Genomic DNA, 144179 nt, shown 5'->3' with positions numbered 1-144179 from the left:
ACTAATTTTAAGACAATAAGCTTAAAGTTCCAGTTACGCGAACACATTTCTGGGCTCAGCAGTGGGACGTGTTTAGGCTGATTCTGAATAAGTACTTTACCTCAAACAAAACCCCTTTCCAAAAGGTGTATGACAAGTAATTGAAAATCCAAGGCATATTGTAAGCGAAGTACATTTCCATTGGTTTGTTCTCGTTACACGATCTTGCTATTGCCTCCCCGTATATTATTGACAAGGTATGTTCCACTGAAATGGTAAATGTTCTTTAGTACCTACGGGCCCCTTTTACTAAGCCTTTGCTGTTTCTCCGTACTGTCTTTAAAAAGCTATATATTTTAAACCGTAATCGATAGCTTGTTGAATTTTTCACAGATTATGTAATATTAGGGCGATTTTAAGACCAAATAATATTAAATATAATTATAAGTTTGAAGGAAGTAATAAAGAAGCAATTTTGACTTTTAAACTTTTGAGTTACTACATGCATCTTTGACTCTACAGCTAGGTGACCGGCCATCTTGGTGTCAGAGTGGCCGGTCACTTTTAAAAGTTATATAGTTTCTAAAATATTCTGATGCTTGTTGAGATTGCGAAGAGTTGAGAAGAGTAGAAGAATGAAGGCAAGGCCCAGGAGTGGGATCAAAAGGGTTAGATAAGATAGGTACTTAAGGCCATAAATAGCACGATGAATGCAGTAATATTGCAGTATTTCCCAACGTTTCTGTTGAATGGAGGCAGTTTGGTTTCCATCTCTTCGATTTTCGATAGAAACTTTGGCCAGAACCATCCCATGTAGGTGAGTATTAAGGATGTAATCATGCTCGATCCGTAGAATAAGGAATTTGCTGAAATGAAGTAAAGAATACTGTCAGAAAAATACTAAAATCTACTTTCTACCTTCTGATTAATAACTGTACATTTATTTAACGATCTCTGGGCGGTAAGAGCATTTGAAGGTCTCGGATTCAATCTCTGCTGGTAACCCGTCCCATTGTGTACACGGTTGATAATATGCCATGAATGGCATTCAGAAAAGGTGATGCGGCGTGCGGTTGTTTTTGCTCGACTTGGCAGGGACACTACCGTGCACTCAGTTGTAACAGTTGTTTTGGAATATTTTGTTTATTGTTGCAGGCGATTATGAATGAAATATAAAACAATTATTAATTTTACTTATGAAATAAATTATTAATAAAGAAAATACTCACTCACGTTAGCCAAAGTAACTCCACTTTCACAGAGCCAATACAAACTCATACTGGATAAGATCACCTGGCCAAACAGACTTCCTAGGTAAAGTATTGTATATGGAGACTTAAGCGTAAAACTGAAAATAAAAATAAAAAAAAAACAATTATGTTTCAAAATGACAAAAAAACAGCATAACTTAGCATCATGAGTCGTGGTAGCCCAGTTGGTAAAACGGTTGCCTCTCACTTTGAGGTCGCAGGTTCGAATTCAGCACAGGCAATGATTGTCAAATTTGTTTTCATATTCATGTTTGGATCCTAAATGAATATCACGTACTAAGCGGTGAAGGAAAACATCGTGAGGAAAGCCACATTCCCAAGAAACGTATTTTCGGAATTATGTGACCTAACGTATTGGCACGATTGGGCTGGTTTTCCCTTCGCGGGTTGGAAGGTCAGACAGGCAGTCGCCTCTGTGAAAAACGGGATAATGCTAGGGAGATGATGAACATAACATAGCATCATGTATGCATGTATGTATCCTCAAAGGCGCAAGGAGAGGTGTATAGTTTCATCCCACTCCGTGCATCTACTCCTGGCCGGCTATATTTAAGTTGCCAAGCGGCCACAAATCCCGGAAAACACACCATATAAATTATCTGTGATCCAAATACAAAATCAACATTAATTTTTGAAGCATCTTCTGACATTTGCGTCAAAGGGTTAAAAAGGCCACATCAGACCTAAAAAGGCTTTCTGATATTTCTTGACATTGCACACTTATTTGTATACGCGCAAACCTAAAGTGAAATATATTAAAACACATAATAACGGGTTCTTACCCCATTAAAATCACGGATATGAGACTCCCGATATTTCATCCCGTGATCATGTCATGGCACTTGCAACAGTGTCGAAATATCGGGAGTCTCATATCTCTGATTTAAATGCGGTAAGAACCCGTTTTTATGACGTGTTTTAATTATGATAATAACCGCTTAAACCTAAAATATTGTATAAAAATATATTTCCTCTACAAGAACTTTTCACATACTTAGTTACAAAATACTCAGTTAAAAAAAATGTGAAACAAATGAAAGATGATGATGATGGTAAATGGAATGGTAAAATGTCAAATTGCAATATTGCTTTTTAGATGAAATTCTTTTTTATGGCCCCTTGCGTGGATCAGGCTTACCTAAGTCCATAACTTGAAGGATTCCTAAGCCCCGAGAGAGGCAGTAGACCCATCACGCGGCTGCAGATAAGAGTCCATCTCAATGCTGAATGCAAACTGCTCCTCTCATTCACACAACGAAGCCTCTTCTCCAAAGTCACCACTTTCACTGGAGCCGGTTTACTTTTGTAGGCGATCAGTTTTGATCTGTACGCTGACCAGAGATTCATGATGGCTGAAATATATAAGACATTTTTTTATTTATGGTCGTAAGGCCCAGATGCTTTTTAAAATCCAAATCCCATTGTTTAACTATTGTGTCTGGAAATCCGGGCCTTACGAGGTTAACATTCACAATTTATTTTTATACTTTATAACCTGACAGTACACATCATACATTTCAGTACCATCATCATGACTAATTTCAGAGCCACGCTCTTGTCGATGTAGCAAGATCTTATATACTCACAATATTTTAATAATATAATTATTTAATAGACATTTACCTCTTAAAGTTCTTCAGGAATACACAGTAAATAGGTACAGTATTTCATTTATTCTGACTACGTTAACCCTTTATTGATTAACTACCAATCTAGATCGAATTGTATTCTAGTACCTAACTGTGCTGATAATCTTAATGTCTTTTTTACAGACATGATAATAATGCCGCGTTTGTTTGATTTATGACGTTTATTCTATTAAATATTTGTACGAATATAGTGGTAGTAATAATGTACGTAGGTACTCATCAAACACTAATTTTGTGTTTAAAAACTATTTTATCTGATGGTGCGTCGTTTTATCAAGCGTTTAAGCGGCGATGATGGCTCTGCGGCGCGTTGAGCGTCGCGCGGCGTTTTCAAACATATTCGTAATGTATCGGAGCGTTCACGTACAAGCGTCATCACGCCCGTTGAACTTGTATACATTCAGAGAATTTAGACACGAGAGTTGACTTTGAGCTTCTTTTGTTTTTTTTTTGCCACTTTTTATTGGAGGATACACTGCTATACATCTCTACAAAAAAACCAACGTCTATATGCAAGTATATCAAAACAAAACCGTCACATAAATAAATAAAAAAACTCACAGCGATCGTTCATGAACGTGAGCCGTTTCCGGGAATGTTACCTAAGTGAGAATGTTCCTGTTGTTAAGACTCTTTAGTAGTATGGACATTGTATGCTTGATTTCTTTTTTTTTCAAATTGTTGTTTATTTTATTCTGATCCTATTTGCCTTAATAATGCTCTTTTTACATAACTTTTGCGCCCAAAAGGACAAGTAAAAACTTGTCATTATTTTTTATTTACTACTTAGGCAGACGGCGATGCGTACGCTTGGCAGCCCCCACCTATAATTCCTGTGAGGTTATGCTCTCCATATTCCACACAATATTTAAAATATTCAAATAGAAATTTTAGGTGGGTGAATTGCAAAAGCAAATAAATAACGCGCTGGGACTGAGAACCGTAGTGCAAAATGCTGCTAAATGAATTTGTATATTTTTTCTGGGTAAAATAAATAGTCCTCTTGGAAAAAAAATCAGTTATGGGAACTATTACATGCCAAAAAAAATTACATTTTATCATTTCAGTGACTTGTCTGTAATCCACTTTGTTACCTTCCTTCTCACAGATTTGACAGGCAATTAACTTTTGTCCGGAAAAAAGTTATCATTTCAGAGGACAGTAAGTTTTAGTAGAATAACTCCGTCAATATTGCGTCCATGACGCCTTCTTAACCTGCCACTCATCTCGGATTGAATCGGCTCAAGCGCTTGTTGCGAACGTACCGGTCAGAGCGTGTTGTTGTCATCATTTCAGTGGTACCGGGACAAAAAGAAACATTTCGGTAGCGTTTATAACTCGTGTTAGATTAGTTCTTATTTCAACTTGGTATTTTAAATCCGCTTCAAGGACTATTTTGTTTGAAAAGTATTGATATTTTGGTAGTTATTGAATTTATTCATAGTTTATACAAAAACAACCTGTTTTTTATCATGTCAGTGTTATCATTCCGATGGGTTCCGTGGACTGAAATGCCAAGATAACAATCCACGGGAATAATATGTAACACCGAAATAATAAAACCATTCAGTTTTAGAGATTCTTGTGTCAAATTTTGAATCTTAGATTTCCAAAATCTTATTTGTTTTTATTTTATTTTATTAGGGATAAAAAACAGTTATACAATGGGTAATACTTAAGATAATATTAGCCTTAGTTATAACTAAATGTATAACCAACTGGGATATCCTGTTTTCGGGTAATTGGAGAACGTCAAATAACCTTCTGTCAAACTCGTCTTTCCGCTCTTCTTTCTTTCTATAGTATAATAATAAACAATACCTAATATTTATTTATGATCTGCATTTCCGATAAACATATTCAATCTTTAGACTAACAAACGTTATTCGAGTAAAAAAAACGATGACAAAAGCCACAAAATAATATTATGTATATTATTATACATTTTTTTTGCACAATGAAAGAAAAGAGCAACCAACTCTATCTCTTATCGATGTATTGAACTATTGATCTAAGAATGTATAAATCGAACCTAACATAGTACGGAACCATAGCTACGCGACACAATTTTTCTTGGTTATTATCATTTCGGTGGATTTAACTATCCCTTCGATGTACATTTATATCATTTTAGTGGATTAATAAAATCTATCTGAAATAACTCAGTATGCCTCAATCAGATTTAATACCTACTCAGACACATACATTAAAATAGAATGAAGTTTTATCTGTTATCAAATATGTGTAGAATAGCATTGAAATAAAATGATAAAAAATTGTCACTTGTTGAAATTCGCCCAGGTACTCTTGTTTGTCTTGTCTATACGTTTCACAATTCAGAGCTTAAACTTACTCGTATCAGGACGTAATTAACTGAAGCGTAAGCCGCTTAATGTCAAGTATAAAAGCCAGATTAATTTATCAAGGGGGTGCAGCGACATCTATCAGATTAATGAAGATCGATTTCATTGACTGTCTTACTTTGTAATTACGGTTGTGTTTTCGTATGAATGTCATTAGACGCAGAAAGGGTTGTCATTCCGAAAATTGAAGTAGATAGATATAGGGTGGAACTACATCCTGCGGGGCAGACATGCGCAGGGTGATAAAATCATCGATCGATTCAATAAATTTTGTCGAAATCGATAAGTTTGTTCATAATTTGACAGAACGACATGACTTATTTGGGTTCACATGTTAGCACCAATCGTTTAATAATATTAATATAATATTATACGTTGAAAGTCTCTCTTGTCACGTAGGTCAGCTGGAAGAAATCTCTTTGTTTAGAGATAAGCTTGCCTGTACTATCTGTTTTCTTTGTATGTGTCTTGTGTCTGTTTCATTGTGTACAAATAAATAAATAAATAAATAAATATTGTGATATACCCATTATTACCTTGGTTATAATGTTACTACTGGAGATGGATTCTCGGAGACAAACTGTTTTAAACAAATTTTTGCAGGGAATTGCTAAATTGTATATTTATTTTTGTTAATTTATTTTCTTAAAATCCTAGGTCTAAGTACATGGTTTGAATGATACCGTTAAACCACAGAAGTGCAGGCCATTCCTCAATCTACCACACGCTGCTTCAGCGCAAGTTAGTGGAGTAAAATTAAAAAAAACCCAAAATTAAAGTTCCTTTTTTATTTTTTATGGTTGGTACTCACCGTTTGTTATCTTGTGTATCTTCAGTCTACGCAGGTTCCAAACACAAATACGACCATTACTGTACAAGGGTTAAGTAAGGTAACGTGTGTGTGTTTATTGGAAAACCTAGTCTAAACATTCAATATGTGCTGTATTTAACAAGAAAATATCAAATAGTTTACGTACTTACCTAAATAAACTCGTGTCAAAAGTTGTGACACTCATAACACCTTGGATGTGTACCTATATATGTGAGGTACGAGTACTAATATGTATACACTTTGCAACCATGTCACATTAACTTTTCTGACAAATTAAACCATAAGCCTCATTAAATGTCAAATATGTTAGTGCGTCAGGGTTCTAAAGTGGGTACATGACATTGCTCATGACTGTACGTACAATCAAAAAGCGAATTATTTGTAAACAGTGGTGAAATTATGAACCATTAGTTGTCATAATTATATATTTTTTTTAATTATAAAGTTTTTGTAGGTGTTTTTGGTCCATTATAGAAACGACATGTACCTAACCAGGAGGTATTAAGTGCAACCAGTTAATTTATTACTTTGCAAGAAACTGAATGGACTTTTGCAGCTTTTCGTACGTTGACAGTAAGAATTGTAAAAGGTTGGCCGAAATGCAAACGGCTATAACAATCGACAGTTTTTTTTTTTTTTCAAAGTGACTTATTGAAAAAATGGCCCCGATTCCTGCAGACACCGCCTAATTTTATTTTAAGTTATATCCGTCATTTTCATATCCGTCGAAAAGGAAAGGGACGGATGATTCACAGCTCTTAATTTTAGGAAGAATGAGTAAATGAATGAATAACCCGGGCGAATCAAAAGGTACGTCCCTGGGATGCAATCCGTTTGACGTGCTGTCTACTTAACTGTGTCGGGTTATTGACGGATGTAAAATTTTTAGACGGTTGGTTTAGATTTGTGCTTAAAATTGACGTGTGTTCCATAAATTTTATGCTTGTCGATTACCCGTCCCTTTCCTTTTCGATGGATAAAAAAATGACAGATATAACTTAAAATAAAATTAGATAGTATTTACAGGAATTAGCACCATTGCCGCCCGGACAAGGGTAGCGTTGAGGGCTCGCACCCGCAAAATTTAAGACAACAGGCCTGAGGGTGCCTAGTTGAGCGCCAACCTCGGCTCAGGGTGCACTTAGTTAACTTTACATGCACTTGAGACCTAAACTGCAACCATAAGAGCTGTTACGATTGTATTGTTTTGAATACTAATTAGATACCCACGATTACCACACAATAGATTGAGTTTTTTTTTTCTTTGGAGGATATAAAAACATGACCGAAAATTTCACATGGACAGGATAAGGGCCCGGTAGTGTAATGAGTAACACGCTCGTTCTCGCTTGACAAGAGCTGCTGCTGTGGGTTCAAGTCTCGTTCGAATCAGAAGTTCTCGATTTGACTTCTTTTTAAAATAAAAAGAAAATGGCGTAAAAAACCTTAAACACAGTCCTCCATCAATAGTTTGCATTAATACTACTCATAACAAGTAACGAAATCATAATAAAAACTTGGTGTTCAATAAAAAAAAATGTTCGTCGTTATTTATTTAAATAACCAGGAAGAATGATGAATTGAAACTTTCAACTACATTGATAGTTGCGATAAGTAAGTGACATAACTACATATAATTAAAGTGTGGTCGTAATGGATTACCAACCTCATCAACCCTGATATGGCTCATGTAAGGACTACGTACCTACGGCGCGTAAGTAGTAACCGGGACCATCGGCTTAACGTGCCTTCCGAAACACGAATCATCTTAATTAAAACACATAATAATAGGTTTTAATTATGATAATAACCTAACGATACCCACGTGTGTTGTGAGGAGCTCGGTGGCGCAGCGGTAAACGCGCTCGGTCTGCGATTGTTGAAGTTAAGCAACTTTCGCAAAGGCCGGTCATAGGATGGGTGACCACAAAAAAAAGTTTTCATCTCGAGCTCCTCCGTGCTTTGGACGGCACGTTAAAGCCGTTGGTCCCGGCTGCATTAGCAGTCGTTAATAACCACCAATCCGCACTGGGCCCGCGTGGTGGTTTAAGGCCCGATCTCCCTATCCATCCATAGGGAAGGCCCGTGCCCCAGCAGTGGGGACGTTAATGGGCTGATGATGATGAATAACCTAACGCGTCAACCTAAAACAATGTACGAATCAACTTACTTTCGGACAATCAGGTGATCAGCCTGTAATGTCCTACCCAAATTTTGTGATATGTCCCCACCGAGATTCGAACCCGGGACCTCCAGATAGTGAGTCCAACGCTCAACCACTGGACCACGGAGGCCGTTGCCGTTGGTCGCCATAAAATTATAATCCATATTATAATATTTTACACGTGTCCGCGTAATATTCTAATAGGTATAAGTGAAAATATCAGGTCATTGAATAAGTAATACTGCTTCCCGCACTTATTGAAAAACATACGGAACATGTCAGGGGACTTTGGCGGCTGGCTCAGTAATAACTCTGACACCAGGGTTGATGAGGTTGGTATTCCACCTCACAACCCACACGATAAGAAGAAGAATAAATAACCACTTCAACCCTATTTAATTTTATTATGGATATAATAGGTACTTACTACAACTAATTGTTGAATATGGTAATTAGAATTCGTTTTTGTAATCGGAAATACGATGATTGCTGAGAGACATTAAGAAAATAAAAGCACAGTAACTCATAATATATTTATAGATTAAAAAGTTACGTCTACAAATAAAAAAATCGTAAAGAAATAAGAATTCATATTTATTCATTACGAGTTTAATTTATAGGCAAGTAAAAATGTCCTGCCTTGATACATCTGCTCATATGCACCATGTGTAACACTGAAAAAAATACAATTGAACAAAAGTTAAGAAAAGAGTTTATCTAAGTACTTCCAGCACTGTTTCGTTGCCTACAGCACAACGCGGACACTTCGTACAAAAATCTCGTTCTTGGGCGTGCGAGAGAGAGAGACAATCCGCGCGCACTCCCTCACTTCTTGCAGTTGGAATAAAACAAACCGAATGGGATAAAGTGACCCCCATCGGGGGGTGAGATTAATCAAGCTCGCTCCAAGCTCTTATCGGTGCGGGGTACAGCGTCCCTTCTTTTATATTATTCTATTCATAGAGGACGATCGTTAACGTTGGGATCTCGATGACAAACTCTTGGACTTCCCAAGCCTTAAGCCTACATATATATAGCATCGAATACAATTATATTTATAAATAAAAGCAAAAGTTCGCTCAATGACCGACTGACTTACTCATCACGAAATCTCAGAAGCAATTCATAGGTGTCTCAATTTTTTTCTTGCGGTTCGTTTTAAGACATAAGTGCTTACTAAGACGGGATTTTCCGAAATTCAACCTTTAAGGGAATAAAAATGGGTGCCAAAGTTTGTATGAAACTTCTATAATTTTAATAGTAGGGTTTCACGCGATCGAAGTAAGAAATATAAACTCACACATATTCTCCAAACAAATAGACCGCTTCGCTTGGCACAGGTTGACGTAGAAGTAGTATCCAATCTTATATCTGCTGATCATCATGCATACCGGCTGCCTGTCCACAGCAGGTAGATCATCACAGACCGATGCACACTCATCTTCATGCTGGATTTTGTATCGGTCTGGCAAGAGGCCCCTGTTTCTGTTACCTGCAGCCATTAACATAATTAAATAATAGGTATACAGAGTGTCAGTGACATCGTAACGAAAACTTTGAGGGTTGATTGAGACCATGATTCTGGGTAGTTAGGGTGGAATTATCCGTCGTAAAAGTTTGGAACTGAAAATTACGTGACCTCTGACAGAAATGAATAAAACAGATATACACCTTGTGCCGACTCCACGTAGAGTGGGATAAGGACAGGAAGATGATGACGATGCTTCACTGCAGGTTGATGGATGTGTTTGCCCAATCCATTTAATACAAGTTTTTTTGACATTCTGAAATACATAGTGTTATGGATACACTTATACATACGTAATCCCGCGTGTGCTCTCCTTGGATTTCGTAGATTTTCTTTGTCGACTCCATGAGCGGTCGAACCTGAACTGGGTCTCACATATTTATTTATTGTAACTGGATCATTGCCGTAATTGTATCCTAGTGGTCTAAAAAGAGGTTGGACTTCAGCTGGAAAATAACAAAATAAGTATAAAAAATATTTTATTAAACCTCTTCTCTGATGGAATGCAGATCTCGACCAGAAACAATGTATATAAATACAGGGTGTTAGTTACAACGTAACTAATACTGAGAGGGATGATTCAGATTCAGACCATGATTCTGAGTTAATATCAAGTGGAATTTTCCGTCGCAAAATTCATGACTTTTTTTAGATTTTTATTTTATTTTCAATTCTATACCTTTGCGATGGAAAATTTTACTTGATATCAACTCAGAATCATAATCTGAATCATCCCTCAAAGTTTTTGTTACGATGTCACTAATACCCGGTATAAACATAAATAGCTTATATACGTCCTATTGCTGGACACCCCTAAGTCAATCGTAGAGATTATGGGGGATACTCCACCACGCTGCTCCTCTGCTGGTTGGTGTAGAAATCTACGTACTTTGCCAGCGCATAATTGGTACTTCCGACTACTGGCTACACACCTTTGTTCAAACGAAGTTATAAATCTGGCGATATACCTAATAGAGGTGAAAGTTATCTCCCCTCCCCCGTTTTGTACGATGAGAATACTTAAGGCAATGTTGCAATAAATCAAGTCAAAAATCACGGCATCTTATCTTAACATAATTCTTACCCAAAAAAGTAGCGATCAGTAAAAGCAATAGCAACATTTTATTTTCTTATCTATAAGTGCCAATAAAAGTGTTTACTGCCCGACAAATACAAATTCCATTTACTCTAATCTTATTTCGAAACAATTTATCCAGAAATCAAGTTTATTGAATAACACGTTACGTTCCCTGACATATATTTTGTTATGATATTATGTAATATTGATGTAAGAAGTAATATTACAATCATTTTTTGCTTATATTTTAAGAGCTTTTCACATTTTGTCCTGTCCACCGGGCTAGATGCGTCAAAGTCACGGGTTTGCTGATCAGATTGTGTAGTCTAATAGCAAATCAGAGGGGCGTAACCATGATAACCACATTCTCGAGCGAGTTGGTGGGGAGTTACTATAGTAACCACGCGTGACCTTGACGCATCTAGTCCGATGGACAAGGTAATGTAATAACCACTTAAAATACAATGGTAACGCCACCACAGTCGCGCTTCCAACAAAATGTTGCGCAGCAAAGTTGCCGAAAACCAATAACTTCTCGCTGTTGACTCAACCATGATGACCTAGTGAAATAGAGCTGTAAATACTCAAAATAGTAGGACCACTCTAGTCTAGTCTCATCTAGTGAATAAAATGCAACTCATTTCTCAATAATTTCTATAAGAGTAAGCACAAGCACGTAAAACACAAGAGTCGCATATTTTCTTAATAAAACTTACTGACTTTTGTTTGAAATAGCAGGCGTGATGTAACTCCATACAAAACTTACGTTCGAACTTCGTGCGTGGGAGCGAGACAGACAGTCCGGACGCGCTCCTTTATTCCTTAACGGGTTACAGTCATTTAGACTAAAGCACACCACGGACACTTCATACAAATCCGTACACGCGCGTTTCTGTGTGTGACATGAGACGCCATACGATTCAATTCTATTCTATGTCCACACATACACACACAAACACTAATACTAATGGAATATTAGAATACAAAACTAAAAACAAAATTCAAAATTTAAATATAAATGCATGCCTATTTTTTTTCTTTTTTAAGTTCTTTTGTCAGTTAGTGTAAGGTACAATTACGAAAATACAAGCATATCTACGCTTAAAAGATGGCTCCAGACCCAGTTAAAGCTATGTACCAAAAATACTGATATAAACTTTTTTTATGTCCGAGGGGGTGAGGTAACCCTAGCTCAGGCTCTAGTGGGAGCGGAAATTTGCCGTTCTATACGTAGTTTTACACAGTGAAATCTAGCTCGGCACCGACACGAATTGATGCGAAGCGGCGAGTGTCCGTTCTATGCGTAGTATTGTTTTTTATTCTATGTCCACACTGACTGCACCTAATTTTCCACCTGACCAACTCTATCACGTTCTGCTAAAATTCAGCTGTAAAACTACTTTGTAGCGACAGAACGCAACAGGAAGGTACTTTCTATTCCAAAAAGGTACCTATGTGATTGTAAAAAGTTGTACAATCTGCTTAAAACTGCAAACCATGATGGTTAAAAAGGTCACATGGAAGCAGTTCATCGAAAAATAAATATTGCAATATGACATTTTCGTATATAAAAGTAAATGCGCAATTTCAACAATTGTAAAATAGCAACATTGGTTTTTAAAAATGAATTGCTTTAATGAGGCATTTTTAACCCCCCAACCCCCAGCACCCCCCAAAAAAAAATTGCAGAACAAAGGTTTTGTGCGGGTGGAATTAATACATTAAATCTGCAAACAGGCTGAAAAACATTATAATTGCAGTCTGTAACAGCTCTGGAGAGTTAGCCAAGTTGCAAACACTTTATTACAATCGACAGTGACAATGATAAAATTGGATGTGATTGACATAAGGTGACATGTTATTTATGATATGAAAATTCTGCACCGACAAGAGCGTAGCTCTTAAATTGATGATGATGATGATGACATGTTAATTATGATAATCGACAATGACAGTGATAAAATTGTATGGGATTGACAAGAGGTGACATTTCAATTATGATAATCGACAATGACAGTGATAAAATTGTATGAGATTGACATAAGGTGACTTGCCAATTATGACAATAGATAGTGACAGTGATAAAATTGTACCTATGGGATTCACATAAGGTGACATTTTAATTATGAGATTATGATAAATTGACATTGAAGTTTCATTTTAAGTTTTGTTTATTTGTTTTAGTTTTATTTAATTTTATTTTTGTTTTCTTTGATAAGTCTATTTTTGTTCTACAAGTAACTGTTTTGTTTATGGTGTAAACAAAGTTTTTTATAAAATTGTATGGGATTAACTTAAAGTAACATTATAAATCCCGATATACCTACCTAAGTATTTATATCACTGTTAATTGTCGTAATTCTATGCAAATTGGCTAAGGCCCCTGGGTTATGTTAAAAATTAATCCGGAGAATTAATAACCTTAGTTACTTTAAAAAATACTTTTCCTGTTGTAGTTAAATAAAGTATACCCACAGACCCGGATTTAAATTTACAAACTTAAATAAAACCGGTATTACATTCGCAGTGGAAAAAAATCACGTTTCACTCAGAAAGAATGAGATAATATGGTATAAAAACTGTTTATTTAAGACCGAATAAATGAGTGAATGTGAAAAAATGCAAATAAAAAAAAACGCCCGCGGCCGCGGCGCTACTGTCGCAGATTCTGCAGAGAATTATTATCACCTGTCAGTTATTTATATAAATCCGTTGACTTCTTTTCGGATTATTATTTTAAACCAAGTTTCTCTACCTCATCGTTTTGTAATAACATTGTTTGAATTTGTCAAATTAATAATTCGTACTCTAAGATAATATATATAATGAGAACTCGTAATTATTGTTCCTTTGTGTATTCAGGTCTTAAAAATTTTCCAATCACACGAAATTTTCGTATGACAAAAGTGTTCCTACACAAAAAAAATAATCAAACCTGATGAAAAAAATTTGAAAGCTAAATGCACACAATATCTGTACTGGGAGGGTTTCATCGCGGGAAGCAGTACAATAGCCACTTTTAAATATTTGCGCATGTTACAGATAGGTCAAGATTATTAGTGCTATTCAGAGGCGGAGGTGAACGTTGTACCGGGTGAGAGCCTTCAGCGCTCCCTATTTGTCCGGCCAAGTAGTTAATGCCATCTGGGGCAAATCTACAACAAGTCACAAAAAAAAAAAAAAAAAGGCGGAGGACATGAGTCCTGTTACGGCTTTGAAAAAGACAGAATACTGCGGGGCAGAAGTCAGGAGGGAAACTACTGCCCTATTTTTTCCTGAAAAGTAGCATTAAGATGAATGCTACACCGTCAAGAGTGTGGCTCTTAAATTAGTGATGACAGATTAGTACTTTAACGGCCTCCGTTGTCAAGTGGTTGAGCGTTACGATGGGACGTCCCGGGTTTGAATTCCGGTGGTAACATATCTCTAAAGTCACTTTCCGGGAAACAAGGTAGTTAGTAGTTACCTACCAATCCACTTGATATCAACTCAGAATCATCAATCTTAATATTCGTTACGTATCACTAATACCTATATACGTACTTACTTTTATGGCTACCTGTACGTACTTGTACGGGGTATAAGTGACATCATAATAAATGCTAATGGGATGGTTCAACTCATTAATCTGAATTAAAATCACCTAGAATTTACCATCACAAAAGTATAGAATTGAAAATAGATAAAAAAAACATGAATTTTGTGACGGAAAATTCCACTTGATATTAACTCAGTATCATGGTCTGAATTATCCCCCTCAGTATTCGTTACGATGTTACTAACACCTGTAACTGTATACATTTTCATTTTCCGTGAAAGCGTAAAAAATAAAAGCAATATTAAATTGTGAATTTTAAATTGCATTTAAGCGCTGTTGATTGACGCGCCGCGTTCGTTAATGAAACGGATTACCGATCTCGCCTAATCGATACCAACAGGAATTTCCATGAACATCACAAACTGAAGGTGATTTTATATTTATTTTATTTTATTTAAATGGGTAATCGAAAGCGATTGGGCTGGACATGTTTGTCGCATGCACCCTGAGCGGTGGGCACGGATCGTTACGCATTGGGTGCCTTATGACGGGTACAAGCGTCGTGGTAGACCTCGAAAGAGATGGCGTGACGACTTGGACGCTTGCCGGAGGGACTGGCCGGAGTACGCACAGGATCGCGAAAAATGGAAAGAGAAAGGGGAGGCCTTTGCCCAACAGTGGGACCTTGTAGGCTATATTAGATTAGATTCGATTTTTTTTAGATAGGTATACCAACAGTAAACATATTGTAAAGTTATAGAATTCAAGTCTTAAGTTAGTTGTTAATATTATGAACCCCCAAATACAGGTAGGTACACTGCATTCACAATTACAACAACGAAACGTATAATATACCTAATAATATATCTAGGTGTTAATTATATCAATAAATATGTATAAAACATAAACAATTAAACATTATTTTCTAAATGAAAACAGCCATAAATCTTCTTAACAAACATAAAAGTTAAAAATATAACGTAAACATTTAGAACAGAAATAGTACTATTCAGAGGCGAAGGACAAGAGTCCTAGTACGGTTGTGAAATAGACTACTCTGGGCGCCATCCCACGCGCGTCAGACTGAGAACTGCGGGGCAAGAAGGAAAAAGGGGGAAGGAAAGGCAAGAGGGAACCCACTGCAATATTTTTCCTGCTACACCGACAAGAGTGTGGCACTTAAATTAGTCTTCTTGTCGTATCGATGGCATTCAGATTTTTTCAGCCCAGTATTTTGCCACCCAGACAGCATTTTCGGCGGCATTCTTCAGCTCTTCTCAGGGCATGCGGGGCAAGATGTCAGGTGAGCCATAGTCTTCTCAAGGTAACTCTGAATTACCACGGTGGCAGTTCAGTCACCTTGTTAGTCCTAAATTAGTGATGTGTGAACATATTATAGATATCAACAGCTGCTTTTTAACGAACCCACGTATCTAAACACACAATCTCGTTAGAGACAGCACATTTTTTGCAACAAATATCTATCCAATAATCCAGCCATCGAAAATAAACAAGATAAAACCTCTACGGGTCCCAAACACACTTGTTCAGCGTTATATAAACAAACGGCGAGTTGTGCAAACCAGAACCGTTTGCTTACGTAAGTGACACCATATTGCTACCCTTGTAGCTCTATCTGACGTGTCAGTTTTCTTTCCGTGGAAAGTATGTGCTGAAAGACTATTTGTACTCACTAGTACCATAGAATAAGGAATAATACTACGTATAGAACGGCAACTCTCCGCTCCCCACCAGCGTCTGAGTACCTCACCCCCTCGAACATAGTTTAGACTTGAATCGTATGGTGTCACACACACAGATGCGCGTGTACGATAATGTCAATATGTAGTGTATGCGTAAAACGAGGTTGTTTGTATGAAGTTTCCGGGGTGTGCTAGTACTATATAAATTCTATTAAAGCGTGATAATAGGCTAGTTTCCAACTAGTCAAATCAGTTACTTTTTACTAAACGTCAAAACACGAAATTACTATGGAATTTGTTTGAAAAAGCACACTGTGACGTCATAGAAAAAATGATAAAATGTCGGACTTATTATTACGTTTGTCTTATTTAAAATTCATAAATGAGTTAAATAAAAAAAAGAAAACATTTTTCATTACTTTTAGACCTGTCTTTATATAGTAAACAGAATTTCATAATTTATCTTGAACCTAGTACACGACCCAATTCCGTAGTCGGGGTTTAGATTTTAAACTTAATTTTTTTCATCCCACCTTTCATAAGTCATCAATAATATATCACCGATATTAATTTATAGGCAAATTACTCAACAGCATAATAGCATTTTCATTCAAGTCTATTTTCACCCGACAGAAGAAGACTTCCATCCATTATATTGTATTGAAATTTACAAGTACCTAAATGGTTTTATTCAGTTTCTAGACTCCTGACCCGGAGCGAAATTCAATAGAAACCCAAAATCAGAGTTTGTTCTGTAACCCTTGTACTTGTGAAACTCCAAACGATTTACATAAATTGTATCCGTTCATATTGTGATGTAAATTGAGGTCTTGTAATATAATCAAATTCCGATAGACGCTGACCCTTGGGGTGTGAAGGTTCAACTCCATAATTTGCCGCTTCTGTTCATTAGTTTCAGATAGGACTAAGTGTTTCAATTGAATTATGAAACTGATTCAGCCTTTGTATCTCAATTGGACTGAAATTGATGGATTTATCCTGAAATAGGATAGTTTCCGACTAGTCAAATACTACTAATAGTACTTAAACTATTACTAATACTTACTTATTACTTACTTGTTGGTGCTTAGTAGTAATAGAGGGAACGAACTTATACTACTCGTATCTACGAAACTTAATGTACTTATAAGTATTTGAAAAACGGTTCGGACGTTTTTTTTTTTAGAAAAACTTAGCGAATGTGCATCTATTTGTTTATAGGATGTCAGTGGTTGTGAGCTTAGATTTCTTGTTAAGAATATTTTTTTCGTCTATCACGATAACGCTGTTGTGATAGCATACAATATAAAGTACTTATTTATGACTTACTTTAAAAAAATACCTCCACCGACCCGCAATCAAGCAGCGTGGTGGAGTATGCTCCAAACTCCCTCTGGTTGATTGAGAGGAGATCGTTCCCAGCTGTCGATACATACAATACAATAACTCTATACATACATAACATAACATACATAAACAGCCTATATACGTCCCACTGCTGGGCACAGGCCTCCCCTCAATCAACCGGAGGGGGTATGGAGCATACTCCACCACGCTGCTCCAATGCGGGTTGGTGGAGATGTTTTTACGGCTAATAGCCGGGACCAACGGCTTAACGTGCCCTCCGAAGCACGGAATCATCTTACTTTTTCGGACAATCAGGTGATTCAAGCCTGAAAAGTCCTTACCAAACAAAGGACAGTCTCACAAAGTGATTTCGACCATGTCCCCATCGGGAATCGAACCCGGACTTCCAGATCGTGAGCCTAACGCTCTAACCACTAGACCACGGAGGCTGTCTAATAATTAATGACTCTATACACACAAAGGAAATACAAAAACAGCTGTTTAGGTTATGTATGACTTACTTTTACCTTATTGCTTACGTGCCAAAGAGCTTACCGCCAAGCAGCTGCATTGCGGGTATCATAATAAAAAATGCTTGGTCTAAAATCTGAGTCAAATTTCAAAACATACTGAGACTTTTTTGCTTAGTTTAGAAACACGACTCAGTAGTGCTAAAACTTGTATAATTTATGATAATCTCAGGGCTATGTCAGGGGCTGGTGTCAACACCAGGGTTGCTGAAGTTGGTTATCTATGTCAGGGGCTGGTGTCAACACCAGGGTTGCTGGTTGTTGGTTATCCACTTCACAAGTTACATTATAAAATAATATTGGTTATTCTATGCTAATGTCATACAAGTCACATACAAATATCTATTGATTTCATATAGTAGAGACGTTAGTTATGTAAAAATGTATGATTCAAAGTGTATCTATTTTATCTACTAATTAAAAATATTTTTGAATTTGAATTACAAAAAGTAGATGCATCAAAAGAAGCAGATAACTACTCTATTAGCTTTATGTTATACATTTAAAAGTCAAGGTCGTCCTTTATTACATATTAATATTATGCATATATACGGGAATCGTTTTGCATATTAATATACCCCGTCGGTCATTTACATACATAAACAATTAGTTTTTATGATTCCGCATCTGTTATATTACATTTTCAGAATGTTTTGAGAAGTTTACGCAAACTTTGTTTCGAGTTTGAAACTTAATGTTGATGTTTGGTTTTGATGGGAGAAAAAAGATGAAAATAGTTTTTATTTTTGTATAAACAAACATAGTTAATAAACTCGTGACCGACATCTTTTGAACCCGAAATTGTAATTACAACAACAATAAATCGGAATTATATTACATCGTTATAATCTCGTCATCAATGAAGTAACGATATATAACGGACCTGCTTTTTTGACGTGACTTATTGTAGATTTGCCACAGATGGCATTAACTACTTGGCTTGAAAAATGGGGAGCGCTGAAGGCTCTCACCCTGTACAACGTTTAAGAGAACAGGCCTGAGGGTGCCCAGTTGAGCGCGAACCTCGGCTCAGGGCGTCGTCTGAAAGGAAAAATATTTGAAAGAATTAATCGACCCTAGCGGGTCGACAGCGATAAGCACTGATTGAAGGAAATCGTCGATATCGGGGTGTCCGGAACTCAGCGGCGCACACGACAACGACAGTAAGCATAATGTATTTATTTCGCAATGTTTTCTTTTGCTTTAAGTACAGATATTTTGTACCGATAATTATTATTATCATCTCCCTAGCATTATCCCGTCTTTCCCCGTCCGCTTACCTAACCTGAAGATTTGACAGGTCCGGTTTTTACAGAAGCGACTGCCTATCTGACCTTCCAACCCACGAAGGGAAAACCAACCAAACGCAGGTTAGGTCACATACCTCCGAAAATGCATTTCTCGGGAATGTGGGTTTCCTCATGATGTTTTCCTTCACCACTGAGCACGTGATAATCATTTTATGATCCAAACATGAAATCGAAAACAAATTCGACAATCATTGGTTTAGGCCTGTACTGGATTCGAACCTGCGACCTCAAAGTGAGACAAGCGTTTTACCAACTGGGCTACTACGGCTCTCAAAGCAATTATTGTTATAAACATCAAAAAAGCAATTTAGTAGCAACAATGTGTACTCAGAAGAAATATTTTAAAAAGTCACTGACGTAAAATATAATATGTATTTACCTGTCGTATGTTACTGTTACCCCACGTACACAAACAAACAAAACGATCAATCAAACGTATATAGACGTACGTTCTGTCATTATACTACAAAGCTGAATAAAATTGATTCACTTTATTATATCATAGAGATGTGCTGGAGAGCTGGTACTAAAAGAGCGGTAAGCGTAGATGATAAGACATGAACTACGTATTTCAATGTAGTTACAATAAATAAATAAAAAAGTAATTGAAATATATTCTCAATCTGGAAGTCCGGTTTCGATTCCCGACGGAGATATTGTCAAAATCACTTTGTGAGACAGTCACTTGGTAAGGACTTTGAAGTCTTGAATCACCTGATTATGTGAAAAAGTGACATGATTCTGTGTTTCCGAAGGCACGTTAAGCCGCTGGTTCCGGCTATTAGCTGTAAAAAAGCCGAAGTGGAGCAGCGTGGTGGAGTATGCTCCATACCTCCTGGTTAATTGAGGGCAGGCCTGTATCCAGCAGTGGGACCTAATATTATGATGTCTATGTTATGAAATATATTTGATATTTTATTTACTTTTAATAATTTTTTATCATCAGCTATATTTACTGCTATTTTAATACCAGCTCTCCAACACATTTCTATGATATTAAAATGTAATTAAATATCAAATACATTTCATAATGCTTGCCTATATTGTATAAGTTCTGTGGTAAATAAAACAGTTCGTAAAACTAAAGTTTCCGAGTATTATTCCTGTTCGTTCGTAGTCGTCAGTTTAAAGAAAGAACATAATCTGAATTGATTTCCATCTAAAACCTTTACCTCAGATCATTACCTCCACTAAAACTTATTAACAGATAATTTAGTAATGTATTTTCTACAAACATTGAAAGAAACATTAATTTGTAATACGAGTATTTACTATATGCGACGTCTACATCACTAGTCCCTATTTTTTGGTGAAATAGAAAAAAAAACTGATACCACTGTTATCAACGAAGCAATTAATCAAAAAAAGCAATGTCACATGAATTGCTTCTATGTGGCCTTTTTAACCACCCTGTTCTTATCGCTATCCGCTCATTGTAAAGCCCTCAGCAATTCACAATATTTCATGGCATTGTCAAAACAATTTACCTTCTATTTATTTATGTATGTCATGATTTGTGATCGTGTTTTCAAGGCGGCAACAACTTCATCAAAAATTTTTGACCTGATCTTTAAATATATTTTTTTTATTCAAATGGTAATATAGTTAGACGTTGGATTGTTAATTTAAATTTCACTTCATTGGGCTACTACTTTTCCATAAAATACATCATGTTATATATTAATGAGTTGGGTAAAGAGCCCCAGACTCACGTGAAGATGAAAAAAACAAAAATTGGGTTCTACGAGTCCATCCGTTGGACTCTCATGGCTTTTAGGATTGCTGGTGTTCTACCTATTTCAGGTTTGGGACAGTCAAACAGTCAGTTGACCAGGTCAGTTGAACTTCATCATAATTTTCTCTCTGAAGGAATAAATTTGAGAAATTGGTGTATTTTAGTTTGAATTGGTTTTAATAATAGTTGTGCTTAATAATTCGTTATTTTTTTAGTCTTAACGTTACATACTTTGTTTTAAGTTTACGTGGTTTTTATCATAATTAAACACTATAATAACGGGTTCTTACCGCGTTTAAAGTAGGAATATGAGAATCCCGATATTTCGACACTGTTGCAAGTGCCATGATCACGCGGTAAGAACCCGTTATTATGTGTTTAATTATGATAACGTTACATTTTCAAATATCGAAGCAAACTGATTGGTTCCTAAAATATGCGCTAGATGGCGCTTGTCCGCGCTCACTCTCAACTCTTTGTTTTTTTTTCTTCTTTTTTTGTCGTTAAGTGTTGCCAGGGGCCTTTGGCGGCACAATAGTAACTCTGACACCAGGTCTGAGAAGGTTGATCATGATCTCATATGAGAGAAGAACTCTTTGGTTCCCCGATACCGGCGACCCCACCGGCGGGGAAGAATTTCGAAAAATTGTTAAAATTTTGAAAATGTATGAGATCAGTCTGGTGTGATATATTTGTGATGGACTTGAGATGATGATAGACATGATCTTAGAAGGCTTTTTTTTTTCAACGTAAAAATTAAATGTCACCATACTCCATCAATGAGCACATTTTCCGGCCAAGTAGTTAATTCCGGCCAAGTAGTTAAATCCTCCTCCGTGCTTCGGAAGGCACGTTAAGCCGTTGGTCCCGGCTGCATTAGCAGTCGTTAATAACCACCAATCCGCACTGGGCCCGCGTGGTGGTTTAAGGCCCGATCTCCCTATCCATCCATAGGGAAGGCCCGTGCCCCAGCAGTAGGGACGTTAATGGGCTGGTGATGATGATGAGTTAAATCCGGCCAAGTAGTTAATTCGGCCAGGTAATGCCATTTCCGGAAAATCTGCAATAACTCTCATCAAATGAAAAACAGAGCACATTTTTAACTTTTTATTTTGCGATCTTATGAATGCTGTTCAAACACTTAAATTTCTACTTTATTTTTCAGGTACGCCTGGAATAATTGGTACTCTCTATACTACATTTCGATATTCATTTTCCAGTGCATAAAATTGAGCTGCCTAACCGTAGATATGATTAAAGGTGATTTTCATATTATGGATTTCAGTAAGTACCTATTTCTAACAAAACAAAGCATCACGCCTGCATTCCAAAAGGGGTCGGTAGAGTTTTATGATATAATACACCGACTCTTAATTCTACTAATTCTAGTTTAACATTATTGTTACTTACGCAACTGTTAAAACAGTCCTAACTATTATTCAATAGTTTTACTACTATTCAGTTTGTATTCACAAATGATAAGTTTCTAGCCAACTAATTAGATAATGATATTATTGTTTATATTTATATTGCTTATAATTTAAATGTAACGATTAACAACTTATTAGTGTATTTAAAAAAAAATGTTTTAACAGAGTATAAGATAGTACGTTCTAACTATAATGGTAACGTTTAAACGTAACTTCTGCGATACGGGCTTTTGCCTAGTGCAGGAGTTACAGCTTACCTTGTAAGAATGTCGAATAACAGTTAAAATATGTACCAATACTTTATTTGAAGATGATTCGTATGTATGATGAGTTCGTATATAGTTATAAGTAATGTTTTACAATAAGATTCCCATTGACATTCAGAATTTTCCTTTCAACTGTTTTAAGATAGTAGTTAAACAGAAACTTTGCAAAAAGGTATGAATGCATTGGATTAACTGTCTGATAACTGACATTAGCAGCTAAATTACTCAATTGTATAATAATATTTTATGTATATTTATTTTTTTAAATAACGTCAAGGGTCCTGTGCCGAGGTTTTTCTTACAGCTTCTTTTCCCGGCTATACAGGTTGTGAGAAGCTGCAGTAGTTTTAGGCGTGCGAGACGTTATCGTTATGTAAAAAAATGACGATTCAAAGTGTAACTATGTTACCTATTGAATAAAAATATTTTTGAATTTGTTTTTTTTTTGAATATTATCTTATTATTATATTGGCCCCAATTCCTGCAGACAACACCTAATTTTATTTTAAGTTATTTCCGTCATTTTCATATCCGTCGAAAAGGAAAGGGACGGATGATTCACAGCTCTTAATTTTAGGAAGAATGAGTAAATGAATGAATAACCCGGGCGAATCAAAAGGTACGTCGCTGGTATGCAATCCGTTTGACGTGATGTCTACTTAACTGTGTCGGGTTATTGACGGATGTAAAATTTTTAGACGGTTGGTTTAGATTTGTGCTTAAAATTGACGTGTGTTCCATTAATTTTATGCTTGTCGATTAGGGACGGGTCCCTTTCCTTTTCGGCGGATAAGAAAATGACAGATATAACTTAAAATAAAATTAGATGGTATTTACAGGAATTAGCACCATTATAAATTATATTATAAATGCATAAAATCTTTTGTGTGCGGACTCCTTACGCTGCCAGCCTTCCACATATTGCCTACACCTATTTACTCATTTCAGCGGCCTTCATATTTACAGTAATAGCCCATCTAATAGTAATTCTATTGATATGGTTCTCTAACAACTGGATGGTGATGATAACTCAAATTGAAAAAACTGAAGAGCTCTTACCAACTTTGCAGAAGTCGACTGTAAGAAAACTGAACACTATTATGCTGATATTAATATTTGGGGGCTTAGGTAAGTAAGCTTTGTAACCAATCATAGTACATTCTTGGCTCTGTTTTGTATGAAGATGTCAGGAATCATATATTTTAAGAACCGCTTAAGGCTCCAAGCGCGGATCATGTAACGACAGCAGGAGAATTGGAGCTGCCTCTGTCATCATCAAAGTAGGATATGCTAAAGGATATGCTACTGTGTACAAACCTTGACATCAAGATTAGAAAGAAGAATGGAGGATCGACCTCACAGGCGTCTCAACAGAATAGTAAGGTTTCTTTCAAGCACAAAAACATAAAAGACAAAATCTGAAAAAAAACGTAGCTTTCATTTAATTTTAATTCAATTAAAAAATATGCAACACTGCAGCTGTATAAATGTACCATATCCTTTGCCGAAGGTTGTCTGGAAGAGATCGCTCTTAGCGATAAGGCCACCTTTGCCCATCTTAGAATAAGTTTATCCTGGAAATGTTTTGTAAATTTGTGTGCAATAAAGCGTTTTATTTGATATTCAATACCGGAGTGGAAAAAATATTTACATTTTGTTTGTTGAAAATTTGTTCACAGCTGAACACTTATTTCATACTATATACGTCAGTCTTAAAGCTGGTTGCCACTTACTACTCAATGACACTACGCCGTATATAAGCTCATATTCGATGATAGCATTCAATGGGGTCTACAGCATCCTTCCCACCGGCTATGTCACTATCGGACCGCTTCAAGTGAGATATACCTTATTTCATTTTGGTTTAACATTTTCAATTTTGGTGGTTTGGCAAGTAGAATAATATATTTAAGGCACTCAAAAGAGCCACATCGAAGCAATTCATTCTAGATTATAACATAAAGCTCAACAGATGTTAATTACTTACTTACAATTACTTATACTTATATTTACCTAATATTTTTTAATTTATAACTTTTAAGTTTGCTGTGTAATTTTAATTTTACTTTATTTTTAAATACTTACCCTTAATTGTATAAGTTATGTACGCCGTAATTCTCATATATATTAGTCACAATACCGTAACCTTCTAAATGTAAAAAAGTTTTAATATATCTGATGTGGTTGTACTTTATAAATAAATAAATAATTCATTTAAACAGCAATATTGCTATTTGACATTAAGTGCATTGCGCTCTTACTATTATATTATGCGCAAATGTAAAATTGCAATATTGCCTTTATGAGATGAAAGTGCTTTGATGTGACCTTTTTAACCCCCTGCTTCTCTTTTTATTAGGTATTTTATAGATCTTTTTATTCAAAATACAATAATCACAACTGGCCGGACTTTTCTCCTCTAGCAGTTGACACTTGTATCACCGAAGATGTGGGCAAAAGTGAATGTGTGCCACATTTAAATATTGTATTATATTTTCAGGTTGCTAAAGTTCAAAGTACATTTGTTTGGAATCAAGTGGACGTATTCCTTGTTATTGTGTCACTGTATTTCATCCAGAGGTACAATGATTTCAACACTCTTCTTGAAGTTAAAGAGCGAGAAGTAAGTACGGTTAAAATACTGTTTTTTTTTTATAATTCTAAGTTATTCTTTATTCTATGATTTTACTGTATTAGACTGGATTTAAATACAAGAAAAAATAACTTTTTAATTTATATAAAATTTATGATATTATGCAGAAGACTGTTTGTTACAATGAGGCACTTTCTAGGCTAGGTTCCCCAAAACATAATACAGATGGCGTTGTCCAGATTTAACGTGATAATTACCTATTTTCTCATCACATGGGTATATAATTATTCAAAAATAGAATTACTGTGGCATAAGCATTAAAAAACATAAACTGCCTATATACGTCCCATTGCTGGGCACAGGCCTCCCCTCAATCAACCGGAGGGGGTACGGAGCATACTCCACCACGCTGCTCCACTGCGGGTTGGTGGAGGTGTTTTTACGGCTAATAGCCGGGACCAACGGCTTAACGTGCCCTCCGAAGCACGGAATCATCTTACTTTTTCGAACAATCAGGTGATTCAAGCCTGAAAAGTCCTTACCAAACAAAGGACAGTCTCACAAAGTGATTTCGACAATGTCCCCATCGGGAATCGAACCCGGACCTCCAGATCGTGAGCCTAACGCTCTAACCACTAGACCACGGAGGCTGTTTTTGCATAAGCATTATTATCATACAAAAATAATAATTGTTTGATATTTGATATTGGATTGATGGGAGGAGCTCGGTGGCGCAGCGGTAAACGCGCTCGGTCTGCGATTGTTGAAGTTAAGCAACTTTCGCAAAGGCCGGTCATAGGATGGGTGAACACAAAAAAAAAATTCCATCTCGAACTCCTCCGTGCTTCGGAAGGCACGTTAACCCGTTGGTCCCGGCTGCATCCGCACTGGGCCCGCGTGGTGGTTTAAGGCCCGATCTCCCTATCCATCCATAGGGAAAGCCCGTGCCCCAGCAGTGGGGACGTCAATGGGCTGGTGATGATGATGATGATTTGATATTGATATTATTAGAAAATTAAACTTTTTTTCTTATTTTTTACAGCGCCATCTATGTATTTTATGGCAAACGTAGCCTTCTCTTACTATTAATACTACGATATAGGTTGGCATAAGTATATACCTAACTTATCATAGAAACAGATTTTTGTTAAATTTTTTATTGTACAGTCATGAGCAATATAATGTACCCACTTTAGGACTCTGTCGCACTAACATATTTGACATTTAGTGAGACTTACAGTTCAATTTGTCAAAAAAGTGAATGTGACATGGTACCAAAGTGTATACATATCGTGGCCATATCATAGAATTGATCATTTCATGAAATGATCGACCATTTCATGAAATGGTCGTATTTCATGAAATAGAACAACATTAGTTGGCCACATCATGATGTGGTTTGGCCAGATCAATGAACACAAAACGTTTAACGATATGACCAACTAAATGCATGATTACTTCATGATATGGCCAAACGTTAGCGATCATATCGTAAAATAGTAACATTATCCACCGGTAGTGGCGCTGGTGTCGCTTTGTTTATGTTTTGCATAATGACGGCGGACAATAATTATTCTTGTGTGAACGCGAATAATACGAATAATAATGAGCAAATACAAGATAAAAGTGCATTGAAGCAATGTTTTGACACTGCGTAGGCGTAGGCCCTTGGGCCACCCCTACGCCGCCAGTATGTTTATCTTACACACGAAAAGTATACTGAATGATGACCAATGGCATGAAATAGTGTCAAAAAATATGACGACGACTTCAAAGCGAGATGCAGTTACGGCGTATATGTCAACTACATCAACACTCCGTTAATCGAAAACGACTTTTTAATTTTTAATTGACTTTTAAACATTTTTGTACTTTGTACTAGAGTAATACATTATTTCCTACCTTATTTCGCGTTTTTATTACACCACTTATCATGGACACCCTACATTAATGATATGGCCAAACGTGGATGGAAATATCATTAAACGCTGACGTTTAAACGATATGGTCAGTTGAAGTTGGCCATTTCATGAAATACGACCATTTCATGAAATGGTCGATCATTTCATGAAATGGTCAATTCTATGATCTGGCCACGACATACATATTAATGCTCGTGACCGTACGTAAATATTTTGGGTTACTATAAACCAACTGGAACGCAGTAGTCAACCGGAACTTAAGATTTTTATTTGTACTACAATAAAACTATAAGGTACATTCTAGAAAATATAAAATTTACAACGTACCACGTGAATGTACCCGAGGGTGTCAACACGCCTTCAGAAATCCCATGTAGTTAGTGAGGACGCAAAGAAACGCATACGGACATAAAGACTACAATGTCGCCAAGTGACCCGTCAGTTGGTCGTAAAAAACTCGTTAAAATGTAGGCACCAGTTTACAATGTAGTCTTACATCCATATTCTATGTTTACTCGACTCTTTTTCCACTCGACTCACCCCCGCTGAAGATTTTGGTATTTTAACCCTTTCACGGAGGTCCGTCTGTGTACAGAGGACAGAGGTCTGTCTGTGTTCCCTATTACCCAAGTAGCAACCGATTGTCTTAAAAGAGAATTGTAGATATCTTGAAGGCAAGTAGACTAAATCAAGCCCTTGTCTTGGATAAGTCTTATATGTCTCCAAGATATCCCTCAAGATATCTTGAAGACACAGTTTAGTAAAAGTGGGCACATACTTTAACTCTTATACAAGACAGACTTAAGACAACGCTAAGTCAGACTTAAACCCTACTTTAGACAATGTTCTTGCGTATTCTAAACTTAGAATTCTTGTAGTATCACTTAATACCAAGAATGTATATTTGAAGATATCTACAATACTTAGTTAAGACTATAGGATTGAATTGCACTGAGTCAATTGTAACTTAACGAAGTAAAACTTCAGGTCATACTTAAAACGATTTTTACTTCACGCGTCTTTATTTTAGAATATAATGGCGAACATTTACATTAACACAAGAAATGAAGTCTGTAAGAAAATGGCGACTAAAATACTAGTTGTTATTTTAACAAAAGGTTATTCCGCCGTTTCACATACAGGAAATTATAAACGCATGATTGTTTCTCGTGTAAAATCGATAGAAAGTGTTAAAAAACAGAAGGGCCTTGAATATACCAGAAAAATAATAATAAAATTTGTATTGATTATTCAGCAAATAAAAAAAATGGTGACATATGGTACAGATAAATTCATTTTCTATTAATACGTGACAGCTGAACGCAGTAATTGTTACTACAACAGAAATATTATATTAATTTACTTCAGTTTTTGACGATAATATTGTCAAAAAAAATTACTTGTTTTCGTCCCGTAAGTGCAAAATGGCGTTAAGTAATATTTTTCTAAATGAAGTAAGACTTTAGAAACAATTGATTTCGTAAGAATCAGTTTAGAAAAGTAAAGTCAAGTTGCACTTCATCAAGTACTAGTTAAGATATACTTCAATTGTCTAGGAGTATACCCACTTAAGACAAAAAGTATTTAGTGAATTCCTACTTAAAACTTTTATATCTAAAGTTATCCTCTATTTTGATTTAGTGAAGTATTGTCGTAAAATCATGTTTGTTTATTTTGTGCCAGAATTAGCTATGTAACAAGTAACAATTAAAATCGAACGAGCTTTTAAAACGTATGGAAAGTATGTTTGTTTAAGAGGTAAGTTTTTCGACTCGTGGAAGATAAACAATATTGTTATGTTAAGTTCTTACTTGGATAGGAATGTGATTTACTTAATTGTTTAATATTTATCAGAAATGGAACTAACAAACATAAACTCAATTTGCTAATGAGTCTCCGCGCATACATTCTCATAGGTTACCTACATGGTTCGCTGACGCAAAGTAGGTACGATCACCGCGCTTCTAATTGCCAACGGAAACAATGTGATTATTGTAAAAATTAACGAGTATCCGTTGAATATTGTATATGTCGTGGCCAGATCATAGAATTGACCATTTCATGAAATGATCGACCATTTCATGAAATGGTCGTATTTCATGAAATGGCCAACTTCAACTGACCATATCGTTTAAACGTCAGCGTTTAATGATATTTCCATCCACGTTTGGCCATATCATTAATGTAGGGTGTCCATGATAAGTGGTGTAATAAAAACGCGAAATAAGGTAGGAAATAATGTATTACTCTAGTACAAAGTGCAAAAATGTTTAAAAGTCAATTAAAAATTAAAAAGTCATTTTCGATTAACGGAGTGTTGATGTAGTTGACATATACGCCGTAACTGCATCTCGCTTTGAAGTCGTCGTCATATTTTTTGACACTATTTCATGCCATTGGTCATCATTCAGTATACTTTTCGTGTGTAAGATAAACATACTGGCGGCGTAGGGGTGGCCCAAGGGCCACCCCCGCCGCACCCTAACCTACTGTTATGCCTTGTAAAAATTATAAAAAAAGGATTATGATAATTTAAATTATGACAAAAACATTTATGCGTTTTAATAGAATCCTGTTTCAAGTAGTTAATGCCATCTGCGGCATATCTACAATAAGTCACGTCAAAAAAAGAAACTTTACGGACAGTAGGATCGTCTATATTTTTCTTTTTTAAAATTAATATCTTTTCATTCGCAGTTTTAATTATATCATATTTTGAAATCCAATAATAGTCCATTGATTGTGTGATGCTCTGTCGCGGAGCCACCACCTCCAATTCAGTTGAAAACGATATAGATTACTGTACGTACCATGTACATAGTGTACGTGAAAAGATTTTATGTGTACGTGCTATAATTAGAAAGAAAACAACAAATTAAAGTGGCTTCGCTGGAGAGCATACTCCCCAGCGGAGCCACTCAGTTTGCATACTTCGAGATGTTTTCTTCCTGTAAATTGAAGTATAGTTTGATGTACGTACTACGTACATAGTGTACGTGGAAAGATTTTATGTGTACGTGCTATAATTAGAAAGAAAACAACAAATTAAAGTGGCTTCGCTGGAGAGCATACTCCCCAGCGGAGCCACTCAGTTTGCATACTTCGAGATGTTTTCTTCCTGTAAATTGTAGTATAGTTTGATGTACGTACTACGTACATAGTGTACGTGAAAAGATTTTATGTGTACGTGCTATAATTAGAAAGAAAACAACAAATTAAAGTGTATATGACGGCATGAACAAAACGTGAAGCGCTGAAGATTTTAAGAAACAATCTCCTTGCGAGAACTTTTTATCTATGCACAAACTACTAAGAGAACCTATTTCAGACGAACGTGTCTCATACAAAACAAAGAGCCTCAGAATTTAGAGTATGACACTTGATTTGACATATAAAATTATATTGCCACACGCAAAAATAATTGTGGGGTTGCCATAGTAATGATATGGCACGGCGTGGCAGTAGTGATAGCTTTAAATTATTTAGATTACTTACTTTAAATTTTGATGACAAGGTTTATAAAAAAAAGACTGCAGTTTACTTGTATAACATTTTATTTTTTAATTTTGTTTTATATATTATGGATTTTTTTTTCTGAAATAGAGCTTTATTATTATTATTTTAAATATGCCTTTTTGCATTAATGGCAAACTTTCCTCTAAACTCTCTAAACTAGAGACATCTGTACCCTTTAATATTTTGTTTATAATAACACTGCTAATCTTGAGAGACCCGGAAAGTTTTTAATAAAAATGTCTTTGTGCAATCCGCATGGCGAACACAATTGTTCCCAGTAGTCCTAAGCCTTCGCAAATTGTCATCACACAAACACTGTAACTTCTGCACTTCTAGAGTTCTTCCTAGCTCACTTTTAGGAAACTGGTGAAATATAGCGTCTTTTCGTCTTTTCGCTTACTTATCTTACACTCATACTGTATGGATATCACAGTTTTCTAGTTGAGAGGCTAACTACGGAATTTATTCAACGCAAATTTCACTCGATCACTTACATTTATAAAACTACAATGAAACAATGATTGATTTTGGATTTTGTTTGGTTAGGACGCCGGGCGGGCAGCGCTTGCCCTTGTGTCTATGTTTATATCCTAACCTAAGATTGTCCCAAGATGGCGGAAGATCGCAGAGGGGTGAAATGAAGTAGGAGAGGGGTGAAGTAGCTGTCATTTTCTAAACTCGGTACATTTGCGCTATGGTACAATTTTTTTGTATGAACATTTCCGGCCGTGTATCTATGACAGATTTGACATAAATTGTCAGTGCCGTACCGATCCGTCACCAAACCTTGTCATCAAAATTTAAAGTAATCTAAATAATTTAAAGCTATCACTACTGCCACGCCGTGCCATATCATTACTATGGCAACCCCACAATTATTTTTGCGTGTGGCAATATAATTTTATAATGTCAAATCAAGTGTCATACTCTAAATTCTGAGGCTCTTTGTTTTGTATGAGACGTTCGTCTGAAATAGGTTCTCTTAGTAGTTTGTGCATAGATAAAAAGTACTCGCAAGGAGATTGTTTCTTAAAATCTTCAGCGCTTCACGTTTTGTTCATGCCGTCATATACACTTTAATTTGTTGTTTTCTTTCTAATTATAGCACGTACACATAAAATCTTTTCACGTACACTATGTACGTAGTACGTACATCAAACTATACTACAATTTACAGGAAGAAAACATCTCGAAGTATGCAAACTGAGTGGCTCCGCTGGGGAGTATGCTCTCCAGCGAAGCCACTTTAATTTGTTGTTTTCTTTCTAATTATAGCACGTACACATAAAATCTTTCCACGTACACTATGTACGTAGTACGTACATCAAACTATACTACAATTTACAGGAAGAAAACATCTCGAAGTATGCAAACTGAGTGGCTCCGCTGGGGAGTATGCTCTCCAGCGAAGCCACTTTAATTTGTTGTTTTCTTTCTAATTATAGCACGTACACATAAAATCTTTCCACGTACACTATGTACGTAGTACGTACATCAAACTATACTTCAATTTACAGGAAAAAAACATCTCGAAGTATGCAAACTGAGTGGCTCCGCTGGGGAGTATGCTCTCCAGCGAAGCCACTTTAATTTGTTGTTTTCTTTCTAATTATAGCACGTACACATAAAATCTTTGCACGTACACTATGTACATGGTACGTACAGTAATCTATATCGTTTTCAACTGAATTGGAGGTGGTGGCTCCGCGACAGAGCATCACACAAATACGTAGCGTGGTCACTCGACCTTCATTATTTGCCATATAACCTAAAAATAAAAATAAAGTTGCTGTCTACTGTTAATACGAGTTTTTCTTTTCACCTTAGTGTCAAAACATTGCTTCAATGCACTTTTATCTTGTATTTGCTCATTATTATTCGTATTATTCGCGTTCACACAAGAATAATTATTGTCCGCCGCCATTATGCAAAACATAAACAAAGCGACACCAGCGCCACTACCGGTGGATAATGTTACTATTTTACGATATGATCGCTAACGTTTGGCCATATCATGAAGTAATCATGCATTTAGTTGGTCATATCGTTAAACGTTTTGTGTTCATTGATCTGGCCAAACCACATCATGATGTGGCCAACGAATGTTGTTCTATTTCATGAAATACGACCATTTCATGAAATGGTCGATCATTTCATGAAATGATCAATTCTATGATATGGCCAGGATATATACACGAAGAACCCTTGCAATTTGATTAACGTCGTGTGTGTGCGCGGTAGTTTCTAATCCCACCAAAAACATTATTGTTAATAAAGGCGGCCAAATTCCCGATGACTTTTATCAAGCTAAAAACATATTGGAATCGAATCTAATGCTCACTTTAAATGCATTTTACCATATACAAAACTTAAAATAGATATGTTTATGATTGGCAATGAAACTTTGTTAAAAATAGGTACATTTTTAAAATTATTAAAAGAAAGAATGAAAGAAGAAAGAAAAGTATTTATTTATTATTAGACTAATAGGTACCTACTTTTAAATTTGAACTTAGCAGGTTTTTAATATAAAACTCGATTTTTCATGGTGTAGTGTTGCCGTGCGCTTAGACTAGGTTAGACTAGTTTAATCATTTTTGAGAAGATTTGTGCGAGACGTAGGTACCTGGGCCGCCACACGCTGGTTCGGAATTGAAAAACAGGAACTTACGACTTTTTTGACAAAATTGAATGATTGTGTTATACTAATCGATAGAAAAAATTGATAGCAATGAAGAAGATATCGCATCGCTAACAAAAACAGTAGGATGTGCATTATCACAGGTTAATTTTCTGTATTTAATTTTCTGCATTCGAAAACCACCAGATCTTTTTATTTTTTGAACTTCGTCCATCTTTCTGCTTGCTTCTATTTCGATTTTATCGTCCAGTGAATAGACTTTTCTTATGTTTTACTTATTGTAGTCAAAAACGAATAAAACAGTCTTGTATAAGAGCAACAAATAATCTTAACTAATCTAATCTCAAAGCTTAGTATTAAAATTGCCTTAAGTATATCTAGGCAATTCATTTTTTACTTTACAAGACTAAACTGATACTTCAGTAAATCAATTTAGTATTAAGTGAGCCTTCAAATAATCTGAGTAAAGTAAAAATATACTTTTAGACTTAACAGTAGGCTGAGATAAGACTAAATAGTTTTGAGAATACTTAACTTGGTTTTGTGTATTCTAAATTATCTAAAGTAGGATTTGTTGAAAACTATATAGTATTAAAGAAGGAAAAGAATTTATGAAGTCCTAATAAGTCCTATTTGATTTGGATAAATCTCACTTTAGCTAAAGTTTAGACATATATGACTTAATCACAATTCTTGTTTGCTACTTGGGTATGAACCATCAATGACCCATGATCTCTATCATGAACCATCAATGACCCATGATCTCTATCATGAACCATCAATGACCCATGATCTCTATCATGAACCATCAATGGTCATTGCTGGGTCATAATAGGTAATATGACACCTTGGAATCGGAACGTCATTAGACGTTCTGTCCTTGAAAGTGTTAAGTTGACTTTTACGTCCTCGACTTGAGGATGTTACTCACTGGAGTCAAGCATAACAATACTGCCAACAAAATAATACGAAATTAATAACGTCATAACGGCCTCTGTGGTCCAGTGGTTGAGCGTTGGACTCACGATCCGGAGGCCCCGAGCTCGAATCCTGGTGGGGGCATATCATAAAAAAAATGTGATCCCTTGTTTGGTTAGGACATTACAGGCTGATCACCTGATTGTCCGAAAGTAAGATGATCCGTGATTCGGAAGGCATGTTAAGCCGTTGGTCCCACTTACTACTTACTGATGTAAGTATTTAGTCATTACACGAGTCAGGGGCCGTTGGAGGCTCAATTATAACCCTGACACCAGGGTTGATGAGGTTGGTAGTCCACCTCACAATCCACACGATAAGAAGGTTGGAAGGTTGTCTGAATTGGTTGGAATTAACATCTTGAATACGGGTGTTAGCTATTAACGATGCTATACTAATGTTCTACGGAAATTTTACGACTCTCGAAAAAAGTTTTTTTTTTATTTAAAGTACGTGGAGCGGGTCGGAATTGCATGTTAATTACTTCTTGTTTTCATTCAAAATATATTTTTTAAAACTTATAAAAATGTTCTTTTTAAAGCACATAATAACGGGGTTAACTTAACGCGTCGCGCGCGGAGTCTCATATCCCCATTTAAACGCGGTAAGAACCCGTTATTATGTGCTTTAATTATGATAATAACCGCGTAAACTTAAAACAATGTTCTTTTTTGTCAAATGTCCAACAAAATAAATGGAATAATTATAATTTGTATGTCGTTTCCATATCTCGGTCCTTTGGAGTCCCGGACTTTTGGAAGGCGTGCGTAGAGGCCCTTAAGACAGTTTAATCTAAATGTGGTGTGACACCACCCGGCGATTATCTCTGTATGCACTATCAATTACTGTAATTATTATTATTATAGTTTGTAGCTGGTGAAGAGTGGATGTATGTACTGTACACCTCTGCTAACCCCTTCGGAGATACAGACGTGTTGCTATGTATATATCTTTTAAATAATAATCTTATCGTGTGGAGGTGGAATATAAGCCTCATCAACCCTGGTGTCAGGGTTATTATTGGATCGCCAAAGGCCCTTAACGTGGCTCATGTAACGATTACTCACTTACATCAGTAAATAGTAACCGGGACCAACGGCTTAAGGTGCTTTAATAATAATTATAGGCTCACATTTGACCACAGTCTTACCTGACGTGGTTTAGGGTGGATCACGTTTACCTAGCAAATGCCTATTCACTCTAGCCTTGGAGACTCCCAGATTAAGCCGAGTTGGAAAAACAGACATTTCATCCATTTGTTTGTTTTCAGATATCTGAAAATAATCACTCCCACATGCCGTGGGAGTATCTTCAACACCAATTCACACAGCTGATGAAATTGGTTTACACCGTCGATAGATACATAAATCCACTGATATTCTTTGCTTTTTGCAATCTCTTCTTCATTGGACTACAGATTTATTTTGTTTTGAAGTAAGTAGGTACATTATATTCCTATATACGTGTCCTGTAAACAGAAAACGAAACATACAAGTTAATAAATAAATAAATAAAAAAAAAGTCGCAAAAGTTCTATGTCTATGATATGTGTTTTGATTGTAAGTTATGTGTTACTCCGTGTTTTATATTATATATATTTGTTATTTGTTATTCTGGTGTCCCTTTATAATAAACGTTTCTTTCTTTTTTTCATATAAGTTTCTTGGTTCTTAACATTCCAAATTTAAATTCAAAATTGAAACTCTCAAATCAAACTCGTGTTTTGTTGAATACAAAATTGGAAATGTTTCAGCTCGTTTCTACTTCAAGAATTCGTAGGTTTTATTTTATACAGTTGATTTCATACGTTTTTATTGGAGTAAAATATATTTCCTTTTTCATACTTTGCAGTAATCCCCTTAATCCGGACATACAATACGATTGTTATCAGGATGACACTGATAAAATTTCATGGTACGTTGTAGTTATAATATTTATACATATATTTTGAATTAAATTCTTATCTTATTCAGTACTGCAGTATTCAGAATATAAGAATAGGTAATCACCCAATCAGATAAGGACAACATGACAAAAGTATGACTTTAAACGCTTTACCGCTTACACAGATGCACAATGTGTGTCACCTTACCCTTGCGTGTGAGCAAGGCAGAGAATCCGCGCGCGCGGCGTGGCGTCGGAGATGAGGTGCTGGAGAGCCCCTTCTGTACGGAGTGATAATGTTTATTCTGTGACTCCGTATAGAAAGGACACTCTCTGCCCCGCACCAATACGGCTCCCCCTCCCCCCTTGTGGGGGACTTTTAGTCTTAAGACGTAAGGAGTAAAGAAGCGCGGACTGTTTTTCTCGCTCACACATAAGCGCAAGGCGACACACACAGCATCTATATAGTGTCTATGTAAGCATGAAAATTTGTCTGGAGTGACCGAGATGTGACATTTTATATATTCTGTTGTCTATTCCAGGTTTGAAGTCATAAGTGTAATCTATCATGTATATTCGGCGTTGTTCCTGGCTACTCGAACCTTGCTAATTTCTGGGTTAGGATCTCGAGTGCATACCCTCAGTCGAAAGCCTTTGGACTATTTATACTCAGTCCCTGCTGCTGTGTATGATAAAAACGTAAGTTTATACATAAGTAATTATAAAAAGTTTATATTGTCTTTCATACCTAATTCAAATTATATTTAAATAAATAAATAAATAAATAAATATTTATACAGTAAGTAACATAGTTACACCTTGAATATTTTTTTACGTAACGAACGTCTCGTCCGCCTAAAATTACTGCAGCTTCTCACAGAGTGTGGCGCCAGGGAAAATAAGCTGCAAGAAAAACCAAACATAAAACATAAACAACTTATATACATCCCACTGCTGGGCACAGGCCTCCCCTCAATCTACCGGATTACGGATTAGTATTTACGAACAACATAATAAATACATTTCATATTTTAAACTCTCTAAACTTATTTCTTATAATAATACTGACTTTGTTTTTAGTTTCAGAAATTCATGGATCAAGTTTATCATTCATATGTCGCTCTGAGTGGCTTTGGTTTTTTCTATATAACTCGTGAAATGATTCTTGCTGTAAGTATTATTTCATCTAGTATTTGATTCGGATTGATAAATCTATCCCTAGAAAATTACGCATAATGAATTAGTGCTGTTTTATACTTTTGCTCGAGAAAAAATATATGCCATTAACAATCTGTGTATATATAAATCATGAATTTAGCGACGGAAAATTCCACTTGATATTAACTCAAAATCATAGTATGAATCATCTCCATTAGTATTCGTTAGGATGTCAATAACATCCTGTATATAATTTTAATATAAAATAGGTTTGCTCTCGACTTTATTCTAATAATAAGAATGTGTCGACGATGTAACGAGCTCATCCTAGTTATAAGTTCAAGGGAATACCGATGGCAGAAGTCCATTTCCTCCAGCAGATAAAAAATGCATGAATCCGGATGACCCGATGGTGGTTGAATGGCTAACATACTATTTTCTCTTTGAATTTTATTAGTATTAATTTTCAAAAATTGCAAATCCTAACTGACGCTAACGAAGGTCAGATGCAATTGTGAGGTATATCGGAAAGCAATGGATGAGATTTGCACAGGACCGGAAAGGATGGCGTGAAAGATAGGAGCCTCATACCCAGCAGTGGAATGATGTAGGCTGAATAGATAGATGAACGCTTAAAAAAGAGAAAATTAAATCGAAACAAATTCTGATGCGGAAGGGCCTCGAATCCGCAGCTCTTCTTGGCTCAGCTCGGGTCCTCCTCCTGTCAAAGTGAAATTCTTTCGATCATTTGGCGATGTCTTTTTTCGATTTAATTTTCGCTATATGAGTTTCCCTAAACGCGGGTGAATGCTATAAAAACAAAAATCATTAAGATAGACGCTTAACATTTTATTATCTATTTTTGAGATTGAAGATCATTATTTATTACAACTTATTGATTTCTTTCTTTTTTGTAGATGTTCGCGTCTCTATTGACCTACGAACTGATGCTACTTCAAAACAAGCACAACACTTATGTAGACGATAAAGAATAAGATAGTAAAAACAATTGTTTATCGTAGTATAATCTATATTTTGCAAGTCACAAAACAGCACAGCAAGGGATATTAAACACAATCTTAATTCGGATTGACGTCACATAATTATTGTCGTAAAATTATTATATTAATAAAATTATTAATTATTTATATTATAATATATTATTATTAATAAATTTTATTTTTACAGTTTTACATTCAGCCATTACAGTAATAACCAATTCGACTGAAATAAACACATATAAGACATAACAGTTATTATTATTTAACTAGAACAATAGCGAAATGCCACATCTGTGAATTTGGCCACCGAACAGCTGTACAGGTCAACGTCCGGGTTGTTCTGGGCCAGGGCGCTAAGCATCCACATCGCGCGAGTAACCAGCGAGTAAACACATAATTATGTAATCTTCAACACGCCCTCTCACTTGTACTATAATAAGTCTTAATTTATTTATGTTAACTTTAGCACCATTTAATAAAAGGGTGGAAACTAAAATTGCACTAGGTAGGTACTATAATAAATGACTAAAATAAATACATAATAATTGCAAGTTTATGTTGTAATACAAGTGTCGAGTTTTATTTATTTATTTATTTTATTATTTATTTATTTATTTTAGGGAAATTTACAGCAAAATAACACAAAATGTATACAACTATAAGAAGCTACATGCCAACAAAAAATTTCCACATTATCTTGCTCGTGTACTCGCAATGGACACTCCGTACAAGAATTTCGTACTTACAAGACGAAACTATACATATGCATCTTTCTTTCTTTAGATGCAGTGTAATGTCTGTGTAAGAACGAGACATTAATGTACATGTGTGTATATATACATTATGTGAATGTATATGTGTGTCGTAGATTTTACCTGAATAAACTTTTTTATTATTATTATGATCTCGACGGTTATCGAAAAGACTGGATGGAGCTCGCACAGAACCGGGATACTTGGAAGAATATGGGGGAGGCCTTTGCTCAGCAGTGGGATCATATAGGCTAATAATAATAATAATTATTATTATTATTTCCTTTTAAACTATAGTTTATCTCCTCTTTCGGAGGGTATTTACCAGAGACACGGGTCACATTATTATTATTATTATTATTATTATTATTATCTTCGTTTATATAGACCAATGTGTCCCTAATGATGTGTTGATAATTATCTACGATCCAAGCATGAATTTAAGCTCGTAAGCCCGGGATTCGATTAAGGTCAACCAGGGGTTCTCTATAAATCTTCGACAACTAACAAACTTCACTTCTCATTAAAAAAACAAAAATAAACAAAAAGACTCTCTTTCTATATATAAAGTTAGTATAGTTAATAGTAGACAATATACTAGTGACACAGTAACGACTACTGAGGGGGATGATTCACCTCATGCTTCTGAATTCGTACCAAGTAAAATTTTCCATCGCAAAAGTTTGTTTTTTTTAAGTGTGATGCTCTGTCGCCGGGCCACCACCTCCAATCAGCTGAACACGATATAGTTTAATGTGCGTAGATTTGAAAATAATTCAAAAAACCAAAAAAATAAAACACATGAATTTAGCGACGGAAAATTCCACCTCATATCGACTCAGAATCATGGTCTATCATCCCCCAAAGTTTTCGTTACGGTATCATTGATACCCTGCATAATAGGATCTAATTAGGAAAAAGGGTTTCCAAATTGAGTTAACACTTTAGACCCTATTAGGTAGGTAGGTTACACCTATATAACATGATAAGTCCCATGAAACTGATCCATTACTTGGAGAAGTTAGTTTGAGCGTATGGCTTCTATTTAAAGCTTTCGACTTTCGAACATTGGTTACAGAGGAACCGAAGCGAAAAGTTGAATTAAGAGCAAAGTAATATACTTTTCACTGTTATAATATCTAACACCACCACCAAACACGTTGGTCTGACAGAAAGCTCGGCGAGGTATGGGTACTTAGTTCAACTTGCGCTGGATGTAGGTACCTCTGACTATCCCAATTGGGATATTGTCATTAGCATGTTTATAATACCTACAATCCGACAGGGCAATTATTGTGTCCTTTCATGGTTATGGGAGATAGGTTGATCCCTTGTCACCATAACGTTCATCGTAATCTGTGGAATATCTATGATATTTATATTTATGCTTATGCGTTATGTCACTGAAGAGATTTTGATATTGTATCTGTCATTCGAATAAAAATGTAAATATTCATATGCATCTTTTTATTGAATATATTCAATAAAATTATAACAATAACCATCTTATAGGACTTCATATTGACTGTGGTTGCAAGTTATTTTAGATTACGGAAATGACTGCATGATTTTATGTTTGTATGTACGCATATACAGAGTGTTAGTGACATGGTAACGAAAACTTTGAGGGATGATTCAGGCCATGATTCTGAGTTGATATCAAGTGGAATTTTCCGTCGCAAAAGTATGGAATGGAAAATAATTTAAAAAAACACAAAAAAAATCATGAATTTTCCGCCAGGAAATTCGACTTGATATCAACTCAGAATCATGGCCTGAATCATCCCCCTCAGTATTCGTTACGGTGTCACTAACACCCATACATGCTTGTATGGCTACCTGTATGTACTGGTACAGAGTGTAAGTGACATCGTAACGAATACTGAGGGAGCTAATTAAGCTCATTATTCTGAGTTAATATCAAGTGGAATTTTCGATCGCAAAAGTATAGAATTGAAAATAATTAAAAAAATAATAAAAAAATCATGAATTTTGCGAAGGAAAATTCCACTCGATTTTAACTCAGAATCATGGTCTGAATCATCCCCCTCAGTATTCGTTACGATGTCACTAACACCCAGTATACCTACGTATCTATTGACAAGTGTGTCAAGATCGAAGCAAATGGAATTCCATACTCTAGTTACCCTGCAGTAAACAAATAGGCGGGGGTGAAGGCGCTTTCCGATTAATATAGCGACTCTTGCGCTGTTAATTAACATACATAGGAAAATAAATATGCTCACGTCCGTATAATCCGGAATGGGTTGAGCAAAGCCACAAGAAATCATAGGTTGCCTGGTAGAGATTTCAACTTAGCAACAAGGCCGCTTATTGATTTTTTTATTTCTCTTGTGTTTCTGTATCTAGTATTTAAGAAATCAGAGTTTTTATACGAAATTCTTAGATGGATACGACGCAATCCCTCTGTCCAGTTTACGCCATTATTCTCGAGAAGATAAGCGCTGAAGACGGGTTTATATTCGCTCCCAGTCCAGTTCATTTTAATATTAATACGTATTAATGGAAATGATTTTGTATAGAATTGCTACTAAGTGAAATTAAAGATGGAGGAAAGAAATGAATTTATATTTTTCGATTGATGATCTATCTTTTTTTTATGTGGTTTGGACGGAAAATAGTAAGAAAATTTGCGTATCATGCATGATAGTGTATTTTCAACAAACAGTTTAATAATTGAACATCATCCTCGTTTGCTGCATGATAAATGTTGAATTGTCTAACGCAGAGTGTCTACCGCTGTTGTAATTGAATTGCAACAGCACGAGCTCGTAAGTTATCAGTGTTCCGACGACCTGGAACAACCAGAAAATTGTTTATTAGGATAGAAACTACATGTTATCCCAGGAGATGCTCGTGGAGTCACTGGTATTCTCATACCCCGATTAGTGACGGTACCGAAAAGTATCGGCGTCCGAAGGACGTAATATACGATCCCGACGACCTGATTACTCTACTAGCTATAGAAGCAGCCAATCAGCTCGCGACACCAAACACTTCCCGCCGACGTGGTTGATGATTTCCCTCAATAAGTGCTTATCGCTATCGACTTACTAGGGTCGATTAATTATTTCAAATAATTGTCCTCTCAGACGACGCCCTGAGCCGAGGCTCGCGCCCAACAGGGCACCCTCAGGCCTGTTGTCTTAAACGTTGTACCGAGTGAGAGCCTTTAATGCCATCTGCGGCAAATCTACAATTAGTCACGTCAAAAAAAAAACTAGGATCCTGTTGTACACCGGCTTGCTTATCAAATGGGGAGCACCACCGGTCCAAACTCCGGTACCGGACTTGCACCAATGTGTTATTAATTTATCTTAAGTACAGTTTTCACTTACACAGTTTACTCGACCCATTATAGACAACGACATGGCTTGCCACCTATCGCGTCGATCTAACAAAACGCTCGGTGAGATATGAGTACTTAGTTCATCTTGCGATGGATTTGTAGATTACCCCATCGGCATATAGTAGCAACATTGAAGTTCAATGTCAAAACATTCACGACCTAAGTTGTCTCGATGAATGTTTCAGTCATTCTTGTCTCTTAAATATTCAAATTCAATCTACATACATGTAAATCCTCAAGTAAATTTTAATTTATTACATAAGTTCGGTTAATTTGTTCATCAAAGGTTCAGTAGCTGCGAGTGTCTGAAGTATAGCTCTGGATTCATTACGTAGCATTAACTCATTAAAGACTTCGGTAATGAAGTCTTCTTACTTGAAACGATCCAAGCTGTCTTATATAGAGTTCAAAATGTTTAAATCTTATACATGCTGCGTAGAAAATGTTACGCAAAGTATCGTCAAGCAATAAGGCAGATGTATACCTTGAGAATCATTCTCCTAGTGACATAAAAGAAAACGCCACTAAGCCCAATTGTCGTATACGTAAGTTGCCGATAAAACCTCTGAATCTGAAAAAAAGAAAAACAATTATCAGTTATTCACGGAGAGAGAGAGAGGGAGGGAGATAATTATTAAAACTACAAGGAGAATTTTACGAGATGATTAATCGAAATAAAAAGAAAGAAAGAAAGTATTTATTATTAGAGGACGCCACAGCAACAATACAAAAACAGTAGGAAAAAAAAATAATTAAACTTACACGAAATTATATATTAGCAGAAACGTAAAAAGAACAGAAAAATAACAATAAAATACAAAATGTTGATCGTAACAGTCGTGTGGCAGTGGTCGGCGTCCTCAATTAATATAATAATAAACTCAAAAATATGCCCGATTATGGCGAACGCGAATGGGTATATAAATTACATCATTACATTGGCACTAAAGATCGAAACTATTCTCTAATGACGTACTTAAAGTGGAAACTAAAAGATTCCACATTTTTTTATTCTAGCACTTACCTCAATATTATAAACTGAAGCATGTACTTCGCCTAAAGCACTGATGGGATCAGAAGCATACGCATTCACATTAGCAGTCAGTAAGGACACAAAGAAAGTCCTAGTGATCAGGAATACGAAGGAAAAAGAATAGTAGAGGTTATGTTGAATACCGTGCAGAGCCCTGAAAGATATGATTTGGTGATTAGCATTGACTTATCATTCGTATATATTATTAATATGTATACATACATAAACTCAAGCACGGGCAGAGCCACAAGTGACTAAAGACAAGTTGCAACCTCTATTGATACGAAATCCTAAAATGGATATGATGAACCTTATGGTGACAAGGGATCAGTTTATCGCCCTTAACAGTTGTTCATCATTGTTCTGTAATAATATTACAGAAATGTCTTATATTATAAGACGATGACATTTCTTCACCTGGAGCTAAAAAAGCATACTTACGGTTAAAATTTTATAGCAAGCATAACTGTATTACAACATAGTCACTTACCAACAGAGATTTTGGATAAACCCAACAAAATATGTGAATAAAGAGAACCTACAAAACCTTACACCAAAGCTTGTGGTGTGAAAGTAAAAAAACCTTATTTAACGTTTTCAAAAATGATTCAAATGCATATCTATCACGTTGGTCTAACAGAACTCAGTTACTCTAGTGATGGATGTACCTCTGACAGGCGTAATTGGGAATATCGTGAGCTTAGTTTGAAGTTATTAAGCAAAAAATTATGGACACAACATACAAGTTATTCAATATTTGAACCATCTACTTACTGATACATACCATCTGGATCACATTCGCTATTATCAAACTGAGTTATTCTGTAAAACAACATAAAATTAATCATTAAAACAAAACACTGTATTGCAATTTAGTGGTCAATGTTTTAAAGTCTGTTTAGTGTTTCAATCGTTATCGACAAAGCTTTCAAATATAATTAGGTATATTGTTTATTTACTTTCGTGTTATTTAAAATTCGTGAAAAACTTCAATAATGTGCAATGTTTGATTACTAATTAACATAATGAAGATACTAGTAATGATAAGTTTCGTTGTAAGTGAAATATTAATGAAAGAAAATTTAATATCAATACTTCAAAGAGTTGTATAGCTGCAAACAAGTGAAGAATAAGTTAGTGAAGAAGGACTGGAGCACAAACAAGTCTAGTTGACAATCTGTTTTCTTCACGAGTGCCACTAGTAGTGAGTGGTGCTGTCGAAGCTGACCCCAATCTGCTGATAACTGTAAACAAAGATAATTCTGGCAGTAAAGATGCAAAGACACAGCTTTAAAAAATCAAAATTAAAAGTAAAACGTCGGAAGATAAAAAAAATAGTAAGGTAAAAACAAACTAATTTGCAGGAAACAATATGCTGTCTTATGAACATGGTGTCCAGTCATGGATAAGAGCCACCTACAAAAAAAAAAAAAAAGATTTTGACCTTGATTGTAATTCGACGATTACTTTATATACTACTTCAAAAACAAGTGCTTGAAACACCTCATGAAATAGTAATTTTATTTCAAAATTTTGTCTTGTGTTGCTAAGCTTATGTTGTCCCATTGCAGGGAAAAGGCCTCCACCTATGTACGCCACGAAAATATAAAATATCCTTTATTTATAGTAAATATTACTTATAAAGTATGTAAAGAGCAATACTTACAGATTTTCATCATTGCCGGCGCAGGTTTTTATATTAGAGGTGATAAAAAGGCCACATTGAAACAATTCATCTAAAAACAGCAACATTGCAATTTGACATTTGCGCATATAAAAGTAAGTGCGCAATGACAACAAATTTCAAATAGCAAAATTGCTTTGATGTGGCTTTTTTAACGCCCAAGTAGTGCAATCGATCTTTCTTGAAATCTAAGTTTTATAGAAAACATTAATGTACTCACATTAGACTTTTCAGAATCGATCAATTTTGAAAATCCTTTGAAGGCTGATACCAAATACAAACTAACGGTCATCACAAATACGTCTATGAAACTCCACAAAAATGTAGCTTGAAAGTTTGTTAACTGAAAATTATAAAAATTTAACGTACTTGTCATCACGTTTGTCAACATAATATTGTAAGATACATTTCTGTAATTGACTTTGAATTTTGTGTCACTTCCAATGAACTAATACTCATTTTCAGAAACTTACCTCTAGCAAAGCTCCAGTCCAAAAACTAACTGGAGTACCTGCAGGGATGTACGTCATTTTGATGGTGAAGTACATGTCGAAAACCGGATAGCTGAAGGTGAAGTCATTGAGACAACTCATGACGAAGTTTATCACGTAAATGATGCACAGGATATGTTCAACTGGAGAGAAAAAAATCTAAATATGGTTATTAGTAAAACCATAAGAGTATACTGATCAAAATTATTTTATTTGAAATGAAGGATCATCATAAAACCAGCTATTATTTACTTAAGTAAGCATGTAGTCGGTACATGAGTCATATAGCTTTCGGCGGCTCAGTATTAAACCTGGTTGACATCAGGGTTGATTAGGTCGGTCAGTGACTTCACGACCCGAACGAAAGAAGATCAGGAAATCTCTTTTGAAAGCCAAAAAACTATTTTAGTCTACGATATCTAAAGTTCCGAACCAAACTTTCTACGCTGTACTAGTCCAAGGGACACAAGGGACGAATTACGAAATCAATCAACTGATTCAGAAATCGAAAGGTTATTATTTTGTTCAAAATATAAATTAATATGAAATGATCAATATACAGGTGAATGTGGATTCCGCTACTGAATTATGCATTACGGAATAACGTATGCTACTTCAAAGGTATAGGAGTATGATTGCATTTTGAACAGAAAACGAAAGTAATGACCTTACCCAACCCCATTAACATGATGAAAAAGCTCAAAAAAGTAGTCCTGTTTGAAATTTTTATGTCCATGGGTAACCTGTTAAGACTTTTTTCGATCTTGGCTACATCTTTCATCAGAGTCGGTAGATTTTTTGCAAATTTCAGCAGAATAAATATTGCGGCTGTTGATGTCGAGTAAAATATGAAACGAGCTGAAAAAACATGTTTTTAAGTAATTAATTATCACAAATATATGAGCCATGCTCTCGGTGTTGCATTCTCCATTCTTATCTATCAAAGGCCCATTCTTTAAGATACGTTCGCCTTCTTTTTAAATTGTTTTAAGCTCTTCTTGGTTTTCCTTCTTCCTCTTTTTCTTATTCTTGTAATCAGTATTAAACAAATTGTCTCCAGTTTCATTAGGAAATTGCAGCCTAAATCACCTGATTGTCTTAAAATTAGATTGCTTACAGATTCAGGGCTTTCACGTCGCAAGTTACTACTACTCGTATTTCAATAAATACATGTGTTATTCCAACACAAGCCATTCTGATTAGGGTTGATGAGATCGGTAATTCATCTCATATCCTTACCGAGAAAAGAAGGTTTGGTTGGAATGGTAGATTATAAATATGAAATCACTTTTCTCTTAAAGATAATTAATGATACATAACATAAACTGCCTATATACGTCCCACTGCTGGGCACAAGCCTCCCCTCAAACAACCGGAGGTGGTATGGAGCATACTCCACCACGCTGCTCCACTGCGGGTTGGTGGTTTTTACGGCTAATAGCCGGGACCAACGGCTTAATTAATGATACAAGTAGTTAATTCGTTAGGCAAGATACACTAAGGCAAGATAAACTAAAAATCTACTTGAAAAATACTTACACAAAATAGGGATGGAGAAAAATTCCGTTGAAATACAGCCATAGAAACTAATCAACGTCAAAGTTACTTGTCCAAGAATTGAAAATAACGTGTAAACACTGTAGGGAGAGCTGAAATTAAATCTGAAATAGGAGAGGAACATTTAGGCAATATTAATTAACACAGAGTCATTGGTTACTACTAACTGATGGTAGTAAGTAGTCGTTACAGGAGTCAGTCAGGAGTCTTAGGGGCCTTTGGCAGCTCAGTAATAACGTTGGTAATCCACAATAGAAGAATTAGTACTATACTCGCTCCCACACCATACACAAAAAAACATGCAAAAGCATTTCAGGATACTCTGAAATGCAACAAAATAATTGTCGAGTGTACAATATTAATACAAAAATTTAAAAGAACTAAAAAAATATTGTTTATAAAATTATTTAGAGTAACTGCTACTAATATCACAAAACAAATATAGCAACATGCCTTTACATATACACTCACTCCTCGCCAGCTATAATAAACAAGATGATGTAAAAGCATGAAAACAGATAATATCGAAATATTCTCCCTAATCTTCGGAATTTCAAGGTTTTCAGGTACCTACTTGAGTCTGGAATAGGAAGGAGACTCGAGGCCTTCAACAGGAAAGAGACCAAACCACCGGCTCAAGCGCAGAATCCTGCGTAGGCAATTATACATGTGACACATCTCATCGTTCGCTCCAACAGCATTTACTTTCGGTGTAGACTTGTTTGCTAGCATCTTGCTCACTTTTATGATGGATAATTTTGCCATTATTATTGATTTTTATTCAGTCCAATAGAAGAGTATTTTTTTTCTAGTTGAAAAGATACTTCTGTAAAAAAGACCTGCTTTTATAAAATCACTTTAGGTACATCGGAATAAGAAAGGCATAAAAGATAAAAGGGTACTACTGATCTACTGGTAATAGAACGATCATGAATAAAAAAAAAACAAAATTTCAGATTTCACTTTTAGAAATAGTAAGAAGAGGCCTGTATGTGTAAGCACCATATTACTAGCGGTATTCAAAAGGTAAAAAAGCTTTTTTTTTATCCATATTCACTTTTTATATTTCTTTTATTTTATATTAAAAATCTACATAAAAGAGATAGACACTCGTCCGTTATCCCCATTGCTTGGTATTGGTGTCCTGGTTATGATTACTATACCTATATAAAATAACAAACTAACACAATAAAACCTTTTTAAAACATTTTTTTTTTCACACAAATAAAAACGATCACCTAGACGTCCGCAATCATTATTATCGACGTTCAAATAAGAACTTCATTTATTTTTCCTACGGAGCACTTTACGTCGATCATCGTGTGAAATGATTGATAAAGTGCCCAACATCAGCCTTCAGCAACAGCCCTACTTATTTGAGTAATGATTGAGGTTCATAATTAAGAGTGTTTTTTATTTACATTCTACTTGTATTTACGATGCTTCTAAGCTGGATTGGGGGCGATGAAAACATAGAACGTTGCCTGGCAGAAATTGCTGTTTAGGAATAAGGCCGCCTATTGTGCTTATGTTTTAATTCGTATGTTTATGTCCTTTGTTTATATCTTTGTGCAATAAAGTATTATTGATTGATTGATTGAACGTGTTCAGCTGATTATCTTCAAGTATGTCGTAAAAACCGACAGAGAGTTTGTGACTTTTTTAACGGGTACTGCCAACATACGGTTCGTGCTGTTCTGTTGTTTGTTCTGTTATGTTGTTGTCTGTATTACAACCTCGTATCAATAGTGGGTGCTAATTTTCTTCTATCTAATTACATGAAGCTCAGCCAACCCCGTTAAGAATTACACGCGAGACTTTGTTTGTGTAATATACAACTTTCACAACACAACTTAACCCAAAAATCCCCAATTTTCCCTGACTCGGAGCGATACCTGGATCTTCTGGTCTTATAACCTGGTTTCGAAGTCAAAATTAAGACCACAATCTTTAACCTGGATTCTAACTATCGAGGTTTTGTTAAGAAAAAGAAATATCTGAATGTGATTTTTCAAAAAGGTTCTAGCTTTTATTATAAGACAAAAATATATAAATGACAAAGGGTTTAATCAGTCCCGTTGGAATAAAATATTTTTAATTTGAAAACTTCGACAAATTAAAGAAAGTGTAAATGCTAAAGTACAAAATCAACTTACCTTGCTTAGCTTTTTCGTTTTTCACCATAATATTTTATTCACTACCGAATGACTCGACTTTATAATCTAAAATACACTTTCGAATATTTTTTGACAAATATTTGTTTTCGACGGGAAAAATAAATCCGATAAACGGTGTCACCGCGTCAAAAACTTTTATTTGCGTGACAAGTAAAGGCTTTATTTTTGTTACGTAAAATACATACGAGGTCAGATCCGATAACATTTCGTCTCAGTATATGAAGGCCCAGGTTCGAATCTCGATGTAGACAGTCAAAATCACTGTGCGATTTACATCCTCAATTTATGTCTTCTAGAGGGTGCTACGTTAAAAATATAATGTAACATCACATAGCCTATAACCACCGGACAATCAAAACGCTTCTATTGACACATCATTTGTTAAATTCTGACAAGTCGTTTAGAAGTTAGGTTGGAACAGGCGTGCACACATACATAGCGGTCAAACACATAACCTTCCTTTTTGCTTCGCTGAAGTCGGGTAAAAAAGTGTATAAGTTAGAGCAAGCCGTGATTATGATATAATATAAGCTCACGACTACATCCCAATTGGAATAGTTAAACGTGCATCCGTCGCAAGGGGAATTCAGTACCCACACATACCGACCTTAGGTGGTGAGGCGTATCGACTTCTATGAATCGTCGAGCCAAATAACTCATTGGTGCAACTTTGGCCGTAGTTATGTCGTGTTTTATGTCATAATAAATCTAACTATCATACACCCGAACCTAACTTGTGTGAAAAACATGTAGTAAGTAACTCACATTTCTAAATAGCCTTGAAATTGAGAAAGCAGGCACAATGCCAAATGTTCCGGAAATGATGTAATTTATACTCGGTTCATGTCACGAAGGCTAGACTTAAAAGAATAGATTGCTGTTCTATTATGAATTACTTAGATTAAGTATAAGTTGAAAAACAACGTGAGCTGTGGTAGCATAGTTGAAGGAACCCTTGACTCTTATTGTGAGGTCGCAGATTCAAATAGCGCGGGTTGATACCAGTGATTTTGGATTCTTAAATAATAATAAAACATTTTATTGCACACAAAACAACACATTTACAAGAGAAACTTATTCTAAAGCTGACAAAGGCGGCCTTGTTGCTTAGAGAGATCGCTTCCATATAACCTTTGGCAGAGGGTATAAACCTAGACACGCGGGAGCGTGTCAAGCCAAGTTCAGCAAGTAACAGAACTGTCGGACAGCACCGTGTGTACGTAATATTACACGAACCATTTGGAGCCATTTTTGATTCCCTCATAAATCAAAAACTATTTCACATACACGAGTGAAATTTGGCTCATATATTGAGACTTGCGAGATATATAAAAACTAGCAAAGTCGGACCTTAGGCACAATATATATTTTCATCTTAAGTTATATGAAATTATATTTTATGTTGTTATAAATACATTTCAGGACTGACCATTGAACTTGGCACACATTTAAAATAGATCTCACTTGCCGTTGAAATCAAAAACCAAGGTATAGGTATATCATAATATTGAACTTGGCGCCCATTTTACATTTATGTTTTTGATGGGATATACTTACTTACTTCTACAACTGCAGTTTTGCTTTTTTGCACGCTGTGTAGCGTAAAAAAGTAAAATAAAAATACAGATTTTACATATCGACGGTAAAAAGCAATCCTGCTGTAAACCACACCTTGGCCAAATTTTTTTTATTTTTGATTCGGAATCAGAAAAAAATTCTGCGTCGAATGGTCCTGTTCCCATGGCTCTACGACCTCTAGAAATTTCTGTACAGCGTTGGGATTTTGCTTATTTTTCCAAAAAGACAACTGAATATTTGCTGTAAATAGCATTAAAAACAGCGTTTTTCTGTGATATGTCTTTTACACCAATTTTGCTTTTGCAAATAATTTGATCTTTGTAGTTACAGCACTATTTAATGGTGAACAGTGCGGGTTACTGCATAATTGCATAACACATTTAAGTAACGTACTGTGTTTGCTACATTTATTAGACAATAATCTGTTGATCGGCGTTGTTTACTACATTTTAAACAAGTATGATATTACAGACAATGAGAACTTACGCCAATTTAAAAACATCGTTATTTACTGGTCATGCGCATTTACCGCCATTATAATACGCGCTCGCGCGAATATGACCGCGGGTTACCGCGTCGCTCAGTTACTCCGCGACAGTCGGGAAGGAGTGACATATTTGCTGTAACTATGTTTCGCTACCAATATGGAGTAATTTTTTTAATTATTTATTATTACTTATACGAGTGGGTCACGGGATTGTCCATTTGGAGTTGGTCTAATCCTTATTTCTGCCACTAGCGAGGTCTAGCCCACCGGGTAGCTCGTCAGCTTGTGGCGATGGTCGAGTCCGGTGTTGGAGGGCTGGTCCGTCATATTGCTCGGTCTGAAGAAGGTGGACGCTTTGGGGCGACGACTGTTAACTACCACTTGGAAACGTCACTCACTCTCGAAGGTGACCACAATACTAACTATTCAGCGAAGAGTAGTAGATATAAACAGCCTCGTTCCAGTCGTTGGTTGTCTAATGGAGATGGTGAATACCGCCACTGAACTGGATTAGTAGTGAGGTCAAGCCTCTCATTATAATGGGCACCGGGTCTATCTTGCTTCGGATGGCGTCCAGGATATCGTAGAGTAGCTGGATAGTCTGCTCCAGCATCTCCAGCTTATTCACTGTAGGAAGTAATGTCTCCGCTTGGCCTTCTTCTCCTATGGAGAGGCGGCGACCGCTGTTGTTGTTGCAGTTGGTGTTGGTCGTGGTGGTTCGGAATCCACAGCGGCAGACAGGGCAGGTTTTGCCTTCTGGCGTGAGTTCTTCGACCTGTGCGGTTTATGCCCATCTGGACTGTTGCCGCTGCCATGTTAAGAATTCTGGGCTGTCAGTTCGCTGGGATGCTTCGCGACGGTAGCTGCTGCTGTGGGTTTCGAGGCTCTTGCACTCGTTGATGGCGTAGTGCCCTCCATTCGTGTTGCCAGCTCGCGCAACTTTACCGGGCAGAATGAGCTGTTAGCCGGGTGAAGTCCGCTGCAGTTACAACAGGTACCCGGTTCCTCACTGAAAAACGATGCATGCATGCAGGCATGCAGTCTTTCGCCGCATGGCTCTTATCGCATCGCACGCAGGCTATGGGACGATGACAGTTATGGCTGCTGTGACGGAATTGTTGGCAGTGGTGGCACTGTGGCGCTTGGGTCTTCTCTATGCTTTGACTTTTATACCGGGCATGCATAGGAGTTCGGAGGTTTCGTAGATCTTTTGGAACCCCAGTGTTTGCCGGATCTACACGAAGAAGATGCAACCAGGCTTGCCTGTGCGGGCTTGGATGGGGCGGATATACTCCTGTTCGTAGGCTCGGTTGTTCAGCTCCTCCTCGAGTTTAGCGATGTCAGTATCCACCGGTAATTTGCGGGTCGCCAGTTTCAGCGAATCCAGTCGGTCGCCAGTCCAGTGTCTTTCTCCTGGTTGGTGACGTAACGCTGGTAAAGCCTGAACTCCTCATCGGTTTTCGCCAGGAAGCGTACTCTTTTGCCGTACGGACGCGCGTTGGGAACATGGCCTAACTTATCCCACACCTGTCGAAAGTGGTGCGTCCAATTGGGCAGACGATCCACCACTGTGGGCGGAACCTTCTTGCTCGCAAATGCGAGCAGTGGTTGCACACTCACCGGAGCGAGAGCGGGCGCAGGCGTGGGCGTCATGCGCAGGGATGGACATGGAGGCGCATGTGGGGGGAGCCAGGGGTAGTCCCCTGGCTTACCCCCACATGCACCTCCATGTCCATCCCTGCGGTTTACACTAGTAAACCGCCGCGTATGAGCGCGGTGGTGTTGTCTCCATGTCCAAAGAGGGCATGGAAAAACCGGAGATCGGTATAGGTTTTGGTGCGTTGACTACCGTTCTGGCGGTGTTGTTATCCTCTTATTCCCGACATGTTCTGCTCTAGGGAGTTGGGGTAGGGGCAGTGGAAAAGGGGATCTCCGCCAGCGAAGTATGGCGTGGGCGTCGTATTTGGTGTGCGGCGAGTTGCGGCTCAAGACAGCGGCTAGCGCCATAGGGATGCGCGAGCGAACAAATGTGCGCGTTCGTTTCTTTGTCACGCCTGCCATTGGGGGAGCCTGCTTAGACCTTATCGGCCTAGGCGTGGCAGGACTGTACCGCTACGAAGCCTAGCGGGCCGTCCGACAGAGCACTAGCTACCACTCCCTTCCCGGTGAGACTCGCTGGTTTAGGAGCGGTAACGGTGGTATCGTTTGTCACCGCGTAAGAGGGTACTTTAAAATACACCTCTTACTTTACGCCTCAGGTCGCAGAGTGGGTAGCCGCAGAAAAAGTTTGGCTTCCGAGTACCTTCAAAGCTTTAAGTACAGCGGCTAATCTGCCTAACTGGGCACCCTCAGGCCTGTTGTCTTATATTTTGTACCGGGTACGAGCCCTCAGCGCCCCCCATTTGTCTAGCCAAGTAAATAATGCCATTTGCGGCAAATCTACAGAAGTATTCTCTTCAATAGATACCTAGGTAGGAGTAGTGTATAATGTTTATGATCTCACAATTTACCTGTTAAATAGTATAGCACGCTACAGGTAGTATTTCCCGTGCTCTAAGCATTCGGAGTACACTATTGTTGCTTAGGTGTATGCAAGATGGTATTTTTTTATTTCATTATTTAGCTATTTATTAGTGGGTTTATGTTCTTTAACATTTTAAAATTACTTCATATAAATGTAATTCCATACTTACATCATTTTAATTTTATTATCATTTCACAACTTCTGTTAGTTAAGACAATTAAGTGCACCAGCTAACACAGAGTTATGACATTTACATCAAAATTGCTATATAAGAATAGTTATTATAAGTGAATTACAGCAATTTTGCGTATAAATAAAGTACTTGATTTTGAGTGGCCCATACATTTACCTGCTTCATTTACAGCAACTTTGTGTAACAGAAAAAAAAGTGTGATTGCTGTAACCCACACAAACATAGGCTTAAATTAACTTCTAGTAAATTTTAGGTATTTGACTTGATAGATAATCAAAAAATACATTTTGGTTCTAAAAATCACATTTATAGGCGTAATAGTTTAGGAGATATGATTTTTTTTCAAATTTTTCAAAAGTTTTTGGGCTCTGGTGAACATTTTGCATTTTGTGGGTTACAGCAGGATTGCTTTTTACCGTCGATATGTAGGTACTTAATTCATGTTTAGATTTTAAACAATTATCACCTGCTTAGCAGTAAACATACACGAGAATAGTATTTTCGGAGGATTGTGACACACTAGCTAAGGGCTAGCTTTCCTATTCGGATTGTGAAAAGTGAAAAGTCAGAGAGGCAGTCGCGAAAACCAGACCTGTCAAAACGTTAAGCTAGGTAAGCTGACTCTATCAAAATAGGATAACGCAAGGGACAAATGGCAATGACAAATTGAAAAGCAAGAATGGGAGCGAATGACATTAAAATGCATACAAGCTTCTGGTGTATAGTCACTCAATCCGCTGAATGTTATTAAACACGAGCGTTTACTCAAAGTAGTGATATGTATCGTTTGAAATGCAATCCCTTTATGTCGGATGCAGTTGCTTTTGAAAGTGATTGCTTGTGATTTGCGGTGCGTTTCAGTAACGTTCGCCGGCAAAAGCAAACAACATAATATAACGTGGACTAGAGAGTAAGTACCTATCAGTTTTTATTTTATATTTTTTTCAACTCGGATAAGATCCAAATTCAAATTCAAAAATATCTTCATTCAGTAGGTAACATAGTAGTTGGAAATGATGTACTTAACATAACACAAAGTCACGACTTTGTCGTCATAGGTAGGTACATCTATCACACATCACAAAATGAACTAAGTACAAACATCTCACGAGCTTTTTGTTAGATGAACGTGGTGGTGGTGAGCCGTATCGCCGTTTATAATGGTCGAGCCAGCGTTAATTAAAACTGCACTTAAGATAAATTCATCATCATCATCCATGAGGATGATTGCCGAGAGGATGGACTCGGCTGTTCTACGTCGCTTTACCGACTTACATGTTCATAAGCGCGTAAATCGGTAAAGGGGCCTAAACTTGTTTGATTGTCTTATTTACTCACTAACATAGATACTAAGTTTGTGTAACAACTAACATCTTATGGACAATCTTAGTCTGAAAAAAAATATTTTTATTTTATTTTTATTTTTTTTATCATCATCATTAATTATTTACTACTAAGTGTAACATTGTGTGAATTAAGCTGTAAGCTCCCCAAACAAAATAAAATAAATAAATAAGATAAATTAATACGTAACTCATTGGTGCAAGTCCGGTACCGGGTTAAATTAATGTACTTAGAGGAATGAAATGGTATCTTTAAATGTAATTAACACTAAAAACCAAGCGCTTTTCTAATAAAAAATCATGGTAATTAACAATTTGGCAAACTTTGTCATACTCATTTATTAAAAGAGAAGTTTTTGCGATATTCTCCTCGTATTTTAACATTGTTAGAATTGAATGTTTGCCAAAAATTAAGGTAATGTATGCAATTTTATATTTCAATTAAATCACTTTCTTCAAACTTTTAATGAAGCATTTAGTGCATTAGCAGCAACGCTAATATTATTACATGGTCGTAGAATAAGCTCACGACTATATCCCAATGGGGTAGTCAGAGGTACATCCATTGTAAGATGAACCCACACCACACCACACTCGGCTTTCTGTTAAACCAACGTGATAAGTGGTGAGCCATCTAGTATGGTCGAGCCGACTGTGTTAGTGAAAAGCGCACTTATGATAAATTAATAACTCTTTTGTGCAAGTCTGGTACCAGGGTTGTACCGGCGCACCCGGTTCGAGGAACAAGCCGGTGTACAACAGGACCACAGGCGCTTTATGCCAATGATTATATGTATCATCATCATCAGCCGTACGACGTCCACTGCTGGGCATAGGCCTCCCCCAAGGATCTCCACGACGATTTTATATGTATATATCAATAAATTCTGTTCTGTGAAACATGACATGACGCAGCCAAAAAGAGTTTCGTTTATGGCAAAGTTTGTTATAATATTTTGACAAAGAACAATAAATGCTCTTTGAAAGAAACATTTTTTGATTTGCAACTGTCACATATCTGTCACAATATCATTATTTTGACATAACGGAAATTTTTAGCAAATTATTTTATTTAGGTAGTGCTTATTACACTTTGTAGTTTATTTTAAAATATTATTATATAACTTGCCCTTATCGAAGTAAACATGTTGTCGAAACGATCAATAACCCGCCAATCCCGAACAGGATCCCTTTACAGTGTTAGTCAATCCTCAATGAGTTTCAGTAGTGAAAGTGGTAAATTTGTATCACAAAAAGATAAACAAGTCAGTACAGACTGGATTAGAAATATTGATATGAAAAAGAAACAGGACGAATTAGAAGCAGAAATGCACGAAGAACATGGAATAAATTGGATTAACATTATATTTCTGCCCTTTCAACAGTGGTGGCAAATTATAATAATATTTACAGTTTGCGTAAAATGTTTCCTGGTAAGTTACTTTACATATTTTATTCTTCTTACTACTTCCATGATGGTCTTGGTACCAATTAAAACATGAGTGATTTTCAACTGCCTATTTCTCCGGACATGTCGTTAAAACCAAAAGAGGGTTATTTTTGTGTCGTGTATCGTTTCTAACCGATTATAATTATATTTTTATTAACTTTTCTTTTTACTCTTTCATGGACAGAGATCATGGGTCATTGATGGTTCATAATAGGTAATATGACACTTTGGAATCGAAACGTCATTAGACATTCTGTCCTTGAAAGTGTTAAAGACGAACTGCTTATAATTTTCAACCAAAACCGTCTATTGCAACTTTTAAATGGTATATTTTCTATTTATGAAGGATGCACGTGGTGTAACTGTGTGCTTAGCGGACTGCGCACACGCACACATTGCTTTAGAGCAATAGGGCTGCCTGAGGGAGTATTTGTTATTTTTTTTTTTAAGTTTTATGTTTCTGTTGTTTGTGCGTTTGTTCTATAACTCGGGAACAACGCAACGGAATTATCTTACTTTCGAACAATCGGATGATCAGCCTGCAATGTCCTAACCAACTTAGGGACCGCAAAGCATTCTTTGTGATTGATACCCACCAATCGGGATCTACGATCGTAAGCCCGACGTTCGCCAAGCAGGTGGTAACTATGTATTTATAATTTTCAGGGACCAATGACTTCGATTTTTCCATTCGTGTATTGCTCTCAAGCTATAGACGATCATCCAACGTATTCATATTTGAAGATTTATTACGTATACATTGGTGATCCGATTTATGTCATAGATACTTTTCTCTACATTATACACAGGTAAGTTATTAAAAAAATATTTATTTTTTGTTATATTATAGTCTGAAACAAGACAGGCCCCAGAAAATATTACTTCGCCAAAATGATAAAGTGTCGAAGGATGATGGAATTCAGGCCCAGAAGTGAGTCAACATAGGCTAAACTGGAACTAGACTAGTCAATATAGTAATAATTTATCCAATTTCCATTGTATTATCATTATTATTTATTTATGATAACAAGATCAATTTGTTGTTAGTATTTGCTTAAGATTATGTTAGTAAAGTAAGTAAGTAAGTAAAATCTTTATTTCCTCTACAAAAAATAAAACACATGGATACATACAAAAATACAATATTTGTAGAGGCTTACATTTGTAATGTAATGTAATTGCTAGATACCTTTTCTACTCAACATTACACTGCAATTCCTTGTCAACATTCAATTTCTGGTTGAGACAATTTCTTTGTCTGTGTAGCATCCTCCACTTTTGTCTATCAAAGGATTTTCTTCGACTTTCTTTTAAGACACGACGTTTGCCTTCTCTTTAATTTGTTTTGTGAAAACTGTTCTTGTCCTTCCTCTTCATCATTTTCCTCTTATCTTCCCTTCTGTGATGTTGTGGGACAATTTAACTGTAACTAATTTGATTTGGGTCTGAATGTTTCGCAATGGATCATCGTGGTAGATATTATGATCTTTATTTTTTTTCCAATCAATGAGAGGTATCCAGTGCCAGGTGTGCTACAATACTTAGCAGTAGCGGATGTAAAATACTATTACAATACATACATACATAAGATCACGCCAATTTCCTGTTGGGGTAGGCAGATACCACGGAAATCCACTTACTACAATCCTGACATACCACTTTCATATCTTTCTCATCAAAGACTTCACGTATGCTAGCCTGTTTAGAGTACTCTACAATACTACAATAACAAGTAAGGTTACAATTATGTTATAAAGATACGATACTCCTTGATAGTACTTTTTTCTAGCCTAAACTTTCCTACTGCTGGACAAAGGCTTCCCCCTACTTTTTTATTATTTTCTGTCCTAAACGATCTCTAGCTAGTATTTATCAAAAGCATCCACGTCATCTGTCAAACTCTTTCTAGATCTACTCCTTCCTCTTCAAGAGGCTACCTTTACGTGCGATGTGTACTGAAGTACCTACCTATGTAAGATAAATAATTATATTCTTTTTTTCAAAGACAAGTTGTAGACGAAGCAATGAAACGGGAACACCTTCCAAAACCTGCTGTGCTGTTGTTTCTTGATATGCTTTCGCTTGTGCCATTTTTCAACTTGTTTGGTGGTGAACAATGCTCGCCAATAAGTATCTGGCCCAACATTATGTATTTCCACGAAATGTTCTGGTATGTACTAAAACCTTTTTTTTTTGGTAAATCTATAATTATCACATATTGTAGTATTGCCTCAGATAGTATTAACATTTGCCGGATTTACTGAACTTTAAGGCCGTGTTCAGACGTGTTTGTTGTTGCGAGCTTATTTTACGCCAATAAACTGATCAAAATTCGTGCACAAATATTACAAAAGAGATGCCGGTGATTTTTGTTGCAAAAACTGATTTCTATTCGTTGTTCATCAGTACGTCAAGAACTTTGAGTAGTACTCTCTTTATGCTGTTTACGCTGATACACTGTTTTATTATCTAGTATAAAAGTGTTTCCAGAATTGTTAATTGTATGTTTGAATACTTTTTCAGCATTTATAGGGTGGGCCACTATTTTTCTCTAAATGTAACTCACTCATTAAGACAGTTGGTTATCGGTTACATGATAATGTTAGTGTTATTTATAAATGCCATCACGTGTTTGTTTTTACTACTTACATTTTATGGATTATGTAAAAAATGTGCAGATGGATTATACGATTGGCGTGTCTTTACTTACGCCAATCTACATGTAAGTATAAATTGTTATGGGTAAGTATAGAATTTTGTCCATGGGTAAGTTACGATTATCTATTTTACAGATAAATACAGGAGGAGACACAGGCATATATCTGTACGCTGCTAACTTCCTTATGTCTATTGTAACTCATTACATGATAGACGAAACGAAACCTAACACAATCTGGGAATACTTTATTGTAGATGTTCTCATGCAGTTGGGATACATAATAACAATGTTTGTGATCATGCCAAAACTTTTTGGTGAAATAACAATACGTTATGCAAGTATTCGTGATTATCAACCGCGCGCCAGGAGAATTATTGAAGAAATAAAAAAACGAAATCCATCTCTAAAAGCGCAACGTAAAATTGAACAATTCTATATTGTTATGTGGACAAAGCATAATGGCATCACAAAAATGCCACCTGCAATATATGAGTTACCTATCGAGATTACTTTGGAAATAAAACTAGATCTCGTGTGGTCTGTCTTGTACCACAGTCCTACTTTTAGACGCACTTCCATGGCATTCAAACGGTTTTTGTGTCAGTTCGTTGAAATAAAATATAAACTACCAGGCGAGAGGTTCTTCACAGGACAAAATTGTTATTCTAATTTGTATTATATAAAAACTGGCGTTGTTAACTTGATTTCCGCTGATGAAAGTGCTGCGCCTTTATTGTCTATGACAAGTGGAACTGTTCTCGGAGACGTAAGTTTTTTTGTACCACCTAAGGATAGACACATTTTTGTACGATGTTCGTCGTACTGCGAAATCTTTTCAATATCACGACGTGACATTTTGAAATCATTGCACTACTTTCCTGAAGACCGTCAATTGGTAATGAGACTAGTTCACGAAAGAATCAAACATGCAAATGAATTATACGCACTAAAACGTGAAACTAAAGGACATGATAGGTGCGAAGATGAAGGAATACAATGGTTCAGACGACGATGGTGGGAGATATCAGACGCTATATCAGCCTGGAAACAACTCTCTAGAAAGTTAAGAGGCAGACAAAAATGCAGAATTCCACCAGAAGAAGAAAATTACCATTGTTGTAAGTTCATTGGGCAATTAGTTCTCAGCAGAGACCTCCATCTGCAGAGAAAGTCGCTGTTTATTAAGTTAAAGTTTCCATGGTTGTTGTTACCTAATTCAACGTTTAACCATGTTTGGAATTGGATTATAAGAGTTACTGTTTTGATTGCACTAATTACGTATCCTCCATTGATCACAAAAACCAAATTAGAAGGATCTATGGTTTTGTGGTTTAAATATTTCGATTTTATTGTAAGTGCAATGTACGTTTTAGATGTCCTGGTGTTATTATTTACAGTAGTGGAAGGGTACGAACATGACACCGGCGTCTTCAGTTCAGTCGTGAACCGTTTCAGAAATAAGCAGTTCATTTTAGACTTGCTAGCAACACCTTGGATTGATCTGGCATTAGAAGCATTAGGTTTTCAAAAATATGTACTTTTATCAAGGTATAATAGACTAATCAAGACATATATGCTAATGTCTTCAAGAACAAAAGCGGATTGGCGAGGCGATCATTTGGCTCACGTATATACCCAACTGGCAGTTTTATGTTTTACATGTATATATATACCGGCATATTTTATATACTTGCTTACAGTAGAAGTGCCTGATTTTACAACTTCATATTTCTTTGGTGATTTTTGTGTGCACGACGACCTATCGTTGTGTGACCCGAACGTCGGACACTCACTGTCTGGCCTTCCCGCAGTGCCGTTCACTTGGCTTGCTACTCTAATGTACAGCAATAATATAGCCAAAACATTTTGGGACATAATCCTTGCTGGGTTTATGTGTATTTTTCATATCATTTTATTCATATTTATCAAAGTATGCCACATCTGTGCATTGTACGCAATATATGAAGATAGAATATCCTATCAATTTATAGTAACATGCGCAAGGAAATACTTCGCAGTTATGCGGATTCATCCAGATTTAATGACTCGTTTGAATAGATATTTAGATATACATTGGAGATACCATAAAGGTATGGATGTTTTATATCCGAACTTAATGCGTAATGAACCTTACGATATATATTGGAATATCCACGGTGAAGTTGCAATGAAATTAATTTCACAGTCAAAAGCATTTCAAGGGGCAAGCAATGCGCTAATTACAGAACTCGCTAAAAAAGCAGATTTTCTAATGATCCCGAAAAATGGTATCATATTTGCCTTTGGTGTCCAGTTAGAAACGGTTACTTGGATAGCAAATGTTAGTATTTTTATTATTTCAAGCTTATTATATACTTATTTTAATTATATTATTTTTTCTTTATATTATATTACGACCAGGGGAGTTAAAAAGGCCACACCGAAGCACAAGCAATATTGCTTTTTAGATGTCTTTTTTTTAATTAAGATGGGTTTGCTCTTGACTTCGTTCTTCCACAAGAAGAAGAGATCGACGTTGGAACGAGCTTACCCAGAAAATGCCTATTCACCCGTGATTTAAAGGACCCCAAGTTATAAGAGTCAGGAAACACCGACGCCGGCAGCCCATTCCATTCCTGGAATGGCAGTGCGCATTATGAAGGATGAAGCGAAGCGTTTGGTGCGGATTAGTGGTATGTCAACCAAGTAAGGAATTGCTTCGATGTGGCCTTTTTACCCGCTCAGATGAGATTATAATAAAAAAAATAATCCACTGTCTCACTAATAATGACAAACGGCCTCTGTGGTCCAGTGGTTGAGCGATGTGCTCACGATCCCGGAGGTCTCGGGTTCGATTCCCGGTGGGGACAAGTCACACAAATCACTTTGTGATCCCTAATTTGGTTAGGACATTACAGGCTGATCGCCTGATTGTCCAAAAAGTAAGATGATCCGTGCTTCGGAAGGCACGTTAAGCCGTTGGTCCCGGTTACTTCTTACTGATGTAAGTACGTAGTCGTTAAATGAGTCATGCCAGGGCCTTTGGCGGCTCAATAATAACCCTGACACCAGGGATGATGGGGTTGGTAATCACCTCACAACCCATACGATAGAAGAAGACTACTAATGACCAATCATATAGATTTTAGTTTAGCTACTATATATTTTTTTTTTTTATTTAACAGGGTAGTGTTAAATGTGAATATCTGGATGATGATGGGAAATCACATGAACTTGTCTATAATAGGAAGGAAGTAGTGGGAATGACAGCCGTTTTTTGGGGAGAAACTGCTTTGAGGACATATTCTGCTATAACTGATTGTGAGGTGAGATACTGCAATCTGGACCTTAAAAAGGCCACATTGAGCATCACCATACTTACTTATTCTATCCGTTACGATTGCACGTCAATATTTAAATTAGTCAGTTGTTTCTTTTTTGATTGACTTTGCGATTTTGAAATGCACTAGATACTATAATAGTATAGCTACTCACTCCTGGCTTAACAGAGTTGCGAGTTTTAAGGGAAATAAAATTGTAATTAAAATTGGATAAAAAAGCAAGAATTACATATTACTACAAAGTGCATTGATTATTGACGAAAAACTAACTAAAATTAATATTTCTAACTATTAACTTTGAAGGTTCTTGTTCTAAATCTACATGACTTCGCGACAATATGTCAACGGTATCCTGATGACTGGCGTATATTCGAAGATATAATAAGTGAAACAAGAGATGACTTCATGGCATTGTATAGAGAATATATTACTAAACATAAACATGTAAGTATTGTTTTTGATATCTTCACTGCTACCACTAAACTAATATAGTAATGTACTTACAAGCTGTTAGTGACATCGTAACGAAAACTTTGAGGGACGATTTAGACCGTGATTCTGAGTTGATATCAAATGAAATTTTCCGTCGCAAAAGCATGGCACTAAAAATTTTCATGAAATTGCCGACAGGAAATTCCACTTGATTTCAACTGAGAATCATGGGTCTGAATCATCCACTTCAGTGTTCGTTACAGTATCACTAATACATACATACTCGTATAGCTACCTGTATGTACTTGTACGGGGTGTAAGTGACATCGTAATGAATACTAAGTGGGGACGATTCAGCTTCTTATTCTGAGTTGAAATCAATACGAATTTCCATCGGAAAAGAATGCTATTGAAATTAATAACAATTGAAGAAAAAATCATGAATTGTGCGACGGGAAAATTTTCACTTGATATTATCTCAGAATTATGAGCTGAATCATCACCCTCACTATTCATTACGAAGTCACTAACAGATGTTTAAACGTTACTTTATACTCGTTTCTCGAGTTAATATTTATAGTGTTGGAATGTACAATCATCATCACCAGCCCATTAACGTCCCCACTGCTGGGGCACGGGCCTTCCCTATGGATGCATAGGGAGATCAGGCCTTAAACCACCACGCGGGCCCAGTGCGGATTGCTGGTTATTAACGACTGCTAATGCAGCCGGGACCAACGGCTTAACGTGCCTTCCGAAGCACGGAGGACCTCGAGATGAAAACTTCTTTGTTTTTTTATTTTGTGGTCACCCATCCTATGACCGGCCTTTGCGAAATTGTTTAACTTCAACAATCGCAGACCGAGCGCGTTTACCGCTGCGCCACCGAGCTCCTCAATGAATGTACAATATTATTTAAATATTAACGGAAATCATTGTTTATAGTACAGACATAAGCTTCGGGCTCGCATATTTAAAAATAAAAGATCAGTTACATCGCTGAACAAATCAAAAAAGGAAAAAGAGGAGAAAAGAGACGAAAAGAGCAAAAAGAAAAAGGATAAGAAGAACAAGGAGGGTGGGGAATCAATCGTAGTTAAATATATTGTAAATCCTCTAAAAAACGTTTGGATGAAATACAGGACGGACCCGGAATCAACGTATGTATCGAATATGTATAATATATAATGTTACTGTAAAAACGGTAAACTTTCTGTCAGCATATCGCGTACGACGCGATAAGTTTGCCAACTTTATTACGCGAAAATTCTACTATGCGATAAGTAAACTTAGAGCTGCATACATTATGCTACGGGAGCTGATCAAAAGTTCTATATAAATTTTACATTTTTGTAAAATTGTAATATAAAAAGCATTATCAGATTATATAAGAATAAGAATAAAATAAATTTATTGCCAGTAACAATTTACATTTGCTATATAAACTAAGTAATTATGAATATTGCGAATACGGGCAAAAGGAAATGGCTCAGCTTGTGTTGCCATGGAGCCAAGTTATGGCGCCATCCAGCGCTGGTTTTCAGTCATTTTCTCTTCCTGGGATATTGTGCGGAAGTAATTGTCAACGAGGGCTAGAGGATATTAAATAGAATTATACAGTAGTAGAAACAATAAAAAGACAATCAATTAAAATTATAAGTAGGTACTCTTGTGTGTGTGTGTGTGCGTGTGCGTGTGCGTGTGCGTGTGCGTGTGCGTGTGCGTGTGCGTGTGCGTGTGCGTGTGCGTGTGCGTGTGCGTGTGTGTATATAAAGTATGAGTATTAAACTAGCCGCACGTTATGAAAGCCGTTTTGACGTAATAAATTACAGTAATTTTCTCCGTCAAGTATAAGTAAATAATACGAAAATCCTCCAAATGCTTGGCACAAGCCTCCATCTCAATCAACGGGAGGGAGTATGGAGCATACTTCATTACTGTTCCTTTGCGGGTTGTTATAAATAACAATATTTTATTCTTCTTCTATCGTATGGGTTGTGGGGTGGATTACCAACCCCATCAACCCTGGTGTCTGGGTTACAATTGAGCCGCCAAAGGCCCCTGATATGGCTGATGTAACGACTACTAACTTACATCAGTAAGTAGTAACCGGGACCAACGGCTTAACGTGCCAATACAATATTTTATTAAACTTTTGTAACGTAATTTTTTACAGGTTTATACGTTATTGGTTAGCAATAAGAGCTTTCACTGTCTTCGTTTACGCAATAGCAGGTGCATTACAAGGTATGTATGTTTGAATTAACATATCTCGCTGTTTTCTGCTCATAATTTTACATACATACATACGTAAATTAGGGGGTAGGCAAAGCCACAAGTAATCTGAAAAGTACACCTTGCAACTAATGTTGCTGTTGTTGCTGTGGTTATAATGAACCTTATGGTGATATCATCATTGGCCTTATACGTCTGTTTCAGACGATTTATGACGTCATTGCCTCGAAGAAATGCACTTTCTTTCATGGCTGTGCAAGCCAATCCTAGAGCGGCAAACTCTACCGCACATTCTGCAGGGATCAGCCTATCATCCATAACAATTGTCCGTTATGTTAGAAAGGACAAAATCCTTTTTAAGACTTTTCAAAAGTAGGGAAGCATTTATTTCGCGAACTGTTTTTTTGAACTTAATCCTCGTTGGGGTAGGCAAACGCCAAGGAATTCCACTTACTCCTGACACCACTTTCGCTTTTTCCACTCTCATCGAAGTCTTCATGCATAAACTAGAATGTACTTACATCTAAATATACTTAAGGTAAGAAAGATAAGGGTCCTCATGGGACACTGCAAACTCAACAAGCACCAACAACATATATAGAATGGAGCTGAGTCCCTTTTATGCAGATTCTATTTATAGGAATATGACATGCCCTTACACTTGTTCGATGTGGTGAAGTGGTAGAGAGTGGTGATGGCCATAATAAAGAACCCCCAGGATGTCAAGGAGCTTCCTCCTAAAAAGACACTGGGTCTTATCAAGCTGATTGTTCTAGAAAAGGACTTTTAAATTAGATACTTGGTCACGATATATTTTTTAAGGTCGCAGTAGCCATTTCGGCTGTATCAGCTCGAGCCAGTTGTTTAACTTCGTACAACACGACGTACGCCTATCTTGAATTTATTTCATGTAAATACTTCAATTCAATAATAGTAATCTTATGAAATTATTATCTTCAATTATAATAATAATAGTGTTTGTGTTTGTTTTAAGGTGGAAGTGGCGCAGTCATATTCATGCCATTGCAACAAATTCAGAATGTGTGTGTTGTTTTCACCATTCTCGACATAGTAATAAAGAGTTTTGTAAGAAAATTAAATATTACCACTGTACTTATATATGAAAAGTGAGCTTCCTTACGGCGCAATGCCATTCGTGCGATATCGGAGCAAGTGACGATTGAGTTTAGCGGTTATTATACCATCTAATACTCCCGGTCCGATGCGTCAAGGTCACGGGCTCGCGCATCGAAATCGGGAAAATGGACGCTATTGCACTCGCTCGAGTAGTCATTAACCTTATACTGGGTGTCAGTGACATCGTTATGAAAACTTTGAGGGATGATTCAGACCATGATTCCGAGTTGGTATCAAATGGAATTTTCCAACGCTAAAGTATCGAATTGAAAATAATTTAAAAAAATACAAAGATACATGTATTTTGCGACGGAAATTCCAATTTATATCAACTCGGAATCATAAGCTGAATCATCCCCCTTAGTATTTGTTACGATGCCATTAACATCTTGTATATTAACATAATTCTTTTCGCTTTATCCTAGATACCATACTACCGTCAAGATGGAGTGATAATCACTGAATATCACATGTGTGCTAAACATTATATGACAAGAGGCTTTGCTGCTGACTTGATAGGACTTGTCATTAGCTACCCTGGAGTCCCAAGCCTACTACTCAGCGAGGAAGTGCAAAGGGCCCAAAGACTCCTGAATTCCGTAGCTGACTGTATCCATTTGTATCTATTAACAGGGTTCTTTGATTATTACGCTGATCAAAATTCCACAAGTTGTGTTTATATTTGGGTTAGTATTGTACAGCGGTGAGTTTTTACGGTCAGACGGTCATAAGACCTGTCGTGCTGTATGGTTCAGTATATTGGGCGACAAAGGAGATGGATTAAAGAAGAGTACTTGTGGCAGAGATGCGAATGTTAAGACGGATGTGTGATGTGACCAGAATGGATAAGATTAGGAATAAATATATAAGAAGAAATTTAAAAGTAGCGCCGGTAACTGAAAAATTGAGCGTGGGCATGGTATGAGGAGGGATGAAAGGCATATAACCTGGGAAGTTATGAGTATGAATGTGGATGGATATAGGGGTAGGAGATTACTCAAGAAAGTGTGGATGGATTGTGTAAAAAAGGAAATGTGTGTGAAAGTTGTGAGTACCGAGATGACGACTGACAAAAAGAAGAATGTTTTGTTGTTGAAGCATGTTGTGCCGACAGGAGAATGATGATTGTACAGCGGTGAGTCTTTGCAAGTGCTTTATGTGGCGTGATTATTTCTTTAATAGTTAACCGATAGCGATAGAATTGCACTTATGTAACTTTTTTCGAGTGTTCTGTGAGTCCCATATAGGCAACCAACACTTTATCAAAACATGCGATAAACTTTTTGACAATGATTAATCTATTTTATGAAGGTACTTATAATACTTTTCTATTTTTAGATTTTGAAATATCAGGTGGTGACAATAATATTAATGCTTCATTTGTCTTACTATTACGTGTGGGATTGTATACTTGTGACGTTTGATAAGGGTGGTGGAATAAATAAGTTGACAAAAGCCAACAAAACATGCTGGATGCCAATGCAGTTTAAACTAGACGCATCACCCACAATTGAACAGCTCCATATTGTAAGCAAACGTGTACAAAATCTGGGGGCTTATTTTTGAATCGTTCATATTCAATTCGCTCGCGGAAATTCCTTCATCTTGCAAATGACAAGTTCTGATGTGCTATGTGAAATGGGTATAATATATTTTAGTTCATGATTCAAAAATAAGGACCCTCTTTTGTTAGAAAAAGAAGATTAAACTTAATAAAGGTTTCAAATAATAATTCGCGTCACGAAAGAAGTTGACGGATTTGAATGCAACTAATCATAATAGTTCGATATATCATAACAGCCTCCGTGGTCTAGTGGTTAGAGCGTTAGGCTCACGATCTGGAGATGCGGGTTCGATTCCCGATGGGGACATTATCCAAATCACTTTGTGAGACTGCCCCTTGTTTGGTAAGGACTTTGCAGGCTTGATTCACCTTCGGAGGGCATGATAAGCCGTTAGTCCCAGTGTGTGATGCCTGTGTTTTTCATTACAAGTAAAAGTGTGCGTTTGACCACAATCGCACCATTACCACATGATGGTAAATGATTTGGTCTAAGGATCCCGCTTGCTTTGTCAAACTTTAACTTTTCTCATGAGGAATGAGAATACGAAGCGCTTCATATGGGTTTTTTCTATCCTAAGTTAATCTTACTCTTTCTTTTTAGACACTAAAATTCAAATATCTCTTACCAATAGAATATTTAAAAAATACACATGTTTTTCTGTTTCAGGTGTTCGCTCAAAGCATAAACCTAATTCAAGCAACTTTGCTTAATACATTTATGTCGTATTTTAATTTTACATACGACTCACTAAAGCATGTCGCAATTTTTACACCGTTCACCATTTATTTCTGGTAAATGTCAAAACAAAATGGGCCAAGTGCGTGACTGAATCGCGGAGCAAGGGTTCCCACCGCCTTATAATATATTATTTGCCTTTAATGTTTTTATTTTATTCTTGTCTTATTTTTATTTTTACGAATGAAAATAAGTTGAACTATATCACTTATGATTATAAACAAAACAAGCGGAAAAAAATAAAAAAATAAAAACAGATTATAAAATAAAATATGTTGTTTGAACTTATGAAAAAAAAACAAACGTTCGGAATCTTTAGCCTAAACAATGACGCGATTCTGACTCATACTTAGCCAGTTTAAATTATTTATTTTTACTCAGACATAGGATTACAATTACACCTTTGACCGTTTTACGAAAGAGTACAAAAAAAAGAAAAAAAAATGACCACGGTTTTTGTGTGTACTTACCAAGTTATGTTAAAATCGAATCATGGGATAAGATAAAATATGCGAAGTCTTGAGGAATTAAAAAAACCTTTGACTTTCCCGTAATTTCTGATATTGTCCGGTTATTTTTTTTTTTTTTTTCAATTTAATTACATCACATGTATTATGACTGAATTTCATGTAAATCTCTTACATAAAGTTTTAGTCAACCGAGCCGAATGTTTTATGGCGCCCTTATTTGTATGACCAATAAATTTAGAAAATCATACCACCGAAATTGTGTAGAGGCTCAAAAAATCACCCAATGGTTTTTTCAGGTACCAAACATGCTATTCTGAAATGCTGCTGATCCTTCGTCTTCAAGGCCATAGTCGCGTGTACCATGGCACTAATCAACTTGTAAAATTCTTAAAGGAAGAACGCGTAGACAAAGTAACGATTGATAGGGCGATAGATTATTTTAGTTACTGGTGGAAAAGGTGATATGACATTATTTTATATACTGAAAAATATCTACTAGACATCTTAGTGCAACTTGTATCACGAGATTTATATACAGGGTGTTAGTGACATCGTAACGAATACTCAGGGGGATGATTCAGGCCATGCTTCTGAGTTAATATCAAGTGGAATTTTTCGTCGCAAAATTCATGTTTGTTTTAGTTTTTTTTTTTTTAAATTATTTTCAATTCTATACTTTTGCGATGGAAAATTCCACTTGATATTAACTCAGAATAATCAGCTGAATCATCCCCCTCAGTATTCGTTACGATGTCACTTACACCCCACACAAGTACATACGGTAGCCATACAAGTAGGTATGGGTGTTAGTGACACCGTAACGAATACTGAGGGGGATGGATCAGACCATGATTCTGAGTTGATATCAAGTGGAATTTTCAGTCTGAATATTCCTGAAAATTTTTGTGTTTTTTTTAATTATTTTCAATTCCACACTTTTGCGACGGAAAATTCCACTTGATATCATCTCAGAATCATGGCCTCAATCACCCCTCAAAGTTTTCGTTACGATGTCACTAACACCCTATATAGGTATAAGTAGTTCTACGTAGAGAACATTATTATAATTCTCTTTGGTAGAGAAAGTATCTATACCAATACAGGGGTAATTCCTATAACCCTTGAATGAAAGGCAAGAAAGGCCTTACAGCGCAAGTAAAAGAAAAAAATGCGAAAGTCATAAATTTGTAGTTCCATAAAAAAAAATGTTTGCGATTACAAATTTTTTGCAGTTGGTAAACTAATCCCGACGTATTTAGAGACAATAGTCAACGGCAAAGTCGCTTTTTTTAATATCTACATAAATACTTTCAGGACGCTAGGCATCGACTTATCATCGATCATGAGCAGTAAATTTAGTGTCGTCTTTAGAGAAGACTTATATTATTACTTTTATAAAACGTGAGTACGTATTTTGACTTATTATCAAATTTAAATCGCAGTAATAATGTTAGTAATAGTATAATAGTAACTAATAATTATGCTATGTAAAATAGAAAGTCTCTCCCAATACTAGAAAATTTAATGCTAAATTGAACATAAACAGTAAGAAAGCCTTTATACAAGGCGCATTCAATAGAACTAAAATAGAACAAAAACAAAAAAAAACCTTTTTTCTTTTCTTTTCTTTTATTTTCTTTTCTCTTCTTTTCTCTTCTTTTCTCTTCTTTTATCTTCTTTTCTTTTCTTTCCTTTTCTTTCCTTTTCTTTCCTTTTCTTTCCTTTTCTTTCCTTTTCTTTTTAACTTTAATCCATTGTTTTAGAACTCTTAAAGCCACGGCCACCATACTCCGTGGACCAGAATCCGTAATCAGACAAATTGCCAGTGTATGTAATCAATTACACCTTCTTCCCAACGAAGATATTGTGAGAGAGGATTACTTGTCATCGGACATCTATATAGTGCATCGAGGAGAAGTAGCTATTTATAAAAATGAAAGGAAATTGGCTACTCTTACTAAGGTAATACTTATCATATTACTTAAAACCAAGAGTCCTTAGAAATGTTGGAGATGTCCTTAGAAAAGGTTTAGTATGATCTACTTTGAACCGGCGTGCGTGTATGAAACAATTAATGAATGTGGAGGCAAGAGAAGTGTGTCAGAAATGAAGCAAATGGAATTCCATAGTCTCTGCTTACCCCGGTGGGAAATAGGCGTGAGTTTATGGATGTAAAACCAAGAGTACAGCACTCACGATCAGACTATAAGTTTATTATTATAACTAATGATTTATGTATTTGGCTGGTTTTCCCTTCGCGGGTTGGTAGATCAGACAGGTTGTCGCTTTTATAAAAAAATTGGACCTGTCAAATCTTCAGATTAGGTAAGCGGACCACTTAATAAAAGTAAAACGCTAGGGAGAAACTGAATTGATAATTTATTTATATTTTTATATTAAAGGGTGCTATGTTTGGCCTAGTTGAGGGTATAAAACCTCACCCGATGCGCATTACTGCTCGAACATTGGGCTATGTTGATGTACTCAAAATAAGCGCCGAGGAATTTCAACATATAATCGGTGACGATGTAATTATCCATCACATTATTTAGTACTTAATAGTTACATTAAATAGCAATAGTAAGTTAGACAAAAAAACACATTAGTGATTGCAATTTTTTCTTCATTAACCGCATTTATATTGTAACAATACTAATTTATTTATCTATACAAACAAATATAAAGGACAGACAATATGAAGAGAGAAATCCAGTTAGTCCAGGCAAAGGCTAAATTTAGATTTCCATATTTTTCACGTGCGATCGACAAATCGCCACATATAGTTCCTAAAGTCTGACCGTGAAAACCGCACCGCGCCTTAGGTGGTGACAAAGGTGCGGGGGGAGGTAAAGCGAGATCACTAGTCCATATAAGGCAAACGATAGATAGAGACAGATATGACGGAGCAGCCACAGACTATACAACAAAAAAAAGGGATTGTGATAGTCTCCCATAATCTTTGGAAAACAATTTTATCAAAATTAAAAGGACTTACAATAAAACATAACACCAGTGTTGATGAGGTTGGTAATTCACCTCACGACCCACACGATGAAGAGAAGACTGAAAAGTCATAATCATGGTAGAGACAAAATTTTATGTCGGATTTCTCTTTTACTCTTGTTTTATTTTCGTTATGCCAGATTACCTCGCTTTGAGTAAAGGTGAGAAGTGATCGTATCTCTTGCTTTCTCTATCTGCGACTCCGGGGTCACCTTTTCCCTCTTGCGTTACACACAGCTTCCTAAGGCGCAGTGTAGCACTCTTAGACAGTCTATAGTGAACTCCAATGTTGCTTTCTAGGCGATCATAAAATTATTTGATATAATATTTAGATAGATTTACTATAATATATATTATCCCCACAAGGCAATATCAATCCCGTTCACGCAAAAATATCCTGGAATATTTTGTCTTTTTGCAAATATCCAAAGGGACTTACGTAAGATAGCGATATACAATAAGTTTGAACAGGATATTTGCAAAACAATAAAAATATGAATGATATCGACTTCTCACTAGAAGAACACTCTCTGAGATTCTTCCCCATGTTGTTTATGGTTATTTTAAAGTAATAGTGTGCTTTATTTAGGTGCGAGAAAACATGACTGATCATTATGAATCTCTACTAGATTTTATACCTTTAGAAGAACCTATCACTGAGAATCCAAAAAACACCATCCAATATATTCTACGGGCAAAGAAAATTATAAAACTACCTGTAAGTAATAAACTTAATATGATATTGATGTAAAACAAAAGAATAATACCTACATCACTATTACTAATGCTATCTCGGGTTAAGTAGAATCAGAAGACAACTTGCAGTTACTTACAAACTATACTTTCGCGTGACTGTTTTAAGACAGTAGTTAAACAGAAACTTTGCAAAAAAGGTTATTATAAAGTTAGGGATTATTTAGAAGATATGAATGCATGGGATTAACTGTTTGAGAACTGTTATTAGGCAGCTAAATTACTCAATTGTATAAAATTGTATATATTTTGTTTATTTAAAAAAACAGAACGTCTATACAGGTTGTGAGAAGCTGCATTAGTTTTAGGTGGATGAGACGTTTGTTGTGTAAAAATTGACGATTCAAAGTGTAACTATGTTACCTAATGAATAAAGATATTTTTGGATTTGAATTTGAACTGGTTACTAGCTCATGAGCTTCAAGTCGTTACTTACGTAAAAAAACAGTAATAAAAACTATGTATCCATTTTTCATTTCTGATGTTCTTGAAATCAGTCCGAACATAGAAGACGAACGTACTTTTACACTGTAAAAATGATACATGTCGTGACTTCTTTCAATATTTTTGCAGAGAATGAAAGCACCGGTTTCAGCTAACGAAAATAAGAATTACAGACGATGGTTGTTCATGTCATGGGTAGCTGAACCTATAACAACTGCTGCATTAGTTCTTATCTTAATCACACTACCAGCAGACGTTAAAGGACTTTACACTAGTATTAGTGTTGTACTAGACGCTATACACGTAACTTACTTAGTCTCGGAGATATTTACTGTAAGTACAAATAGTATTGGGAAAATTGATTGACTTGGTCAATAGTTTACAAATCTTATAATAGTGACCTTAACTTTGATAAGATTACAAATGCATTTTCTTATGTGTATACCAATCAAAAGACTTGTTCAGGTGGTCAAATGTGAACTTATTGTAAGTAAATAAGTCTTCAGTCAAAAATTATAAAACTCTTTCTTATTTTCTGAAAGATTGAAATTCAATATAGTACACCATCTTTTTTTTCTTGGACGTGACTTACTGTAGATTTACCGCAAATGGTATTAACTACTTGGCCGGACAAATGGGGAGCGCAGAGGGCTCTCACCCGGTAGGAGTTCACCATCGGATCCTCATCCTGTCTACGCGATTTTTTTCCTTACAGCAGGATTACGTGATGATCTACAAAACCATGTCTGATTTCTGTTCAAAATTACAGATGCACGTCGTGATTGAAAATTATGAATGTGTACACAAATACATAGGTTGGAGAAAATTAACAGATTGGTGGTTATTCATCGACGTAGCATCAGTAGTCACACCCCTTCTTACAATAGTCACTGATCATTGGGAATTCCAACTTGGTCGATTGATGAGGATCTATAACGTGTATTTTTACCATAAAAACTTCTTCAATGATTATCGGGTAAGTCCTCTTTCATTGTCATGATATTAGTTGGAAATGTAGAACCTTTGTGTCAATCCAATATAATAGTGCAGTTACTGTTATTCTAATGGTTTTTTCTATCATCACAGCAGCAATGCCACCACCGGCTTTTAGCAACTGACCTCAAAATAAAGTCAATAATGGTGACTATTTGATCACCCATTCTGACCCGAAAGTGACTAAACTGGCGACCCTGACACCAGGGTTACTGAGGTTGGTCATCCACCTCACAACCTTCACGATAGAAGTTCTGATGATTTTTAACGCTGGCGTTCCATTGCATTGCACATTTTTTTTTTCATTCCAACAATTTTGTGTTCAATAGGAAAATAACGCTTGGAAGCTCTGAAAGAATAATGGTTGAAAGCGCGACAAGCCGTGGCGCAGGATTTTGTATGAAACCGCAAATATATATTCTCTCTCTCTCTCGACCTACTTGCTCCGTTTCCCGGCTCTGTATGCAACAAGCTTTTATTTAGTCGGCTGCCATAGAATAAACCACCCCGCATCGGTCAGATCTTAATTACCCCACTGCCGATTTGCGTACCAACTTCATTCCCTAAAACGTTCGGACGGGCTGAAGAGCGCGCGGGGTAAATCGGCACACAGCTGCGCGTGTACAAAAAGATCCGTGTAGTGCCTGTGTAAGAATGAGATTTTTGTATGGATTTGGTGTACCTTTGGGTACAGAACCCTAAAACTCGTAAAACCCATTTTTTTAATATATTTTTTTCTTGTAGTCTAGAACCGGCGCTATGTTGCTGAAATTAGTGTTAATAGTGTTGTTACTCCATGCATTGACCTGTGCGTGGCTGATGATAGCATGCAGATCTAAAAAACGTAATATTGTACCATTTTTTTATTCTTTACCATACTTTACATACATATTTAGATATTTTTTCACTTTTTTTTGTAATTTATAGGGGTGGAAACCTATAATCATTTTTGGTGTGACTTATATAACGCTTAAAAAATAAAATAATTATGACTATAATGTAATGTATATTTTGATTTTATGCCCAGTAATAATAAAAAAAATGATTAACCAATTAACTAAAATTCGTATTTTTTACTATGTTAGTCAGTCGTTATTCTCTACTTTTTTATTTTTTACACGTTTAGACGATGATTTTTTTTCTTCTGAAGTTTGTGTAACATGATAATAATTATAGTTTATATAGTGTAAATACAAGCTCCATATTAATAAATATATATTCATATTATGTCATTTACTGGCGATGAATAAAATGCCACCTCATAATATGCTAATATCCATCAAGCTACAAAGCGTGTAAAAGATAGACAAACTTGCTTACATAAAATACTGATATATGCACTCGAAAATCATTTTCCTAAAATGCTATTATAACTTAAAATTATTATTTTTTCAGATATATCGGAGTTACCAGTATACATTTATAAATTACCTCCCAAGGTATTAAATTCCGTGGATGACGGAGAATGGGTGGAAACGTTCCAAAGAAGTGACGGTAACATGAAGTTGTATTATAAATAGAATGAGGGACTTTCAAGGCCACGTTTCTTTATAAAAAAAAGATGGCGCTGTATCACCATCGGAACATTTCGATGAAAATCCTTTTTTGCCTTATCGTTATTTTGTGAACATTTTAAACGATGTTATTGTCTTGTTTTTATTAGTGGCGCCCTTTCATCATCATCATCAGCCCATTAACGACCCTACTGCTGGGACATGGACCTTCCCTATGGCTGGATAGGGACATCGGGCCTTAAACCATCACGCGGGCCCAGTGCGGATTGATGGTTATTAACGACTCCTAATGCAGCCGGGACCAACGGCTTAACGTGCCTTCCGAAGCACGGAGGGGCTCGAGATGAAAACTTTTTTTTTGTGGTCACCCATCCTATGATCGGCCTTTGCGAAAGTTGCTTAACTTCAACAATCGCAGACTGAGCGCGTTAACCGCTGCGCCACCGAGCTCCGCACCGAGCGCCCTTTCATAATAAAAGCAATTTCTACTCTATTCTCTAACATTAATAAGAGTGGAAGAAGTAAGTGGTATAAAAAGAACTCTGTAAATAAAAAGTTCTTATTGAATTTTCACAGGATGTCCTAGAAGAACGAGATTTTACAACGTACCACATCTCAACAAAACAATTAAAGGCTTTTTAGTACCAAGAAATTGGAAATCGGATTATATTATTGCAATGTCGTACATATTTATTCTGCAAACCCATCTTAATATGGAGTCTGTAAGTTAAATTATGAATCAATATTATAATTTTAAATTTTATTCATTATAAGTAATAAGCATTTGGCAATGACATTCCATAAACAGGCTACTTTTTGACGTCATTTAAATGTCAAATTAATACGCGATTTTTTTGCTAAAATTAGGTAACACAATCCGACTAATTTGAGAGCTAAAACGAGAGATTTAAAACGAAATGATAAAGACGCAATCTCGAAATGGTTTTAGAATTAGCTTAACTTTTTTTCTTCCACCTATTATGTTGGTGACCAATTGGGACGAAAGTCATTATTTACACCATTGGATCCTCACAATTTCGCATAAAAAACATATTAGTATAAAAAAATATTCTTCTTTTAATTCTATTATTCTGGGATGAGATAAGTCCACTTTTTGTACTTATTTTTATTTATGTCATTATCAACTATATTAATGTCTCCAATAAAGAGTTTAAAAGATGTAGGTCTTGGGCAACAGATTTCCACTCCTGGCGATATTTTGCAGCATCTGTAGCTTGACCCCCGAAACCTTATGCAGAGAGATTTTAATTCTTGGTCAACCGAGAGTCGCCAGGTAGGTAGGTGTGCGCGTGATAAAAGCAAAACGGGGCAGCCCAAAGAGACTAGACTAGAAATATTTCTCATCTTTATAAACACTAGAAACACTTTATACCTACTGTGCGCATGGTAAACGCAAAACAGAGCTGCCCAAAGAGACCTGGCGACCCTCGGTTGACCGAGAATTAAAAACTCTCTGCATAACGTTTCGGGGCTAGAAATATTTCTAGTCTAGTCTTTATAAAGACTAGAAATACTTTACTTAGTTTTTTTACAGATTATGCCATTATCTCTTGGTGAAATTGTATTCAAAATCGTCGCCCAGTACATTTTGTATTTACTCGAGCTCTGGATGGTTAGTTTGGCAATAAGCAGCATCTACACCAGATACAGGGAAATGTACGAGTACGACTACCGTGTGTACAGTCTAACAACATATTTGAAACAAAATGGTATCTGCCGTTTTTTAGTTAATTCCGTCCGCACTTATACTAAGCTTTTGTGGCGAAAATATAAAGGTAAGAATCGCGTAACGCATTATTATTATATTTTGTATCTTTATCAGCGTTTATCGTTTTTCGCATGTTTTGGGACTGCTTTTCTCTGGCATTATACTTTGAGAAACATCACCATGTCGTTAAAGCCGTATCCGGCGACGATGCCTCCTAAAGTATAGACATCATGGGTCGCTGTCCCGGTCAGCTGTGATGTGACTAGCGAAACCGAACTTCGCCTTAAAGATTCTCTCACAAGGCCGCAATAAATTTGGCGAACCGAATTGAGTTTTTAGTTGTAAGAAGGTTTCGGTCGGGTCTTCCACAATTGGGATCTCTTAAACGGGTTCTTCGTATAAGCTCCCATTATTGAGAACGATACGGCGCTCTTTAGGTCTAATATGAGCACGCTCCTTCCAAAGAGAGAGCAGAGCCTCATGTCATAATTATGGTACTTACAACGGTATTACCGTACCAGTGTTATTATCGGTCCATCGTCCAAATGCGGACTGGAACTGTCTGCCGCCGTCTGTTTTTCCAACTCGATATAATATGGGAGTCTTCAAGGCTAGAGTGAATAGGCATTTGCTAGGTAAACGTGATCCACTCTAGACCACATCGTCACTTACCATCAAGTGGGATTGTTGTCAAACGGGACTATTTTATTTATATAATACCATTCTCACCATCTCAGACTCAAAACTGGAGTATTTTCTTTCTTAGGGAGTCAGTTACCAGAAATGACGTATCAAGCACCACTTTGTCTCCGCCAGGATATATTTTCTTCACTGTATATGTACCATCTAAAAACGCCAGCAGTGTTCAATTGGCTTCCAGACTACTTCTTGAAACAATTGGTTGTCAAAGTCAAGAGGACTGTCATCTTTCCGGGTTGATATTTGAATCATATTATTTTTCTTTTTGTAAGAAGTTTTTGGGTTAATAAGCAACCTATTTGTCACAGTTTTCAAGCAGTCTGAAGGCCTACAATTTGGTGCAACGATCTTATTTAATACCTACCCCCGCCAGGATAATTGTGGGGAGTTTTGTGCCCAGCAGTGGGAGATATATATATATATATATATATATAAATCTTATCCGTTTTAAGATTAAAACGGTTTAGTACCTACGATCTACGACACGAAACGAAACGAAACGATTAATGAATGTAGAGAATGTCAGAAAAGTAGGCACGACAGGATAGGAGCAAATGGCATTTCATCATCTCTGCTTACTCCAGTGAAAAACAGGCGTGAGTTTATGTTTATGTTAAAATAATAAGGCAACAAGAAAATCTGATATATTTTTTAAGATTTTGTTTTAAAAAAAAATAGTTTACGCGGTTATTATCATAATTAAAACACATAATAACGGGTTCTTACCGCGTTTAGATCAGGGATATGAGACTCCCGATATTTCTCTCATATCCCTACTTTAAACGCGGTAAGAACCCGTTATTATGTGTTTTAATTATCATATTAGACTTGTTAAAAAAACCGGATCAGCATTCTATAATTTATATTAGACCCGGAAATTATAATGCCCTACTTACTTAATGGATTATTCTGTTACAGGAAAATGTATTATAAGAACAGGTGACATTAACCCACGCATGTATTTCATACATGAAGGCGAAGTAGAAAGATGGTATACGGATCGCACGTAAGTTGAAAATTTAACCTTCTACTTACCATCCTTAAAGAGCTTTTTACGCTGGCGCCGCTTCACCTCCTCAGACAATAAATACTCCTACAATAGAACCTTAACTTTCAATTAGTGATTTTTTTGTCGTGATTTTATCGCTTTTGTGCAAGCCTGTGCATATAGCTTGGTTGTAACCTAACATACAAGGTGCTAGTGACATCGTAACTAATACTGAGGGGGATGATTCAGAACATGATTCTGAGTTGATATCAAGTGGATTTTCCAGTCGGAAAATTCATGAAAATTTTAGGGTTCTCTTACATTTTTTACCGTTCCATACTTTTGCGACGGAAAATTCCACTTGATATCAACTCAGAATCATGGTCTAAATCATCCCTCAAAGTTTCCGTTACGATGTCACTAACACCCTGTACACTCTCAATCAATAATGTATTATGTTGTTTGTTTCATTTAGTGGAGAAAATAGGTTGTCCACGCTACTGACGAGCAGCGGATATTTCGGGATCGTATCTGGACTGTACCCGAATGTTCCCGTCCAGTACACTTACAATACGCGTACGGCATGTGTCATTTTGATATATAAATAAATACTTATATCTATAGCCAAAGCATGAAAATCTAAGTACACAGATGTTCTAGATTGCGTAGCGATGAATGAGTTTGCTAAGAACCAATAGAACGCTTCCTTATCCTAACCTTTCTCAGCGCAGCCGAATCGATTCTACTCGTGTTTCTCCTAACAAACACATTTTTCGCTACGCGACCGTACTTGGTGTAAACGCAGCCTAAGACCATTGTGAAAGTGTCGAATCGTGTTGCCAGTGCGTACGGTAATTCCCCGCCCCGCACCTCGCCCCTTCTGGATTATACTTGAGTTTGTGCTGGTAAGCCACTATGAAGTAAGGAAGAGCGTGGTCTGTCTCTCTCGCTTGCACTTACGCAGTATTACAGCATACAATTAGAATGAGATTTTGACAGTGTCCGGGGTGTATCGGATGTTCGATGTTATAATGAGAATAAAAACTAGAAACTCGAATGTAGGCGGCAGCACTGTTGAGCGTACCTAAATTTTGACAGTTCTCCATACTATCCAGCTTAAATTCGTGATAAATTGCTATAATATTGAGCAAAATGGAGTGTATCCCGTCTGAATGATGAATTAGGAAAACGAAAAGCAGACAGTTGGAAAAAGACACTTGATTAAATATAAGTTTTTCTAAGTTTAATTACACATTGAATGATTTTGCAGTTAAACGCTGCGGAAAAAGTTATACGTAGTGTAAAATAAACCAAATGTTATTGTAAATATACTATGCTTGTATGGAACTGTCAAAATTTAACAACGCTCAACAGTAGCGACACCTGGCGGGTTAAAAGTGCCACATCAAAGCAATTCATCTAAAAAAGTAAAATTGCTATTAAACATTTGTTTGCACTGCACACTTACTTTTATAAGCGCGAATGTCAAATTGGAATATTGCTTTTTGAATGAATTGCTGCAATGTGACCTTTATAACCCCCCTGATAGGAGAAACGGGCAGTTTTTATCCTCATTATAACGTAGTAATCTTATTCAACGATTCATTCGCAGATTGTGGACTTAATATATTTACATTTCGACGATTGGCAAGAGCTGCTGGACGGGTATCCTGACATAAAAGAACGTCTTTATTCGGAAGCAAACAGAGTGAAACTTGGTGCTACTGTTGAAAAAGGGACACAGAACACTCAAAGCACATTGAGCCTGAAATAACTATCTGTTTCACCACTTACTGGTTGACTGTCCGGGGGTGTAAAAAGGTCATTCTGAGCATTTTATCTAAAAAAGTAATATTGATATTAGACATTTTGATCGTCATAATTAAAGAGGAAGACCTAAACGGACGTACATTGACTAAATTGGAGATGTCCTTAAAATAGATTCAATACGATCTACTTTGAATCAGCGTGCGTGTATGAAACGATTGATGAATGTGGAGAAAGCAAGAGAAGTGTGTCAGGATCGAAGCAAATGGAATTCCATAGTCTCCGGTTAGGTATAGGCGTGAATCATGTATGATATTGGGTAGTTTATTATAAAATTCTGATTACTAAATACAGACAAATGTAAAGGTGACAAAAATGTTTCCTTTTTTTATTTAACTATTTTATGAATTTGAATAGAGAAAAATGTAATAGGTGCGACATTTTGGCACGTTTTTCTATGACGTTACAAGTTGATTTGTCATACAAATTCCATAGTAATTTCGTACAGCGCCATCTATATTATTTTTAAGGAACGTGGCCTAGATAGTCCTCGCTTTAATATGGTAATTTTACACCCCTGATATCTTATCTGCCAGATAAGTTATGGATAGATTATCATTATAAAACATCAATAAGTGGTGAAAGAAAGGTCTGTCAAATTGTGATATATTTAATTGTTAATTGTAGATATTATATATTAAAATTGTAAGATTTAATAAAATATTAGAATAATTTTAACTTTCAATATATATTATTTTCACAAGAACTGTCGTTTAATTTCACTCTTTCATTTATTCGTAATAAACATTTGTTTAATTAATTGATTACATGGTGTACTGCTTTGATTAAATAAAATTGTTACTACATTATGCTACACAACTGCTACCATGTGATATATATTTGTTATGTTATGTTATATATTTGTTATGGAGTAACTATGGCGTCAGCATCGTGCCAACTAGGAGTCGAAGTGGTCGCCATGGCCAAAATCGGTTGGTGAGATCGTATCATCATCATGGAGTAACTCCAGTGAATTGTATAAGAACAAGCTCATAAGTGACGATGGTCGCTGCAATCTGGAAAAAATACACGATAAAACCAACTTGTTCGTTTGCTCTACGCGTTTTAACACGTTGACAGTCCAGTGATCCGTATATGGGTCATGACGGACTACACGTGATCCATACATGGGTCACTAAGAAAGGACCAAGTACGCACTAAGGGCGGGTGCTCCACCAGTTTGTATTACAGTATGTTTGACGAATGTTTCTGTCCACCTGTTTGAATGACAAAGTGACTGAAGGTTTAGTAAAAATATTCAAATAATCAAAAATATCCGTTATATTACTTTTTCAATAAACTAAATTGACATAATATATAAATTAAAGTAATATGCGGGACTTACAACGAAGTCAAAACATTTTGTATGGGGACAGTCAACGTGTAAAATTTATCATTGCAAGAATATATAAATTGTTAGCAGGCAAATGCGAAAACAGCAATGTTACAACCAATCTTATTATAAATAATAGTAAAGAAATGGCAACAGCAACTCATGACGTCACATGTGTCTAGTGTCATGCGTTAGTTGATGCAGTTAAGTAGGTAACGATAATGCAATAAAAATATCAGTAGATTCGCTCCAAGGATGGAGATGCCCCCCGCCGCCGCCCCTCCATAGCATAGGCACTTACAGTTAGGACCATTCCCCGCTTTACACTGAAGAACTGCAGGCCACTAAGCCCCACGGTATCTCCATGAATTTGGTCTATGAATCTCTGGACCTAAAAATTAACCATAAAGTAAAGTTCGAATGATGGATGGAAGAGTGTACTTGTATATTTTTTTTTTTTTGTTTTCTTATTATTGGTTGCGATTGATGTATGTGGAGGAAGCAAGAGAAGTGTGTCAGGATCGAAGCAAATGGAATTCTATAGTCTCTGCTTACCCCGGTGGGAAATAGGCATGAATTTATGTATGTATGTATTATTGGTCAGACTCATAAAAGGTGTTATATATAGGACGGGAAAACATAAATACACATCGATCGCTTTATAAAAAGGCTTTTGTGTGTGGGCAACCGAAGAGCGTGGTGCGCAGCGGAGAGGTTAGCTAGAGAGAAAAAAGAAAAAATATATCGAAATGAAGTAACGCGCAGGCGCTGCGAGAGCCATCTGGCGCCGAGACTCGGTTGCCCGCACCAAATACGTTGCCGCTTTATTTTAAATCGTTAATTCGTGTCGCTAACAATAGGATCAATGGAGAAATCTGCATTTTTAGGCTCTGATTTTCTACATAGTTGCAAAAGCTAATACTGATCATTTTCCTTCTTTCAATGCTTATTTTCATCGGCCTACTTCGGGTCACTATCCTCTGAACTTTTATTTTTTGTCATAAAATCTTCTACGACTTTTTGTGCATAATTATGCAAAAGTATAATATTTAAGTACCCGGACCAGTTCGAACTCCAGTACCAGACGTGCACCAATAAGTTATTGATTTATCTACGAATATAAACTAAACTAAATATAGTGCAGTTTTTCCTAACACAGTTAGCTCGAGCATTATAGACGGCGATACAGAGCACCACCTATCACGATGGTTTAACAGAAAGCTTGGTGAGGCGTGGGTACTTAGTTCATCTTGCGATGGATAAACCTCTGACTACCCCATGAGAATGTAAACTTCGCCTTATGCTATGTTGTGTAAGTACCTCAACGCAGTAACTAGCCGAAGGAACTTCGTACAAGGCGTATGCCGTTTCGCAGCTAGCAGAATTCACACGAGCAGCTATCAAGGAAACAGCGAGAGATCTTATTATCAGGAATACTATGGAGAACATGAAGTAGCTTGCATGTTCATAGCCGTTGAGGGGCCTGAAAGAAACAAGTAATAATCTAGAAATAGTAAAGGGGTAAAAAAGATGGCTGGCTAGTAAGCGATTTCGATCTCGATAAAATAATCTTCAGTTGACATTCTTCTTTTATCGTGTGGGTTGTGACGTGGATTACCAACCTCATCAACCCTGGTGTCAGGGTTACTAATGAGCCGCCAAAGGCCCCTGACATGGCTCATGTAACGACTACTTACTTACATCAGTAAGTAGTAACTGGTACCAACGGCTTAACCAGCCTTCCGAAACACGGATCATCTTACTTTCGGACAATCAAGTGAATAGTGCTGATCAAGTGAATCAAGCTGTAATGTGCTAACCAAACTGGGGACCACAAAGTATTTTATGTGACATGTCCCCACCACCACCGAACCTCCATTCCACCGGAGACCTCTGACTTATAAATCCCCAAATTATATACATCGGGAAACAATGACGAAGATAATTCCATTCTTTAGCAGTTCGCATAATGAAGGAGGAAGCGAATCTAGCGGTGCGAAGAGAAGAATGTCGACCACATAATATGGATGGAATCCCTCCCTGCGTTTCAGTAATTCATTCCATTACACTAATTATGACTTTTTTACCTCAATGAAAGTATGATATTTACCTCATTCCAATATTGTCAGGACACAAAATACTAGGTTTAAAACCTTCCCTGAAATTGTAAAGAAATATGTTAAATGCCAACAGCTAATTTTATTAAGTTTTAAGGTATTTTTTGTTAAGGCCATCATGTGAAATGACTGTTGTCGAATTACTACTCCTCCTAAATCAACCGGCCACAAATTATACAAAAATAATGTTACGCTTTAATATCTTCCCTAAAATCTAAAAGCATGTTAAATAATATCCAAAAAAAATAATAAGCTGTTTTCAACTTTTATTTCCCTACTCCCAAAGTACAGTTGCGTTAAAAGAAGTTTCACATAATATTATTTCGAGTCTTAGAGGAAACGAATGTCAACTTTACTGACAAGAGCCTGATATATGTAGGTATATTCTCTTCCACCCAAGTCATTTTCGACTACGTCGATAACCGTGCCAACAGGTCAAATACAAAATACTTAACTAAAAGAAAAATCAACTTTATAGCTGACCTAGACTAGGTCGATTTCTTAACTCTTTCAAGAACAGTACGTCTATAGACGTCGATGATGTTTACTATAGATGACTGTAGTCCCAATCCCAAGTGTCATACTATGAACGTGAGGTCAATGACCCGTGGTTAGTACCAACACTAAAGAGTTAGGTAATTCCACACCCTGGACATTCATACAAAATACTTCGTTTTCACAGCCACTAAACATTTACGTTATCGTACATGGGCATCTATATATGTGATGTCTGATACGATTAAAGTAAGACCGAGGGGGGTGAGGTAAACCGAGATCAGCCGCTGGTGGGGAGCAGAAGAGTCGCCGTTCTATACGTAGTATTATTTGTTATTATATGGTTAAACCTTAGACTTAGTATTTTCATGCTTACGGAGTAAAACAGGTATTATTAAGTACTTACTCCAATGTATGAAGCAGTAGAAAGCAGATAGAAAACAAGTTGCTAGCAAAGGATACAAAAATTATACCACTGACGACATCATCGACCTGTCTCACTAAATTAGTGGCTTTAGTGTAATCCTCTCTCATGGTACGCCAGAATGAAGAGGGTACTGACTGAAATGTGGAAAATATATTTATTTACATGCACGGTGTTAGTAGCATCGTAACGAATACTGAGGGGAATGATTTAACTCATAAATAATATCAAGTGGAATTTTCCTGGCTTTTTGTGTTTTTAAATTATTTTCAATTTTATACTTTTGTTAACTCAGAATAATGAGCTGAATCATCCCCCTGTAAACACCAATGGCGTTTTATTTACAAAGCATAACATAATATACCCCATTAGGGAATACGGGCGTGAGTCTATCTACCTCTATAATTAATAAATTATAGATTTACCTGTCCTTTTACAGATTTAATTCGGTTATTGACCTGGTGAATCCTCGACGTCAAATATATACACACACAAATGATGAAACTATCCGAGAAATTCCAGTTGAATGTACATTGCAAGCATAGGAACTGGAAAGGCAAATGCAAATTTACTATTTAAAAAATATGAATATATCAAAAATATCTGATAGCAATCATCATCATCATCATCAGACAGTAATCGTCCAATGACAGATCCTCTGCTTCTCGCGTCCAGCGTTTTCCCGCGACCTTTAGAAAGTCAACGGGGGGCTTGAACACCCTGGACTTTCCGGTCAGCGGTCACCACTCCAGAACCTTACAGCCCCATCGGCGGTCCGTTCTACGAGCGATTTGCCCCGCCCATTACCACTTCAGTTCAGCAATTCGTGGCTGACTTTGCAAAATGACGTATCTGCAATTTTTTCATAAATAATTTGTGTCTTATTGACGATAGCAAAAGGTGCAAATCAGACTCGCCAAAAATTTCAAATACGTCGGTTAGCGATGTCAGCGACGAATTGTTTAGGCTATGTCGGTGACTTTAGTTCGTCTGATAGGAGTACCTACTAATAACTAACATCAACTATTAATCGGTCTCCTGCCTAAGGGCAGGAGTAGGAGTAGGATAAGTCCTACTCTAAGTAGAGTCGGTACATCTTCCATTCATCAAATCCGCTTTATCTGGTTTGGTAGTCAAGTCCTGCACTATCCGTAAATCAATGATAACCAATTACAAAATAGTGAGGCCCAGTCTCGCCACTTGCTGATAAGCTACTGACATCATCATCCTCCTGCCCTTACTCCACTAACAGTGGGTTCGGCACAACATGTATCCTTCTTCCTTTCATTCTCTGTCAGACATCATCTTAGTATTCACATCTCTCACATATAATTATAATAATAATGCTATCAACATTGGTCGAGCAGGCGCCACAGTCCCCCATAGCCCCAGTATCCGGTCCACTAACCCCCAACCCTAGCCTAGTTCCCTTTGTTCCCATAATCTGCAATAGTCCTACAAGAACCGGGGATTATCTTTGGGTGCACTCCCATAGTGTAAACAGGGATAATCGCCGGTTGGTGTCACATCACTGTTAGATTAAATTGTCTTAAGGGGCCTCTACGTGTTGGCTTCGGCCCCACGCACGCCTTCCAAAAGTCCGGAACTCCATAGTCCCGAGATATGGAAATGATATTATTAATATTAATATTATTAATAATTAATATTATTATTAATAATAATTACATCCTTTTAACGAATCGCAGGCGCAGGTTCCAAGATTTTTTTTAAGAGCGATTGGTACCTTCAATATCACACCCAAGAATGAGTTGTAAGGGATGAAAGCCCAAACCCAAGAGAAGTTTTGCATCAAATATGCATCGAATGCTTTCCTCTCTGGGTGGCAGGCAACCGCTTGCAAACTTGCAGATAAGTCTGACAGACCATGTTCCACTGAAAATAGATTTAGGTTACAAACTTATAGCAGACGTTTATCAATAAGTTATTAATTTATCTCAAGTGCAGTTTTAGCTAACACGCTGGTTTGACTATTGTAAACAGCGATACTTATCACGTTGGTCTAACAGATAGCTCAGTGTGGTGTATATAGGTCATCTGCAATGTACCTTAATTGCAAGTTTATGTTACGTTATACAAACTTACATATTCAAGTAAAATTAGTACTTAAAGTGTTCGAAATTTTAAAGTAACCGTGGCATAGGACTCGTATGTCGCGTTCGACTTAAAAGAGTTGATTAATTTAAAAAAAAGACGATTTTATCACATCACATAAAATTAAATATGGTTATCCACGCCATGGCTACAGAAATTGACAATAAGAAAAAAACAGAATTTGCATGCCAGCAATTCAATCCTCTCTATCTTTTAAGTCATGCTCTCTAATGGTGACTTCTAAAATATGAATTCATGTACAAAATACAAATACTAAAATTCCATTTATAACTTCCGAAGCAAAGAGATGCATTGCCCAAGCCTTACCAGCGCCCAAAATCAGAATAACAATGCACGATATATTACACTTCTTCACAACTGTGTTGTCATCACTAGGGTCAATGGCCTCTATTTTGGCGATGTGGCGACAAAGTCTTGTCCATTTCTTAGCGACGTTGAGAAACTGTATTGTTATTAAACCGTTGCAGGCATAAAATATAGCGGCAGCTGAAATTAAAAATATATATTTTTTTTCTAACTTCTCTGATATAAGCAAAACGTAATGTCGCAATATTTAATTTAATAAACTTTATAAAATCACTTTATTGTTCGGGTCTGTTTATTTATCTGGTTATCTGTCATCTATCTGTACGTCTGACAAGAACCCTTTTCTGTCTCAGGGATGGGTAAAGATTATAATGTAAACAAGAGACTAATATAATTAATTTAAGAACCACGCTCTTATCGGTGTAGCTTTTTCCAAGCTACTTTTTTTTGGAAATATTGTCTTCCTCTCCGCAGTACTCTGCCTGATGCGAGTGGGATGGCGCCCAAAGTGAGTCTATTTCGAAGACGCACCAGAACTCTTGTCCTTCGCCTCTGAATAGTACTGACAGTTACTGCGTACAACATAACATAAATAGCTACGTATATATTACTTTCTTCTTTCTTTCTTTTTTTTTTCTTTTTTCTTTTTTTACGTGTATATTACTTTCTATGCCCAGCAGTGAAACGAAGCCCTTATTAGCGGTTTATTAGTGGTGTCTTGGTGGTACGCAAGCTAGGTGCGCATGTCCAATTCGCACATGTTTTTTTTTCTTCTGGATTATTCTTGGAGACATTTAAAAATCGAAACTTGTACATAAAATAGGTAATCAGTTTCTCAGCAAACAAGGCAGTCAGTGAAAGCCTTTTTTCCCAAAAAATAAACCTGATCCAAGCAATCTTTTTATTATTCTACTAGCTGTTCTTCCGTGACTTTGTCTGCGAGTTCTAGTCTTATGCTTCGAACTTCAAAGTGTCAATCCCATTTTTTACCCCTTAGGGGATGAATTTCCAAAAATATCGTCTTCGTAAGAACCTTCGTATTAAACGGAACCCTCGTGCAAAATTTGAGACTTTTAGCACTTGTAATTTCTGAAGTTTCGTGATGAGTGAGTCAGTTCGTCAATTACGTTTCGCTTTTATATTATATAGACTAAGGGTGGTATTAATAAACTAATCTCAGCTGAGACTGTCCTCAAGTTCATGCTCAAGTCTCTGTTTTTATATAAGAACTGTCACATTGACATGATCTTGAGAGCAGTCTCAAAGCTGCGATTAGTTTATTAATACCACCCTATGTATCAAATATCCCAACTTACTATTAGAAGACAAAGGCGCGTCAGACTCTTTGAATATCCTCAGCACACAGAAACATAGTAACATGTTCTGGCCAAGGATTGACAAGACGGTATACAAACATCTTCCCGAATAGTAGGTGAACCTGCGGATGACAAATACGAGTTAATTGGTGCTTCGAGACTTATTTGTGTTCAGACAATAGTAGCTTTAATTGGGTAAGTTTTGGTTCGTGAAGAAAATACACGGTGAAGATTTCAGGAGTAGAATATTTGAACGTGCAATGAGGGTCTTCCCAGACTACGTTCATGAAAAACAACATAGATGGAGTTGTACAGATTTAACGTGATAATTACCACGTCATGACTAGCGAGAGAAGCAGCTGAGCATACACAACATAACAAATACTTTTTTTTTCTAAATACAAAGTAGAAATCTCTTCTAGGCAACCTTTGGACGAGATTGCTACTTTATGTACATTCGACCTACCTTAACTTATTAGCATTATTTGAAGTAATCCCCAATACAGGATTCAATCCGAAACATTGTCCAATTAGGACAGATAGTTTCATTGCTTTTAGGAAAGTTACATTCTCATCCGTACACGGTATAGGAGAAGCAATATACTCTCTTGTTTGTATTCTTGGTGAAACTGAAACAAATTAAATACTTACTTTACAATAAATAGCACAACCGAGCCGTGGTAGCCCAGTTTGTAGAACGCTTGCCTCTCACTTTGAGCTCGCAGGTTCGAATCCAGTACAGGGCTGAACCAATGATTGTCGGATTTTTTTTCAAATAAATTCATTTCAGCTGCTGAGGGCGAGTGTATACAATAAGCAAATTTAAAACTCACTCACAATTAAATAAAAAATCATCCGAGCTGCTTTTTAGTTTCCCCGCCTTTGAATTTATGTTTCCATGAAATGTAACGGTCATCGTGTTTTTGTTCTTCCGTGCCAAACTGAAATTTTATAAATATTCTTAATTAAGAACTTTTCAACTGTCTTCAGCGCTTTAACGGTAGTCCAGTGGTTGAGCGTTGGACTCACGATCCGGATGTCCCGAGTTGGAATCCCGGTGGGGACATATCACAAAAATCACTTTGTGATCCCTAGTTTGGTTAAGACGTAACAGGCTGATCGCTTGATTGTCCAAAAAGTAAGATGATCCGTGCTTCGGAAGACACGTTAACCCGTTTTATTGTTATATATGACAGAGACTTTTGGCGGCTCAATAATAACCCTGACACCAGGGTTGATGAGGTTGGTATTCCACCTCACAAACCACACGATAAGAAGAAGATTGATACATATTATTGCAGTGTCACGCCATTTCAGATTAGTGAATAGGTAGGTACCTAGTTTAAATTTTTACGAGGGCACCTCATAATGAGAATAAAAATGGGTAATGAAACATAAAAAATAAACTTAAAAAGCAGTATTAAAGGTGTTTAGTCTTTCATTTGTTGTAATTTCTATGAGACTTATAAAAACATAGGTAAGACTCTTTATTATAAGGTTAAGTTTTATGACAATAATACAAGCACTTAATTTCATGCAATATACATTTTTATCGACTTATAAAAGACAAGAGTACTCGACCTTTCTTGACTGTTTTAAAGATAAATTATAAAATGCTGATCTACAAATAGGAGCATTATTCGTTATGACTTATTTTCTGTTTTGATTAAGTTTGACCGTTTTTATTAATGAGGTCGCACGTCAGTAGATAATTGTTTATAAGATTTTTGTTTTGACTTTTCGTAAAATAGCCTATTCTGAGTCCAACGTTAAGATTCTAAACAATATTTTAAAAGATTTTGAACACTAATTTTTCAAATAATTATAAGTAAGTAGGTCAATAAACAACCCGCAGTGGAGCAACGTAGTGGAGTATACTACATACCTCTCCGGTTGACTGAGAGAAAGTCTGTGCCTAGCAGTGGCACGTGTGTTATATGTTATAAAAATACCTTAAATTTTAACAAAAAATAAATAAAATGTTCGGAATTAATCCACTGCACATTTCATGAAACCTAATAAATTCCTACATTTTGTATATAATATTTTACTTACCTACTCCACTTGGCGGGTGTCATTAAAATTTATGAACTAGCTGGAAGTTTAAATTCCATGTTTTTCAGTTTATGAACGGCGGTGATTGACGGCGCTAATGGTTTTTGAATGTTCTCTTTAAAACTGCAATATTCATTTAGTTTTTCATTCATAAATAATGCGACAAATGTTCTGAGTTGATAGTTTTAAGCACTTCTTCTACAAAAGTAATTCCTTGCAATTTATTTCAATTCGGATAAAAAATATGACTTGGATTTCCGCGGCAGTCCTTACCGACTTCTGACTTGGATGGGGTTCGAACCCGCAGTTTATGTAATAGAGATCGATAAATTCGCACAAAGTAAGGTACGCTGACACTTCATATAATCTTTATACTTACGTAGCATCCATTTTTTCATTAGGCAATTGATTCTCTAATGTCGTATATAACAGCATTTAAAACGTAACAGTCAACCTCGGTTGTCACATGCGAGCTAGAAAAAATGCTATTAAAGGCAACCGCATTGCTATTTTTCTTATGCGTCCTACCATTAGAACATTCTAGTACAACCACAAGGGTTGCTTTCCAAACTACTCCGCTCGATTTTCAAAGTAGTCAGAAATACCACAAAAGGAGTAAAATTCTAGCTGGTCGTTTAGCAAAAGTAAATTTTGTCCCATTTCCACTGGATTTCAATGTTTGGTTACTGCAATCCGCTGTCGTCGGTGACTTGTTTACATTGTCACCGAACTTACAAAATCACTGCACATTTCGACTGTGTGCACTAGCCGTATTTGTTTTAGTGCCCGGTACTTTAAATGCTTGGTTGGGCAACGCCTATTTCCCATCAGGGTAAGCAGAGACTATGGAATTCTCGTGCTTCCTCCACATTGACCAATTGTTTCATACACGCACGCTGCGTTTAAAGTAGATCCTACTAAACCTATTCTTTCAGACATCTTCAATTAGGTCAATGTACGTCAAATTCAAACTCAAAAATTTCTATACTCAGTAGGTGACATAGTTACACTTTGAGTGGTAATTTTTTTACATATCGAATGTCTCATTCGCATAATACTGCAGCTTCTCACAACCTGTATGGGCGGGGAAAACCACGGCACAGGGCTCTAGACGTTCTGTAAAAAAAACATAAAATATTGTTATACAATTTACACATTTGGCTGCCTAATATCGCCCTTCTAGGTCTTCCTCTGTCAGCCCTACCAACCACATTGGATTTATGTACCGCTACACTTGGGATAAATTACACAAAATACACTGGTTAATACAATACGAGTGTAAGTGTCGTCGTAACGAATACTAAAGGGGATGATTCAGACCATGACTCTGAGTTCGCAAAAGTAAAAAAAAATAAATAAATTAGTAAACAAAAAAAAACTAATTTTGCCGCCGATTTTGTATGTTTCAAGGTAGAAAGCTAAAAATTGGCATGCGGACTACTTTTGACTAACAAAAAAATAGTGCATCATTTTTTTTTAAATCGGCCACTAATCCGTTCAAAGAAGGGCGGGGGGGTATTTTATATGGGATTTTTCGCAGTTTTCAAGGTAGGAAGCTAACAATTGGTACATAAATAAAGGGGAACCGTGTTACCCCGAATTTAAAGCGAGCTACGCCGCGGACCAAAGCTAGTATATTATAGATTGTATAGATTGACATCGATGCTTGACACTATGTCCAGATCATTAGGCATCTATTGATTAATCTAAACCAGCAATCACCAAAAGGAATCAATACAATTTACTTTAAATACGGAACATCAATCAATCAATCAACAGTAATCAATCTCAATTAAATAATTTGATCAATTCCGTGAGTGCCTCATAATTAGATTAATCTTTGTCATTAATATTAAGGTTCACGACAGAATTTAGTAAGTTCACAAATAGGCGCATCAGTATACATTTTAATATTATGAGTTTTAAAGAGGACTTTAGAAATGATGCTATTAAAGGAAGGCGCATTGCTGTCTTTCTTATACCTCCTACCAGTAAAATTTACTTCTGCAAGGTATGTTTTAAAAAATATATCTTATGGGTCATGAGTCTTATCTGGAGTTTTCCCAACAGAGTATAAGAATTAGAGCGAAAAAGATAACCATTACAAAATATAACAATGGCCCCAATTCCTGCAGAAACCTCCTAATTTTACTTTAAGTTATACCTGTCATTTTCTTATCCGCCGAAAAGGAAAGGGACGGATGATTGACAGCTCTTAATTTTAGGAAGAATGAGTAAATGAAGTACCCGTGCAAATCAAAAAGGTATTTCGCTGGTATGTAAACCGTTTGACATGTGCTGTCAACTTATTTCTGTCGGGTTATTAGCCAATGCATTTTTATACGGTTGTTTTAGATTTGTGCTTAAAATTGACGTGTGTTACATAAATTTTATGCTTGTAGATTACCCGTCCCTTTCCTTTTCGGCGGATAAGAAAATGACAGATATAACTTAAAATAAAATTAGATGGTGTTTACAGGAATTAGCACCATTGTACCTATCTATTTCTAAATAAATTCTATCTAAAATTAATGTCAAAATGGCGGTACCAATTACTTACTTAGTGTTGAAATTGCATATTGCTAGATATAGTACTCATCCAGTACTATTAGGTACCTAAATTTAAAAATCTAGTACCTTTCTCATTCAAAAGATATACATTTATTAAATTTTAAAATTATTTATTAAATTTATTATAGGTAATTAGATACAATTTAGCTTGAAGCTCAAATATTTATACATACGTTTAAATACAGCTTGTTTATTTCTATTAGTAAGGCGGTATGGTGAGTGGATTTGATTTTTGTACAATCAGCAGGCTTAGCACCGTAAGCGTGCGACTTTTTCTCGCCTCGACATACGTCACCCGTCACTCTCTCACAGTACTGCACAGAAAGAGACAGATGATCCCTGTCGCAGCGAGAAAGAGTCGCGTGCTTACGGTGCTAAGCCCGCTGAGCTATATCTTAAGCTCTTCAGTTTTAAGTTCATAAATAAACGTCATCCTCTATTAGGAAGCCTGTTGACATACAACTCTGCTTCCTAGATAAACTTATCATTTTCCCGATTTATCTTACCCTATAATCATAACACGTACAAAAAAGATCAATATAACAATAATAAAATTGATGACTATGTATTTGTGACATCGACATGTTATCACTTGTTAGGTATCTAGAACTGTCAGCATATTTTGTTTGTACTGGCTAACAATGAATATCCGGTAAACATTCGGAAACCATTAGTGGAGTCAATCACACAGGTGCTTCGTACAAAATTATAGTGAAAGAGGAATTTTTAATAGTTTAACTTGGTCAGGTGAAAGCATTCAACGCTTGATAGGTATTTGTTTGAAACACATAATAACGGGTTCTTACCGCGTTTAAATGGGGATATGAGACTCCAGTCAGTCAGTGTGGGAGAGTCTCATATCCCCATTTAAACGCGGTAAGAACCCGTTATTATGTGTTTTAATTATGATAATAACCGCGTAAACTTAAAACAAGGTATTTGTTTGGCCAAGTAAAGAATGGAATGTGAGGGAACTCTAAGAAAATGTTACAGGTAGGTTTTGTTATGTAGTTGCCTTACCCTTTGAAATAAGGTTTATTTTAGTAACAGTGCCACTCAGCGTGCGATGACGATTGATTATTGTATGGTAGATATTTTCTATTCAATGCTTATCAACCCTCTTCCGGTCGCTTTTCTTCAACAAATCCCTCTTAGAGAATGCCCTGAGCCAAGGTTCGCGCTCACTTTAACACTTTCGTGTCCTTTGTAGTAGCGTATTATATAGGGTGTTAGTGACATCGTAACGAAAACTTTGAGGGGTGGTTCAGGCCATGATTCTGAGTTGATATCAAGTAGAAATTTCCGTCGCAAAAGTATGGATTGGAAAATAATTAAAAAGAAAAGAAAAATTTTCATGAATTTTTTGACACGAAATTCCACTTGATATCAACTCAGAATCATGGTCTGAACCATCCCCTTCAGTATTCGTTACGGTGTCACTAACACCCATACCTACTTATATGGCTACCGTATGTACTTGTACGGGGTGTAAGTGTCATCGTAACGAATACTGAGAGGGATGATTCATCTGATTATACTGAGTTAATATCAAGTGGAATTTTCCATCGCAAAAGTATAGAATTGAAAATAATTTAAAAAAACTAAAACAAAAATCATGAATTTTGCGACGGAAAATTCCACTTGATTTTAACTCAGAATCATGGTCTGAATCAACCCCCTCAGTATTCGTTACGATGTCACTAACACCCAGTATAGGGAGTTAGTGACATCGTAGCAAATACTGAGGGGGATGATTCAGACCATGATTCTAAGTTGATTCCTGATGGAAAATTCATGAAAATTTTAGTGTTTTGTATGTTTTTTGTGTGTTTGTCCCGGAATGATTTTAGCTTCAATAGCTGAAACCGATAGTTTTGCGATGGTCGTACCTACGTACTAGGTTTCGAAACATGGAAATAGTGCTTCGTCCACACTGACACACTGGACGTAAGCTGCTTATAACGTCAATAGTACGGGAGCGGACCGTGATCTAGACACGCGGTAGCGTGTCAAGCCAAGTTCAAGAAATAGAACTGGCGGAGCCGCACCGTGTGTAATATTACACGAACCATTTGGAGCCACTTTAAGCCCCTCATAAATCAAAAACTATTTCACATAAACGTATCAAATTTGGCTCATATATAAAAGCTAGCCACGTCAGACCTTAGGCTACAATACATTATCTTATGTTATAAGATGATAATGTTATACTGTTACTTATAAATAAATTTCAGGACTGACCACTGAACTCGGCACCCATTTAGATCTCACTTCTTTTGTCGTTGAAGTCAACAACCAAGGCATTTATCATAATATTGAACTTGGCTCTCATTTCACATTTATGTTTTTGACTGGTATATACTACATCTTCGACTAGTTTATAGTTGTCACTATTTGAATAGGCTTTCGAAAAAAATAGGGTTGCCTCACCTGGTCCTGTAGCGTTTTGTGTAGGAGACAAAACTGCGATACAGTTTACCGTTCCGTTTCCAAATATAGATACAGAATTGGCACGCTGTGTTGCTATATCGTTTTTATTCATAAGTTCATTTTTTATTTATCGTAGGTGACATATTATAACATATTCGCCTCCGAAAGACACTTGTCATTTAAAGTTTATTTATTTATTTATATAAAAGGTAACAATCATGATATGACAAAATACATTGTCAATTTTTAAGTCCCAATAAATATGTTACACAGAAAATATCATTAATTTACATTTTGTTACTATAGTGGAAACATTGTTGACTGTTTAGATCATCATCATTGTCATCAGGCCCCATACATCTTGTCTCTTTAGTTCATTGTAGGCATTTATTCTTCTTCTATCGTGTGGGTTGTGAGGTAGATTACCAAACTTATCAACCTTGGTGTCGGGGTTATTACTGAGCCGCCACAAGCCCTAGACATGGCCCTTGTAAAACTACTTACTTACATCAGTAAGTAAAAACCGGCACCAACGGCTTCACGTGCCTTCGAAGCACGAATCATCTTACTTTCGATCAATCAGGCGATCAGCCTGTGATGTTCTAAACAAACTAAAAATAACATACATACATACATACATACATAAACTCACGCCCGTAATCCCAAATGGGGTGGGCAGAGCCACAAGTAATCAAAGACAACTTGCAGCCACTGTTGATACGAAGTCCTAAGATGGATATGATGAACCTTATGGTGACAAACTAAAAATAACTATGCTTATTATAGGTTAGTACCTTCTCTTGTCTACGGATTGATAATATGTATTTTGTTTACAGTTTAACAACTCGATATGAAACGAGGTAGTGATTACGATCAACTCGTTTGCCATGTCGGTCGTGACAATCAGTCATAATAATATGAATTTAGGTGATAAGCTCAAAAGTACCAAAAACGAGCTGTTGTATAATGGTAAGTGTATAATAAATATGTAATGTTAATATTCGCAATGTTGTTCAGGTTCGCAATTCGGCAGTTAATTTTATCGACACATGAATACAGTACATTTTGGGCGGCCTTATTGCTCTAGAGAAAATTCTTCCAGGCAACCACTACCAGGAACTAATCATTTAAACTAAAGTTAATAATATAGTAAATTTAAATAATAAATATTTATTACTAAAAATTTAATCGAAAGAAACTATAATAACAAAATTTATTGTTTAATACTTCAGAAATTTGAAATATTGTTGAATAATCAAACATACAAAAAATCATTCATTTTGCAGTACCTCCAAAGACAATACACGGGGAATACGTTGCTCCTATAAAGACGGGCATTTTGCCACGAGCTACTTTCCAGAAAGCAATGAAACTTACGATATTGATTGGACAATGTTTTGGATTGAACCCTGTTCTGGGCATAAGCGAAACTGATGCTCGAAAGCTAAGGTGAGTACTATTTATTTACTTTCGGCGTCTCAATATTAACACTGACACCAGGCTTGATGAGGTTGGTAATTCACCTGACAACCCACACGAGAGAAGAAGAATATTGAAACTATCAACCAAACATGACGTCAAACTCATAAAATCGAATATTGTGGTGGTGTTGGCAGTAGCGGGTATTTAGAGTAATATAGAGTAATAATTTAAAAACTCCCAAATCCCAGATGACTGTGTAAGTAAAAAATAATCACTTGTTTCAGGTTCAAAATATTATCTGGAAGATTTTTATATAGTTTTATTTCCATAATAGGACAGATTTGGCTCCTCAGCATGTGTTTCCTCAAACTCGCTAAAGAGTCTAACGCTGACTTATCCGCAAATAGTAAGTACGTTTCTTATTACACAGTCAATAAATTGTCTAGGATAAATAGATACGAGGATCTGATGAGCGCTGCAGATAGCGCTATACTTATTGCCAAGTTTTAGGCCGATACTATTTAGTTTGCCATCGACACGATAAAAAGAAAAGAATAGTCTAAACCTTCTAGCAAACAAAACCGCATGCAAATCTATTAACTTCAAATCAAGTAGCTAAATACTTTATTGCACGCAAACAGAACATACACAACTTTAAACAATAAATAACTTCAGTACAAATGCGCGACTTTATTGCGTTGAAGCAATTTCTTGAATGGTTGTTTTAATCCGAACACACATAGCACAGACATAATTTTATATTGTGTCACAGATTAATCGTTAATCCTATGACTACTATCATCGTATACTAGAAACAAAATACCTGATGCCTACATTGAAATATACACATACAAGATGTTAGCGACGTCGTATGATTCAAATCAAGATTCTGCGTTGATATCAAGTGGAATTTTCCGTCGCAAAAGTATGGAACTGCAAACAATTAAAAGAACTTTAAAATATTCATTCATTTTCCGGTAGGAGTCACCTCCCCTCAGTATTCGTTACGGTGTCACTTATACACTCGTGGCGCTTTGTAGGTACTTAGGAATTAATATCAAATTAAATTTTCCATTGCAAAAGTATAGAAATGAAAATAATTTAAGAAACACAAAATAAACATGAATTTTGCGACGGAAAATTCCACTTGATATTAACTCAGAATCATAGTCTGAATCATCCCACTCAGTATTCGTTGCGATGTCACTAACACCAATTATAGTACCTGCTACATTCCTTTATGTTATAATGAAAACTAAATACATTTCAGCCTCTATAATATTCTACGGAACAAATTGCACGACGACAATCATTTTCCTCCGAATAGCAATGAAATGGCCCAAACTTTGTCAGCATATCTGCAGAATGGAAGCAGCTGATCCAAGCATAGATGGTGCACTTATAAAGAAATGTAACATATCATGCATTGTGGTACTATCGTTGGCAGCTAGTAAGTACTTCGATAATTCAAAGGTACATCCATCGCAATATAAACAAATTATCTACCCACGCCACACCAAGCTTCCAGTTAGACCAACTTGATAGGTAGTGAGCCGTATCGTCGCCTGTAATCGTCGAGCCAACTGAGTGAACCTACTCGTAAGTAGGTAAATTCTAAAAATACGGTAACTTATTTCAACTTTAATAATTCCCGACTTATCGCCCATTATTCCTTAATGGACAATTTTTCAGATTGAATCCCTTGTTTGAGGCCTATACGAGTACTCCTCTATTTTTTTCGGACTTAAGTATATCGTGTCAATGAATGATGACTGATTTTTCATCTTTTGAACGCTTGCCTCAAAGTGACAACTTTGAGGTCGCAGCATCGAATCCAACACAGGCCTAAACCAATGATTGTCGAATTTGTTTTTGAAATCGTGTTTGGATCATAACTGACTATCACGTGCTCAACAGTGAAGAAAAACATCATAAGGAAACCCACATTCCCAAGAAATACATTTTCGGAGGTATGTGACCTAACCTGAATTGGGCTGGTTTTCCTTTCGCAGGTTAGAAGGTCAGACAGACAGTTGCTTCTGTAAAAAGCCGAACCTGTCATATATTTAGGTTAGGTAAGCGGACTCCGTAAAAAACGGGATAATGCTAGGGAGATGATGATGATGAATAGTGAAGGAAAATCGTCAAGAAAAATTTTCGTTCCAAGATTTCAAAGTTCTTTTAGAGGAAGGCCCTAAAATATTTTCATTTTGTTTTCAGTTGGTAAAAAGAATGCCACAAAGCCATTATTTGGGTTTACTGTCTCCTTGCTTTGACTTTTATGATACATCTTTGTGCGTCTAATAATCTATCTTCATACCTTCCAGTGGAACATGTTTTAGCTGATGTGTCTGGGATAGCGCTAGCAATAGATTGTCAGCCGGATAGAAATTTGTATGAAGCTTTCATACTGCAAAGTTTTCCCTGGATTTGGACGTTTTTTAACTACAATCCTGTTTTAGGATTCTTTGCACAAGTGAGTGCTTATTAGACTACATTATATATGAAAACATTAGGTCCCGGGTTCGAATCCCGGTGGTTACAAAACACAAAAATCACTTTGTGATCCCTAGTTTGGTTAAGACATTACAGGCTGATCACCTGATTGTCCAAAAAGTAAAAAGATCCGTGCTTCGGAAGGCACGTTAAGCCGTTCAGTACGTAGTCGTTACATGAGTCATGTCAGGGGCCTATGGCGGCTCAATAATAACTCTGACACCAGGGTTGATGGGGTTGGTAATTACCAGTTATTATTATTAGCTGAATAAATTCACCTCACAATCCATACTATAGAGTAAAAAGCTGATATACTTACTGAATATAAATTTCTATCGCTTTAACCGCTATCAAGTCAAAAGTGTCATGTGAAAAAATCCACGTATCTACTTGTAGAATATCCAGATGATCAAATAGCTTTAAAACACTGTCGACGTTATTGGTTAATTAAAAATACAAAAATAATTCTATTTTTAAAACATTTGAAGTAAAAGATGATAATGTAAAATAAATAAGTCAATACATTTTTTCATCTTCGTTTACGTTTTCAGGTTATAAATTTTCAATGCACATTCAATTGGAACTTTTCTGATATATTCGTTATTTGCATCAGTTGGTATCTGACAGCGAGGCTTCAACAAATTAACGAAAGGGTCGTTGCTATGAAAGGAAAGGTAAGTAAGTAATTAAATAATGACAATAGACTATACTTTTCGGACTAAGAGATGTTTTGTCACAGTTCCCCCTGTTCAAAACTGTCTTAAAATTTATACGTAGGTCTATAGAATGATTGTGGAAAGATTAATTTTGGTCGTACACAATTGAAATATTCTTATTCAGCAGTTAGAAAAACACACTTATTTTGCAGATTGTACCTGCGTCATTTTGGCGTACAGTTCGCGAAGACTACAGTAAAGCCACCGACCTCGTGAGGAGGGTTGATGACGTCATCAACTGTGTCATTTTCATCTCCTTTGCCAACAACCTCTTCTTTATCTGCCTGCAGTTGCTTCATACTCTTGAGTATCTAATTATAATTATTTTTCTTTTTATTTTTCATCGATTTTCAAATTATTACATATTTGCTTACCGTTAATTAATCGATAAAACACAACTGTATAAAATAGTACCTACGTCGCGCCAATAGATGGCGTTAGAGTAGGCTATTAGAACGCGCTATCGACATTGTAATAGATTCTAATTAGAAGATTACATCTCTAAATATATAAAAGGATAAACTGACTGACTGACATATCAACGCACAGCCGAAGCGGCTAAACGTAGGCACTTGAAATTTGGAAGGGACGTAGCTTAGGTACCGTAGAGATGCACTAAGAAAGGAATTCCCGGAATTCCTATGGGAACGGGAATTAGCAGGAAAATCCTTTTGTATGAAAAATCTAAACTGCTTAAGTTAGATGCTTGAAATTTGGCATGCAGGTACCATAGTAAACTTAAAGCTTAGTTGCAACAGGATATTGCAAAATTCCCACGGAAACGGGAGTTAGCGGGAAAAAACATTTGTATGAAGAAAATCTAAACTGCATAAGTTAGATGCATGAAATTTAACATGCACTCCCCCACACACAAAGATCTCTCTTTTATAACACGCCACGCGGACGAAGTCGCGGGCAAAAGCTAGTACATTATGTATATGGCACACGTCATACCTACGAAATCTTGCTGCATACCACACACTTGTCTTTAATTTCAGGGAAGGAATCAAAACTACACCTGCGTGTCACCAGAATTTGGATGGCAGGTAGTTTTACATTTAATTATTTAACTTCTGTTACATAATAAAGTATACAAAGAATATAACTTACTACGTTTACTGATTCTACTTCTGAGTTCTTCAATTGCTAAGTATTGAAAAAATCGAATAATGTTAAAAAAGTTGCATAACTATACAGTATTTCAATAGCTTTCTTTTTCTGTACTTATCTTTAATTATTCCATCTTAACAATTTTCCATTATACTATTTAATTTCTGTTGCATAATAAAGTATTATATTATAAAGAATATAACTTACTACGTTTAATGATACTACTTTTGAGTTCTTCAATTGCTAAGTATTGAAAAATCGAATAATGTTAAAAAAAGTTGCATAATTATACAGTATTTCAATAGCTTTCTTTTTTCTGTACTTATCTTAATTATTCCATCTTAAAGTGGCCACAGATAATTGTTCTATCAGTTATTTGTTATAGTTTGACATTTGAAATCTAGATATTGGATGTTGAGATTCTTGAAAGATTATTTATTAACACTTCAACTAATTTCAATACTTATCTATCTAACTGTTTCAGGCCGTTCCGCGGATATGAGCAAGCAGCCTACTTTGTATTTTCATTAGTATTCCTCATGTCGAGGTCATTGGCTGTATCTTTGATTGCCGCTCAAGTGCACAGTGCTAGTTTGGAACCAGCTAAGTCATTGTACGATGTTCCTTCTGCTTCTTATAATGTTGAGGTAAAGTTTTTAAATACCTCATAATATTTCTTTTATTTTATTTACGTGTCACCTGATCAACCGTTTTCGCGCGAAATTTGAATTTAATGAAGAAAAATATATTTTTTTTCTATCACGTAAAGATTTTTCGGGAATATAAAATATTTTAAGAAGTAAAAAATAGGCATTTGTATTTTTTAAATTCGTATCCGCAGACTGTCAAGTAGCCAATTGAAATTGTTTTTTGTTACAATTTAGGATTGTATTTTTTTTTTCAAGTTTTACAAAAAGTTTGTAAAACAAACAAAATTATCGCTTTTTAGATAATTAAAGAACAGTTTTAAAACTTATTCATTAGAGATTTTTTCCTCATCGAAAATGTTCCTCTGATGAAGAAGAAATATTATATATTTTTCGTATTTATCTTTTCAGGTTCAAAGGTTCTTAGATCAAATACACGGCGATACAGTAGCACTAAGTGGTCTTCAGTTTTTCAAAGTAAAGCGGGGATTGGTTTTAACCGTAAGTTGATATGTAATTTACATTTTAATCAATACATACATTAACTCACGCGCGTAATCCCTAATGGAGTGAGTACAGCAACAAGTAATCAAATACGACTTGCAACTACTATTGATACGATGTCCTAAGCTGGACATGATGAAGCTTATGGTGATAAGGGATCAGCTTATAGCTTATAACATTAGTCTTTCATGTCAGAAAGGACCATCCCCTCTATCGGATATTACGACATGGCCGGGAAGACAAGTAGTTAAACGCGTTTTATGTTTTTAGACACCCCCAGAACAGCAACATTTTAATCAATAAAACATAAATACATATATACATTGCGTTCAAATGCTTATCACTGTGGGAAATAGACATGACGATAAGCGTCTAGGCATAATAAACATTAATAGAGTACCTACGGGATTATGTTATCTCTAACCTGATCGATTTTTAACATTGGCTGTACACACGATCATTTTGAAAGAAACGTTTATTATTTATGGACACCACAGTAACAAATATAAACACATCAAGGTATAACACATAACTTAAAATTAAAACACGTATTAAAAACAACTTACACAAGAGAGTACAAATAAATATATAGACAGTTAACATTAAAATAAATTGTAATCGTGTATATGAACTGATAATCAATGGTGTTGGTGTCCTTTATAAAAGGGTCTTACTCAGCATAAGCCGCGCTACGGCGCTGGTATTCAGAGTCAAGGCGCTAGTATTCTGAGCCACGGCGCTGGTATTCTGAGCTACGGCGCTGGTATTCTGAGCCACGGCGCTGGTATTCTGAGCAATTAACATGAACATAGCGTAACTTAACAAATAATTTGATCATTTTTCAGATTGCCGGCACTATTGTAACATACGAGTTGGTACTGATGCAGTTCACGGGTGTAACTCCAACAGGGACTCCGCCGAATTTCCCACAACCAATCATTCCTATATTTAGTACTCCTAAGCCTTAGACTGTCACGGTGTCTTCTTCTTAAATAAGTATTATTAGTTACGAATATTGTGTTTATTTCATCTTAATCAGCGGGCACGAAAATCGCGCCACTCGGGGCTCTGTTTCCATGCCGCGCGGGCTGATATAACTAAGCATCAGATTCATAGTAAAAACACAGTAATAGCAAACAATGCATTTATGCAGTTAATGTGTAACACCAAAGTTTTTACATATTGTTTTTGCTGTTATGCTGTATATTTCTGCAAGATTGTAGTGAGGTTGATCGTGGTCTAGAAAAATAAGAAGTTATTAGTGTCATTCTAAGTATTTTAGTGTAATAATAAATATTGTAATAATCAATATTTTTATTTTATTCAGAATCAGAATCATTTATTCATCGTAATTATCATAGATAAACTTGTTGAAGGTCAATGTAACATTTTTGAATTTACGTCATTTCGCAAGGTGTTATTTCTGAGGAGAAGAAATGACAAGAATTTGCATATATTTTCATTTTTAAGTCTATAATAATACCTACTACATCATCATCATCATCAGCCGTATGACGCCCACTGCCTACTACATACTTACTGCTATTTAAACATTATATTTTTTTCTAACTGTACCTGCACCTATTTGTACTTTTATTTTAAATATGAGTTAGAGAACAAGGTGTCCATTCAAAAACAAATTCAAATTGTTAGTCCTAACGAAATGTATGACTGAAATCTTATCAGATTTCTTCTGAATCTTGTTAGAACATTACGTTTCCCCAGTGTTTGTGAATAGGTCTGACGAATAAATACAGTATTTGGTGAAATGTAAACGAACAGCTCGGAAGCTCATGTTCTTAAACAAATATAAACAATGCAGGTTCCGCCTGTATATTTGTAGTTTCAACAAGGATTGTTTATTGTTTCATAACGTCGTAATAGTACCTATGTGAACAAACTTTTCCGAAAAAGAACTATTTTTCTATTTAAAAGCGTTTTATGTACTTATACTCACGCGTTTAAATGTTTGAAAACATTCTTGGTTGATTACCCAAAATTCGCACCAAACATTTCGCTTCATCTTTTATAATTTGTACGGCTAGAGAGAAGAATGCAGTTTCGTTATCGGTGTTCCCTTCAACTTGTAACTTAAGTTCTTTTAATGCGCCTTCTTGGTTAACTTGTTATACTATAGACATTTTCTCTGCTTCTTTAAGAGACAGAATGGTGTCAAGGCTAACCCCATTTGATATTCAAAAATGCATGCATTATGCATGTTGTTTTCAATTTTTACCGTCTAAGAGCCCTAAACGCTTCTTATTTGTTCGATCAGGGAGTAAATGCCATTTAAGGCCACCTTGGCTTTAAACATTTCTTGATGTTCAGATGATACAGAAATGAAAGGTACGATTACCCATCCAACGACTAACCAACCATACATATTTTTTCTTCAATTTGTTGAACGAATTGAATCCCCTCAATCCCAATAAACTTTACCTGCTTTCCAATTTATCTAGCCCTACAATCACAACAACATGACCGTGAACTATGTACAAAAGGGTAAGTAAATTAACAACCTCATACTTGTAGCGTTGGAACAATTAGAGTAAACAGTTGGGAAACCATTAATGCAGTCAATCATAGACATGTGGCCGAAAGTAGAGAACAAAATCGTTTTATTATTGTATAAAATACGTCTATGGACATTACATACATTGAAACTGATAAAACTAGGCGTTGAGTGGGTAATTCAAAAGTAACAGACTGACCGTTCACGCGCGTGAGATTGATTCATTGTGAACGAGCTTGCCTATTTACTTCATCCTTTTCATCAGGGTGGATTTAGGTGAAGAACAACCCCATTTCTTATATCATCATCATCAGCCCATTAACGTCCCCACTGCTGGGGCACGGGCCTTTCCTATGGATGGATAGGGAGATCGGGCCTTAAACCACCACGCGGGCCTAGTGCGGATTGGTGGTTATTAACGACTGCTAATGCAGCCGGGACCAACGGCTTAACGTGCCTTCCGAAGCACGGAGGAGCTCGAGATGAAAACTTTTTTTTTTTTGTGGTCACCCATCCTATGACCGTTCTCTTTTATTTTCTTTCTTTTCCGGTCTTTTTATTTCTTATATATTTACCTTTTAATAAAAGTTTCGTTTATTTATTTGGGAACGTTAAATTGTCAGTTTCGGTGATAGACGCATTAACAATAACGCCGTTTTATGCCTATCATCATGTGTCAAACTTACCACCAATATTTACAGAAAAATCAACGTTAACATTCACTCTCTATGATTGTTCAGTAGGAGTATCATATAGCTTTCAGTAAAAACTCTACCCTAGAGATCTTGAGCATTTTTATTGCAGTTCCGATAAGTTATGTTGTAGCATTTGCAATCAATACGTGCGATGCGTTTATCGTGAATTTTAGTTGTAATATGCAAGTGACCATGTTTAAGAGTAATAAAAGCGAGCCGATGTACAATGGTGAGTTTTACAATAAAAGTTTCTAAAATATCAAACAAAACATTATGACTTTTTTGATCATTATTGGTTGTAGAGATTTGATTATTTACTATTCATGTTCGATGATTAAAAACACGAGTGTCAGTTATTATTATGGTGTTGAGTATTAGTATGTACACTTCATGATAATATGAGCCATAATTTTGCTTTCGATGGCAGATTGATTAAAGATTAAAATTGGTATACCACCGTACCTGCCAATTAAGTTTTCATTGCATGTTACTAATAGTTGTTTTGTACTAGAATGAAAAAATAAATAAAATAATGGACTTAAAATAAACAAGAAAAGTTTATGATTCATAACACTTTTACAATACAATACAAAAACTCTTTATTGCACGTAAAACAAACATTAAAATTACACAATTATAACCAGAAAGGTAGCAGAACAGGCGGCCTTATTGCTAAGATAGCAATCTCTTCCAGGCAACCTTTACTTATACCACCGCAGCATTTAAGTATACTCAAGTAAACTTTTTGGTGTTTTGCATTCATTCGTTTTACAAACGGTAACAATAATATACGTATAGAGTAGTAACATTAAATATTGGAATTAAGATTATTAGTGTTGTGAAACCAAAATCTAAAGACAAGTGACCTTTTGACCTTTTGAAGACCGATTTAAAATAATATTTTGCGAAATATGCAAAAAAAACAAAAAAACAAAAAACAAAAATGCAAATGGCAAGGAATAAGACAAAGAAGATTATTATGCCGATATTGTCGCTGTTTGTTCCAGAAGAATATAATGATGTGAAAGATATAGTGAGTGAAATTGGTAAAGGTAGGTATGTTTGTGATAGTTTGGAGTTTCAGAGAAAATTAATTTTAAAAATGTAACGAAACGATATAAGTAAGGCGAATATTATGGTAGAATTGACAAGAGAAGAACGTACCGCAATTAAATCGTGGAAATTATAAAGAAAAGCTCAGCAAACACGCTTCATGTAATATTCTTATGTTTTCCAGTACCTCCAAATACACTACACGAGGAATACATTGCTCCTTCAAAGAAAACCACTTCACCACCTGCTACTTTCCAAGGAGCAATGAAACTTACAATTTTGATTGGGCAATGTTTTGGATTGAACCCTGTTCTGGGCATTTGCGAAACTGATGCTGGAAAGCTAAGGTAACAGAAAATTGAGATCATCATCAGCCCATTAACGTCCCCACTGCTGGGGCACGGGCCTTCCCTATGGATGGATAGGGAGAGCTAATTCATTTGCTTATGAGTACTACAACGTTATTGCCTGTCGACTCAGCCATTTAACTCTTCAGAATTATAAACAGTTAAAGCATTTCTTTCAATGCTTTGCTTTATAATCTTATAGTCGTAAGTTTGTAACTGCTAGATTTAAATGTTTCATTTAATACATAAATAAATAAACTCTCATCTATTTCCCACCGGGGTCAGCAGAGATTATGGAACTTCATTTGCTTCGATCCTGACATCTTGATTGCTCCACATTCATCAATAGATTCATACACGCACGCCGGTTCAGAGTACGTAAGATCTTACCGAAACTTTTCTAAGGACATCTCCAATTTGGTCAATGTACGTCCTTGTAAGTCTTCTTCTGCCAGCCCTACCACCAACCTTTGCTTTGTATATTGATTTCGTAATCCTATTATCATTTTACATTTGCAGGTTTTTAATATATTCGGCGAGATGTTTATATACTCTAGTTTCCATTGCTGGTCAATTTTGGCTCTTCTGTCTGTGGGTTCTCAAACTTATAAAGGAGACCAACGTGAACTTCTTGGCAAATAGTAAGTAACTTTCTTGTTTTTTTTTTTAAAACGCAGCTACCTTTCCTCGGCTACACAGGTTTTGAAAAGCCGCAGTTTTATGCGGATGAGACGTTTAAGAAAAAAATATGTATATTTGTGTAAAATTTTACGATTCCAAGTGTAATTATGAAGATGACAATGGAGCAGTCAGGTACACAGGATATATTGGTAACTACGTAACCTAATGATAGTCGTGTGCGGAGGATGCGTAACTTCCATCATTCGAATCCCGGCTTGGACTTTAAACCACTAAATTCGACTTTATGATTTGAATAATACATTATGGATATCACGTGGTTTCCAGTGTGGCGGACCCAACTAGTTAGCCAGCTAGTTCCGCCCACATGCAACAGATCGCGCCTCATTAAATAATGCAGTCTTGAAGCAGTCTTGAAACGCGCTATCGACGTTTACACAACGAGACGCAGTATATACAACTTCTATCATGACACCGTTGGATCGTCGATCCCACGTCGGTCATACTATCAACTTGTGACTGGCGGGGTACTATGCTCAGTTCGGTTAAAAAAAAACATCCTTTGGCGGCAGCACACCTTCGCAGCCAAACCAGGATTTGTGCCAGGTTTAAGGCAATAGGCTCGCCCCTATTCCATGGAACTTAAAAATACCTGGCAATGTGTGGATCTATGTAGTATATACCTCCCACTTACCCCTTTGGGGATATAGGCGTATCTCTATTTGATATTACTAGCCAACATTGTAAATATTTCAGGTTCCGTTGTGTTCTACGGAACAAATTGCCTCACAACGATACTTTTCCTTCGAATGGCAATGAAGTGGCCCCAACTTTGCCAACATATATGCAGAATAGAAGCAGCTGATCCCAATGTTGACAGTTCACTTGTTAGAAAATGTAACATATCCTGCATTGTGGTACTTTCTTTGGCTGTTGGTAAGTGGTCTGTAACTATTAAAACGCTTTTGATAACGTGCTAAATATTTTTTTCTTCAGTTTTTGTTTTTTACGATTTGGAGCTCCGGTTTTAATTCCCGATGAGGACATTGTCGAAATTGCTTTATGAAACTGCCCTTTGTTAGTTTAAGACATTGCAGGAATCACCTGATTGTCCGAAAGAGTGAGTCGGTACCGTGTTTTGGAAGGCACGTTAAGCCGTTAGTCCAAACATCTTTACCAAGCTGCACTGGAGCAGCATTGTGGATTATGCCATACCCCCTCCGGTTGATTGAAGGGAGGCTTGAATCCAGCAGTAGGGCGTATTAGGATAAGTTTGTTGAATTTAATTACTTATCTAAAATAAACTCACGTTCACGATTTTACAGTGGAACATATCCTAGCTGATGTGAATACGTTATCAATAGTGATGGATTGTCAGCCGAATAAAATGTTATACGAAGCCTTTTTACTAGCGAGCTCTCCAGCGGTCTGGATATTTTCACCCTACAATGCTGTTTTAGGAACGTACGCACAGGTAACTGTGTTGCAGTGTCAATCTTGCTTTCTTTCATTAATGCATGACATTCAATATTAGGGGGAGGGTCTGTTAGATCAATGACCAAAATCTGTGTGATTTTTCCAGGTTTTATTTTATAAACTTTTATTTTTATAATACTTATAAGTATAATTATGTCATACACACATTTAATAATACGTTTTGTTTTTTCAGTTTGTCAACATTCAATGTACATTCAACTGGAACTTTTCTGATGCTTTCATCATTTGCATCAGTTGGTATTTGACTGCGAGGCTTCAACAGGTTAACGAAAGGATCGTTGCTATGAAAGGCAAGGTAATTTTCTTTGCATTATTTCTATTTTTAATTTTGTGAGTGACCAGTACTAATCCACTGCAGCTTAAATGTGAGTGTCTAGGACACTTCCCTCGTGTGGGTTGTGAGACTTACCGACCTCATCAAACCTGGTAACCCTGACATTACTACTTAGGTACTTTTTAGAGCATGATTTTTCCCCAGTCGGATTTGTTTTTATTATAATTTCTAAGTATGTCGTTTCCATATCTCGTGACTATGAGGTCCCGGACTTTTGGAAGGTTGGTTATTCAAGATACAGGTCACGGCTTATTGACCTGTAATTAAATCCACTTATATGTCAAAAAAATTACCTGTCATTCAGTCTCTTCTTCTGTCGGGTAGGTCATAAGGTGGATTACCCACCCCATCAACCCTGGTGTTAGGGTTATTATTGTGCCGTCAAAGTCTATGCAGTTGTTACATAGCTCATGTAACAAATATGGTGACTTATTAGGGATCAGCAGCTGTCATTTATAATTTCAGATTGTTCCTGTATCATTTTGGCGTACCGTTCGTGAAGACTACACCATAGCTACTGATCTCGTGAGGAAGGTCGATGACGTCATCAGTGGAGTAATTTTCCTCTCCTACGCTAACAATCTCTACTCTATTTGTGTACAACTGCTTCATACTCTTGAGTTAGTACTTCCTTACTATTTGCCTACGTATCGTTACCTTATATTGAAAAATTACACTTTTTGAAAAATTACATTCGCATATCACATCAACCTCACTATTGAAGAAATACCTGGGTGGCGGGCAGTGATTTTCCGATCACAAAACAAAACAGCAGCGTCTGTTTGTTGTGTATCGAGAGAAGTGACATGACAGCAGAAGAGTCGCGAACGAATGTGTTTACAAAAATGTTTCCATATTCAAAAATACATTATAGTTTTAAATGTTTTCAACAACCGTAGACATGCTAGTTTTTATCCAGATAAAAATTTGTGGTCTCAATATTTTTCAGATTTAAATTAGTTGAATGAAATCAAGGTTTTGTTGAAATCGTGATTTTTCATGTCAGAATAATAAAATAATCATATTTCTTGAAAAAGCCGCTTGCGTGGTATGTTACGCTTTTAAAGAGAAACATTATGCAATCAATATTTTTATTTACTGATAACGAAAGCAACAAAATATTTAATAAAAAACATATTATTATATTTCATTTTCATTAATTCGTATTTTTTAACCTGTTAAGTATTTGAATAAACAATAATTTTGTCGACTTCTTATTTCATAAAAAAATATATATTTCAGAAGAGGAATCACAGCTGTTCCAGTTTGTCATCAGAACCTAGATATCAGGTAACGTTAATTGAAAAGAAATGCTTGTTTATATAAGAATGATAAATGTGAAGGAAGCAAAAGAAGTAGGTGTCAGGGTCGAAGCAAATGGAATTCCATAGTCTGATTACCCCATAATAGATGTACGTTATTTATGTCATCACTTCACTAATTTAAGAGCCACGCTCTTGTAGGTGTTGCATTCTCCTCCCTACTTTTTAAGGCAAAATAGAGCAGTGGTTTCCCTCTTCCCTTCTGCCCCGTAGCATAGAATAAGGAATATACTACTTATAGAAAAGGAACTCTCCGCTCCCCACCAGCGCCTGAGCTAGATTTACCTCACCCCCCTCGAACATAGTTTAGACTTGAATCGTATGGCGTCAGACGCCACACACACAGATGCGCGTGTGCGATAATGTGAATGTGTAGTGTCTGTGTAAAACGAGGTTGTTTGAATGAAGTGTCCAGGGTGTTCCCGTAGTACGAGCGGAATGGCACCCACTTCTTTTATCGTGTGGATTGTGAGGTGGATCACCAACCCAATCAACCCTGGTGTCAGGGATATTACTGAGCCGCCATAAGCCCCTGACATGACTCATGTAACTACTACATACTTACATCAGTAAGTAATAACCGAGACCAACGGCTTAACGTGCCTTCCGAAGCACGGATCATCTTACTTTTTGGACAATCAGGTGATCAGCATGTCCTAACCAAACTAGGGATAACAAAGTGATATTTGTGATTTGTCCCCACCGGGAATCGAACCAGGGACCTCCGGATCGTGAGCATAATGGTCAACTACTGGACCACGGAGGCCGTTAATGGCACCCAGAGTATCAATGCTCCTTACCACTCATCCACGGGGCTGTCGGAGGAGGTAGGTTTAGGAATTCTTATTAATCTTCTTCTTGATTTCAGACCCTTTCACGGACATGAACAAGCAGTGTACATTCTCTATTCGCTATTGTTCCTCTTAGTGAGGTCAACGGCCATGTCCTTAATTGCCGCCCAAGTACACAGTGCCAGCTTGGAACCAGCTAAGGCGTTGTATGATGTCCCTTCTACTTCTTACTGTATTGAGGTAAGAACATAACACATTTTGGTTTATCATTATATACCTTTACCGATAGGTTGTTTTAATTTTAGGGATATTTCTCTAAAATTCATATTTTCTTCTTTCATCCTTTTTAGAGCGTGATTTTTCCGTAGGCGGGTTTTAGTTATTGAACTTATATTTTTATTATTATTTCGATGTTGTTTGCATATCTCGTGACTATGGAGTCCCGGACTTGTAAGGCGTGCGTGGGGCTAGCTTAGTGTTAGCCTTGTGTGCAATTGCGTTCCCGTATCCCCGCTAGACGGCGGCAAGAAGGAACACCGTTGGGTTTTAGTGGGTATACCGGGTGGCGACACCCGGGGAGTCCCACATAACCACGTCGTCCCCCGGGCGGCGTGGTATGCGTAACGCATTTCCCAACGTAAAAAAAAAGTTGCCAACAATTAAGGCAATTGACAGTGACAGTGATAAAAATGTCCCATACATTTTTATCACTTGACATTAAGGTAACATTTCAATCCCGTATGCTTTTATCATTGTCACTGTCGACTATCATCATTTGCAACTTAAGTAATGCCCTATTCTATTTGCCCTAGTTTTTAACTTGACAGCCTCTTAAACCAGTTTTTGTTTTGGGAATAAGTATATATATATATTTTTACTTTTCATATACATTATATTTACGAGTAGAAGCCCATTTTCATGTAGAGGTTACTTTCAGGTTCAAAGGTTTTTGGATCAAATCCACGGTGATACAGTAGCGTTGACTGGACTCCAATTTTTCAATATAAAACGAGGATTAATTCTCACGGTAAGTTCTTTCTATCTATATACAGTTGTAATCGAAATACGTTCCAAATTTTAAAAAGCTCAGGAAGTAGCGCACCTCAAGTATTAAGGTACTTTTTCGCCATAAGTAGACGTGCTGTGATGCGTTGCTATGGATTCGTTTGATCTTCACCAATAACGATCATTGGTCCATATAATACAGTACTGGTGGAAATACAATTTTATATAGACTGCGTGCTATACATTGTGTTAGTGACATCGTAACGAATACTGAGGGGAATGATTCAGACCATGATTTTGAGTTAATATCAAGTGGAACTTGTGTTTTCTTTAATAATTTTCAATGCTATACTTTTGCGATGAATATAATGGTCGAAGAGTATACACGCTCCATAGCTTAGCATCAGTAGAAACGGTCACATCATTTCGTAGCTTAGCTTTCACATCCTCGCAGCATACCTCCATAACACATCTCTGGGAGAAACCACCTTTAAGGACCCCGGTGTGGAAGAATAATATGGTATTTGACTGGGTCAGAAAGTTAGAAAATGCTAATCTAGAAATAAAAGCCAGTCTAAGATGATCAAAAATCAATATCATTTTACTTTTCGACTTATTTTTGAATTTTGTATATAAATTAATTAACGATATGTAACCATTCAAACTCCTAAGAAAACTTTCGTTTTGACGTTTCGTAAAAAGTATCACGTTTACGAGATTGTAAAGTGACCTATTTCGGCGTGACCGCGAGAATACACTCTCGAATATTATAAAATATACACAGCCTGGTATTTGGCGCTTTTGTATGCTTCAACTCGGCATCTCTCGTCAATCAATTAATTTGTACAATTTTCAGATTGCTGGCACAATCGTCACGTATGAACTGGTGCTCATGCAGTTCACTGGAGTGTCTCCGACGACGACAGTGATGGACTACACCATGATCCCTGTTGCTGTCACACCTGCACCTTGAGTTATTTGGATTTATCCAATTGTACCCGCACGCGTTACGCTACCACGCGCGGCGCGATAAATACCGCGGGTTTCATAACATAACATTATCTCACCACTATATCCCAATTGAGGTAGCCAGAGGTACTTCCATCACAAGATGAACTAAGTAACACCTCATAAAGCTTTCTGTTAGACCAACGTGATAGGCGGTGAGCCATCTATAATGATCAAGCCTATGTTAGTGTAAACTGCGAAACTGATAAATGAAAAACTTAAATCACGGATTTTATTTCGACCAGTAAATGCAGTGAATGCTATCTGAGTAGACAAAACGCCGTGCAGGTATTGGTGGAAACTCGCTCTACTTATATTCGTGGCGCCGCGCGCGATAGCGTAACCATGCAGACCCCGCTGGTATTTTTGTTTTTACAGGATGTCTTGTTTGTATGCAGTTCACCATGCGCAATGACATGCTTTTTTGTCATGATACAATACACTCGGGGTATTTTTTACATTATAGTTGTGTGAACTAGGAAAATAAGAGCTTATTAGAATAAATACATAAATAAGTTGCACAATTATCGAATACTTGAGTTGTTTTCAATGTTATGCAAATGATAGATGTTTATTGAAACATAATTCGAACCTTAGCCGCCTTATTACAAAGGGAAGACAAAAGATACATACATAAACAGCCTATATACGTCCCACTGCTGGGCACAGGCCACCCCGCAATCAACCGGAGGGGATATGGCGCATACTCCACCAAGCTGCTCCAATGCGGGTTGGTGGAGGTGTTTTTACTGCTAATAGCCGGGACCAACGGCTTAACGTGCCCTCCGAAGCACGGAATCATCTTACTTTTTCAGACAATCAGGTGATTCAAGCCTGAAAATCCTTACCAAACAAAGGACAGTCTCACAAAGTGATTTCGAAAATGTCCCCATCGGGAATCGAACCCGGACCTACAGATCGTGAGCCTAACGCTCTAACCACTAGACCACGGAGGCTGTTTAGACAAAAATTTAATTAATCTAATTTTTAAATAACGATCTGTGCTGCAAAAGAATTCCACGGATTTTAATAAAATTAATAGCAGTCATAATAATTCTATGCAAAATCTGCGACAGTAGCGCTGCGGTTTCGATACTTCTTTCGCGATGCAGACTATATTTAAAAACTTGTTTATCTTTTACCCTTTGTTTTGTAATAAAGCGGAAAAAAATATTTATTTGTAAATGATAATAAACGTTAAATGTGGTCACAATAAAACAACTTTACTTGTGAATTAATTTAATTTTATCCGTCATATTGTAACATCACTAACTCATATTTCAATATTGCTGCCGCCACCTGAAAATAAGATTTAAATTTAAAATTATAAAACGAATAAGAAAGGAACGTTTCTTGATACTGTTTTTGTAGGTACTGGAAAGAAAATATTAGACTTACTTCCTTAGACTAGGAGCAAAAAGCAACACGATTCAAGCAAGCGCGGACCGGAGAGGAATATAATATTCACCTCACGCAGCATTCACCACTTGGCTGAACATAAAAAACGCTTTCTTCTTCTATCGTGTGAAGAAGGGGGTCAGGGTTACTATTGAGCCGCCAAAGGCCCCTGACATGACTCATGTAACGACTACTTACTTAAATCAGTAAGTAGTAACCGGGACCAACGGCTTAACGTGCCTTCCGAAGCACGGATCATCTTACTTTTTGGACAATCAGGTGATCAGCCTGTAATGTCCTAACCAAACTGGGGATCACAAAGTGATTTTGTGATATGTCCCCACCGGGATCCGAACCCGGGACCTTCGGATCGTGAGCCCAACGCTCAACCACTGGACCACGGAGGCCGTTATACCTATGAAAAAAAAAACGCTGAACCTACCTCTAACAGAAGTTGTCGATGTAATTTGAACAGGCCCATTCCACTGAGTGCGACGCTGTCATACGTTAATTGGTGTTTTAGTCTTTTGATCTGTAAACAATAATATGATTTAATTATGACCATCATGAAATGCGAATCTCTTCGCTTACCACGGCATACAACCACGTCATAGAATTAGGAATAATACTTCGTATAGAATGGCAACTATCCACTCCCCACCAGTGACTGAGCTAGGTTTACCTCACCCCCCTCGGTCTTACTTTAGTCTTCATTTGTATGGACGTAACACGTCATACACACAGATGCGCATGTAAGATAATGTAATGTGTAGTGTCTGTGTAAAACGAGGTATTTGTATAAAGTATCCGGGATGTGACCACGGCTATCTTTTGAACATTTTGTTTTTTATAAGTAAGAATTTCGGCGAAATATTTTCTTGTCTTTTACTTTTTAAAGCGAATTTTTTTCCATAGTCAGATTTAAGATTTTATACTTATTTCTATAATATACATACTGTTAGGTGTAGGGAGACGAGTGAAACGACTGCTAGTTAGTAACACACTGGTTTATTATAATATACTTACAACACATACTCAACTATTATTTTGTTAAAATGACTAAAGGCTTTGGGTGCATGTAGTAGGTATACTTACAATCATCAGTTTTAAAATGTTCATCTCCAATCGCATATTTTTTTTTTTTTGGTTTTTCGATTTTTTGTACAGAATGGTGGAAATTCGTCATTAAACGATTCATCATAGAGTATCTAGGAGTACATTAAATGTTGTTGTAAATTGTGGTAATATGTCGCTTTTCGACGTAAGTAATTGCGTGTGTGTGAGTGCTTGCGCGAGGCTGTGTGTGATTATAATTATAGTTTTAATTAAGTCAGAGGTTACATCCATCGCAAGGTGAACCAAGTACCTATACAAACCTTTTCACCGAGCTTTCTGTTAGGCCAGATAGGTTATGAGCCGTATCGCGGTTTATAATGGTCGAGCCAACTTTAAGATAAACTAATAACTCATTAGTGCAAGTTTTGCGTAGCAAGCCGGTAAACTGCAGTACCACAGACACTATTAAATAATAAATAAAGTAATAATATAAATAGTTTAAAAACCTAACCTCAATATTATACGATGACCTCGGACACCCATACAGCAGCGGCAGCGCCCGGCGAGAGTGATCATTGACCTCAGCAGCTGCCAGCACCACATTGCACGCTCTGAAGAGGAGCCACGCCATAGAGTAGAAGTAGTACATCCGGTTCACCAGACCGCTTTGAGTCTTGCTGGGAAGTAGTAGATAAAAGTTGTTAGATTCTGACAGGCTTGCAGGCCATTAAAGACCGACAATACCCAGCACTGGGTGGACACAGGATAAGTAGATAGATAATTCGGCGATTTAAGACTAAAGTAGGACCCAGAGGGATAAGGTCGGCGTCCGATACAAATAGGTGCGGGGCGGAGAGTTTTAGGTACAGTCATGAGCAATATAATGTACCCACTTTAGGACTCTGTCACACTAACATATTTGGCATTTAGTGAGACTTACAGTTCAATTTGTCAAAAAAGTTAATGTGACATGGTACCAAAGTGTATACATATTAATGCTCGTGACCGTACGTAGTATTAATACTCTTTATTCTATACCACCATCACCAAGTTGTTTTGATATGCTGTAATATAATGTCGTTACTAATTTTGTGACTGAATTCATAGACGACTGAAGGTCACGACTGAAGCATATCCATCGCAAGATAAACTAAGTACTCACACTTCACCCAGCTTTCTATTATACCAACTTGATAGGTAGTGAGCCGTGTCGCCGTATAGAGATCAAGCCAACTGTGTAAGTAAAATTTGCACTTCCCGTTTGAGAAGTAAATCGGTAAACTACAGGACCACAGTGACTATGTTACCTCCGTGGTCCAGTTGTTTGCGCGTTCGCCTCACGATCCGGAAGTCCCGGGTTCAAATCCTGGTAGGGACACGAAAATGATCCCTAGTTTGGTTAGGACGTTACAGGCTGATCACCTGATTGTCCGAAAGTAAGATGATCTGTGCTTCGGAAGGCACGCTAAGCCGTTGGTCCCGGTTATTACTCACTGATGTTAGTTGTCGTTACATGAGCCGTGTCAGGGGCCTTTGGCGGTTCAATAGTAACCCTGACACCAGGGTTGATGGGGTTGGTAATCCACCTCACAACCCACACGATTAGAAGAAGGACCACGGGGACTATATTGAATCGTACTGCACATTATGTCCATGGCAGAACGTACTGTGCTTCCCAGATCGTAAATTAGATACCGTCCACATTGATCAGAGTGGTTCTCAACAATGTTTCAACAAGCCGTCGTCCTGCCAAGTGGGACAAATAACAAATAGCCTGGTGTCCACACTACACTGGTGTGAGAAACCTATTGCTACATAATTAAGTTCCCAGGAGCACGATGCGGAGCTCGGTGGCGCAGCGGTAAAAGCGCTCGGTCTGCGATTGTTGAAGTTAAGCAACTTTCGCAAAGGCCGGTCATAGGATGGGTGTCCACAAAAAAAAGTTTTCATCTCGAGCTCCTCCGTGCTTCGGAAGGCACGTTAAGCCGTTGGTCCCGGCAGCATTAGCAGTCTTTAATAACCATCAATCCGCACTGGGCCCGCGTGATGGTTTAAGGCCTGATTCCCTATCCATCCATAGGGAAGGCCCGTGTCTCAGCAGTGGGGACGTTAATGGGCTGATGATGATGATGATGATGATGATAATGATGATGATGATCTACATTTTTGAAACAAATTATGTTCTTTTTATTTTCAAAAATAGCGCGTCTTTACCTCAAAATTCTCGGTTCTCCAAACACAATCGTTTAACATTGAGATTAGATTTTTTATGTCAATTTACTGAAGTTGTTTTTACTTACTTCTTCTTCACTAACTTGTTTATGGGAATGAACAAAAATAAAGTTGGTCTAACTCAATTCCTTGCGATTTCGTCAGGCGTCAGAAGTTTCACCTCGCGAATAGGGTCAGGTCAATCCATCTGTCTTGTTGGCTCGGATTTTGACTGATTGAGACTACTGTACTGTGATATAATTTATGGTGGAGACCATGGAACATTTACCACAATACTGCTGTGTCAATAGCATCGATAGTCCTAGCAATAGTCAGAAACAATACCGCCGATTCAATCGATAGTATTGCTGTGCAACGATAGTATTGATACTATCGATAACCTGTCAATACCTTTGCATTTTTTTTTTCAATTAACGACTATCTATCTTCTTCTCTCGTGTGGTCTGGTGTCAGGGTTACTACAGAGCCGCCAAAGGCCCCTGACATGACTCATGTAACGACTACTAACTCAGTAAGTAGTAACCGGAACTAACGGCTTGACGTGGCTTCCGAAGCACGGATCATCTTACTTTCGGAAAATCAGGTTATCAGCCAGTAATGTCCTAACCAAACTGGGGGATCATAATGTAATTTTTGGGATATTTGCCCACCGGGATTCGAACCCGGGACCTCCGGATCGTGAGCCTAACGCTCAAGCACTGGACCACGGAAGCCGTTACTAACGACTATCTATAGTGCCCATCGATAGGCAACACTGGGTAAAAAATATTTCTGTTCAAGCTATACAACCACTCCGCTATGCACTTACATTAAAATGTAATTGTAATTTACACTTGTAATGTTTTTGAACAGATGGTGCCATGTTGGTTGCGCGACCAAAAAAATACAGGTTAGGTAGCGTTCATACAACTGCTTACATTTTTTGGCGGCACGACTGTGGTCGCGCCACCTTGTCCAAGTGAGATAGGACCCTTATTTACTTACTTAAGACCCAGGAACAGCTGCAAGCATATGAAGTAGAAGTTGTTCAGATTCGACAGGAGTACCAAGGTGCCAAGTTTCTTGTCGACGACGCGCACCAGCGACGCTTGACGCACGTAGGCTTCTCTTAGTCTTCGCCAAGTCTGCATTTGAATGTAGAGTTCTGTGCCGAACTGTGGACAAACTGATCACAGTTATTAAATTGTAACAACACAACGGCACAGGGGGCTATGGAGCGCGCCGTGTTACACAGTCACCAGTTAGATCATGTTCCAAACTTCGAAATTTGACAACGCACTAAAGTTGAAGACGTGGGTATACAAATCGCTAGGCTTAAGTGAAGATGGGCAGGACACTTGGCAAGAAGAGAAGACCAAAGGCGGGACAGGTGAACGAAGACAGTTACGGAATGGTGGCCAAGGGATGGTATACGTTATAGAGCCACCACCACTCTGCACAACAACCTGATGGTCGGATGACATTGTGTGTGGGTTGTGAGGTGAATTACCAACCTCATCAACCCTGGTATCAGGGTTACCATAGAGCCATCAAAGGCCCCTGACATGGCTCATGTAACGACCTTGTTCTTACATCAGAAAGTAATAACCGGTACCAACGTCTTAACGTGCATTACGAAGCACGGATTCTCTTACTTTTCAATCACAAGGTGATTTTTGAGATTTGTCCCTACCGGGATTCGAACCCGGGACCTCCGGAACGCAAGCACAACGCTCAACCACTGCCCTATGGATGGAAGTTTAAGTCATACTTACCTTTTTTATTCCCGCATCTCGTTTCTCAAGTTTTACTAAGTAATTGACGTAAAGGTTCAGTCTATGATACCGCGATGTTAATCCCATACTAATCAAAATGATGATCAAATCTTGAAAGTTCCAGAATATAGTTGCCAGCTTACTTGTAATGAATACTGGAACAGCCACCCAGACGGTGTATTCATCTGGAATATAGAAGAAAAAATAAGCACCATCAGTAAGGAGTAACTATACACAGAGGCGCTACCACTTAAGCATTTTTACATACATATTATTTTTATATGAAAGGTTTTTTCCAATCGCTTCAATAATACAAACATTTTTAGAGATGTTTATAATACTGGTATAAGTAAATGTTTTATAATATATAACAGAACATAATAAGGTTGATTTTTCAGTAGACATGGATTACGTAACGGTATTTTTATTTTGTTGTCACCTAACGAAGTAAATACTCCTTTGGCTAAAACTCTATAGTCCAATCTCTTTTAAGAAGAAAAGAAGACAGTTGACGATCGGGAGCGGAAAAGATTGGTCATGCATGGTTGGGACGTTTTGGCGGGAACGGGAACGGGACGGTTGCTTTTTTCATCGAATAATCTAAATAATTAATACGAAGTGGGGTTTTGTGGTTAATGATCGCATTAAGTTAGTCGGAAAACATTCGCGTTAGTGTTATTATATCGGAATATTCAATAAACAAAGTGTACCTATCTATTTTCGCTTCGTGCCAACAAGCCGCTTTAAAACTCGAAAGTTTATGCGGACATTTGAGTTAATTCATTTGGGGTTCGGAGTAGGAATCTGCTCCGAGATTGAGTGCTTAGGTTTCATCATTCACCGTCATCATCTTTCACCATTTAATTAATCAACATCAAGAAAAAAAATACTTAATACATGGCTGTGTGGGCATATTTCCCTTTGTCTTGCCTTTCGGGGAAAACTAAAACAAAAAAAACATGCAGTGCTTGGCTTTTTGCGAAAAGACTTATTTTTGATTTATTTTTATAATTATATTTTTTGTGATAGTTTACTTTTTATCCCGTTATTTATAGTCTCATTTTTGTTTTTTTATTCATAGTTTATTTTGTTTATTCGTTTTTATATTGTTTTCTCGTCATACAGCGCATTGGGTTACACTGTAATATTGTATGTACCTTTATAAATAAATAAAATAAATACTAATAATAGATGGATAATCGGAACAAAAATGTAAGTAAGTGAATAATGAATGTTGAACGTAAATATATGTACTAATAATAATTATGTTTTTTCTTTAATAATTTAGAAAATATGTAAACAATTACTAAAAACGAAAAATTCATTTTCAAATCACGTAAAAGCTAGAGCGCTATCCGTTTTAATCATGGTGAGAACCGTCGAGTTTTTTCCGATGAACATAAACAAAGGACCGGTACATTGTAAATATCTGTTAGGCAAGGTTACGCGCCATCGGGAGTTCAGTGATTTCCCTGGAAGCCTCATATCTAAAGCAGCGAAAAGCACCGAATGGTCACGTCCGTTTTCCAATTTTCCACCACTTGCACCAGGTAGCTGGCTGTACGCCAGAATATGTTAAATGTTTCTGTTATGCTCCTAAACGAAGAATCCACTAGACTCATGCTTCGTTTAGTTTTTTATTAACCATTATTTTACACAAAAAGTTGGTCCCGGCTATTAGCCGTAAAACACCTCCACCAACCCGCAGTGGAGCAGCGTGGTGGAGTATGCTCCATGCCCCCTCCGGTTGATTGAGGGGAAGCCTGTGCCCAGCAGTGGGACGTATATAGGTAGTTTATGATCATATATACCGGCTTGCTAGATCGGGGAGCGCCAGTTCCAACCCCGGTATCGGACTTGCACTAATGGGATATAAATTTATCTTAGGTGCAGTTTTCATTAAAACAGTAGGCTCGACCATTATAGATGGCGATATGACTCGCCTCCTACCACGTTGGTCTAACAGAAAGCTCGGCGAGGTGTGTCAATTAGGAAATAGACAAGTTTAAAGCCCATTTACCATTTTTTTAATGAGGGTAACTTATCTTTCAGAAAGATTATCAGTAGGTGTAGGTACCTTGCTTAATTCTAATCTAATCTTACCTACGAGATCTCCCTGCTGAAAGGCCTCCGTCTTTATTTTTCTTTTGGACATCGACAACATAATTATATTTCTTGTGGAAATGTCAGCTGCCTATTTCGCGCTCTAGTCTGTGGTGCAGTCATTTCTCAGGCAGTGAAACTTGGATCGCTTGGACCGCGCGAAACATAATATTTTAGATTTATGCAGGCAAAACAGTGTAGTTGAAAAATTTCCGCAGTGTTTCTGATGTAGATATTCATATTTAACAAAGAGGGTTTAAAACGGGGTTACAAGGAATATATATTTTCTTAGGATAAGTATTTTATTTTCTTTTCCTCGACCCTTCTCTTAGCACGGTCCAAACAAACAACTTGACATAAACTCACGACTTTGTCCCAATAGGAGTCAGAGGTACAAGATTAACAAAGTACCCACGCCTCACCGAGCTTCTTATTAGACCAACGTGATAGGTGGAATCGGATCAAATATTTCATAAATATTTTATTTATTTTTATCTATTTTTTTTAATTTCACTTTTAGGAGTTCTATTTAGTTGTTTTGAAGTAAAAATATGAAACAAATCGATAACTTAACCACATCCTACTGCTGAGTACAAGTCTCCCCTCAATGAATCAAAAGAATACCCCCATTGAGCATTCAAAAATAATTATCTACAGGCTCTGCACAGCAACTGCGAATTATATCGAGAGTTTCGACCAATAGACACAACGAATGCTATATCTACGAGGATAGATGTCTTACGGACATTGGCCAAAGACCGCGATACATTTATGGACTGATAAAAAATCAGTTGCACAAAATAAAATTATTTATTGAATTACGTAATGCTATTTTTATATTAAAAATACTCGTATGTCCATCTAATTCTATTAAAATCGGATATCGCTTTTAATCATTTTTAATGTTCTTTTACGATCCCATCTTCGATATTCGAACAATATAAGGTCCTAAATAATGTAAAGTTTTAATCGAGGGTTTTATATCAGAAACTCTACGGGAGGGATTTCAATAACGGCGCTGTATCTATCGCTTGGAATTTATGCTATCAAACTTTGGTACTAAATATTTGATCAAACAAATACGATGTATTTTAAGACACATCTACTGAAAGCCGTGGACTTGGCTCTTACTGAGAGGTTGCAAGTTTAAATCCCAGCAAAGACCTTAGACAATGATTCCTTTTCTTCTAATTATTTCTTTCATTTTGTGGCTTTAAGTAGCTCTCTCATGATTTGTATCTCTGCTCACTCCATGCACTAGTTATGTATGTTAAAAAAATATAACATTTTGAATTTGTCAGAAATTAAATGTATGTTACGTGGATTTGGGGCTATGCATACGTTTTACATTTTGAATTTGTTAGAAAATAAATGTATGTTATGTTACAAACAAACATTTATTTTCTGACTGAAAATATTATATTTTTTAATATTGTAAAAACGTATGCAAACCCCCAAATCCTTAAAACCACGTGACATCAATTATCTACGATCCAAACAAGAATTCAAAATCATAAAGTCGAATTTAGTGGTTGAAAGCCCAAGCCGGGAACGGGTAAGGTATGTTTGTACTATTTAAATATTACTTACGAGGTTGAAGAAGAAATCCATGGGAGCTCAAAATGTAGCGATGGAAGTATTCTCCTGGCGGAATGTCAAATCCAGTAGCAGACATCATGCTCATCATGTGTTCCACTGGAAAAATCATGTGTGTTATGCAATTTTGTTTAAAAATACGTTTATATCTTTTTAAGAAAAAAAAAAAAGATTTAAAAGCAATCATTAATTATTATTATTTTTTAATATATTTTTTTTGTTATTAAGTAAGTATATTATTATTTTTAGAATTGAAATTTTCGGGATCTCATCTAATTCATAAAAAAAATAAGTTAGGATGGCTGGAAACTACTCGTTTGTGATAGTAGGGTTAATTAAAAAACAAAAACCTGTTTTCTTCAATATTACTAACTAAATAATTAAGTTTTCTTTGAAAATTTAAAATTTCTCTTTAAAACAAAAAGTATAACTCAAGGAGATTCGCCCAATCCCGTCAATCTCGAATGGGTTCTCGTCATATTAGGCTTCGGAATTGATTCAGAAAAATTAGACGAGATCTCTTGAGATCGTCTTTCTAGATATTCCTCTGCCAGCCTTATCAACAACCTACGATTCTTAATAAGTAAATAAACATTTTAAAAATATGCATTAACGTTTTCCTGCTATTCTGTTATTTCCAACGTTACTTTTATGAATATTCCTTGAAATTAAAAGGCCGAGGTTTGTATTACATTATCATAAGTAAGTGTAATCTATTCTTTTATACTAAAGGTCAAAATAGAGCGATGTGTACATTTTCTCCTTATTTTGATAATACATACTTCATTTGATGATATTATCATGTTTACTAACTAATACGTAGCCATTTCATATCTAAGAGTATGTTGATAAGTTTCCGCCCCTCTTTCTTGGTGCGGTCTTATTTTAAACCTGGTATTATTTTTGCTTTTCGTTTTTTAATGAGACGGTTTGTTATATTTAATAAAATACAAGCAAAAAAAACTACTTACTTTTAAAAAATGTGACAAGAGATGCAATTTCAAGTCTCGTGCGAATCGGTTTTGTTTTCGCTTTAATATTTACTTTGTGAGTTTCCCTAAGTACAGATGAGTGATGTAAACAAACTAAAATTCCTTCTCTCTTTATTTAAGAGCTGCGCTCTTGTCGTTGGAGTAATCGCCTTCATTACTCCATAGATAGAGCGTGTAAAACGGTGGTTGCCCCAATCGCCTTCCGTTCCGCAGGACACCGACCAATTTCTCAATCGGTGATGTTCTAGCTAGAGCCCTACTAGAATCCCTCGGCCTCCAACCAGTACTGATACCGCTGCTGCCCGGCATCAGAGCAGAAAAAAAGTTCAAAAAAAAATCCTTTAAGTATTAAAAATTAAAATGTTCTACTCACCACATGCACATACCGCCACAAACCATGTAACACAAATAACACGCTTCCTAATATTATCATCGGGTGGGAAGTATAACCCCCCTGAGGTCTCAGCCCTAGACCAGTGTATCGAGACCTTTTTCCAAGAAGTAATAAGTTTCCAAGACAGAAGGAAGGATAGGAGTGCATTTCCATAGAAAATGGTCCCCGAGAGTCGAGCGACGAAACCTCCTGTAATTTTTTAATAATTTTAGGACCGACACGTGAAGCGTATAGGCCTTATGAAATACTTAGGGTTTCTGCTCGATAAGAAGCTTGTAACTAAAGCTGGATAACACTAATGTCAACTATCGTCAACTTCCGCACTCTAGATAGCAATAATTCTAGGCAACTCTAGCCTGCGACAGCCCTACGACTAATGGAAGAGGATTAGTAAAGAGATTTGTTTATAATTGGCTGATAAAGGTATATGGGTCGTTCCTCTTTTTTATCGACAATAAAAAGACATTTTCCCAATTAATCGGACTTAACATCTTAAAAATTATAACGGCAATAAATATTTTAAAACATCATATAAAGATCTGTCCGTAAAGGACTATTTAGTGGTTCTCTTTATCTTGGTAACATACTTTTCTTTGCAGGCGTATTCCAAAAAATATTGTGACAGAGTGGCCCTTTTCATCGGAGACAGCATTTCAATATACCACTCTGTCACAAAATTTTGTGAAAAACAATGAAGCTACCTTAATAACTAATTGAGGAACCGATTAGTATTTTGCTTGTATTTTGAGTATAATAAGATAACTATATTTTTGGACAATGGAAACATGAAATAAAATTCTAAAACAACTTATCAAAAGCAGAACGTAAGACAGATCATTGTCGATAAAAAAGAAGAACGACCCATATACGTAATGTTATTAGAAAATGATTTACGGATATAGAAAGCAAGTTTTGTAACAAACAATTATTCAATATAGCTATAAATCGTAGCTACTCGCTACGCCGTAGCGCGTAGCAAAATTTTACAATACGTTGTGGATATAACTACAATCCATCCTCATTTTTTAAAACGAACTTTATTCTTTACCTATCTGGATGTGATTTTAATCTGCATTTAAAATAATATGCGAACTCATGATTCATTGAGTTGGCTTAGTAAACATCTACGCTCGTAGACATTTACTCGTAACACATTGACGTAGCAGGTGCTACGTAACATATTTATCAAAATGTTTCAAAACAAGTAAGTTCCTTTATTATTTGGCTACTATTTGTAAAGTCGTAATAAAAGTAACTTACTATAATTTAAAATTAATTTTCTTTGTCGAAGTAACTTTTTGTCGAATGAATGTTATGTTCAGAATAAAAATAAAGGAAACCCCATATTTAAAAACAAAATCTTTACAAACAGCAATCTACTTAGATTACAAAAATAAAGTAGATAAAAGACAAAAAATTACTATAAGGCATTGAAAAATCGAGATTGTCTCATCACAAGAAATAAACATGCGTTAGAAATTTGAGAGCAAGCAAAGATCAATCAAATAAAAAGACTCCATTTTAAACGGTGTTTTTTTTTTTTCATTTCAACCCTTGTTTATTTCTTTATGGCAAGACTGTTGTTCAAAAGTAACGTAAACATACGACCATCGGTGACATTGGTAGCGATGCCAGCGAGCAGTCGTACCAACTTCCAAATAGCTCCAGCCTCCAGGGATGCCACCAAAGCAAACGTAACGATGGCTCCGCAAAGGGCAAATTTTCCACCATATGATGGAATGCCAAACCATCGCGCGAGGGTGAATATGTACACTAAAGTTGGTAGGAATTCCTGGGAAAAGGATTTTTGTTATAACATGGCAGATTATTATAATAGAAAGGAATTTAAGCTGTTATAAGAAGGCGCGTTATGTTCAGAAATGAATTGGGTATATACTTAATATAAATATAATTATATAAAAAAGGGTTCAAAAAATGTGTTATTACTGAGAAGTTCTTTTCTTTACGACAAGTGTAATTTCGGCCTAAAGGTTATAGCGCACTGCATTGCACATTGTACGCGCTGTTAGAATTTACAATTTTGTATGAAATTGTAATCACTATCACGGAACACATAAGGTTGATGTTTATATTGTTAACAGTTTAATTGAAAAATTCTGATAACATATTTAAAAATTTTAATGTTTTTAAAACAACATTTTCTGAGTCATTATTACTTCATGTTATTTCATTTGTTAGTGTAGTTTAAACTGTGTAAGTTTCAGAGTGTGACGATTGTTGTTTTTTAAAGTTCAAATAGTAATTAAGATGAGAAAGTGTTGATAAAAAAATTAAATAATATAAAAAATACTTACATCAGATTTTTGCGCGTAAATATTGTTTAACTTCTCTTCCAAACTCGAGTCCAATTCCAAATCGCTAAATTTTACATTACCCAAAAGTATCATTTTATGAAGCGGTTATATATTTATCTTCACTTGAACACGAACACTTTTTCAATAGACAGACACTGAATAGGTCAAATTGTTTATATGCACTTAGTTTTTATGTTTCGTTACAAACAAATACTTGTTATCGTCACAAAAACTTCGGACTTTGCCTGTGAAAATTGCCCTATATTATTGACTCTAAGTGGATTTTTATTATGAAAATTGATGGTTTACTTGTACTAAATTGGATGGCGGATCTATAACAACGAGTATAGTGTCATAAAATAGTTAATGTTCACGATTATGGTGTGTAAAATGTATGACATTTTATTTTTTATGTCGAAAGTTTTACAAAGTCTAGTTTTAAGAGAACTATTTAAATATTTCATATTCGATTGTATTTGGAAAACATCGTGAGGAATCCCACACTCCCGAGAAATGTATTTTTATAAAGGATTGTGACCTAACCTGTATTGGGCTGACCTGTAGTGTCTCTTCGTGGGTTGGAAGGTCAGACGGGCAGATTCTGTAAAAACCGGACCTGTCAAATCTTCAGGTTAGGTAAGCGGACCCTGTGAGAAACGGGATAATGCTAGGAGATGATGATGATGATATTTGAATAGTCGTTAAACAGAAATATTGATTCTGATAAAGAACAACATAACAATCAGAATTATATCCATAGCTCATCTCCCTTATTCTTTTCGATATGGACACAGCCAGAAGTCGTCAGACAATAACATGAATATGGTGAATGAAGAAATATTATCTTAACACTTTCGCGAATACTTACCACCGGTCGTTGACCTTCCGTTATTAATAATTATATTATGGCACTTTGGATCGCGACATCGTTTGTCGGAGTTATGACCGTGAAAGTATTAATTTTAAAATTTAACTAAAAACCAAAAAAAAATTAAACCAATATAAAAATAAAAAAAAACAAAAATAAAAAATAATAATTTAAATTTAACCAATGAGCGTCTTTCCAGGCCACGTTCCACAACAAAATATAGATAGCGCTGTACAGAATTGCCTGGTAATTTTATGACTAACAGATATTATAAAATATGCATCTTTTGTCTTTGTTTTTGGGTATTAATGATAACCCTTGTTACTACACCCAGAGACAACACACCTTCCACCCATTATTATTCTGCACAAAATAAAGCGAAGCAACATAGGTAGCAACATAATTCTGTGTCATATCTGAATCAAATATCAAGCAACCATTATTTCCATTTATGCTTCTGCCATCACATTGTAGAGGTAATTTTGAATAATTATGTACCCGAGAAATGAGAAAATCATCATCACCAGCCCATTAACGTCCCCACTGCTGGGGCACGGGCCTGCCCTATGGATGGATAGGGAGATCGGGCCTTAAACCACCACGCGGGCCCAGTGCGGATTGGTGGTTATTAACGACTGCTAGTGCAGCCGGGACCAACGGCTTAACGTGCCTTCCGAAGCACGGAGGAGCTCGAGATGAAAATTTTTTTGTGGTCACCCATCCTATGACCGGCCTTTGCGAAAGTTACTTAACTTTAACAATCGCAGACCGAGCGCATTTACCGCGAGAAAATAGGTATTTATTATCTCGTTAAACCTCAGCACCATCTTTATTATAATCAAATCAAATCAAGTCAAATATAATTAATAATAACGGAACTTAATTAACGGACTTAACTGGGGAACGTAGCCTGAAAAATCCGTCATTGCATTGCTAAATGAAATTATGATTGCCGGTTATATAAATAAATAATAATGTATACGTATATAAGCATGCGAGAAATATATTTATTTTGTAACATTCAGTTTTAGTTCAAGATGTTGCGCCGAGCCAGCTTTCCCATCGAATTGTATAAGTACCAATTCGTATGTCACAATTGCTGTGGCCATCTGAAAAAAAAAACATAAGGCCGTGGAGTCATTAAGTATACAATACAACATAGGGGCGTAACACGTGACAAAAATATTCATTTTGTTATGAATGAATTTGTTATTATTTAAATTTAATTTAATATTATTTTATACCTACGTATATAATAATACCTAGATTATTATATAGGTACGTTTTGTTAATGTGACTGTAAATTTTTTTTTTCACTGTCGTGATTGCTTTTCGAAACCGTTACCGCCTAACTCCCCTCTTGATACGGCCTCTATGTGTACGTAATTTTTTTTTAGGGTTTAAAAAGGTCACATAGAAGCAATTCATCTAAAAAAAGCAATATTACTCCTTATTGCTCTAGAGCAATAAGGCCGCCCAAATTGTACTGTTTTCATGTGTTATGTCTGATTGTTGAAATTTTAGTTCTGTGCAATAAAGTATATTTGATTTCATTTTGATTAGATTATTACTATTTGGCATCTCTTGACGTAACGCACTTGCTTTTAAGTAAACGCAAATGTCAAATTGCAATATTGCTTTTTAGATGAATTGTTTCTATGTGGCCTTTTTAACCCACGGGAAAAATAATAAAATAACACGTTATGATAATGTGAAGAGTAGCACAATACAATATACTATATATAGTGTATTTGTATTATATTGTATATACGTATATTTGATGTAAATTTCGGTAAACAAAGTAAGTGACTAATATTAATAAATCACCTATTATTTCTGTAGGTGTTATGTTTCGTGACAACAAAACATTATTTAATATTTGCCCTAGTTAGATTAATATCATAATATCGATAAAATCAAAAGGTCACTGGAAATTGACCTGTTGCCATTAATGTGTTAACTGACCTGTACTGAATTATTTCCTGTGTTATATTTCTAGAAAAATCTGTCGAGAAGTTTCAGCCACCTATTTATACTTAGTCACTGTTATACTGTGTATTACTGGCTTGCGTACCTGTACTGGTCTTGCACCAATAAGTTATTTTACCAACATAGTTGGTTGGAGCCGTGGTAACCCAGTTGGTAGAACGCTTGCCTCTCACTTTGAGGTCGCAGGTTCGAATCCAGCACAGGCCTAAACCAATGTATGTTAAATTTGTTTTCGAATTCATGTAATTATCATCACGTGCCCAGCGGTAAAGGAAAACATCGTGAGGAAACCGACATTCCCGAGAAATGCATTTTCGGAGGCATGTAACTTAACTGTCAGGCTAAACAAAAAATGTGTTATTACAAATCGAACACGTTAGAAGTGCTGCGGCCGCAGTGCTACTGTCACAGATTCTGCTTAGAATTATTATTTTAACTTGCCAATGAGTGACTTTCCAGGCTTCGTTGACCAAAAATAATATAGATGGTGCTGTTCAGATTAAATATGATAATTACCTATTTTTTCATTGCTCGGGGTACATAATTATTCAAAAAAGCATTTATAAAATAATTGTTGCTTGATATATAGATCAGATACGTATTGAATTATATTTCTATAATAAGATGTGTGGTACCCAAGTGTAATAACAAGGGTCATCACTTATAACCAAAAACAAAGATAAATTATGCATATGTCTGTAATCCATGAAATTAGTAGGTCAAACGAAGGCAAGGTTCGACCGTGTGCGAAACACTAAACTGCGCTCCAAAACAGGTATCACTGATATAGGGAAAAAGTCCGTCAAACTGAAGTTGGACTGGACTGGACACGTTTGTCGGATGCATCCGGAGCGATGAGCACGTGTCGTTACCCACTGGACACCTCAAGACGGGTATAGAAGTCGACGCAGACCGCGTAAAAGATGGTATAAGGATTGGCAGGAGATCGCGCAAAGTCGAGAGAAGTGGTTTTCCAATTCTCTCGACTTTGCGCTTTGGTTACTTTGCCCAGCAGTGTTATCCAATAAGATAAGCTAAGAAACGATCTGTACAGCGCCACCTATATATGTTTGGAGCAGGCTACGTCGTCCATTAGTTTCATATTCATTGGTTTTATTAAAATCCGTCGCCTTTTGCAGCGTAGATAAATTATTTTAAACCTAGTTTCTCGCTAGTATTCGTTTTGTTATACGGCGGAAATTATATAAAGCAATTTGAAGACATCAGTGGCCAAATTAAATTAGGATAAATAATTTGTAAGCAAAGGATAAGAGATTTATATGTACCTGCAACAACATGCCTCTGTCAATGTAGAAGAAACCCATTCCGCTTAAAGCAACGAAATCCTGCGTTAATTGCTTGGCAAGCCTTTCAACCTGCAAAAATGTCGATCAATCGCCTTAGTATGTTTTTTTTAATAAGAATGAGTCTATACAGGACGTTAGCGACATCGTAACGAAAACTTTGAAGGATTATTCAGACTATGATTCTGAGTTGATATCAAGTGAAATTTCGGAACATGCATGTAAATGTTAGTGTTTTTTTTTTTGTAATTATTTTCAGTTTTTATATTTCTGCAATAGGAAATCGCAAGTGATAACTACTCACAATAATAGTCTGAATCATCCCTCAAAGTTTTCGTTTCGATGGCACTAACTTTCTTAACTTTCTTTCTTTCTGGCTGGCGAGGAGTGGGTGTATATTATTATTATTACTATCAGTAGCGGATCATGCGTTGGGGTCATCAGGTCGCAGACAGTCTTATCTCCGTAGATAATTAGATAAAATTACAGTGGCTACCCATGACTCAACCTGTCGCGTGGGGGGGTCATGAACCTCAGATCCGCCCATGATTACTATGTATATACCTCAGCCTATCCCTTTGGGGATACAGACGTATATTATGTAATTCATGTTTGGATCATAAGTGTTTAACACGCGCTCAGCGTCGAAGGAAAACATCGTGAAGAAACCCACATTCCCGAGAAATGCATTTTCGGAGGTATGTGACTAAACCTGTATTGGACTGGTTTCCCTTCGCAAGTTGGTCAGAGAGGTAGTCGCTTCCGTAAAAAACCGGACCTGTCAAATCTTCAGGTTAGGTAAGCGAAGTCATTCAAAACAAAATTAAATACGTACTTCAGTATTATAAACTCGGTTTGCGCAGGAGTGTAAGTAACGTAACGCCTTCTTTGAGTTGACGTTTACATCCGCCGCCGCCAATACCACACAGCCGAAACGAACGCAGAGCCAAGCCAAAGACAATAAGTAGTACAGTCTCTTGATAACGGCTCCTGATATTCCTTGCCTAGTAATATGTATAGAGAGAATGTATAAATTCTTTATTGTACACATAAATATAGTTAACAATGATATTAAAAATGCGAAACAACCAGGGTACAAATAAAAGAAACGTATATAATAGGGTGTTAGTGAGTTCGTAACGAACACTAAGTAGGATGATTCAGACCATGATTCTGAGTTAATATCAAGTGGAATTTTCCATCGCAAAATTCATGATTTCTTTTTAGTTTATTTTTAAAATTACTTATTTTTAATTATATACTTTTGCGGTGGAAAATTCCACTTGATATTAACTCAGAATAATGAGCTGAGTCATCTCTCTCGGCATTCGTTACGATATAATATAGACCACGTATATCGCGCGTGATACGAAAAATTAACCAATAAAATTTTATCTATAGTCGGGTATAGTTTAATACGATCTATTCTTAATCGGCGTGCTATGAGACAATTGATTGAAGAGAAGAGTTTTAGAATCGAAAAAAATAGAATCGCATAATCTCTGCTTACCCCGGTGAGAAATAGGCGTGAGTTTATGTATGTAGTATATATGTAACGCGTAGTTAATAGGGATGATTAATTTATAGCATCACGCGCGATATAGCAGTACCATGCTGCTTTTTTAGCAAAAATTAAAGCAATTAAAATACTTATACTTTATAAATAGACTATTTTCGAGACCTACATTGTAGCCTTAGGTGGCTGAGCATTGGGCTTGCTCCACTCTATCTCTTTTTGCCTTGCACTATTTAAACTCGTACTATCTCTTTCCCTCCCCAGCACGTCTGGCAATAGTAGTCTAGGTACATCGGTTATAGTACTCACGTGATTCCTAAGAACAGTTGAAGACAGATGAAGTAGAAGTTTCCAGAACTAGACAGGAGTATCAGACTACCAATAGAGGCATCTACTTTTCGAACCAACAATGCCTGCTTCACGTACGATTCTCTTATCTTTCGCCATGTGTATATTCGCAGAGTTTCTGCATACTAAAACATTTCACTTCATAACGACAAGAGATAATAATATTAGGCAAAAATATAAGCGCGTAAATTAAAAGTAGCACAAAGGGGTTAAAAGGGCCACATCGAAGCAATTCATCTAAAAAAGCAGCATTACTATTTGACATTTGTTTGCATTACGCACTTAAGTAAGTACTTTTATATGCGCAAATGTCAAATTGCTTTTATACATTTTGTTAAATTTGCTGCATACATGGTTATTTTCTAAAAAAGGGCCTTTTGTGCACTGGCTGTACTTGCAAAATCCTTGGTAGGTAACATCAGTTTGACGCATTTCTATTTTAATTGAACTGTGATCTTTATTAGCTCGAAGAATTTCATGAAAAAAGGTGACAACAAATCAAAACTAACAAAAAAGCACTTACTTTGCAACACTTTTTCTCCCTTTTATATTGCATGCTGATCTTAGCAACGCACTGGTTGAGCCTGTGGTAGCGTGACGTCAGACCCATACTGACCAGCACTATAAGCAAGTCCTGGAAACCCCATAGTATGGTTGCGATGTTACTCATGAAGAACAGAGGCACTGCTATCCAGTTGGAGTAGTCAGCTGAGAGGGAAAAAGAAAACATTTCTTAGAATATTCTTCGTTTGTAAATTATCTCGTTTTATACAGACACTACACGTTGACGTTATCGTACATGAGCATTAGTGTGTATGACGTCAGACTCCCATACGATTAAAGACTAAAGTAAGACCGAAGGGGTGGAGTAAACCTAGCTCAGCCGTTGGTGGGGAGCGGAGAGTTGCCGTTCTATTCGTAGTATTATACCTTATTCTATGTTTAGATAACAAAGTTTTTTTTTCAATGAAAAAATGCTTTTGTTTCGTATACAATAAAGAATAAACATAAACAGTAAGTCGAGGTATATTGCAGCATCATAGTATTTTATGAAGTCTATTTTAGTAAAAATATTAAAAGTCAGGAAAAATGTATGGGATTGACATACCACCTTCTAATAATGTAAATGTCATACATTTTACATAAATTTTAACACTGTCACTGTTGATGTTTATAATCGTTTGCAACCTGGCAAAGTCGCGTGTACAGATATTGAAACCATGACTACTGGAATTTTTTTGCAGTGAGATAGTTATTGAAAAAAAATGTATAGTATAAAAAGGAAAAATTGTAAAGTACCATAAAAATTATCTAGTACTTACATAATTGTACTTACTTGGCACAAGTATGAATCCATGTGAGGTCAATATATACTTCTCTAGAAGTAACGATGGTGGAGTATCAAATTCAGTACACGCTAATATGCTCAGGGTATGTTCAACTGTCAAAAAAGATTCTCCATTACTTGCCACTTTTAATTGAATACCATCAGTGTACATAAGTACTTTTAACGTGTAGTCCTTAGATACTTTCTATCATCATCTAAGCCAAGTCAAACTTTTGGAAGCCCTAAAAACGTCTTTACTCTCAAAAAAAATAGCCACGTAATATCACAATAAAGACACTTCTACGTGAACAGTTTTATATATCGTCTTAGGTTTGAATTCTCCGCGCGACGTCTACGCACCGCGTCGCCAATATACTTAAACTACGGGGACTGGGTTGTTGAAGTTGGTCATTGTACAGTCATGAGCAATATAGTATACCCACTTTAGGACTCTGTCGCACTAACATATTTGACATTTAGTGAGACTTACAGTTCAATTTGTGAAAAAGGTTAATGAGACATGGTACCAAAGTGTATACATATTAATGCTCGTGACCGTACTCACAATCGACACTATATAAAAAGAAAGGGGTCTTAGCCAAGTTGTAAACGATTATGACAATCGACAGTGACAGTGATAAAAATATAATCTTCTGAACTTCATGGGCTGCGTAGTACCAGCGGTGGATGCAGGGGAGCAAGTAGACGCTGCCTATTTTGATTTTAAAAAGGCTTTCGATTCGGTAGACAATGACATTCTACTTAAAAAGCTGGCAGATATCGGTTGCACTCCACATCTGCTAAAATTTCTCGCAAGCTACATGAAGGATAGAAGGCAGTACGTGGACTACAGAGGATATGAATCTGAACCCTATTGCACCCTTTCTGGGGTAAGTCAAGGCAGCAATTTGGGGCCTCTGGAATTTATTATAATGATAAATGATCTACCAGAGGTCGTCAAACATGCAACGTGTTTATTGTTCGCTGACGACTTAAAACTTCTTCTCCCAGTAAAGAATTACTTAGACTGCCAAAAACTTCAGGATGATATATGTAAGGTAGTGGAGTGGAGTAACACAAATAATCTTCACTTTAACTTGTCTAAGTGTTCAGTGATCACTTTCAGTCGCTCTCATTCTCCCTTGCAGTACGAATATGTCATAAATGCGGTGCAGATGAAGCGAGTAGACAAAGTACGAGACTTAGGGGTTAAACTCAACGCCGAAATGAACTTTAAGGAGCATATCATGGAAGTATGTAGGAAAGCTTTCCGCAATTTAGGGTTTGTATTGAGACAGACGCGAGAATTTACAAACATTCAAGCAATTAAAGCGTTATATGACTCTTTAGTGCGAAGTCATTTGGAGTATAATTCGATGATATGGTCCCCTCACGAGGACAAATACAAGTCAATGTTAGAGCGTATTCAGAATAAGTTCACCCGATATCTGTACTTGAGACTCTATGGCATTTATCCCTTTTATCCGCTCATGTATCCAACTCTATTCGTTCTGGGTATGGTGGGATACAATAAGCTGGAAGCAAGAAGAAATTATGCATTGACGGAGTACATAGTGAAAGTGCTAAGAGGGTTACAACATAATGCGGAAATATTACTACGCTTACAGCTATGCGTACCAGACAGGTATATATGGAGGCGACGGCGCCCGCGCCTATTGGCAGTACCGACGGCCCGCACCAACCTTCTGTCAAAAGACCCATTTGTTCGAACCTTGCGCACAGTAAACGAGATAGCCGGGAGAGTGGATCTGTTTTCGTGTTCCAAGAGTGAATTCGCAAAAATAGCAATGAGTGTGATCTGTTATACTTAATTAAGGAAATCGTATATTGTGCTAGTTAAAAATAATTAATGATTAATTTTAAATATGTATCAATAAGTCCCCAACTCTGTCGCATTAGGTTATCCTGTAAAGATAGTTGTTGTGAGTGAAATAAATAAATAAATAATAACTGACACGTCACATATTGATGTCAATTTCATACATTTTAATCACTGTCTCGATGATCATAATCGTTTGTAACTTGGCTAAGGCCCCAGGGTTGACAGGATAGGCGCAACCCTAACCTTTTTTCAACACAGACGATCTGTTATGTTTGCTATATTAGCAACAGAATCACACTCACCCAAAGCACCAAATGCCATGAGACACGACACCATTATCATTCGTTTCTTTAACGTTTGATCACTAGGCACGATCATTGATAACCTCTTTTCGACTGATGCCCACTGTACTGATAGTTTGTTCCATGACGATGATAACCTCCAACAAAACACTAGTGAGAAGAATGATGCAGAATAGAACATTGTACCTGCTAAGCGTGCTGTTACACTCCCTGAAGCAAATGTAGAAGAAATAAGAGGATATATAATAATATAAAAGAGGCACCAGGAATGAGACGCATTATACATTATTAAAAAATGTTACGTTAAATACAGCTGAATTTAAAAAAATAGAAAGTATTTAAAAAGTTTTAACATTGTCAAACATTTTATTTGCCTCAGGAATGAAAGCCAGTGAGACCCAGTGCAGATTTATTATTTGAGTCTTTACGCAACTGTCCAATAGTGAAGTCAGTACAGCCAAGAGTGACTATTAACTCATCACCTCTCTAGCGTCATCCTGTTTTTCCCGGGATCCGCTCACCTAACCTGAAGATTTGACAGGTCCGGTTTTTGCGCATGTGCCTGTGTCTGTCTGACCTTCCAACTCGAAAGGAAATCCAGTCCAATACAAGTTAGGAAATCATTGATTCGAACCCGCGTCCTCAAAGTGGGTTTCAAGCGTTCTCCAACAAAGCTATCACGGCTCGACTTTTACATATTTCTATTATTGTATAACAATATCTATATTGAAATATAACCACTAATAACATACGCCGCGGTCCAGTAATTTGAGCGCCGGGCTCACGATCCGGAGGTCCCCGGTTCATATCCCGGTGGGGACATATCACAAAAATCACTTTGTGATCCCTAGTTTTGTTAGAACATTACAGGTGATCACCTGATTGTCCGAAAATAAGATGATCCGTGCTTCGGAAGGCACGTTAAGCTGTTGGTCCCGGTTACTACTGATGTAAGTAAGTAGTCGTTACATGAGCCATGTCAAGGGCCTTTGGCGGCTGAATGGTAACCCTGACACTAGGGTTGATGGGGTTGGTATTCCACCTCACAACCCATACGATAGAAGAAAACCACTAAATGTATTGAACTAGATGTTCTGTTTAATATTTAGTACTTACTATTTCCAACGGAATAGGCAGTCAACCCAGCTAGCAGCTTTATCAATTTGTATATGGCACCGACCTGTATTGCTAGGAGAAGCAATATCATAAGCACGCCCCACAACCTCCAAAGATTCTTCTTTGGACCTGCTACACCAAAGAAACTGGACGCTATGAATACTTTCCTCATCGTATCCAGAAAGTCCTGAAACAGTATTCATTATCATCTTTCCTAGTTCATTTAGGAATTGAGGTTTTGGTTCAAGTTAAGAATAAACCTGCGGCTACACGCACAATCTTTTTACACGTTAAGCTGTTGTGTATGTCGCATAGGGCTTTTTAGCGGGAACGGGACAGTTGCTTTCTTCATTGAGTAATCTAAATAATTAATACGAAGTGGTGTTTTGTGGTTAATGATCGCATTAAGTTAGTCGGAAGACATTCGCAAATGTTATTATATCGGAGTATTCAATGAACAAAGTGTATCTACCTATTTTCGCTTCGTGCCAGGAAGCCGCTTCATAACTCGAAAGTGTATGCGGACTTTTGAGTTAATTCGTTTGGGGTTCGGAGTAGGAGTCTACTCCGAGGGTGGGGGCTTAGGTTTGATCATCATCATTCATCACATTTCATTAATCATCAAGAAAAAAAAATACGTAAGACATGTCTGTATGGGCATAGTACCCTTTGCCTTACCCTTCGGGGAAAACCAAAACAAAAAAAGGATGTCGCATAATGAACTAAACTATCTACAATTTATCGAGCTTGTTGTTCGGTCACGAGTACCCTAATATGTATACTCTTTGAAACCATGTCACATTAACTTTTTTGACAAATTATATCGTAAGTCTCATTAAATGTCAAATATGATAGTGCGACAGGGTTCTAAAGTGGGTATTTGATATTGCTCATGACTGTACAACCAAAGCTATAATAGATTATGATTCACCTTTTATGTAAGTACGGTCACGAGTACTAATATGTATACACTTTGAAACCATGTCACATTAACTTTTTTGACAAATTGAACCGTAAGTCTCATTTAATGTCAAATATGATAGTGCGACAAGGTTCTAAAGTGGGTACATGATATTGCTCATGACTGTACCACTAAAAGGCACAGGTCCTCTCTTCTATTCCACCATTCTTTGTTACCCACTTTAACTAGCCAACTCAAAATTGTGGCAACATTATAAAAAAAACATTGTTATCGTGAAACCGTAAGCATTTAAAGAAAATCTTTTCATTATTCACAATTTAAACAAAAGCATAATGTGGTGTGCATATTTGAAAGTTGTTCTAAAAAAAGTTTATTTTTTTCCAGCCGCAGAATGCTTGTAACGCGAATGTTTTGGCTGTTGGAAATCCCTTTTTTTTTTTGACGTGACTTATTGTAGATTTGCCGCAGATGGCATTAACTACTTGGCCGGACAAATGGGGAGCGCTGAAGGCTCTCACCCGGTACAACGTTTAAGACAACAGGCCTGAGGGTGCCCAGTTGGGCGCGAACCTCGGCTCAGGGCGTCGTCTGAGAGGAAAAATATTTGAAAGAATTAATCGACCCTAGTGGGTCGATAGCGATAAGTGCTGAATGAGGGAAATCGTCGACCACGCCGGCGGGGTCGGTATCGGGGTCCTGAAGTGTTTGGTGTCGCGAGCTGATTGGCTGCCTCTATGGCTAGAGTAATCGGGTCGTCGGGAACGTATATTACGTCCTTCGGACGCCGATACTTTTCAGTACCGTCCCTAAGCGGGAGTTGGAAATCCCACAGGTAATATACCAAATGAGAAAAACATGTTTTGGAATTAAGTGCGACATTTGTTTTGTAACTTACATCGTGGAAAGGTTGGTGTGGGAATATCAGCTGGTTCTGATTTGTCACGTGAGGCACCCGTAAGTAGTCACCCAGAAACATGTTTACTGAAACATAAATTAAATAAAAATACATAATTCGTTCTTTTTCTCCCACAGACTTTATCATCATCAGCCCATTAACGTCCCCACTGCTGGGGCACGGGCCTTCCCTATGGATGGATAGGGAGATCGGGCCTTAAACCATCACGCGGGCCCAGTGCGGATTGATGGTTATTAACGACTGCTAATGCAGCCGGGACCAACGGCTTAACGTGCCTTCCGAAACACGGAGGAGCTCGAGATGAAAACTTTTTTTTTGTGGTCACCCATCCTATGACCGGCCTTTGCGAAGGTTGCTTAACTTCAACAATCGCAGACCAAGCGCGTTAATCGCTGCGCCACCGAACTCCTCAAACCCTTCCACAAACTCCTCCCACAGACTTATTTAACTATTATTATACTACACTATCATACACTATCATAAATCACATTGTGGGCCCTGGTTTGGTTAGGACATCTCAGGCTGACCATCCGTTTGTCCGAAAGTAACATCCTCACTACGACACGTAAAACCGTTGTTAGTCCCGATTACTACTTACTGACGTAAGTACGTAGTCGTTACATGGGTCAGGGGCCTTTGGCGGCATCTCAACTTAACTCCTCCTTAAGAATTTTCGAAACAAACACTTGACAATTTTAACAATGTTACGCTGCGTAACATATAACATAAACTATGTATATATACGTCCCACTGCTGGGCATAAGCCTCCCCTCAATGAACCGGAGGGGGAACATTGATGTAGTGTAATGTAACTAATTCCAGTATTAATTAATCGAGAAAAGCAATAATTTGAATGAAAAGCTGATTTCTTAACAGTCATATAACGTCTATTCGTAGAATAAAGTATTCCAAATTTGAATTCCATTTATGAATAGTTTAAATCCGTTTATTCATAAATCAAACCTTTTTTTGTTAATTAAAATATTTCATTACGTCAATAACTGAAATTCTCGCCTTTCATTCCTAATACCAATAAATTATATCGCTTAATTTACAAGTTCAGTGGGTAATTTGTAAACGTGTTTCGTGTTCACTATCATGCGGAGCTGTATATTTTTTATCAAAGCCGCAAGTCACCGGTTTTAATTAATTACTCTGGGCCTGTTTACGTGAACTGTCCAGTGAAAAATATTTTGTATTTTTTTAAAATCTGCTAAAGGGTTTTTGGGCAAACGAAAAGTATTGGCATAAAACCTATCTACAGGATCTTACAAAGTACGAAGTATATATCTTCTATATATTTTTACAGCCAAATATTAAATAAAATAAACTAATTTTAAACAAAATTCTTCATTCAAGTATCAGGAGCCTTAGCCAAGTTTCAAACGATAATGACAATCGACACTGACAGTGATAAAAATGTATGGGTTTGACATAATCACCTTTATGTCAAGCTCGAACATTTTTATCACTGTCACTGTCGATAATCATAATCGTTTACGTTCAGCTTTAAGTATACATAAACATAAACAGCCTATGTACGTCCCACTGCTGGGCACAGGCCTCCCCTCAATCAACCGAAGAGAACCACGCTGCTCCACTGCGTGTTGGTGGAGGCAAATAGGGTAACAGCCCGGTAATAGTATACATTGGTGCTAATTCCTGTAAATACCATCTAATTTTATTTTAAGTTATATGTGTCATTTTCTTATCCGTCGAGAAGGAAAGGGACGGGTAATCGACAAGCATAAAATTTATGGAACACACGTCAATTTTATGCACAAATCTAAAACAGCCGTCTAAAAATTTTACATCAGTCAATAACCCGACACAGTTAAGTAGACAGCACGTCAAACGGATTGCATACCAGCGACGTACCTTTTTGATTCGTCCGGGTTATTCATTGATTTAATCATTCTTCCTAAAATTAAGAGCTGTGAATCATCCGTCCCTTTCCTTTTCGACGGATATGAAAATGACGGATATAACTTAAAATAAAATTAGGCGGTGTCTGCAGGGATCGGGGCCATTATATCATTACATCACTAACTTAAGAGTCACGCTCTTGTCGGTGTAGCATTCTCCATGTTACTTTTCTAGGAGAAAAAATAGGGCAGTAGTTTCCCTCTTGCATTCCGCCCCGCGTACTCTGTCTGACGCCATACTAGAACTCTTATCCTCCACCTCTGAATAATACTGACAATTGCTGATGTTAGTGCATTAGTAAACATATAACCATAAAAGCATAAATTGTTTTAAAACTAAATATAAATCAGCCTTACTAAAAAAACAATTAACTGCATAAAAATTGAAACATTCCTACTGGAAAATGCTCAAGTTAAAAGATCATTTTTGATAAAATACTAACCCCATTAATTATATTACTGTTAAAATAGTTTACTTCTGACATTATACATTCATTCAAACACAATCTAACCCAACAAACACGCTTACACACACACACACACACACGCACACACGCACGCACGCCCGCCCGAAACCCGACCGCCCGCCCGCACGGCCGCACGCGCACACACACACACACACACACACACAAACACACGCACGCTCGCACGCATACACACACACACTCAAGAGTACCTACTTATAATTTTATTTAATTGTCTTTTTATTGTTTCTTTTTTCTACCTAAAGCTACTGTATAATTCTATTTAATGTCCTCTAGCCCTCGTTAACAATTACTTCCGCACAATATCCCACGAAGAGGAAATGACTGAAAATCAGCGCTGGATGGCGCCATAGTATGGCTCCATCGCAGCACAAGCTGAGCCATTTCCTTTTGCCCGTATTCGCAATATTCATTATTACCTAATTCATATAGCAAATGTAAATTGTTACTGGCAATAAATTTATTTTATTCTTATTCTTAAAAAAATTTTGGTCACGTAAAAAGCTTACCTTAAATCTTGATTGATATTACAATTATAGCATTCACTTAGTTGAATGATGTCATATTTAATGCAAATAACACCCCATTTGTTCATCAATTTGCTGTTAGTTATATTTTTATTCACGTTATTGTAGTCTATAA

At 36.6% G+C, this 144179-nt stretch overlaps 4 protein-coding genes across 4 annotated transcripts; 1 reads left to right on the top strand and 3 right to left on the bottom strand.

The window, feature by feature from the left end:
• Positions 1-82511: 82511 nt before the first annotated feature.
• LOC126379513 (gustatory receptor for sugar taste 64e-like) lies at positions 82512-89746 on the bottom strand. Its single transcript, XM_050028302.1, has 7 exons — positions 89683-89746; positions 88367-88546; positions 87672-87820; positions 85910-86064; positions 84212-84374; positions 83193-83282; positions 82512-82574 (listed from the first exon to the last, which is right to left on the bottom strand). The coding sequence occupies exons 1-7, from the start codon at positions 89744-89746 to the stop codon at positions 82512-82514; spliced, it is 864 nt and encodes a 287-aa protein (XP_049884259.1).
• An 8718-nt stretch (positions 89747-98464) lies between these two features.
• On the top strand, positions 98465-114801 carry LOC126382307 (gustatory receptor for sugar taste 64e-like). The gene is made up of 17 exons (XM_050032127.1): positions 98465-98566; positions 99431-99610; positions 100488-100636; positions 101208-101330; positions 101525-101679; positions 102967-103129; positions 103541-103630; positions 104479-104594; positions 107798-107892; positions 108078-108240; positions 108760-108881; positions 109636-109796; positions 110549-110671; positions 111176-111330; positions 112901-113063; positions 113761-113850; positions 114685-114801. Exons 1-17 carry the CDS (start codon positions 98515-98517, stop codon positions 114799-114801), a joined length of 2217 nt encoding a protein of 738 aa, XP_049888084.1. The 5' UTR covers positions 98465-98514.
• A 1280-nt stretch (positions 114802-116081) lies between these two features.
• LOC126382306 (gustatory receptor for sugar taste 64a-like) lies at positions 116082-128815 on the bottom strand. Its single transcript, XM_050032125.1, has 9 exons — positions 128677-128815; positions 127967-128153; positions 126341-126550; positions 124970-125074; positions 121277-121461; positions 120507-120676; positions 117802-117967; positions 116677-116766; positions 116082-116135 (listed from the first exon to the last, which is right to left on the bottom strand). The coding sequence occupies exons 1-9, from the start codon at positions 128767-128769 to the stop codon at positions 116082-116084; spliced, it is 1260 nt and encodes a 419-aa protein (XP_049888082.1). The 5' UTR covers positions 128770-128815.
• A 1819-nt stretch (positions 128816-130634) lies between these two features.
• On the bottom strand, positions 130635-141183 carry LOC126382305 (gustatory receptor for sugar taste 64a-like). Its single transcript, XM_050032124.1, has 10 exons — positions 141107-141183; positions 139290-139476; positions 138174-138383; positions 136038-136142; positions 135225-135409; positions 134663-134826; positions 133673-133841; positions 132820-132909; positions 131731-131738; positions 130635-130653 (listed from the first exon to the last, which is right to left on the bottom strand). The coding sequence occupies exons 2-10, from the start codon at positions 139459-139461 to the stop codon at positions 130635-130637; spliced, it is 1122 nt and encodes a 373-aa protein (XP_049888081.1). The 5' UTR covers positions 139462-139476; positions 141107-141183.
• Positions 141184-144179: the final 2996 nt, after the last annotated feature.

This window comes from Pectinophora gossypiella, chromosome 3 (assembly GCF_024362695.1).
Source record: "Pectinophora gossypiella chromosome 3, ilPecGoss1.1, whole genome shotgun sequence".
Classification (NCBI taxonomy): Eukaryota; Metazoa; Arthropoda; class Insecta; order Lepidoptera; family Gelechiidae; genus Pectinophora; species Pectinophora gossypiella.
The sequence above is the reverse complement of the archived record's forward strand: the minus strand, read 5'-3'. Positions and strand labels throughout refer to the sequence as shown.

Bases quoted from the DNA above. Each gene is read 5' to 3' on its own strand.
- LOC126379513 (XM_050028302.1), bottom strand. From the start codon at position 89,746: ATGTTACTATGTTTCTGTGTGCTGAGGATATTCAAAGAGTCTGACGCG. The intron at 86,065-87,671 runs GTACCAATCGCT...TCCACATTTCAG, and splicing joins TCTTGGGTGTGATATTGAAG to TCAGTACCCTCTTCATTCTG. The intron at 83,283-84,211 runs GTACTTACACAA...GTTAATTTTTAG, and splicing joins CGGCTAGTTACTGCGTTGAG to GTCCAGAGATTCATAGACCA.
- LOC126382307 (XM_050032127.1), top strand. From the start codon at position 98,515: ATGTGTTTCCTCAAACTCGCTAAAGAGTCTAACGCTGACTTATCCGCA. The intron at 101,331-101,524 runs GTAAGTAAGTAA...CTTATTTTGCAG, and splicing joins TCGTTGCTATGAAAGGAAAG to ATTGTACCTGCGTCATTTTG. The intron at 113,851-114,684 runs GTAAGTTCTTTC...TACAATTTTCAG, and splicing joins AACGAGGATTAATTCTCACG to ATTGCTGGCACAATCGTCAC.
- LOC126382306 (XM_050032125.1), bottom strand. From the start codon at position 128,769: ATGATACTTTTGGGTAATGTAAAATTTAGCGATTTGGAATTGGACTCG. The intron at 128,154-128,676 runs GTAAGTATTTTT...TCCTTTTCCCAG, and splicing joins TTTACGCGCAAAAATCTGAT to GAATTCCTACCAACTTTAGT. The intron at 126,551-127,966 runs GTATGTTTACGT...AAAAAATTACAG, and splicing joins TACCAATGTCACCGATGGTC to GAGGTTTCGTCGCTCGACTC.
- LOC126382305 (XM_050032124.1), bottom strand. From the start codon at position 139,461: ATGAGGAAAGTATTCATAGCGTCCAGTTTCTTTGGTGTAGCAGGTCCA. The intron at 138,384-139,289 runs GTAAGTACTAAA...CATTTGCTTCAG, and splicing joins TGCCTATTCCGTTGGAAATA to GGAGTGTAACAGCACGCTTA. The intron at 134,827-135,224 runs GTAAGTGCTTTT...GAAATGTTTTAG, and splicing joins GGGAGAAAAAGTGTTGCAAA to TATGCAGAAACTCTGCGAAT.